Below are 144,179 nucleotides of genomic sequence, written 5' to 3'. Positions count from 1 at the left end.
TAAGACCCACTGGAATTGCTCATTGGCTACAAGAGGGGGGTGGTAGGAGGGGAGGGAAAGAGCATGAATCATGTAACCATGGAAAAATATTCCTAATTAATTAATTAATTAAAATTTTGGCAAAAAAATTTTTCATTTTAAGGAGCATGAAAAGTAAAAAACAAGCCACTGCATTTGGTGATGAGGGAGTCTTTGGGGAACTTTAAGACACTCTACTATCCCAAGATCCTGAATTTTGAGCCCTTTTGATTCTGCTTTCTGGCTATGGTCTCCTCCTCCACTCTCACTAAATCTGCTCTTTGGCCTCATTGGGATCTTGGGTCTTTTGATATCTCTATCTCCCATTCACATTTTAGTTTCATTTGCCTCTATATTAGCTTTGATTCCATGGTTTTCCACCATTAGGAAGAGTCAATTGGTTAAAACATGCAGTTTCCCACAGATGGAAACATATAATTTATCCCTTGTTTATTTGAGTATATATTTTGGGGTTTTGGTTTTATAAGATATTCATTTATAAGAATGAATAACATAGAAACATGTTTTGTGAAATAATATATGAATAATCCAGATTGAAATGCTTGTCAGCTCTAGGAGGGGGAGCGAAGAAGGGAGGGACTCAATATGGATCATATAACTTCAAATAAGATATAGACAGATTAACTGGAGATAATCAGTAGAGGGAAGGCACTATCATTGAGAAGGATTGGGAAAGTGTAATATTTTAGCTAGGACTTGAAGATAGTCAAGAAAGTCTGGAGTTAGAGATGAAGAAGGAGAACATTTCAATACTAGGGAGGATAATCAGGGAATTAATAATCCCAGTCAGGAAATAATGATGTCTTGGGTAAGGACAGCAAGGAGTTCCATGTCATTGAATCACAGAGTACATGAGGGTCAGTAAAGTATAAGAAGCCTGGAAAGGTGGGAGAGGGACAGGTTATAAAAGCGCAATGAATTTGATCCTGGATTTAGGAGCCATTGGAGTTTTCCTCAGTCATTCCTCATTTGGCATGATCTGATCTACCATGGACCCTTTGGGAACATTGATTAGCTCTAGGGAAATATTCTGAGTCCATGAATGAAATGGAGAAAAATGAGATTGCAGTTTTAGAAGAAGGGTTCTATAAATGGGATATTGAGGACATCTGGGTCAGAGATTTGAATAACTCTTCTTCTTTAAATGCTGAACTCCCAATTGCTGACCATAACCATGTTGAGATAATCACTACTTTTGGAATCTCTTCTTTTCACTTCTATAGTCTAGGACTCATACAATAGTTATTTAGTGTAAGCATGGGAGACGTCATCATATCAGAGCTTTTAAGAAAGCAATTAGATCTTTTAAATCAAATGCTTTAGAAAAATCAATTAAAAAGCAGTTCATTAATATTACTTGGAAAAACCTACTTATCCGCTTCAACTATTTTTATCCAAGATATCTTAATACACATGCAGATGATTCTTACAAAAGTTCTATAGACTTAAGAAAGTAGATATATGCACTGATAGTTATTGACATCCTTTGGATCATCCTTTTTCAGCCATAATGCTATCTGCAATCTTCCCCTAGTCATTCAGTATCCTTTCTCCTCTTTAAGATATCTTCAAAAACTACCCCTCAATGCCCTCAGAACTGGGTCACCCTAACACATACTTATTTTCTGTATACTTGACTTGGTCCAGCTGTTCTTGGTTTTCATCTACTTTAATGAGTTATCCTCTTCCCCATTTAGCACATCACTGGCTGAGATGTTAGAATCCCAAATGGAGTAATTCTACTGTCTATGAAGTAGGAAATACTTTTAAAATAGAAAGGCTGATAAATCTATTCTGGGGTTTTTTTTTCTGTTTATTGCTGCCTTCAAGTTTCATTTTTAAATATTCTTGGAATGATATAGTTTAATTGGTATTTATGCCAAACTTTCTGCAAATTCACTTTCCTTTCACCTTTTCTTACAATTTTATGGAGCAATACTGTTCATAATCTCCCAGAACTTCTGATATTAGATTTTTAAAACCAACTTATAGCCTAAATTGGCAGTGCATTTGGCTACCATATTCTCTCTGATTGGCAAGATAAAACAATATTGGATAGGGTGATTTCTAGGCTTTCTTCAGTGAAAAGAACGTTTCTAAAAAAAAGAACTCATTATCCCCTACTTCACCCAAAAAAAGTCCCTTTTCTTTTCTCACCTTCCCTATTACTGTCAGAAGTACTACCATAATATTCCCAATCATTCAAGCTTACGGCCTTGGTGTCATTCTTGATACCTTACCCTTTTTTGTTCCACACCTCTAATCCGTTGGTAAATTTTGTTGTTTCTACCTTCAGAACATCTCTGAAACATATCATTTTTTTCTTCCCTCACACAGTTACCACTCTAATCCAAGATCTCATCATCTCTTATCTGAACTACTATAATAGTGTTCTAATTAGTCTTCCTGCTTAATAGTGTTCTAATTAATCTTCCTGCCTGTTTTCTCTCCCTACACCAACCCAACCTCTATTCAGCCACCAATGTGATTTTCCCAAAGTGCAGGTTTGACTATGTTATCCACCCTCCCAGACTCCCCCATCACGCACACATTCCTGGTCAGCAAATGCCAGTGGCTCCCTAATACCTCCAAGATTAAATATGAAATGTTCTGTTTCACATTGACAGCCTGGACCCTTGCCATCTAATTTATCAGGTTTTTATTCTAGAGTTTGATGCCATCTGTACAATGTCATATGCAAACCTGGAGGACCTCATCATTTATGGGGAATCCTTCTTCCATCTACTCTGTACTGGCTGTCATCAATGGCAATGGCAAACACCTTTTACAAGTATTTATCTCCTTGGTTTAGGCCTTGGTTGATACTAATTGATCAATAAATTAGTCTCTAAGCATTTATTAGGTGCCAAGTACTATTGGGGGCACAAAGACAGAGGAAAAATAAAGTGCTTCTCTCAAGGAATACACATTTAGATAGAGGAGGCAATACGCAAATTATTCTAAATGTATGAGATATAGATTAAAGGTAATCTCAGAAGGAAGGTACAAACATAAGAGGGTACAACTGGAAACATCCACTTAGAGAGGGTAAGACATCACTGAGTTATAAAGAAAACTAAGAAAGCTAAAAGGTGGAGGTGAGGAGAGAGAATATTCCAGGTATGAGAGACATCCAGTGACAAATTAGAATCACAACCACTCAAGAGTTTATGAAGTGAAAAAATCAAGTGGATAAATAATGCCAATTGTCCAAACACTAATGTATAGTTGTATTGAGAGGTCATTAAGTTGGTTCATTGGTACATATATCTTTAGTGGGAATTGAAGATGAATAATGAGTTGGTCCCAGATCTAAATAAGAGGAAGGGTGGAGGGATTACAGTTGAAAAATCGACCAATATTTATAATATTTCTAAGGTATTCCCTTGAAACATACCCTATCATAATACTGAAATTCTGACTATGGAAGGAAAGGAAAAAGGAAAGAAGGAAACATTAAGCATCTACTATGTACCAGCCACTGTGCTAAGTACTTTACAAATATTATATCCTCTGAGTCTCCCAATAATTCTGAGAGCTAAGTGCTATTTTATTCCCATTCTACAGATGAAAAAACTGATGCCCAGAGAAGTTAAGTAACTTTCTCTGGGTCATGGAGCTAGTAAGTGTCTGAAGCTGGTTTTGAATGTAGATCTTCCTGAACCCAGATCCAGCACTTTAGATCATATTCCACCAAACTGCTTCACCACATTCTGAAAAATCAAAATGGCAGGTGTCTGAAAGGGTAGTGGAAAGATGTATAGTAGGCATAAGTTTGAAGCAGCATATTTTCAATTCAATTCAAGGGAGTAGCATGAAAAGCATCATGTGGGATATAAATGATCAGAAAAAAATGGGTCCAGATATGATAAGAACATGACCTATCACTCCACAGAGAATATAAACTATCTTGAGTAAGTGAAAACAGCAAAAGAAGCTCCACCTATGCCATGGAAAAATTTGCAGTTATCCCTGGGCCATCCCTGGCACTATGTCACCTTTGTTTTGTTTCCATATAACACATGACCTGGCCTGAGGTTGGTGAGGAGATCCACCATGATACTTTGACCTGCTATTGCCCAGGATGACTGGCCTCATGTGAGTGAGCTCCACCAATCAATCTAATTAACCCTAATAAAACCTATTAATAATCAAACTGGCATGAATTGCTCTTTCTTTGGTATCTCAGTATTCCCTCAGAGAATCTGTCACCCTAGAATTGGCATAATTAGGGCAGAACAGATCTGCCCCCCTATAGTTGGTCATGAAGTGGGAATTAAAAGACAAAAGATGTATAGTCCAAGTCCTCAGTGTGGGTACCAAAGACCTAAATGGAGTCCCCCTAGCATGTTCAATGAAGGATTTATGGGAAGATGTGAGGGTAAAACAATCCCATAGGATTCAAATCTGGCCTCAGACACTTCCTAGCTGTATGACCCTGGGCAATTTACTCAACCCCCATTGCCTAGTTTTTACCTCTCTTCTGCCTTAGAAACATATAGTATTGATTCTAAGGTAGAAAGTGAGTGAATTTTGTTTTTATTTTTCACATTCCATGGTATAAGAAGACTTAGAGAGGTTACATAGTCTGCATTGGATGGAGTATCCACATAGATGAGATCACAAATCCTCATTAAAATATTATAGTTATTTGTATACATGTTGCCCAGCCAACTACCCAGATTACTAGCTCCAGGATGAACAAATGAATATTTAATAAAATTTTACTATGTGCCAACCACTGTGCTGAACACTGAGGAAACAATTAGAAAAATTTAAAAACCTTGTTCTTGAAGTTCCCACATTCTAAGAAGAGGAGACAACATTTATCAAAACGTTTAGCTACAGGATATATGGAAAGGCCCAGGGGTCTTTGGGGTACAACACAAGACCAATGGGAATATTCTTACCATCTTTGTTATTGTTTCCATAGATAAAACTCTGTTTCTGATGTTGAACCAGTTGACAAAGCCAAGGACATAGGTGAGGGGGAAAAAAAAAGTTTTCTGTCTTCAGTAGTTGTGGTTGCTTGGGAGACAGGGAGCATAGCACTTTTCAGAGACAAACATCAAGGGTGTCTTCCCATGGTCTGCCCCTCCCACCTTGATCTCAGATGCTAGTGGGGCTTTAAGGAGGATTGTAGGGCAGGAGCCAGCAGCAAGGAGGGCACTCAGCTCTATGATTCCCAAGGGCTCTTGAGTTTATTAACTAACCATTGATGGAAGGTGAGTGCATGTGGTTGCTCTCTCTCCTAGTGTATGTCCCCTCACATAGTAAGAATCTTCTAATTATTAAATATAATCTCAGATGTCACATGGAAACATTAGGCTTGGCTATGCCCCATATGTTGTGAATGTAGAGTGAACTAGATATTCCGCTTGCATGTGCCTTGTGAACAGACCAGGGAACCAGACCTACTCCCCTAAATCTGCAATCAATCTGGAGGCAGGTTGCATATGGCTGAGAGAGACAGACTAAAGAATCTTGCCTTTAGTTGTCTCCCCAATTAATTATAAACTCCTTCAAGGAACAAACTACACATCAGTATCCTTTCAGAATCCACATAGGTCAATATGAGCCCAATACATTTTCATTGAATGAATGATCTTATAGTTACAAATTGTTGTATGGGAAAAGAAAAAGAAGTTTAATCCTTTTTCTTTTAATTTTTAAAGTTCTGAATTTGAACACCAAATGAAATTAGCATTTTCTTATACACAGAACATAAAAGGGATTGTACCAGAGACTACAAATCATTGTGTACAGTTTACTTTTCTTTTTAAGCATATAATAAACTCAGCACAGGACTTTCAAAGCTGTCCTACTTTTCTGCGGTTCCTTTTAGCCTTCTTATTGTTCTCTTCTGCACATTGTAGAAACATTTTCATTTAAGTAACAAACATTTAAAAATTAATCTATTCCCTCCTACTATACCCCCTTTTTATCCAATTAAGAAATTAAAAAAAAATAGGCAGATAGTTACACAATGCATTGAAACAAATTCCCACATTAGCTTTCTCCAAAAGCATCTCTGCATTTTAAATTCATTAGCCTTCTGGCCTAAGGCAAGTGGGGTGTTCTGTTTTAATTCTACTGGGCTCCTGGTGGCACTGATCAGAATTCAAAAGTTTTCAAACCTATTTTTCTCTAAATATATATGGAGCAGAAGGAGATGGAGTCCAGAAAAGCAAAAGGCAGGAAAATTCTTCACCTGGTTAATCCTGAGCCTTGCTTTTTGATACTACATGATCTGCTGTCAGATATGACTCATACCTAGAATTAAAAATAGCAGAGTTTTTCTCCTGTTATGATATATGACATGGTTATAATGATGTCTCTCCTCTTCCTTTCATAGCAAATTTCTGTAATTAGGGCGGGGGAGAAGTGGAACTTTTATAAGTACAAATACTAAATCTATTAATTAATAGGTTGAATCCAAAACATTTCTGAGTTACAATAATAGGATGAATATGAAAAATCTCTGTATTTGTGGTCAAATTACAATATAGGGAGGATTTACTCCTAAAAGGGAATTAGAAAAAGTAATCAGACAGAGGTATAATGCAAAAATTTTCTAATTAAATAGAATATAAATTTTTGAGAAAGCAACAGGATTTGACTATTTGAAGAACTATGTGTATATATATATATATGACTTCCGAATGTATCTAGTATGAAAATTCAGACTTTGCCTTAGTAATAAATTCTCAAAATTGGAGTGAGGATTTTACATCTAAAGTTGCCTTAATTACGTATGAAATTAATCATTGTAAAGAAAAATTTCAAAATTATTTTCCCACTTTTAAAGTTTTTGTCTCATGAAATTTTAAAAGGCAAAAGATTTCACTTTACCCTCATGAATGTTTTTAAAAGCATCATATCAAGCACAGGGTTTAGGTAAAGATAAGAACAAATGGTATATAAAAACAAATTCTCTAAAATTTTAGGTTTGGAGACTCACACTTAAGGGATTATACTAAATTGTATTGTTATGTTACTGGTAGATTCTATCAGAATTATCTAAGAACCTGTACAAATGATTTGGAACCAGAAAAGCAGAGTTCCCTTCAGACCTGTCCTAAGGATAAAGTCTATTCCAAATGTACAAGATATCCAGGGACCAGACACCTACGTGAACATCTGGGATCCAAAATGTACTGATTAAATGGGATATTGGAATGGGGAGACTTGATATTAGTTAATATTATCATTATTGTATTGCTTTGGCCTTTTGTTTCATGGTGTTTCTATTGATGTTTTAAGTTTTCTTGGTTATGTTGGTGACATGTAAATATTCCCTCTAAAAAATGATCCATTGTGAGCTCTCTAGTTTGCCTGGTAACTTAAATAATTCTGCTTATGAATATTTGAAAAATCTTATAATTTGTCTTATTGATGAGTGATCCATGGAGGGAGTGGGCAGCCCACTCCCCCATAAATTGAAGGGGGAGAAATCGAGGGAATTAAGGACATTAGGATAGCAAGTAATAGTGAGAATTGTGGGAATTGAATAAACCACACTGACTCTATCTCATGACACAGTTCTGGAACTAGCTCAGTTCTCTTTCTATTCAATCATGGGTCTAGTCCAAATTCTGTCCTGTGAGAAAACTTTATTCAGGTGTGGGAATTGGAAAAACACCTTATTGCATTGTTTGAACCTAATGTTCTGTGGCTGGGACACCAGAGCACTTATACGTGCTGTTTAAAGACCCTAAACCAAAGACCAAGGTTACGTTGACCAAAAACAGCCAGATCCTAAGATTGATGCAAGAAATTTTCTCATTATTGTACATCTCAAGCAATCCATGTCTTATCTGAAAACTGAGCACATACTGGTCAGTTATTGTTTCCATGTACCTTTGATTGTTTACATACACTTCAGGGAAGAGGGACACCTCTCTTTCTGAACTCATCAAATTGTACTTGTTTACTCTCTCCTTTCCAACTTGGAAAGCCCATATTTTTTCAGTTAGAAATCAGATTATCTGATGCTGTATTATTTCCTTGTAATTAAATGATCTTGTTTGGTTGTTTTTAAATATATAAAAGTCTGGTCTCCCCCTGTCTTTGGAGTTTAGCCCTAAGCTGAGGAAGGGCCCTGGTCCTATTTTGTTTTGCAATTGCTATGCATTACTTAATAATTCTATATTCTCAGAAGAGAGAAACTTTGTTTCCTTAGTCATTTCACCACTTACTTACCACACCTTGCTTTACCTCTGTCTTACTGGAACTTTTCTTCATGTCAGTATTAATTGACATATTAGTATTAAGAGAATTGAGATGTCCTGAGTGCAGAGGGCAGGTTGAGACAAAGGCATGGTTCCAAGGAAGCACACATATTCTTGGGGCAACTCAAACTTTGCTCCTTCAATGTGAAATGTGGGAAAGAGGTCAGAGAACATTAAGCCCTCAATAAAAGAGGCTTACCAGCAAACAAGGGGCCAACTCTGTGAAATCAAACAGCAATTTTGCTACAGGTTGTCTTCTTCCCTTCGACTTTTTTTTTAAATATGGAGTGGGAACCTACTTTTAAATATTTTTAAATCAATAAATATTTAATATGGCAAATATTGTTATAAATTAACTTTTCTCCATTACTTTTGCTATTGGCTTTAGAAAAAATATAATTATAGGATAAATATAATAATCAATGCCATTTCTTATATTCAGAAAAGTCCCAGTCATTCCTTTAATTTTTAGCATTAAGAGAAATGTGTTGGATTTTGTCAAAAGGCTTTTTTTTCCAGTTTTCTACTGATATAATCATATCGTTGGTATTATTATGTTATTAACATGATTAATTATATTTATTGTTTTCCTTATATCAAACTAACCCTTCATTCCAGATAAAAGCTTTTCTAATATGATGTGAGAGCCAACTTACTAATATTATTTTCAAAATTTTGTATCAACATTCATTAAGGATATTGATCTGTAGCTTTTTTTCTCTATCTCTACCTGATTTAAGCATCAATACCATAATGTGTAACACGGAGATTTTTTGTTATTATATACAAACAGTATATGTAGTAGTGGAATTAATTTTTCTTTGAATATTTTTTTAATTCACTTGTAAACCCCTTTGGTCTTGGAGGCTTTTTCCTTTGGGAGTTCATTTATGACTTGTTCAATTTATATATACACATATTCACACATCTAGAGTATATGAAATGGTTCATTCATTTTATTAATCAGGATATTTTATATTTTGTAAATATTCATCTATTTCCTCTAAATTATCAATTTTTAGCATATAACCGGGCAAAATAGCTCATGACAATTTGCTTGTTTCTTCTTCAGTTGGTATTTTTAAATGAAAAAATTTTCTATCTTTTTAAAATTAAGTTGTTATTATTATTTATATATTATTTTATATATTAATAGTATGTGTTATATATAAAAATATTAAATATTTATTATGATTATTAAGTTTATCTATTTTATTAGTTTTTAAAACAGTTCCTAGTTTTGCTTCTCAATTAAATGGTCTTTTGCCTTTTTATTTAATAATTTCTTAGATTTTCTTTATTTCTAGTTTGTTATTTACTTGATTTAAAAAATTATTTTCCAAGACTTTAAAAATGCATGTCCAATTCTTTGATTTGTTCTCTTTTGTTGATTAAATCATTTGGGTTCCTATTTATGGCTACATCCCATTAGTTTTAGCATATTGTCTTTATTTTCTTCGATGAATTTTTTTATTGTTTCTAGACTTTGACTCACTAATTTTTTTAGAATTATATTACTTGGTCTCTAATTACATTTTTTGTTCTTTAAGGATCCTTAGTTGAATATAATTTTATTCAATTGTAACCATTAAATTATATTTTATATTTCTGCTTTTTTACATTTTGGGTGAGGTTTTTATTCCCCAATATGTTTTAAAGTGTCATATATAGCTGAAAACTATGTTAATTCCTTTCTGTGCCTCTTTCTATTAAGAGGTAGCTAGGCAGATACAGGCCTGGAGTCAGGAAATCTTAGATCCAAATCTAGACATGGACCTTACAAGATATGTGACCCTGGGCAAATTGCTCAACGACTCTGTTTGGACAGTTTTCTCTATAAAATGAGGATAATAATTAGATCTATCTTCCAGGGTTGTTGTGAGGGCCAAATGAAGTTAACACTTAGCTCTGGGCCTAGCATATTTAAGAGTTTAATAAGTGTTTGTTTTCTTCCTAGTCCCATTCAAGAATTACCAGAATTAGATGAATATATATTTAGTATTGGTATTGATTCATTGTCTATATTTAACATTATCTTTAAGCAAAGTTTATAGAATTTGGAATTTGAACCTTAGTTATCTCCTCAATTAAATTAAATTCAGGTCAGAAACTATACTTTGGTATCCTTTACAGGACATAGCACAGGGCAATAAGAGTTCAATATGTAAGTATATTTTCTTCATTTTGTGTTGCTTTATATGTCTTAACTGATATTTTCATAACTGTAACTTCCCATGGTGCACTAATATTCCTTTATGTTCAATAATTTGCTTAGCCACTCCTATATCACTGGGCAAATTAGTATTTTTTTAATCAGTAATAATGCTGCTGTGAATTTTTGTACAGATCAGTATTTTTACCTGTCAATAATATTCTTAAGGTATTCTTATAGTGGTAAGATCATTTAAAAATAGTATAATATTTTATAACATATATAGTATATTACTTTCTAAAATTATTACACCAAGTCAACAACTATTAAGCTTGCTAAAAAAAAACCTATGATATATGAATGTAATGGTATAATATGAAGAAATTACAAATGTGAGAATTTCAAAGAAAAATTGGAAGGTATACATATATACTGATGCCAACAAGTAGTATCAGGTGAACAATAGGTATGTTTCCAACAATGGAAACCAACTATTTGCTAAAAGAAATGGAATTCTGAGTAATGCACAAAACAGAGAACATCCTGGAGAAAAGTTGATAAAGCCAACCTTGATCCTCATGGCTATATGCAGCCAGATGCAGTCTCTGTATTGGACCTTTTAGTCTATTTTGATTCTTTGTCACAATAAAGAGTTAATTCTGGAATGTGAGTAGGGGAAATGACTGATAAACATATGAAAGACATAAATAAAACATTTTTTAATGCAGAAAGCTCCTACTATGTAGGACAATAACAAAATAAAAGTACTTTACTTCAAGGAACTGATATTATGCTAGAAGTATATACCAATCACATAAGTTTAGTGCAGAGAAAATGGGGAAAGGAGGAAGAAAGGGATAATAAGGGGGAAGAGTAGGAGAATCAAGAAAAATTTCACAGAGAAAATAACACTTGAGTTGAGTCTTGATGAAAGACAAGGATTCTCATAGACAGAAAAAAAAAGGAATAAATTCTGAGAATAGGGCACAGCTTGAATAAATGCTTAGAGGTTGGAAATGGAGTATTTGAATTGAAGGAATCAAAAGCAGTTGATTTTGACTGAATGTAAAATTTATGAAAGAAAATAGTAAGCCTAGCAAGGTAGGTGGGAGACAGATAGTGAACAGATTTAAACCCGACTGAGCTTGTGTTTTATCTTTCAAGTAGTCACTAAGTCAAGAAGCATTTAAGTAATCAGTATGTGCCAGGTATTATTCTGGGAAGTAAAACATGGCCCCTGCTCTCAAGGAACTCATTCTAATGAGAGAGAGACAATATCTGCATAACAAGGTACATATAAGATATACATAGAGATTACAAAAGTCAATGTCAGAGAATAAGGCACTAGCAGGAGAGAAACTGGGAAAGACCTCTCACAGAAGATGAGACTAGAGGTAGTTCTTGAAGCCACGGAAGCTAGAAATTTAAGAGTAAAGAAGATAGAACGTTCCGGGCAAGATGAACAGTCAGCATAGCTGAATAATAAGAGTGCATGGGAGGGAGAAAACTGAATGAAGACTAAAAGATAGGAAAGAACCAAATACGAGAGTTTTTATTTGATTCTGGAGTTATTACAGAACCATTGGAGCTCACTAAAAGGAGAGAGGTTACGTGGTCAGACTCATGTTTTAGAAAAGTCACTATGGCAGCTGAGTGGTAAATAGATTAGAGTGGGCCAAGGGGACAAACTAGAAGTTATTGGAATAATTTGACATGAAGAGATGAAAGATTTAGAGTGGTGACTGCATGAGTGAAAAGAAAGGATTATGTTCAAGAAATATTACATAGGTTAAAAAAAAAAAAGGTTGAAAATGAATAAGTGAGGTAAGGTCAAGTAAAGAGTTGAAGACAAACCTAAGGTGGTTAGCCTGTGTCACTGGAACAATGGAGGTAGCCTTGAAAATAATAGAGACGTTTACAAGAGAAGTTGGAAGGGAAAGATCATGAGTTGTTTTAACTATGCAATTTGAAATGTCTAAGGGCCATGCAATTCATTATATCCAATAAGTAACTGATGATACATGACTAGCTCAGAAGAGAGCTATAGCTAGATACAGAGATCTGGAAATCACATGCATAATAACAACTGAAATGAGGGGAGCTGATGAGCTCCCCAACTGATACAGTATAGGAAGAGAAGAGAGCCCAAGTGATTAACAGTGTTGAATGCTGCAGAGAGGTCATCAAAGGCTTTTGAGCAAGAGAGTGACATGATCAAAACTGTGTCTTAGAAAGATAGCTGACAGTGAGGTAGAAGATGGATTGAACAAAAGAAAGGCTGGAAATAGGGGAAGACCAATTAGCAAGGTAATAGTTCAAGTAAGAGGTGATGGTTGCAAAGAGGAAAAAAAGGACTAGACTTGTGGGAAGTAGAATAAACATGACTTTGCAACTGGCTGATCTCAGAAATGAGAGAAAAGTAAGGATCAAAAATAACTCCATAGTTATGAATTTGGGTGACTAGAAGAGTAATGATGCCCTTAAAAAAAAATAGGAATGTTGAGTTTAAAATCCAAGAGATATTTTGGTAATTCAGGACTGAAATTCAGGCAATAAGGGTTGAATATCTAAACTAGAGAGTCACTTAAAAAGAGGTGGCAGAGAAGATAAGGAGCAAGACTGAAGAAAAGGCCATCAGATTTATTGGTGAAAATCTTTAACAGTCTCAGAGAGAGCTGTTTCAGTCAAAAAGTGGTGTCTGAACCTCAACTGCAAGGAACTGAGAAGTCAATGAGTAATGAGGAAATGAAAGCAGTAAAGCAGTAAAGTGTAGATTCTTTTTTTCTAGGAGTTTGACAGTGAAAGGGAGGTGAATATATAGGTCTATAATCTTCAAGAGATAACAGGTCCAGGTGAGGCTTGAATATGGCATAGTCCTAAGCATATTTGAAAAGATAAACATTTAAGGAAAGGCTGAGAAAGAGGACTTGTGGCAAGCTGTGAGATCGGTAGTAGAAACATTAATCCTATACTAGGTTAAGGTGCAGAAGATAGAGTGCTGTGCCTGGAGTCAGGAAGACTCATCTTCCTAAAATCCCTCAGATACATATTAACTATGTGATCATGGGAAAGTCACTTGCCTCAGTTTCCTCATCTGTAAAATGAACTGAAGAAGAATATGGCAAACCACTTTAGTATTGTTGCCAAGAAAATCCCAAATGGGGTCACAAAGAATCAAAAAACACTGAATAATAACTAAATAACAAAAAGGTTAAGGGACTTAGATACAGACATACATAGCTAGTAGTTGAGGCTGGATTTGAACCCAACTCTCCTTACTCTAAGTCCAGTGCACTGCCCACTACAGGACAGAAAAAAAAACAGGACATGGTTTCCCCATAAGACAAATTTGATTGCCAATTAGGGACAGATTCATTAAGGTGCTAACACTCCTGAAAAAGCACTATGTAAATAATTGTAAAGTACCCACATGAAATTTCTGAGTGTTTCTTGCCTTTCCTGCTCCAAATTTGGCCTCCTCTAACCTCCACCACAAAAGTCCTAAATAAATCAAATGTGTTCCATGAGGGAAGACAAGAAGCAGGAATGCCTTTAGTGTTAAAGAGAATGTAGTCTGAGGCAATATTAAGGGTTCCTGTTAGGAGATCATCTTGAGTATCCTAAGTAAATTATTCCAGAGTGCAGTTATCTAAAACCAAACTTTTTATACATTTTCAGCTTTACATTCCTATTATAAAAGTATACTAGATGAGGAGTCATAAGATCCCCGGATTTAGAACTAGAAAAGGCCTCACTAGATGGCCCCTAAGGTCTCTTATAGCTCTATGACCTAGCCCCATGATGGTGAACCTATGACACACATGCCAAAAAAGGGCACACAGAGCAATCTCTGTGGGCATGCAATCCATCATCCACCAGAGTTCGTTACTAGAAAGGCAGAGGGACTTGAGGCAGCTGCTCCCTTCCCCCTCTCCATCACACTAAGGAAATTTTTTCACTTCACCCACCCCTCTACCCAGCAGCCCAATGGAAGCTCATTCTCCCCTGTCTGGGGTAAGGGGGTGTGTAAGGCTCAGCACTGGGTCTCTGGGGTGGGAGTGAGGGTGGGGCAATCCAAGAAGGGAACAATGTGCACTGCCCCCCCCCCCGGGAGGCACAGCATGCAGTCTCTAAAATAGTAGTTCCCAAACTTTTTTGGCCTACCTCTCCCTTTCCAGAAAAAATATTACTTAGCATCCCCTGGAAATTATGAAACTATTTATTGAACTCAGAATAGAATGTAATACAAAAAAAGTGTGGCCATCACTGTCCCCCTGGATCACTGCAGCACCCACCAGGGGGCAGTAGTGCCCACTTTGAGAATCACTGCTCTAAAAGGTTCATCATAACTGAGGTAGCCCAACCCACTCATATTACTAATAAGTAACTTACCTAAAGTCATAGATATGAGTTACAAAACTAGAATTCAAACCTAGATCTCTAATTCTCTCCTTTACTACCTGCTTACTGCCATCCTCTGACTTTAACCTCTGTCTGCCTCAGTTTCCTCAACTGCAAAATGAGAATAATTATAGCACCTAATGTTGTTGTAAAAATATTTTCAGAATGCTTAACACAATACCTAGGCACTTAGCAGGTGCTTAATAAATGTTTCTTTCCTTCCTTTCTTTGCAACTATACTCACTCCAAGGTGAGTTACCTTCTAGTCTTTGTATCATGCCTCAACCTGGTCTTTTTTTACTTACAGAATTTGCACTCTGAGTCCTTGAAAAGACAATTAGAGCTTATAACCCTTAGCAGCCTGAACACTGTGACACATTTCTTATATCCTATGGGAAAGTGCTCTTTGCATTAATGTTAGAAACTGCTACTTGAATTTCTGTCACCATTAGGGAAGTTTTGCCCAGCAATATATTATCATGGTTTATAAGATAACATAGATTCTATGGGAAAGAAAAATCCTTCTTAAAAAATTTTTTTAATTAGTCTTATTTAGGCCCATAAAAGAAAAAAAAATCCCTCTCTTTTTCCAGATTTGGGATCTTAGAGCAAGAAGAAGAGATCTATGATCAAAGAGTATCTGTATATATTAAGCTAATCTGCAAAGCATCATCCTAGATTTTGCAGCATCTTCACCACTGACCATAACAATGCTGAATTATCTAGGCTATCAGTCTTCTTACCCTAAGGGAGCACTTGTTATTTGGGAGGCCAGATGTGACAATATCCAGAAATTCTTCATTCTAAATGAAATGGGAAAATTTTTTATCTTTGGAAAACCTGGTAGCTACAATAAATAAAATGGTTTTTTGGAGGTCTTTTTTTTCTTTTTTGGTCCTTAAAAAAAAAAAAAAATCTATACCTCCCTACCTTCCTGACAAGCAGGCCTTTCATACCTCACTATTTGCTGGGGCAAATGAATATTACCAGGACTGTTTCAAATGTACTGTGGGCAAACAATTTTGAAGCCACCTTTAATGTTTTCGGGGATCATTACACCATGGCTTCTCAATATATTTCTCTGTGCAAATTTCCCCAGAATAGTACAACCTCCATTTTACAAAATGTCTTTCCCAAATTCCTCTGGAAAATAAATAAATAAATCGAATTTGGAGCAGCTCCTCTCAGTAGAGCTGTGCAGACATTATTGGCACCATTTGTTTCTTAAAACATAGTCCAACATACACACGTACCATAGGGCAGAAGACATTTTTTAAAACATCATTCCCAAACTACACAAATAGAAATGTGACACATGTGACATGGCTGTCCATTTTATTTATGCTGCTTTGCAGTTTCATATTCTAAGCAAACAGTCACGTTGTGCTCCCCAAGGGTTCAGGAGGGCATAGTATTTCATTTCTTCAGAAAATTGTTTCTCAGAATTTCAATCTTTTTAGCTAGATATGACTCAACATAATATCAGGCCCATTTATGCTTTTTTATCTGCTTTATTTTCAAAGCGTAAATAAAAGATCAGTTTATGTTTAGGTTGGATGTGTTGCTTGCAAACTTAGGGCAGAATTCAGATTAAAAACAGCAAAATATGTTCAAGTATCTGAGGTTACCCTAAGTGTACTTCCATCTTTAGATGACTTGGAGAAGCCCAATTCAAGAAAGACCTTCACGTTTTAAAAAGTATTTCACCCTAGCAGCTTTTACCTAACTGAAATATTTTGTAATTTTCTAAATCTAGGAATTAATGTGGTAAATAATATAAAACTAAATTGGTTAATCTCTTCCACTATCATCCCAAAATACCATAATGAAACACCTTCAGCTTTGTGAACTAAAGTTCCTTTTTTGTATTGCTATTCACAGTGAAGAACAGTATTTTGGTTTTAGACATCATTACCCATCTATTCGTAAGGCATAGCATGAAAGCTTGAAACCTCAAATGTTTTCAGAATAAAACAAATCATGCATCTCTGAGAAGATAAGCATAATGGCCTTTTTGCAGATTCTAAGTGCACTTCTCCAGTGGCCATGCACAGCATTAACTGAACAATTCCCATTAGCATTAATATGCTCTTAAATTTCTACTGTCCTATCATTTAAGCAATAATATGAGGATCAATTCAATTTCATGGGAATTTCACTATTCCAAGCCTGTTTTGTGATGTGTCATTTTAGCTGTTAGGATGGCATCAGGTTTTCCTGGTCTTTTACAAAGAAATAATACACATGCATGCATACACATAGGTATAGATACAAACATGGACAAGTTACATTTGAGAGTGAAACAAATTTCAAAATAAGGAATCACTAAGGCATAGCTCCGTAGGGATTTTCTGTTAGAGCTAGGACTCTAAATCTCATGATCTTTTTCAATGCCCTATAATCCTTTCTCCATTTCTTTAACAAAAATGCAGATGGGGAGGAGGAAGCAGCTGAGTGGCTCAGTGGATTGAAAGCCAGGCCTACAGATGGGAGGTCCTAGGTTCAAATCTGGCCTTATGCCTAGCTGTGTGACCCTGAGCAAGTCACTTGACCTCCATTGCCTACCTAGCACTTAGCACTCTTCTGCCTTGGAACCAATATTCTAAGGTGGAAGGTAAGGGTTTAAAAAAAAAAATGCAGATGGGACTTCTAGTAAAAGACTGCCACCAGCCTCTGAATAGGAAAAGAAGGTACTTAGCAGTGGGATATGATCTGAAGGACACTAAAAGGCCAACTCACTCCCAAAATATCCCTCCTCACTTCCCCCTTCTAGATCTTTCCCACTATAATCCCAAATTGCCTGGCTATACTTTTTGATTAAAGCAATGCCTCCAGAAGGTCTTTGGTCAAAAGCCAATGTGTTAACCTAGAAGGGGAATATAACACATTAGTACTAAAATCTCATGGATGAACTTATCAAATTAACATATCAAGTAGCAATGGAAAATCATGGAGTATCATGAAATAAAGTATGGGCTAACAAAGCTAAATTTTACCTACAGCAAAATTTGGCCAATAGAAGAGTTATTTCCTAATAGCTAAGTGGTCAAAAAATGGGAAGTTTGAAAAATGCAAACTGTTAAAAAAAAATACATACAATGTTGCTCCAAATCATCAATAATAGGAAAAATACAAATCAAGACAATTCTGAGGTTTCACTGCATAGCCAGCAAATTGACAAAGATCACAAAAGACAGAAATAGTCAATTTTGGAGGAGCTACGAGACAAGGACACTAATAGACTATTGGTGAGGCTATGAATTGGTTCAACCCATCTGGGAGACAATTTGAAATTATAAAAGGAAAGTCACTAAATTGTTTATAGCAACTGACTCAGAGATTCTTCATACAACACCTACCTCCATCCCTAGGAGGTCAAAGATAGAGAGGATCCATATGCCAAAATAGTCCTAGCTACACTTTTTGTGGGAACAAAAATCAAGAAGCAAAGTGGGTGTTAAGTGAGTAAAAAATAAGTTGCTGAATAATTGTTGTCATAGAATATAATGGACTAATAAGAAACAATGGATATTCAGAATTCAGAGAAATGTGGAAAGATCTGTAGGAATTGAGGCAGAGTGAACAAAACCAGTGAAATGATATACATAGTAACTACAGTAACAAAGATGAAAGTAACTCTAAGAAAACTCTAAACACCGTGCAATCAGAATGATCAATCTTGACTGCAGAGAAGAGGCAAGGAAATGTGCCTCCTTCCTTTCATGGCAGAGGTATAAGACTGGTTTTAGAATGTAGCATGAGCATCAGGCATAGTTACTCTCAGTTGGTTTTACTGGACTGTTTTTCTTTGTTATGAGGTCTTAATTATTTTAGTTTGTAACCGAGTAGGCTATAGTCTTAGAATGTTAACAAAAGCATTCAGGAAGTCATTGTATCATTTGGTTTTGCTGAACTGTTTTTCTTTGTAATGAAGTTACTTAACTATTTTCCTGTCACTGAGTGGGTGGGAGTTAGCCTACTTTTAAATAACTGTAACTTTTTTTTTAAGTATAATGAAATATTGACTTTTTAAAAAGTAACAATTGGGTAGACAGCAATTATCATCAAAGATTCCTACAAAATGCAACAATTCTCTTTTCCTGGATAAGGTTGGAAGAGGGCTTCAGTCATAAGCCAATACTATAAAGTAATGACTTGCAAAGTTAATACATCCCTGGGGTGATGTCATCAAAGTTTTTCTTGATTGCTGAACAGCACTTTTTCTAAAGTTTGTCACTTTGGAGCTTAAAAAAAAGAGGCAAGGTAATATGCTGGTCGCCTTTAAGTCCCTTTTTTAGATGTCTCCCTTCTAGGAAGAGGAAAAAAGTCCAAAGTAAAAAAGAAAGAAAGGATTTAAAATTTTTATTCAATGGCTATATGGTATTTCTTCTAGGACTGGAGTATCTTTTCCAATTTTGTCTCTATAGAAGATCCTTCAACTATAGGTGAAAGGATCAAAACCACAAAAAGATAGTCGAACTAGAACATGCAGATGTTTAAATACGGGAGAGGGGAACTAAGAAGTGTGGCAATCATTAAGAACATATACCTCCTTGTACTGGAGAGTTGAGACATTAACCTGCCTAAGGCGAGGAATTGCGCTGTTTCTCCAGGTCCCTTATAACTCTATTACTGTGTATCAACTTACAGGCTAATAAAGGAAGTTCAACTTTCTTATCTCAGATTTGATCATCCTGTCAGCCTCTTAAAGTGTACACTTTTCAGGTGAACAGGAAGAGAAACAAAAAGAATAACTTGGTGGGAAATCACTGCCCAGTATGTCTGTTGAAGCCAGAGATTTCTGGAAGAAGTTTTTTGTTTGTTTTTAAATTCTGACTTTGCACTTAGTCCAGTAAGGCATAAACCAAATAATTAATTATGGAATTAAGGAAACTAGGTGTCTAATAGATAATAGACATTTGGAGTCAGGAGAGACCTATGTCCAAACTCTGCCTCAGACACTAATTGTGTGATTTTAGGTTAAGTCACTTTATTTCTCTGAGCCTCAAGCTCCATCATCTGCAAAACAGGGAAAATAACAGCATTCCTTTCCCAGAGTTGTTGTGCGTACAAAAGATAATCAGATGGAAAAATCACTTGGCAAATCTTAATGCACTACACAAATGTGAACTGCTGTTATCATCATTATGAATCCAGAGGTAGCTGGTCCACTGGCAAATATGTGCTCAGGACAAGAACTGGTACAAGCCAATCCTTGTCTAGACTTATCAACCATTTATATGGTCAACAGGTGATTTGCTACTGTATTTTGTCTCCGAAACCTCCCTCTTAGACCAAAAACCATCCAGCCAAGCATATTTCTTAGCCTTTAACTGATTCTAAGCAACTAGCCCTTTAAATGTCTTAATTAGTACAAAATATTAAAAGCACAATAAAACAGGGAGTGAACTTTAATTTACTACATCTTTTTCTTATCTCGCTCACCTCTTTTTGCCCTATTTGAATAGTACTGTATCTCATTCACATTCCATTCTTAATGAGGCTATTTACCCCGCATAAGCCAATGAGATTGTGCCTCAGATAATAAATTCTCTTCCTGGAGTTGTTCCTGCAAGGGTAACCTCTTTAGCTATTAAAGGATTAACTTTTTAACTGAGGGTGGTCCTTATGGCTGGACCAGCTTTCTAAGGGTCTTTGATTATTTAAGCATGTCACTGTAATATGCAGAACCTTTTGCATTTACATATAGATCAGCCTGGTAAAGAGCCAATCACCAAAGGGAAGCTTTTCTAGGTGGATAATGAAGAATGCGGATTGTAACAGACCAAATTGGAATGGAATTCACGATTGCAAACAAAAATATGTAACCTGCATTCAAAGGCAGTTTTAGACTATGCTCTTAAGAACATATTTTGGCACCCCCGCCCCAAAATAAATCTTTTTTTTCAGCTTTGTTGAGCTGTAGGGTTTCTAAGAATGATAAAAGACAATGGACGTACTGAGCATACTGGAACTACCTCCTAATATGTCTGATTCTTCCTTGATAGCAGGAATATGTATGCACATACATACAACCCATATATATTTTAAACATGGAACTCTAACCACTGTTTGCATCTTCTCCATACTTATGCAAAGCAAATCTCCAGATCAGAGGGATTCTGGAGCCACTACCATATAGGGAAAAGGGCACTGGCTATGGATTCAGAGGATATAGATTCAAATCCTACCTCTGACATTGTGTGACTCTGGATAAATCACTTAATTTCCTTGGGCCTTAGTTTTCTCATTGATAAACTGAGGGAGTTAGAAAGGTTGTCTCTGAAGTACCTTCCAACACTAGACATGTGACCCTAAATGAAATAATTCAAGCCCAGATCATTCATGCAACATTCCAAAATTTTGGATGGTTTCTCAAATTAATAGATCATACATATTTCATACATACTTTTTTTTTCTCTGTAAGGCTTGAGCCCTTAAAGTTAATGAGTATTTCCTAAATAATAGTGAGCTATCGAAAGGAGAATAGGATTGGATATGGGGGTTACTGAGACTCTGTATCAAGGTGACCATTTTGAATTTGGTTGAGTGAAAAGGACAAAAACTCCTCCTCGTTATCTGACAGTTTTCCTACAAGGGATCCTCCCTAGGAATCCTGAGAACTTCAAATACATTCCTACTTGACAGATGCCCATGAAGTTCTATAATTATATCATCATTAACTGGAATTCATACCTAATAACAATCTTTTAGAATCCAAAGAATTGTGTTGGAATCCTGACACTCTGGCTGCTACATTATAACAAATTCAGTGGGGTTTGGTTTCCTTAACTATAAAATGGAGAGTTTAAGATCTTTAAGGTCCCTGCCAAGATTTAAACCCTATGAGCTAACAAATTTACATAAAAGGGACAGTGATATCCTCTTTCATCAGAATCTGAAGGACTTCGTTACAAAGATTACATTACAAAGATTGTAATCCAAAAAAGTAGATTACCTCTTTTGTTAATATTTTTGTTCCATTTTTAAGATATTTGTACTCTAAAAATCTAATAGCTATTCCTTGCAATGTCTCCTCTTCCTTACTCTCCCTCCCAACAATCTTCACAATTCTTTTTTCTGCAGAGATCGCATAATGCATTAGTCCAGCGTCAAAGATAAATGAAATCTTCAGGCCTACAAAAAAATTTTCACTTACTTGCAAAATTTTCACCAGCTTCTCTTCTTGTCGCAGATATTACATTTGATACATGAACATCAGTATCCTAAAGAAACACAGAACTGGCTGCATTTCAATCTTTGTTAATCTCTAGCGTGACTTTTTAAATTTGTCCAAATATCTTTTGGCTTTGGCCCTGAGAGACAATTTGCATGAAGTCCTTCAGATTCTGATGAAAGAGGATATCATAAGAAAAAGAATCTTCAATTCAATTTTCACAAGCATGATAAAAAATGTGATTGAGAATCTGTGTGGATGGAAGACAACTGTATTTAAAAGATATTATTAGATTTCCACTATAGAAACTAGATTGTTCAAAAATATAAAAGACAGTAAGTCAAAGAAAGGCACCCACAGAAAGGAGCAGGTTGGTGTGATACTGAAGTCAGCATTCTTAATTAACCAACAAATACATATTTGTACAAGGCAAATAAAATTCTGTTTTCCAGAGTCAGTCTGCAGTAGAAGTTTAAGACTATCTAGAACCCTAACACACTAGATAATCCTCATTAAAATCTTCCACTTTTCCAGTTTACATTTGAATTCTGGTTCACCTACCTATTGGACTGATCTTCAACAAGTACTTAAGCACTCTATATGTGCCAATTATCTTTCCCCCCCCAAAATCTTCTCCCCTTACAGCTTCCCTCTTGCTGTAGAGGGCATCAGCATCTTCCCAGCCCGCAGGAACAAAACCTAGATGTCTTGTCTCCTCACTCTCTCCTCTTCCATTGCCAATCTGTTGCCAAGTCCTGTCAATTTAATCTTCGCAGCATCTCTCAATTATGATTATATCTCTCCTTTAATACTGTCACTGCCCTGGTTATAGGCTCTCTCATCTCCTCACACCTGAACTACTGCCATCACCTTCTAGTGAGTGCCTGCTACATATCTGTCCCCACTCCAATCCATCCTCCATTAAGCCACCAAAGAGATTTTGGTCTGACCATACCACTCCTTACCCCACTCAGTTAAACCAACTCCAGTGACCATTACTTCCAGGACCAAATATAAAAGCCTGTTTGATGTTCAAGGAAGGCCCTTTATAGCTTGTCCCTTTCCCTGTTCCTTGAACCCCTGCCCCCCACACACAAACACTTTTTTGAGTCTTCTTTACATCCAGTCCAGTGATACTGGCCTCCTTACAATTTCTTACCCAAGATGCTCCATCTCCTGGGACTCTGGAGCATTGTCTCTATCCTCCATCCCTGGAAAGCTCTTCTCCCTCATTCCTACCTCCTAATTTAACTGGATTCCTTCAAGTAGTGGCTAAAAGCCTTTCTCAATCCGTCATAATTCTAGTGCCTTCCATCTGTTGATTATTTCCTGTTTATCTTGTATACAGGTTGTTTATACATTGTTTTCATGAAGTCTCCCCCATTAGACTGTGAATTCCTTGGAGCAAAGGACTTTTTTTTTGGGGGGGGGGGCCTTTCTATCACTAGCATTAAGTTCCTGCTACATTGTTGTTCAGTCATTTCAGTTATGCTCAACTCATTTAGGATTTTCTCAGCAAAGATACTGGTGTGATTTGCCCCTTCCTTCTCCAGTTCATTTTACAGGAGGAAACTAAGACAAAGAGAGTTAAGTGACTTACCTGGGGTCACCCAGCTTCTAAATGTCTGGGACTGGATTTGAACTTAAGTCTTTGTGGCTCTAGCACTTAGCAGCCCTACCACACAGGAGGTGTTGAATAAATGCATATTGGTCATCAAGTACTAGGGATACAAGAAAGGGCAGTCCCTAACCCTCAAAGAGCTTATATTCTAATGGGTGAGTCAAAAGGCCAATAGCATACAAAATATATACTACTGCTTGGGACCCTGTAAATCCACTTGGCTATGATAATCATGAAATCAAAATGTCTCCTGAAAATTTCCTCAAAATCTTAATTCTTATACTTATTTCAACTCTTCGATACAAAAGTATAAATAGATTGAACACATAGATGAACAGTTCTAGTCTTTTCATCAGACTTAAGGCACAAAGCAGATGCTTTGGGCTTCACGTCAGAAAAAAGCTTCCTAATAATTAAAGCACTTTGGGAGGTAGTAGGTTTTCCCTAACTAAAGGTTTTCAACGGAAGCTATATAACCATTTATGGAGAATGTTGTTGAGGGGGGATTCTTGTTCAGATTATGTTGAATTATAGCATCTGAGCTCCTTCCAAATCTGAGAGTGATTGCCTGTGTAAACTGTTGCTCACAGTCTGTGAGAATCCAGCAGGCGAAGAAGCCATCCAGGAAGTCTCGGTCTCCCCAAGATAGCATAGAAGCAAAGCAAACTCTGGGAGAAGCTTTATCAGTATTTTTCTGTGCAGAAGGGTCTCCCGTGTCCTTGGGCTAGGAACATAGCATCTCTCACAATGACTAAAATTCCCTTAAATGTGCCCAGGCCACATGGTACATTTGAAAACTTGGTTGTGCACTTTTAAATAATGGGCTTAATATATGCTGTGTATATGCACATTAGCACGCGCACACACACACACAAACGCGCGTGCGCAAGCACCTATCCAAATGTTTTTTTCATAAAGCTTTGCACTGAAACACTATTTAATCATCTTGAAAAATAACCTCTTTGGGTAGGGGGAAATAGCTTCGCAACACTGTCAACTACATCAGAGCAAGAACTAAGGTCCTTTGTTATTGAACTGCTGTTATGTTCTAATGAAAAGAAGGCTCATTTAAAAATTTACCATAGAGGCAAATAATAATTGCACAAATTAGATCACTTCTAAAGACATTTACCTAAATATAAATTACCCGGATTTATAAAATATACTTAACTTAAAGCCACCTTCTTTTGTTATTGCAGTAATTGCTCTCAAGATGAGCGCTAACACCCGATCTTGAGTGTAGTCAAGGTAATTGCTGCGCTTACGGCTCATGTCACGTTGATGTATTACTATGTATCAAAGGTCACAGTTCTGTACTCATACATTATCAAATTTGAAAGAGCAATATTCGATTGTGACCAACCTTTAAACTGCCCACAATGTGTGTGAAAATGAATGAAGGACTACCTCAGCTTTAAAAAAAATGAACCCATGTTTTGGGAGCAGAAGGGTCAACAAGTCAGAGTGGCAGGGTTAAATGTCAATGCTATGAATCTAATACACTGTCTTAGTGTATCAGTGAGGTCCAGAACAATAATCACAAGCGAAAATAGCTGTATTAGTGAAAATATATATCTAAAAAATTAGATTATATAAGCCTGTGACATAGGGCTATACCTTGTGGACTATAACATAAGAACAAAGACATACATCACCATTTAGAGACAATAAAGCCTATAATACTCAAACCAATATGTTTACATGCTTATTGAAAGCAGCTGAGGTATAGTCTCAAGATAGAGAGAAAAAGCATTTATTAAGCATTCACTCTGTGCTAGGCACTCTACTACTTAAAGGGTAACCCCTTAAAAGTAGCGGTAGCCCCCAATTCAGCTCAATAAAGGAAGTATATCATTAGTTTCTCACATCTTTTACCAAATACCAATACTTTTATCCCTGTTTTTACACAGTCTGGTGTCATCCTGATGTAAGAAAAGAGCTATCATTCATGCCATCATCCAACTCTTTTCAGAATTGTTTGCTAGATGGATAAATTGTCCTTATCAGAATCTACTGAACCCTGAACAAATGCTGTTTTCTGCTGGCTTCGTGTTGAAAAAGGGAAAGAAAATTCCCATTCTTGCTTCAATATAATGGCTTAAAAAAATGTAATTATACTGAAACACAGAGAGCAGTTTGTTGAAGAAAAGAAAGTTTCTTTAAGAAAATGAGATCTTAAAAAACTAGCAAAAAACAAAACATCTAAAAGGAAAAGAAGGAAAATTCAACTACCCCGATTTTTCACATATAATCATACTTTAGATAAGCTCGTAAAATTCAAAAAAAAATTTTTTCTTGGAGTATGTGAATGGATACAACCCAGAATTCTAATACACCTGTGGGACTTTAGCTTACTTTCTGTCATTGATTCAGGGCAAAGTTCTTTTGGAGAAACTACACAGAGTCACACTTTGATAAAATGTCAACTCTGGACAAATGGGAAAAGGTTTTTTGTTTACTATTTTTGTTATAGACAGTAAGAAAAAAAAGCTAGGCAGGCAAGGAAGCTTTGCATTTTTAAGTATATACTATGGGCAAAGAAATTGACCACAAGGAATAAATCTCTAATGATAATATTTTGTTGTATATGCTTAATATTTTGTTCAACATAATTCCTTCGAAGACCAGGAAAGAGCACAACTGCCATCAAGATACAGATGTCCAGGAAAAAAAAAAAGTTGAAAACTAATCCTGAAAATTCTTTCTCACCACACCTCTAGGTTCCTTCTGATACTAAGGTGATCATGAATTCATGACAAGGAATGATCTTCCATACTCCCCCAACATTTTCAAAAATTCTTTTACCTTTCTTTTCTCATCAGTTAAATTAATATGGGAAGGGAATGAAAGGAAAAATAAGTATTTATTAATGTGCCACTATGGTTACTGTGTGCAAAGCTCTGTGTTAAGTGCTTTAAAATATCTCATTTGATCAGCAATCCTGTGAGGTAGGTGCTGTTATGATTCCCATTTTATAGCTGAAGAAACAGAGGCACACAGCTGTAAAATCACTCCCCCAAGATAAGCTAAGTGCTTGAGGCCACATCTGAACAGATCTTCTAGACCCCAGGCCCATCACTGAATCTATCCTAACCTTTGAGCCATTTAGGGAGCTACTTCCTCTTTCTCATCACTCACTGAGCTCTTGGCATGCCATCTTCAAACCTCATCACCTAACTAGAACCGTTTTCTCCAATTATAAATTCTGATGGTCTTGGTTCTCCATCTTTCCCAAGTTCTCTACTGCAGTGGACACTTCTGATTCTCCTTTTTCTCCTGATTACTCTCTCCTCATATCACATACTGCGACTGTACTCCCAAGGCACTGTCCAGGGTTCTCTTCTATTCTCTTCATGGAATCTCTGTGAGCTCACCAGCTCTCACCGAGTTTAATTACTGTATTATTTCTATGCATGACTCCCAGATCTATATATTCAACTGCAGTCTCTCCCGAGCTTCAATCTCCCATCGCCAACTGCCTATTAGACATTTCAAAGTAGCTGTATTGGAAACATGTTGAACTTAATACATCTAAAACATCTTCTACTCCTCTACCACGCTTCCTTATTTATGTCAAGGTACCATCATTTTTCTAGTCTCTCAGGTTCATGATTTCATCATTCTCCTTACCACCCTCTATAGTTCAGCCTAATTGGACTTCAATTTGTTCCTATCATGGCAACATAGAGTCCTCCTTCAAAATACTGTATTGGCATAAATTAGCATATCTTTTTCCAATCTGGAACTGTATGCAATAAAAAATACAAGAAATTGGAATTTAAACCATCATCAAAAAGGGGGTGAGATAGAAATGAAGAAAATTCCCTCTTCCCAATCTCCCTGGGGGAGAGAAAAAACAAAAGGGAAGGAAAATTTATTATCTTTAAAAGAATAAAGACCAACCTACTCTGAGGAAGCTAGCATAAAAGAAGGCTATCTAAGACTAGAATTTGGGGAGTTACAAGATAAAAGGACAAATGTTAAAGTAGAATTTCTTATGGTAAGTAAAAATTTTCTCAAGAGTTATTATATTTTAATGACTGGTTTTTAATATGCATTATGTCTAAATGATGCCAGAACTCATTTTAGTTTTGTATTTGTTTTTATCTTAGACTGAAGTTTTATTCTGATGACTCATTGTATTCTTGAAGGCAACATTAGCAGTGTACCAACTAAGAAAGGCTTCAAAGTACAGGACTAGTGACAGACTATAATGTCAAATGAAAATTGGTCTAGATAAATTTCAACACACATGCTCAGACTGGCCATAAGGTCATGGTGCTATTTTTTAAACAATACCCAAAGAAAATATAAGGTAGGAAGTCACTGCCATCTAAATAAGTACAAGATTACATGTACAGAAGAAATCACAGATCCTTAAAGTATTCAAATATAATCATTTTTGCATGGATGATAGATTTTAATTAATGCTCTAAGATCTTAGTGGCCATGCTTTTTTCTTTCCTTGAAGATTTTTTCCCATGTCAGTTAGCTATGTATATTTCTTCCCTTTTCATGATAAGAAATTTTATCTTGTTGGCCTAATAGCCCCAAAGACAAAAGAAATTTTAAGAGAAAAAAAAGATGACCATGACATTTTCAAAAGCATAAGTAACAGAATTTCTAAAATGTAAGCAGTCATCATTCCTACAGTCCATGAAACATCTCTGCTTTGGATTCACCTGTGAACCAAAAGGCAAGCCCAAATAAACTTCCATGTGCCACTATGCATGGTTTTTTAAGCACTCATAAATGTTATTCTCATAATGTCAACAAAGGATAACATTTGATTTTTTTTCCAGTTGCCTAAGACAGCTCTCTCTTATCATCCCCTTTTTAAAACAGCCTGTGATTCCAAGTTATCTATATAATTTAGCCCTTAAAACTACTTGTAGTACCCAAAATTCAACAGATGTTAAAAAATAGCAGTTTATATTTTAAAACTAATATTTCTTTTGCTGATTAAATACAGATCTAACTTTAAGACACTTGAAAACATTTTGTCAGAGGAAGCAAGAAATGAAACCATATCTATTCCATTATAAGCAATCACAGAATTTCTGAGTTGGAAAAGGCATTCTAATCCAACCTGCACAAAAACCCTATTTTTCATCTAGAATAACCTCAGAGATTCACCAAAAAGCTAGAAGTAAATAAACTAGTCCAACCACTTTCCCTTTGTTACTAATAAAATAGTATACTGTGAGGCAAAATGGTACAGTGCAAGACACATTTCACTAGAAGTCAGAGGATCTAAGTTTTAGTCTGTATTCTGCCATTAATTTGCTTTGGACTACTAGACCTCAGTCTCCTCATCTGGAAGACAAAGGAATTGGACTAGATTATCTTTAAGGGCCTTTCCCAGTCCTATGATTCAAAGAGGCTTTACACATACAACCAAATATTTAATATTTTGTTCAAGATGTTTAAAATTTTGGCTTTTCTCATGTGAACTTTTCTTGGTTAATAAAGGGAAATTTTTACTAAACTTTCAAGTGGTTAAAATCTATATTACAACTTCGTCAGAATAAATTTCTCTACATTCATTGATATTATATCATAATAAAATATTATTTGCTAGATTCTTTTTTTGAGTTCATACATTTTCCAATTCCTTCTTGGTTCTGTCATGAAATTTTATTCACTTACAATATACATTACTTTCAAGTCAATGGTAATCAAAGACTAGAAAATCATTCACAATGTCAATGAAATTTACTTGCACTAAATGCAGCATAGTTAGGGACCTTAATAACTTTATCAACAAAAATAATATTGTTTTGACGACATTCCTAATTTCCTCTGCCCCTAATTTAAAATTTTAAAGTATTAAAAAATTAGCTGTGGCAAAGAAAAACATAATGAGTCCTAGAACTAAATGAAGGAGTCTATGATCCCTTCTAGCTCTAAATGTATGATCCTATGGTCTTGGTTTAAAGTCATCCTCAGCCCAACACTCTTCTGAACCCTTTTCAGTTTCTTGTCTGCATATAGATTCATGCCCCATCTCATACCTAATTAACATTAACCCCCCATAACATACCAATTAACAGATAATACTCATAACATGATTCATTCTATGTTAGGTGAACCACAAAAGTTAAAACAAGATAAGGATAACATTTCATTCAGTTTTTAATAAGTTATATGTGTACAATTTAGGAAACAGCTGCTATGCATACTGAATATATATAATTTTATGTAACAACTTCATTTCAACTTGTTTTTAATAATCAGCTGGTACCAAAGAATCTTTTTTTTTTATTTTTTTAAGACCTACAAAGAAGTAAGAAATAACTATTTTAATCTTAAAAAGTAAAAACTCAATTTCAAGACCATGGAACTATCTGTTTCCATGTTTCAATCTTAAGGAATCATTTATATGCATCTATTCCCCATTTAATCCTTGGTATCATTACAGGAAATTGCAATCTAGTTCCTAGTAAATAATACCTATTGTCATAGTAATAAACTTTCTTTCCAAAGCTCTAAGTGGCAATGAAGTATTCTTAATGTCTTAAAATTTTAACTTCTGATCTATAGGCATAAGATTTATATTTTGCAAATGCTTCCAAATAAATTAGAATAAGTACTACAAGCTGCATAAACATTATAACCAAACGCCACTATAAAGTTTTTTACCTAAGTAGTTCCTGCTTTCTACCTGGGTAGCCTGCTTACAATTCTGCTCAGTTCTAAATTCCTATAACTGGCTCTTATGATATTTTGCTTAAAATGTGTTACTATAAAACTAATTAACTGTGCTAGGTGAACTATGCTAGATTAAAAGGAATTTAGAAGATGATAAAATAAGTATATGCTTCATTTTATTTTTTTCCAAAATTTAAAAGCAACTAATCTAAACACAAACACTCTCTAAGAAAAGAATAAATGGCTTTTAAGACGTATCAAGTCTGAGTTCTTCACATTATGAAATTTCAAAGTTTGATAAAATCACATGCCAGAAGGTTGGTTCAAAAATTCTAGATGTTTAAGAAAAATTTAAATTAAAAAATGCTGCTAGATAAGTCTTTATTTTTCTTAACAAAATACACACACAAAGGCACAAAATTCACTTACATCATTATTATACAAGTATAAATAATGGTCAGCATTCAAGTACAATCAAATGTAGAGAAATTTCCTATTTTGTCTTCATGTAAACACTAGCTAGATATATACATGTGTGCCTTTGGCCCATCTGCAAAGTAAGTGACATCAAAAGAAATACTGCACTTGACTGTTCAACTGTATTCTTATTAAAAAATATTTATGTAACGATATCTATAGCTACAGTTATAGAATAAGGTTACACAACTTAAAGATGAATGCCTAAATATACACTTTATCTGGCAAATATCTACAGTTAAAAAATTCTATCCATTTTTAACATTAAAGCAGTAAAAATCCTAAACAATTTTCATTCTTTAAACCAAATGCTATAATAGTTCTTCCTAATCAAAGTTCTTCCTCTGACAAAATGGATATTATTTACAGGACACATGTATGGGAAAACAAACTTGCTATCACATTTGCTTAAAGTGGCCAAAATATGTTTAGAAGAAGCTGTCATAATGCTAATCTTTGTACATTCTATAGGGTTTTATTGCACTGAGAGCGTACCCTTTAAACTTTAAATACCTAGTAGATACAGATTTGACAGACTGAAATAGCTAGGCACACAGAGCTCAGATACCAAATGGACTTTAAAAAACTAAAACCAACCAATCAAAAAAAATTAAAAAAAAAAAAAAAACCACCTGGAAAGCAATAGCAGACATCAACAAAGTTACAAAAATCTAGTTGAAGGCACATGGAAGCATTTACTCAGTTTCCATCAAAGATTCTCCATTTGGTTCATCAACAGAAGCAGAATCAGCATTAGAAACTGTAGATTTGGCTTCATTAACTGTGGTTTCTTTATTCTTAGCCTCCCCTGCTTTGTAGTCTTCTGGTTCCATTGGATCAGATACCTTTTCATTTATTTGATTTGTCTGCTCAAGATTTGATGCTTTTTCTTCTGTCTGATCTGTGCAATTAATAGGAGCATTTTGTTCTTCTAAAGACTCTGAAAAAAAAGTAAAGAGCATTTCAGTAGTACTCAAGTATTAATACTTCTGAATGTTTCTTGACATTTCCATGATGACAGAAGTTTTCAATTTCATGCTATTTATTACTATAAATCTCAAAGGCTTATATAATTAACTCAAAATTAGATGTTTCTGTTGGCATGGGTAGGTAAAAACTAAGCTACTTTGTGAATGGAGAAACCATTAAACATGATGTTATATTATTCTCTTCTGCTTACATTTGAATGATAAAAAGTTTAAGAATGAACAAATAAGATATTTCTTGCATAAATAGTAAAAGGGCAGGTATGGTAAACTACAAAAATAAAGTGGGGAAATAGTGATGAAAGAACATAAAGTCAGTCCAAAGCCAGGCACTCATACACAGTTTAGTACATGGGTATACATACATATACATACATTTGCGACATAAACATATGATAGGTATATGCATATGCATGTATGCCATATATATATCCACATGTGTGTATAAAACTATGGCTATATTAGCATCTATGGAGCCAATGGAAATACCAAAATGTTGCAGAGTATGCCAGAAAAAAACTAAGTAGTATATATTCAGCAATAATGATAATATTACTTTTTAATAACAACATAAAATCAGGTTTACCTGGTGATATACCAAATCAAACTGCTAAATTAATTGGTGCTTTTACATATCTCTAGGACAATGATAACTGATATTTATACAGAAGAGCCTGAGGTCCTGAAAGAATGAGATATCTTTTGAAATCTAAGAATGAAAGGTATAGCCTCAGTCTTTTATATTTTGTTATATTTTAATTATGTTAAAAGTACAATCTATTCACTCTCCATTAACTAGGAGTTCATTAAGTTTCCTATTTGAGTACATGATTTGCTGCTCATTGAAAGACAGAAGAGAAAAAACAATTAAAATTTTGTGAAGACTTACAAATTATTTCTGCAACATGGGCAAACAAGTTCTTTAGTGAAAAACTTCAAGAAGCACCATTTATAATTTTAGCCCCAAAGAATTTACATAAAGTTGAACTTGAAGAGTGCTAGTTTGCCACAAATCTCAGGCTATAAAGAATAATTCATTTGCCAAGAAGTTTAAAATTTATTATAGTTTAGTATATAAAGGCCTTCTGAAATAAACCAATAAAGTTAAAGAAATTAAAAACAAAAGCTCTGAAACTATGATTCAACTCAACAGTAAACATTTTTATTTGACTGAATATAAGGTCCCATATTTTTGTCATAATTGTGGCTGGGAATGGCTCAAAACTGTACCAATGCAGAAGAAGTGTCAAAGTTCAGGACAGATCACATTAAACTACTGTATTCTGAAACTCACATCTTGTTAGTGAGATCCAAGTATGGTGAAAATTCAAACAAGGCAAAAACAGTATTTGTCTTTTTGAATTGCACAAAACTGGAGTTCATGTGAGAAACTAATAGAACAAAAAGACTAGAAAGGTAAATTTTGAAAAATATAATAATCACATATACACAAGCTAAGTTAGTAAAATGAGCTGCCATATTTAAACAGTAGTCTGAAACACAAAACTTACTAGTCAATGTAGTATAATTCAGGATGCATAAGGTAAGGGAGGAGGCAGAATGATATAACAATTACCATATACCCCTATAAAGGAAACCCAAAGTAAAGACAAAAATATTTGTGCATCATTAAAAAATATATATTTTAGCTTGCTTTCCACATTCTAGAATCATGCAAAAAAAATCTTGCTGAGTTAAATATATAACTATATGCATTATGAGACAAGGTATACTTATCTATAGTTATGTACATATATGAAGAGGGCACATGAGCTGTATATAACTTGTAAGCAAAACCAGAAGCCAATCTATTCAACTCTTTGCCCTCTCAGCAATCATGGCCTTGAAAACCAACAAATTATAAATTAGCAGTTAAAAAAACTAAAATATCTCTTTTCAGAAGCAGAGCCTCTTCAAATGTAAGAAGTCCAGGAAAAGCAAATAGAAATATTGTCTCTACTCAGAGTTGTTTCATAGTTTCTATTAGAACATGGTTACATAAACCTGGGAGGCATGTCCTTTGGAGAGCAAAAGCACTTTGGAAGGAGACAAAGACAGCTATGTCACACTAGCATTGGGACTGACCACTTGTAGCAAATATATCTTCATGGGTATTACTGAATAAAAGCAAAACCAAGGGGTAGTCTATTTCTGTCAGAGGGAGATGATGTCTCTAAAGTACACATATCATAAATAGGAAGGATTCATTTATCACTCTTTTCACCTAAGGAAAAGCTTGGTCATATTTGAAACAGCAAAAAAATTAGGTGAATTCAATATACAGTAATAAATTACCATACTAATGTTTGATCAAACATCTAAGCTTTGGGTGTAAGAATTCCGCATTTGACAAAAATTTCTAAGAAAAAAGAAAAGTAGTTTGGCAAAAACTAGTCACAGAGTAACATCTCATATCATATGCCAAAGACAAGATCAAAATACCAAATAATTTAGACTTAAAGAGTGGTTATCATAAGTAAACGAGGGGAGCATAGGAAAATATGTTTGTCAGATCTATGGATAAAGGAAGCATTTATTTCCAAACAAGAGATCAAGATGATCACAGAAAATCAAATGGATAATCGAAATTACATGAAATTAAAAGGCTTTTGCACAAACAAAACCAATGTGGCCAAAATTAGAAGAAATAGAAAACTGAAGAAAAATTTTTATGGCAAGATTCTCTCATAAAGCCTCACTTTTCAAATATAGAGAACTGAGCCAAATTTATAAAAATAAAAGCCATTCCCCAGTTGATAAATCATCAAGGGATATCAACAGGCAGTTTAGGAAGAAATCAAAGCTATTAATAGACACATGAAAAAATGCTCTAAATTACTACTGATTACAGAAACGCAAATTAAAACAACTTTGAGGTATTACCTACCTCACACCTCTCAGATTGGCTAACATAATGGACAAGAAAAATGACAAATGTTGGATGGAGGGAGTATGGCAAAATTGGAACAATAATACACTGCTGGTGGAGTTGTGAACTAGTCCAACCTTTCTGAAAAACAATTTGGAACTAAGACCAAAGGGCTAAAAACTATGCATACCTCTTGAACCAGCAATATCACTACTAGGTCTATATCCTAAGGAGATCAAAGAAAGGGAAACTCACCTATTTTTACAAAAATATTTATAAAAGCAATTTTTATGGTGGCAAATAATTGGAAATCAAGAGAATGTTCTATCAAATGGGGAATGGCCAAACAAGTTGTGATGAAATACTATTGTGCCAAAAGAAATGATAAGCAGGATGGTTTTGGAAAAACCTTGGAAGACTTTGCAAAGTAAAGTGAGCAGAAACAGGAGAACACTATACATACTAACAACAATATTGTAAGGATGATCAACTGTGAAAGACTTAGTTAGATACTCTGATCAAGGCAATTCCAAAGGATCCATGATGAAAAATGCTATATATCTCCAGCGACAGAACTGATGAACTCTGACTGAAGCAGTTTTCTTAACCTTTTTTTCCTCCCATTTTTGTTTGTGTTTTCTATTGCAACATAGCTAATGGAAATATATTTTGCATGACTTCACATGTATAATCAATATTAAATTGCCTGCCTTCTCAAAGAGAGAAGGAAAGAATTTATAACTCAAAGTTTGTCAAATTGAATGTTAAAAAAAAAAAGTTTACATGTAACTGGGAAATATTTAATGAAATAAAATATATTGAAAAAAATTATGTCAGACAATACTATTACTATTAAGGCCCCTTAATAAACTGGGTAATTTTTTACCTGGAAACAGGAAGACCTAAGTTTGAATCCTACCTCAGACATTTATTAGCTCTGTGACCCTAGGCACGTCTGTCTCACTTAGCTTCTTCCAACATTGTTTTCTCTTTTATGAGAGGATTATAATAGCAGCTATCTCACAAGATTCTATGTATGTAATGTTGTTGGATACATTTATATATTTGCTAACCTTAACATATGTATACACATAGCATATATAAATATTAGCCATTACTATTAAAACTACTTGAAAGAATATGTTAAAGAGCAGGAGTAGTGAAGTGGGACATAGGATTTTAAAATAATTTTAAAATTAGCAAAGAATCTATTAATGAGCATTTTCCTTCACCATTATAATCTACCAAGCAGTAAAATCTTGTTTATAAAAAGGAATTGTATCAGATGCAAAAGAATTGCAACCCCAAGAAGCATTTAAATATTTTTTTCTAAGGTCATACTTAACATGTATGAAAACAGCTTTCTATCAGAGGGTATTTTGGGGAAGGGCCTGGACCTATGAGGTCTTTGAAATTCTATTAATGAAGATTCACACCTCCTTAAAAAACATCTTCTTAAAGAGTCACTTGGGAGAAGAAAAATGATTAACTTGCCCAAGGTAACACAGCCAATACATGTCAAAAGCAAGCCTTGAACTCAAGTTGTCCTAACTCCAAGGCCTGCTACTCTAGTCCACAGTGTAGTATTGCATTAAATTGTCCAGTGAAGTTGTGATTTAATATAGCTGGGGATATAAATTGCATTTCAGAAAGGTGCCAACATACCAGTATGAAATAGTATTCTGGACACCAACATTTGTTTTAACTATAATTAAACAAATCTACTCTTTCCTGGAGTGCAACATTTTTTTTTTTAAACCCTTGTACTTCGGTGTATTGTCTCATAGGTGGAAGGTTGGTAAGGGTGGGCAATGGGGGTCAAGTGACTTGCCCAGGGTCACACAGCTGGGAAGTGTCTGAGGCCGGGTTTGAACCTAGGACCTCCTGTCTCTAGGCCTGACTCTCACTCCACTGAGCTACCCAGCTGCCCCCAGGAGTGCAACATTTTAAGGCTGAACTATAAAATCCTTATACCTAGCCAAATAAACACTAAGTTATATATTTAGGAAAAGATTTTCTATTAAAAACATTTTGGCATTTGTGATTCGGGGGGAGGGGGGGATGATTTTAAAAATTGAACAGAAAATTATCCATTTAAATTGATTCTAAACATACATACATAATATACATACATACACACACACAATAGTCTTGAGAAATTAGCCTTTCATATTGTCACAAACAGTCTGAAGTTGTTTGGACAGAAGTAGCAAAGCCTAGGTAGAAAAATTTAACCCATAAAATTATGTTTAGCTTCTGTGATAGTATGATTTCGTCTTTTATACAGAACACAGAAATGCAACATTTTATCTTCTAGTTATAATTCAAATATTTGAAATTAAAAGAAAAACAATTCTGATGCTAGAAAATCAAAGAACAGGTAGTCCAGCAAGACTTCATAGTTCATGCAGAAATAAAATAACTTCTAGGAATCAAAAATTAGCCAAATATCTCCTAGTATATGCTTAAATTCTGATTAAGCTTTTAAGAAATTTGCATAGGGCTGGGGACTTGTATAACCACTAGATTCTAAACCCTAAAAAAAACTTTAACAACAACAACAAGAAGTTGCCAGACACCCACTGTATAGAGAGGCTATAAAACGTCTCCAAAGGAACTTTGTTGAACTAAAATTGACAATTTGTCTTTGAACTCCAAAGTTTTAAACAAGGCAATTTTACTAGATTTTCTTGCCTCAAGGAAAACAGCAAAACTGACTTAAGGAACAAAGGTACAAATTTCATCTTAACTCAGTCCTACTGAAAACAATTTAATTTTTTTAATTACTTACAAAGAAAGGAGGAAATAACCACACAAAAAGCTGTTTCATCATTAGGCAACTCTTTCAAATCAATTAATGATGAAATAACTTTCTCATATAAGTAATAATCTAGAAAGAAAACTTAATACTAATTCAGTTTCACTATATAGTGTTTTATAGAGGGAAGTAGAAAATTATGCTAGTGCTAATTTAAGTTAAAGTGATCTATAATCAACATACAAAACAACATAAGAATGAAACTTTAAAATTTTTTAAATCTATGTAAACTGCACAAAATTAAATATAATCAAAAGCAAAAACTTTTCAGAAACAAATGTATATGCTTATTTTTAACATTTATATTAAAATTTTTCACGTTTCCAGAAAACCATAATAAGCATTACTAAAAATAAAATTTCTCTTAGCTCAATATCAAAAGTTTGACCTTTTTTTAAACAAGAAATACAACTTTATGAAATATCAAGATGAAATCCATTTTTTACAAATTTAGCTCCATGATTCTTAGATAATACTAAAAAAGTTTCAATCATTTCTTGCATACCAGTATTACTACTAAAATGATCAAATAAAAGGAGAATGAGCAAACTATATATACCTAAGCAAATGCTAATACCATATTCTGGTAGTATTATTTTGTCTTAATGTTAGCCTGAATCAGAGCACTGACCATGCATGATTCAGATTGATATAATAATGATGTAATAACAATATATGCTCTGGGCTAAGAATAATGATAACTACAAAAATGAAAAAAGATCACTTTGTATGAGGTAATTAAGAAATTATATCACTGGAAATAAGCAACTCTAGGCTACCACTATGTTGAAATATGTCTTGGTTTAGACAATTTTTATAGAAGAGGAGAAATTAAACTTTTTAAGCCACTTCAAGAGTGTGTCATTTCTTTTTAAAGAATATATCATACACTGTGGTAAAATTGAATGTAACGGACTTCTGTACTAGCAGCAATGCAACAATACAGGATAATTCTGAGGGACTTGTGAGAAAAAAGGAGGGAGGGAGAACTACAGGAGAGGAAACACATAAGAAAAACAACTGCTTGAACGCATGGGTTGAGGTGGACATGATTGGGGATGTAGACTCAAAACTACCACACCAATGCAACTATCAACAATTTGGAAAAAGGTCTTGATGGATGACACGTTAAAACCAGTGGAAATGTGCGTCGGCTATTGGGGGAGGAGGGGAGGGGAAAGTAAGAACATGAATCCATTGTAACCATAGAAAATTTTTGTAAAAAATGAAATTTAAAGGTTCAAAAAAAGGAAGGAAGGAAGAATTTATCATGATACAGACTATATGTCCAATAATGCTATCAAGTACAAAAACATGTCCATCCATGTCCCTTGCATTTATTTACCAATTGTTACTATTGGTGTGATTTGAGTAAATGAAAAAGGTAGTTTATTCAGCTTTTTCCATCCAAATATTCTAAGAATTTATATAAATAAAAATGAGAAATATATATTCCTAAGCCTTTTTTCTTGGTACAAGTTTTCAAGATTCTAAAGGTTGAAACCAGGATAACTTGAAGGGGGAGGGAGGAGAGGAGAAAGTCCTATGTCTTTGGTGAATGCTGAATGTCCCACCATCAGAACCAAGACAAAATTCTGAAGATCAAGAACTTCAAAGGCCCATTTTCTAGTTCTCATGCACCAATAAGAGAATAACTGGAAGAAAGAGGTCTTTTACTTCTATCTGTAAATTTCTCTGGTATCAACATTCGTAGTACCTAGTGCCTTCAAGTAAGCTAAATGCAACATCTAAGACAAGATTTTTCTCTAGACCTCAAGGGTTTTGGTTTTTTCCCCCTCTTTTCTGGGATGAGAATTCTAAATCCACAGTTAGATTAGTCAGAGTAGATGACTGAAAGGATGTGATTATTCTTTTTTTTTTCTTTTTCTTTTTTTTTTTAAACACTTAACTTCTGTGTATTGGCTCCTAGGTGGAAGAGTGGCAAGGGTGGGCAATGGGGGTCAAGTGACTTGCCCAGGGTCACACAGCTGGGAAGTGTCTGAAGCCGGATTTGAACCTAGGACCTCCCTTCTCTAGGCCTGACTCTCAATCCACTGAGCTACCCAGCTGCCCCTGGCTGTGATTATTCTTGATGGTCAGTCCTAACCATTTGGTGTGCTCCTGTTGTTGAAAAGAAGAGCAAGCAGCCTTCTTGTATTAATCAGTGACACATTCAAGCTCTTTTGGCAGAAATTCTTCCTAGAAATGATGAATATGTATCAAAGTTGCCAGATATGAACCATATGGTCTTTTGTAAAGTTGAAGTAAAAAAAGGTGCTGATGGACACAGAGGGCAGATGTATCTAAGATAAAGTAGTAAACTCTTTCTACTTTATAGTATGTTATATCGCAGGTTCAAAGACTTAGAATTGAAGGTTTTAGAAATCAGATCTGAATCTCTTGTTTCAGAAAGATTCAGAAAGGCTCAGAAAGGTTAGGTGACTTCCCCAAAGTCACACAGCTAGTAAGTGTTGGAGGAAAGATTTGAACCCAAGTCTTCCTAACTCTAAATCTAGTACTCTATCCATTATACCATGCTGACTCTCAATCAAAGATTTCTAACACCACATAACTGCCTCAAAAGCCTTGTCCCCATCTATTAACATTACCTTATTGGGGCTGAGTTTGGGCCAGTTAGATTTCATTTCAGAGATTTCAGACAATAAGACGTCTGGGGCACTACTACTCCTATATTAGATAAGAAGGAAAAGTATAGCTGGGAGTTGTTTGCTAACTAGTCACTTCCACTTAGCAGAAGTTATAAAAGCATGGGACAGGCTACCAAGTTTCTGTTGCAATTCTACTTGCTTTCCAAGTTTCTAGCTTCATATGTGAGGATATGTGAATAAACCTAAAGACAAACTGGATCCACTGAGGAAAAGCAGCCATAGAAAACATGCTTATGAGTTTGACTGGGATTTCATGGTAGAGCCAGATCTCAAAATAGCAGCTCAAAAAGTATTGTCTAGGTATAACCAAAATAAGACATCTCTTGAAATCTTTCTTCATTATAATCCTTAAGTTGTTCATTATTTTGCTGATCAAAGAAGCTTCTGTAATGTCATGACCAAAAGATCGAGACTCTTTTCACCTAATCCCTGTAAAACCTCAAGTTAGTGTCAATATTCTTCAGTGGTTTGGGTTTCTAAAAATGCTTTAAAAATGTTATGGGTAAAAGTCTTTTCATAATCAATTTTCTGTGAGAAAGTTACACCCCTAAGAATGGTGTAATGGTTAAGAGCTTATGATTGGTCAATGATGCAGTAATGTTCCTTTCAGTTGTTTGAGAAAACTTTTCCATATATAATATTGGAATGGATTCTCAATAAAATCTGAACTTGTGGCAGATCCCTTGTTCCGCTCGGTCCTTCTCGTGAATGCTGGCCCCAATCTGTCCTTCCTTCCTTCTTATCTCACTTTCCTTTTAAGAGCTGGTCTTCATGGTAAGTTGACCATATCTCTCCAGATGTAACGGATCTCAAATGCAATAATTCATCACCTATCACCTTAACACATGATGCCCGAACAGGAACTTGATTTTGTTTAAATTGATTGGACTTCTCTGTCTTAAGTACAAAGATTCTTTTCTATAGTAAGTTTCCAAGGAGCTGCTATAGCAAGGTACACATTTACATGGGGCAGACAACATGCATCTTAGAGCATGATTCAAGCAAAAGAAAAACAATTTTATTTTCTTTAATGCTGATTTGCTAAAGAAGAAATCTTTATTCAACTTTTGATGTGTGTATATATGCACCCCACTCATATACATATAGATACAGATATACTGGCATTGTTGTTTGAATTTAAATTCATTTTGAGTTGTTAGTAAATTCACACTACACAACATCTTTTAACTGTTCAAAAGACAAAAATATGTTCAAATTTACTAATTAAATTCCTTCCATCAAGAAATTCATAACCATAAAGGTTCGTTTATTGGTAAATAGATTTTTTTAAATATTCAAATGCTAGAATTCTAGGAAATTCAAAATTTTATGTATTAGAAAAAAAAGAAATCTTCAGGATTTAGAAGAATGTGCCTTAATATGCAAAAGACTCATAGGAAGTCAACATCCAGTATCCAGTTCTGTTCTACCAAAACTTGCACAGAAATATCAGAACCTAAGAACTTATTTTCAAAATTTTAATGTTACAGAGGAGTTTTACGGTTCACAAAGCTTGGCAAAAGTGACATTTCTTGACCTAAATAATCAAAAACAAAAAACAGGTGTCAGATATTGAGTGAAATTTTCAGTCTCATATTTTCGAAAATTTTAAGAAACTTGTATGCCTCAAAAGGTTCCAGATAGACTCTAAAACCTGATGGAGCCTAGAAAACCCCATTCCTTCAGAATAAAAGCTGACTTCACATCAAAGGCATGCATCTCGCCAAAAGCAATATGAATCATGAGACCTTCTGGAAATTCCATTCATTTCATGGCAACATCAAATAAGCTTTCTTCATTCAGCATATGCAGCAGCTACATTTTGCAGTTCTAAAGTTTCCCTTCTTTCTGATTTTCCCCCATACATTTCACAGTAAAGTCTCAAAGCTTTTAATGAAAGAAAACTAACAATCTATCCAAGAAGCATCTTCTATCATTCTTGTATTTGGCCCAAGCCAGTTGTTTAAATTCTTAAAGAAAAAGCTACAAGAAAAGAATTCATCACAACAATCTGCTAAAATAAGTCAATGCAAAACAGTACCTAACTAGATTCTTATCACAATTTTCATTTTTTTTAAAACTATAACATTGCAAACAACTGTAACTGTCTCCATGATAGTCCCTAATAATTGCGTGCAAAACATGACAAATTCTGGCTTCCGGGTTAAGATGGCGGCAGAGTAAAAAGCAGCAACTTAACCTCTCCTAACCCACACATATAGGACTCCTCAAGAGGACATAAAAACAAATCCAGTCGAATGAAGGGACCCCACAACAAGGTGCAGCGTTGAAGGTACATGGGATCAGGGCATTCCCATGCTATAAGGGGGTGAAACAAATCTCACTAAAACATGAGCTGAGCAACCCCCTTCGCCCCCCACACATAGGAACAACTCCAGTGCACAAGAGTTAGAGCAAGTTTGGGGTATCCATTAAGTTCTTGGCAGCTACCTGGAATCACCAGGGCCTGCTCCTGTGAGCAGCAAGACTTAAAACCCCAAGAGGCTAAAGAACGAGACTTTGAACACAGACCTTGAACTCAGGTGCGGACACAAGTGTGGACGCTGACCCTGAGCCCAGGTGAGGACATTGGGTGGGGGCCCAGTGCAGAGGGGTGCATGACTGTAGAAGCAGCACCCTGAGACTATTAAAGGACCTTCGGACAGAGGAACAAGCAAGGGGACCACCAGGAGGCTTAACCCTGAGAACAACTAGACTTGAGATCTCAGAAGCCTAAAGAGTGCAAACAGACCCTGGGTGTGAGGATAAACCTGAGAGGTCACTCAGCTAACAATGGCAAGCCAGTCACAAGAACCCCAAAAGATAAAGATCAAGAAGAAATCTTTAACACTCAAAAACTTTTACACAGAAAAAATCCAGACAACAGAGCAAATAGCAGGAGAACAAACAAGTAATCATATCCAAACCTTTCCAAAAAAAAATGAAAATTTAGCTCAAATCTAAGATCATGAGAAATATGGAAGAAATTTGGCAAATTGGGAAATAGCTCAAAAGGAAAGTAACAGGTTAAAAGACAGAAACTCCCAATTGGAAACCAAAATTAAATAGCTGGAAAACAGGATAGATCAAACAAAAAAGGGAAATCATGAAATTATAACAGAAAACCAGTCTCTAAAGACAAGAATTGGGCAAGTAGAAGTCAATGATCGCTCAAGACAGCAAGAACGAATAAAGCAAAGTCAAAAGACTGATAAAATAGAAGGAAACATGAAATATCTCATTGAGAAATTGACAGATCAAGAAAAGAGGTCGAGAAGAGATAATTTGAGAATCACTGGTCTTCCTGAAAAAGCAGAAATTAATAGAAATTTGGACTCCATACTAAAAGAAATTATTCAGCAAAACTGCACTGAAGTTCTACAACAAGAGGGCAATATAGACATTGAAAGGATCCATAGATCACCCTCTACACTAAACCCTGAAAAGACAACCTTCAAGAATATAATAGCCAAATTCAAGAGCTTCCAAGTAAAAGAAAAAAATTTTACAAGAAGCCAGAGACAATTCAGATATCAAGGAGCACCAATCAGGATCACACAGGATCTGGCAGCCTCCACACTACAAGACCGCAAAGCTTGGAATATGATATTCAGAAAGGCAAGAGAACGGGATCTACAACCAAGGATCGCCTACCCATCCAAACTGAAGATATACTTCCAGGGGAAAGTATGGGCATTCAACAAGATAGAAGATTTCCAAGTATTTGCACAGAAAAGACCAGGACTAAATGGAAAGTTCGGTATCCAACCACAAAAACCAAGAGAAACATGAAAAGGTAAATAAGAAACAGTGGGGAAAGAAAGAAAACTTATTTTTAAATTTTCCTCTTTAAGGGCTTCAATAAGATCTAATTATTCGTATTCCTATACGGAGAAATATTATTTGTAATTCTCTGTAGTGAACTCTATCCACTAATATAGTAATTAGAAGAATTATTCACAGGGAGAGGTTGGAGTACTAAATGGTCTAAGATGATATGGGGGTGGGTGGGAAAGAGGGTGGTGAATAGTAGATGGCAACAAGAGAAACAAATAAATAAGAAAAATAGGATATTCTATTACACACAAAGAGGGCATGGGAATGGGAAGGGATGAATACTATTATAAGAAGGAGAGGAAGAGAGCATTAAGAGGTAATATTTAAACCTTACTCTCAGCAGAATCAACCCTGAGAAGGAAGAGTAGCTATATCCATTGGGATATAGAAGTCTATCTAACCATACTGAGAAAGTCAGACGGGATTAACCAAGGGGAGCACGGGAGTGGGGAGGTCAAAAAAGGGAAGGGAGGAGAGGGGAGGTGGGAATTCATTAGGCCTTAAAAAATAAAAAGAGGGGAATAATAAGGGAGGTGGTAGAAAGGGAAGTAAATCAAGAGAGGGCACAAGGGGGAGTGGTCTAAAAAGAAGGGTTAAAACTAGGAGAGGATACTAAAATGTTGGGGAATACATAACTGATAATTATAACTCCAAATATGAATGGGATGAACTCGCCAATAAAACGGAAGAAAATAGCAGAGGGGATTAGAAACCAAAATCCTACCATATGTTGTCTACAAGAAACACATATGAGGCAGGTGGACATATACAGGTTTAAGGTGAAGGGCTGGAGCAAAATCTTTTGGGCTTCAAATGAGAAAAAGAAGGCAGGAGTGGCAAATCATGATTTCTGACAAAGCCAAAGTAAAAATAGATATGATTAAAAAAAGACAGGGAAGGTCATTACATCCTGATTAAAGGCAGTATAGACAATGAGGAAATAACACTACTCAATACATATGCACCAAATGGCACAGCATCCAAATTCCTAAAGGAGAAACTGGCAGAGCTCAAGAAGGAAATAGATAGTAAAACCATACTAGTGGGAAATCTAAACATTCCTCTTTCAGATCTAGATAAATCAAACCAAAAAATAAATAATTAAGAGATAAGAGAGGTAAATGCAATCCTAGAAAAATTAGATTTAATAGATATGTGGAGAAAAATAAATACGGACAAAAAGGAATACGTCTTCTTTTCAGCTGCAGATGGTACATTCACAAAGATTGACCATGTAATAGGGCATAGAAACATTACAAATAAATGCAAAAGAGAAGAAATAATAAATGTAACCTTCTCAGATCACAATATAATAAAAATAATTATTAGTACATTGGCAGGCAAATCAAAAACTAATTGGAAATTAAATAATACGATTCTCCAAAACCAGTTAATTAAAGAAGAAATCATAGAAACAATCAATAATTTCATTGAAGAGAAAGACAATGATGAAACATCCTACCAAACTCTGTGGGATGCAGCTAAGACAGTACTCAGGGGAAATTTATGTCCTTAAGTGCATATATTAACAAATCAAAGAGGACAAAGATCAATGAACTAGGCATGCTAATTAAAAAATTAGAAAAGAAACAAATTAAAAATCCCCAGCTAAAGACCAAATTAGAGATTATAAAAATTAAAGAAGAAATCAATAAAATTGAAAGCAAAACTATTTTTGAATAAAAACTATTGAATTAATAAATAAGACTAGAAGCTGGTACTTTGAAAAAACAAATAAAATTGACAAAGTACTGGTCAATCTAATTAAAAAAAGGAAAGAGGAAACGAAATCATCAGTATCAAAGGTGAAAAGAGAGACCTCACCTCTAATGAAGAGGAAATCAAGGCAATCATTAAAGACTATTTTGCGCATGGGTCGGGGTGGACATGATTAAGGATGTGGACTCGAAACTACCACACCAATGCAACTACCAACAATTTGGAAACAGGTCTTGATCAAGGACACATGACAAAACCAGTGGAAATGTGCATCAGCCATAGGTGGGGGGAGTGCGGGGGGTGACGGGGAAAGTAGGAGCATGAATCATATAACCATGTTAAAAATGAATATTAATAAATGTTTAAATTTTTAAAAAAAAGTAAGGGTTTTAAAAAAAGATAATAAAATCATGATGTCCACTAAAAAAAAAAAAAAACTATTTTGCCCAATTATATGGCAATAAAATATAGCAATCTAGGTGAGATGGATGAATATTTACAAAAATATAAATTACCTAGATTAACAGTAGAAGAAATAGAATACTTAATCCCATATCAGAAAAAGAAAATGAACAAGCCATCAAAGAACTCCTTAGAAAAAATCCCCAAGACCAGATGGATTCACAAGTGAATTCTATCAGACATTCAAAGAGCAACTAATCCCAATACTATACAAATTATTTGATATAATAAGCAAAGAAGGAATTCTACCAAACTCCTTTTATGATACAAATATGGTACTGATCCCAAAGCCAGGTTGATCAAAAACAGAAAGAAAACTATAGACCAATCTCCTTAATGAACATAGATGCAAAAATCTTAAACAGAATACTAGCAAAAAGACTCCAGCAAGTGATCAAGAGGATTATAAATCCCGCCATGATCAGGTGGGATTTATACCATGTGTAAATAGAATTAGCTCTAGTCCATTCATAGCCTAAACTCTACCTATGATATCAGCCCCGCCTCCCTCAGTGGGGTGGGGGATGAGTTACCCACACGTGACAATAAGTAACAAATCAAGAACAAGGGACTGCCCTTTGGGCAGTCCAAATCAGTGTAGAAGCTGCCATATGTCCACTTGAATTAGAGGTGGACCCACAGGAAGTGCCAAGAGACACTTTCTCTTTAAGTATATTGGTTACTTCCTGTTGAGGGAGTTCCCGCTTTGAACTTGGCCCCGAAGGATCTCTGAGGAGACCTCAGGCAGCTTCTACTCAGAATGGTCACGTGGGTAAGTTAGGATGACTTCCTTAGGCCTACCTTGGCATTTCCAAACTCTACCTTTATGTAGGCTCCGGCCTACTTGATTGCTAGGTCTTGAGACTTGTAGTCTCATTTATTTAGCCTTCTAACCTTCTCTCTCCGTCCAGACCGCTGCAGGCCTGGACTAGACTCTCCCTCACTCTATCTCCTTACCTTTTACCTTCCTAATTGTAAATAAACTACCTTAAACCCAGTCCTGACTTGGGTCTAATTTAATTACGGAATCAATCTGAATTGTTGATTCCTGGAGGCCACACTTTAAATATATATCTATAAATACCTAAAATCTCCCTCTTACAACCAGGAATGCAAGGTTGGTTCAATATAAGGAAAACCATTCACATAATTGACCATATCAACAAGGAAACCAACAAAAATCACATGATTATCTCAATAGATGCTGAAAAAGCCTTTGACAAAATACAATGTCCATTCCTATTAAAAACATTAGAAATAAGGAATAGAAGGTCCTTTCCTAAAAATTATAAACAGCATATATCTAAAACCATGAATAAGCATTATATGCAATGGGGATAAATTAGGAGCCTTCCCAATAAGATCAGGCGTGAAACAAGGATGCTCACTGTCACCTCTATTATTTAACATTGTACTAGAAACACTAGCAGTAGCAATTAGAGAAGAAAAAGAAATTGAAGATGTTAAAATAGGCAATGAGGAGCTATCACTCTTTCCAGATGATATGATGGTCTACTTAAAAAATCCTAGAGAATCAACTAAAAAGCTAATAGAAATAATCAAAAACTTTAGTAAAGTTGCAGGATACAAAATAAATGCACATAAATCATCAGCATTTCTATATATCTCCAACACATCACAACAGCAAGAGGTAAAAAGAGAAACACCATTTTAAATCACCCTAGACAATATAAAATACTTAGGAATCTGTCTACCAAACCAAACACAGGAATCATATGATTCTACAAAAAACACTTTCCAAACAATTAAAACTAGATCTAAACAATTGGAAAAACATTGATTGCTCATGGTTAGGATGAGCTAACATAATAAAAATGACCATTCTACTCAAATTAATTTACCTATTTAGTGCCATACCTATTAAACTACCAAAAACTTTTTTACTGAATTAGAAAAAAAATATAACAAAGTTCATTTGGAATAACAAAAGATCAAGAATATCAAGGGAAATAATGAAAAAAAATGAAGGAAGGTGGCCTAGCAGTACCAGATATTAAACTATACTATAAAGCAGCAGTCATCAAAACAATATGGTACTGGCTAAGAGACAGAAGGGAGGGTGAGTGGAATAGACTTGGGGTAAGTGATGTCAGCAAGATAAACCCAAAGAGCCCAACTTTTGGGACAAAAATTCACTTTTTGACAAAAACTGTTGGGAAAATTGGAAAACAATATGGGAGAGATTAGGTTTAGATCAACATCTCACACCCTACACCAAGACAAATTCAGAATGGGTGAATTACTTGAATATAATGAAGGAAACTATAAGTAAATTAAGTAAACACAGACTAGTATAACTTGTCAGATCTCTGGGAAAGGGAAAATTTTAAAACCAAGCAAGAGTTAGAAAAAATTACAAAATGTAAAATAAATAATTTTGATTATATTAAATTAAAAAGATTTATACAAACAAAAACAATGCAACCAAAATCAGAAGGGAAACAACAAACTGGGGAAAAATCTTTATAGCAAAAAACTCTGACAGAGGTCTAATTACTCAAATATACAAGGAGTTAAATCAATTATATAAAAAATCAAGCCATTGCCCAATTGATAAATGGGCAAGAGACATGAATAGGCAATTTTCAGGTAAAGAAATCAAAAGTATCAATAAGCACATGAGAAAATGGTCTACATCTCTATTAATTAGAGAAATGCAAATCAAAACAACTCTGAGGTACCTCCTCACACCTAATAGATTGGCTAAAATGAGAGAAGGGGAGAGTAATGAATGTTGGAGGGGATGTGGCAAAATTGGGACATTAATGCATTGCTGGTAGAGTTGTGAACTGATCCAACCATTCTGGATAGCAATTTGGAACTATGCTCAAAGAGCTCTAAAGGACTGCCTGCTCTTTGATCCAGCTATAGCATTGCTGGGTTTGTACCCCAAAGAGATCATAGATAAACAGACTTGTACAAAAATATCTATAGCTGTGTTATTTGTGGTGGCAAATAACTGTAAAACGAGGGTATGCCCTTCAATTGAGGAATGGCTGAACAAATTGTGGTATATGCTGGTGATGGTATACTATTGTGCTCAAAGGAATAATAAACTGGAGGAATTCCATGTAAACCGGAAAGACCTCCAAGGAATTGATGCAAAGTGAAAGGAGCAAAACCAGAAGAACACTGTACACAGAGACTGATACACTGTGGTAAAATCGAATGTAATGGAGTTCTGTACTGGCAGCAATGCAATGTCTCAGGACAATTCTGAGGTATGGTAAAGAACACTACCCACATTCAGAGGAAGAACTGCAAGAGTGGAAACCCAGTAGAAAAACAACAGCTTGAACACATAGGTTGATGCGGACATGGTTGGGGATGTACACCTGAAACGACCAGACGAATGCAACTATCAATAATATGTAAATAAGTCTTTGATTGATCACACATGTTATAACCAGTGGAAATGGGGGGGGGGGGGGGGGGCGCGGAGGGGAAAGTAAAAGCAAGAATCATGTAACCATGGAAAATTTTTCTAAAAAAATAAAATATTTAAATCTAAATCTAAAAAAAAAAAAAAAAAGACAAATTCTCCCAATCTTAAATTTAAAAATAGGCAGTAATATGTCTAAAAAGGGCATTAAAAATGTACTTGGAATACAAGTTAAATAGCAGACATGCTCATACCTTCAGTCAACTGATTCGCTTGTGAAATCATACTTCCTAGTTGCAGAGGACCCATAGAACTCTGACTTTCCAAAAACGGTCTCTTCTCAAAACTGAACTCTGGAAGTCTTGGAGCCTGTGGTCTAGTTTTTCTTGCAGGGTTCAGAAAGAAACAATATGCGCACCGAAATGCTACAAAGAATTAGAAAATTAACCTTCTTGGGATTGTGGTTTAAGAAATGGATAATTCACAAGAATGAGTTTATAAATATACAAAGAATTACTTATTCCTTCTAACCTCAATATTCACCATTTTGATATTAAGAAAGATATTTTAACAAAAGCGTGACTAAGAAAATTAATTTTAAAGATTATCCTAAAAGTAGAGAAAACATTAAATTACAATTTGCCAAATAGGAAATCAAAACATAAAACATGTGTAATGGTGTTATCAGCACCATATAAGCAAATAATAATATAGCTGAATTCATCATTTGAGCACTATAAAAAGCACATAATTCTAATGGTTTGAATGAGTTTTTTGATATATGCTCTGAGGAAGGCGTTAACAATCTCTTAAAATGTCATAATCAAGAGATGATTATTTAATAGTAGTACATCTCACTAAGCTGTCTTTTCTGCTTTGTCTGTGATAAGTAACTTTTGTCCAAATCTTTGGTAGCTCAGCTTCTTCAATAAAGAAATTGAAAGGTCAACCTGCCTAGTACATATGTTCAGAGGTACAGTAAGCCACCATAATGAGGTGGTATTATATTAAGTTTTCATAGAACTAAAAGTAAAAAGCAATTAATTCTTATCTAGCCAAAGCAGTTCTTACCAATGTATTCAAACTCTTCCTTCAAAGCCATGCCATTATGAGAAAAACACTGTTGACATATAAGAGCATACCTAAGCCAATAAGAAAAAAGTTATCAATTACAGATTTACAGAAAGCTAAAATATTAGGAGTTAACTATTTCCTAGCATTGTTACAAATCTCTTAAACATAGTTAAATGTCTAACAACAAGAAATTAAATATCTTCTTTAAAAAAATTATAAAGAAAATTTTACTCATCTTAAGACAACTAAGAGCCAATAAGAAAAATGCAATGACCAGCTAACTTAATAAGAGTGACATCTAACATTTTAAAGTTTTTGAAGTATGTCTGCAAACAGATTACCTTATTGAAGGTTCACAACAACCCTATGAGATAGGTGCACAAGTATGATCAGCCCCATTTTGTAGATGAGGAAAACTGAAGTTCAGAAAGATTAGGTGACTTCCATAATGTCACAGAGCTGATAATTCTCAGGCACAGGATTTGAACTCAGTTATGTTCTGACTTTAAATCCAATATCACATCCATTATGCTACAGTCTCCTTTTCTTGACCTTTATTTAAAATTTCAAAGTTAGCACACAGGGAGCACTTTGACAAAGCTTTAAAAAACAGGTGAAGCCTGTTTTGTTTTCTTTGCATATTTGAGTATAATTAACTGTTGAAGAGTGCTTCTTGTCTCTCCAGTCAGATTACAAACATTTTTAAATCAAGAACTTTATATCTCTTCTCATAACAACAGCTCATGGTAACGAACCCTTTTACATTTGATTTAGAAAGCACTTTCCTCAAGTCTTTTTCCTCGAGTGTATGAAAGTGAAAAAAAGGAAAATCCAGAATCATGTGGGATGGAGGAAACGCATTTAAAAATAGAATAATTAAAATTAAGTTATAGGAAACTTGAAAAGTCCTTTCTTTGGTCCATAAAGAATCAGAATCACAGAATCTTAACATATATGAAACCTGGATTAGAGACAAGAGAATTTGCAGATTCGCAGAATCAAAGTAAAAACTAATGACCAACTAATCCAACTACCAAGATTGAGAGAAGAGGCTTAGACAGATTAAATAATTTTCCTGAGAATGAAGAATAAATGTCAAATTCAGAACTAGAACCCAGGTCTTCTGACTCGCAGTCCATTCTTCCACCCCTCCTCCCAATTACATAACATTGGCTCTTTCAACTAAAACACAATGTCTTAATTATTATTCCAGACAAATCAACAACTAACTTATTTTAAAGTGATGCAAGTACAAGAATGAACCACTTCTGGGGGCAGCTGGTGGCTCAGTGGATTGAGAGCCAGGCCTAGAGATGAGAGGTCCTAGGTTCAAATCTGACCTCAGACACTTACTAGCTGTGTGACCCTGGGCACGTCACTTGACCCCCATTGCCTAGCCCTTACTGATCTGCCTTGGAACTAATACATAGTATCGATTTCAAGACGGAAGGTATGGGTTGTTTTAAAAAAAAAAAAAAAAAGAATGCACCACTTCTGACTGTTGATATTCTTTCTGAGTTCATTTCAATTTACTCATTACTCATGTAACTACTCATGTTTTGCCCTTGATATGCCAGAAACATCCACACTAGCCATCACTGCACAAATTCTTAATATGCTGACAGTCTGTTATCTTAGATATTCAGGTACTTCATAGGCCATTTCTGGAAGTCATGTGAAGAAATGGGCAAAGTTCTAAGCTTAGAATCAGATGGCCAAAGTCTGAATCTCCCTTCTGACTCTTCCCAACTCTGTGACCATGGGACAAATCACTTAATCCCCTGAGCCTCAGCCTTCTTCTAGGTAATGTATGCTTTGTAGCAATGTGCACACTACCTGTATCACTAGGCTGTTTCTGGAAAAGTCCTTTGAAAACTTAAAAGCACTTCCCAATTTGCATACTCAGCCTTTGCTTTTTCTCCTTTAAGATAATAACTTTATTTTTATGCTTCCTATTTCCAGACATTTAATTTAATTAATTTAGTCTTTCTTCCAAATACTCTTGAAATTCTCCATATCTCTCAAACAGCTGGGAGTTCAAAATTAGAAAAAGTGATCTACTAAGAATTTAATTAATGCCAAATATTGCCAGTCTTTATATATTTCTACTTAAACAATTATATATTATATAAGTTGAAGAGAAGCAACATGATATTAGAGAAAGAGATATGAACTATATAGCACCCAGAGTCTAGTCTCAGCTCCACTAGAAACTTACTATTTGCCTGTGGATATCTCTTTTACCTCTATGGGACTCAGGTTCTTCACCTATGTAAAGTACAGGATTGTACTAGATGACCTTGGGGTAGGGAGTGGAAGCCCTATCCTGGACTACAGTCTCCTATTATACAGGCCTACTTATGTGGGCAACTCTGGCCAAGTTACTTTACTGTTTTAAGCCTTAGTTTCCTTATCTACAAAAGGAGAGTAAAGTTCTTATGATCCACCTCAGAGTTTATAAACCATAAAGCACTTTATAATGTAAGAGCACTATAAGGGTAGTAAGCTTCTTTTTCTGCCCTAAATATGTTACTATGGATTTCACCTACCCAATTTCATATTACCAGCCAGGATTTTAGGGAGTTTTACCTTTGCACAAAGCTTTCTATGCATTATTTCATTTGAGCCTCACTATAATACTACAAGGCAGATCCTACTACTATGCCTATTTTACAGAGGAGATTGAAATTAATAGTTTAAGTGATTTACCCAAGGTCACAAAGCTATTCAATGTCTGAAAAAGGATTCAAGCACTATAACTCTGACTTAACAAATATATTATATCCTATCTAACCTCTGATTTTTAATTCAATTGTTGGGGCTACCTAAACACTTAAGATATATACTTCATTATCCCCATGACTGCCAAAAATATCAATCAGTATAGCATCATTTGTTATAGCCTCAAAGACTACCATGGTATTTCCCCAGATCTAAGTGTTTTAATAAAAAGTATTTCATTTCTCTAATGTACCTAAAATCAAAGTGAAAGCAATAAAAGAAAAATCTTCAATTAGGGTTGATTTTTCACAAAAAAAGAAAAAAGAAAGAATTTAAAATGTACTATTATTAAAAGGCAAAAACAACTAGATTTATGCCCTTTCCCCAGGATTGTAAAATACTATTAAAGTAAATAGGAGTGACAGAATTCTAGAACTGGCATTCAGGAAAAACAAAGCTGGTCATGATATTTAAATGCCTTCTTCATCTATAGTGCTAGTAAATATTACCTGTTCTGTGGACCATCACCAACTAGGTACTCAACAATTCTATCCAGAGCACCTCTTTCTCGAGGAAGAATGGGTCTTACTAATGGTGGACCAGGAGGATGAAGACCTAGCAAAGAATTAAATGAAATTATCAAACCAAGTATAGCAGGTAAGTAATAATGCTTGTTCCAAAGTAAAAAATTTTCATACCCTCTAAAAAGTCAATTCTCAAAAAATTTCCCTTAATTTATAAATGTAGTTAAGTAAAAGGAGAGTTTAAAATGCCAATGATATTCATTTTTAAAAGTCAGCTTACAGTCAGTAAACTACAAAGGAGGAAAGTGACTTGGACTATCAGTTAAACTTATACTACTGAACAGTTTTACATAACTGTTTTGAGACAAATACTTTGTGGGAGAGTCATTTGGGTATCTTTGGAAGCCTCATATAAAACAAAAATGTATCAATAAAAATTAAAAATCAGTTCTGATGTTTCTAAATGGGCTTTTAGATATGAAAATTTTAAATATAAAAATCAAAATAAATTCTTAAAAATATCGATATAATGATTTTCATTAAATCTACTCTAGACATCAAGACTTACCACAAATAAAAACTTTTGTATGATAATACCATTGGCAAAATTGACTGCTAATGAATGATATGATTCTGGATCCCATTTAAACTAGTCATGGACACAGCTCCTGCCCCTTAAGAGCTTATCAGTTAAACTAAACAAAAATCACACTAAATTTTTTTAAAAATACTAGCAGAGGAAGACCCAAAGAGCTGCATATTGCTAAGTAATTTACCAAATAAATGCTGTATGCTGATGTTTTATATAAGTATTTTAAAACTAATATGTTCTCATGATAATGAAAAATAAAATAACCACAAAACCACAATGAGGAAGGGGAAACAATCTTCAGTATCAGGTTCTCAGGAAATTTTTCCTGAAAATAGGTTTTTGACAGAGAACTAAAGATGGTAAAAAGATGGAAGGTGCACTATAATCCATGGAAAGTAAGGTTTGCCACTGTGAGCCAGACAGAATGAAAAGGAAGGGGGAAAAGAGGGAAAAGCAGCGCAAGCAAAGTTAAGATAATTTAGTGAAGCCTTAAGAGAAATGCTTGAAACTGTGAGGACACTATCCTGGATGTAGAAGGTTAACTAGTGCAAGGTTTTCAACAAAGAAATGGCATATTTAAATTGGTGGCAACTGATACAACTTTAAAGCATTCAAGATGGCCTTGAAGGAAAGCAGTATCATATCAGAAGGAGAAAAAAATAGGACTAATTTTACAACTAAAAGAAAGAAAATCTAGTGGTTATCACTTTCCAGAAAAAAGGGCACAATTGAGATTCTGAAACAATAGTATAAACCAAATAAGTTTATAAAAATAAACAGCCCTTTATAAAGGCTAGTAAACTCCTTTATCATTACTATTAAACCTCAAAGCAAATAGCATATCACTCTTTACCTAAGATAAAATTATTGAAATTATTTATTTCAGTTGAAAGGGATACATACCAAATAAGCTGTTTGAGAAAAAAAAAAACTTTAAAGATTACTTTAGTACTTTCAAGTATGTTACTTTTATGTGCAAATGGTTAAAGATTCCACAAAGAAACCAAAGCACATAAAATAATATATTTCATTAGATTTTCTTCAATTACTTGCATACTAATAACTCTCAAACCAGGGATCTTCATACTCATGCTGTTATGAACAACAGTGATTAATATAAACATCAAAAGCAATCATTGTAGGAAGACTGGTCATTTTAGCAAAGCTTGGCAAACTCTCAACTACCTGCTGGTTATTAATTTTCAAACATATGGGAGCTCTGTGGTAATACATGTTAAATTGATTCTCTTCTACCAAATACACTTAATGAAAAAAATGAATTATTAATCTTTGCTTCTTTATTAGAAATCATTTCATCATCTCTTTAAAAATTCATATTTTAAAAGCAATGCATAAACTTAGAGATAAACATAGCTTCTTTTACGAAGACAACTTTTGACACCTCTGATGATGTATTTATATTCTCATGAATTTAAGCCATGATTTCTAAAATAATATCTTCATTTTTATATAAACTTGTTAAAAAATTCCCACCTTAAAAACTAGCTTCTCATTCATGTATCTGAATCCATGACAGAATTGTTTTATCATAACTACTTTTTAATGATTAGGAACAAAAATGTTATTATTTTGTCTAAAAATCTATATGTATACTTCAAGAAATCATGCTGACCTAGAAATTCTCCCACAAAACAATTTGAACACTAAACTTTTATGTCATGATAGTCTGAAGCAATTAAGATGACATATTAAATTTTTTCACTGAACTTTTATTCAGGTTTAAAATATACTCCTTATAAGGCGTTCATTATATGCCAAATATAAACAAATTTGAATTACCTTTAAAAATAAAATTCATACAACAGACCTCAAAAGACTTATTGTAGAGTGACTTAATAATGCTCTTTTCAAATTTATCCCTTAATCACTCTTTTCCAGTTTTCCAAAATATGAGCATACTCTTTGGCGATAAGAAAGAAAACATTATTGCCACAAAAGCAATAGATAAAGATACTTATCACTTCTTACTCACCATAAGTATGCTCGTTATTTATTCTGAACTATTATTTGGTTTTCAACTGAAAGAGCAAAGTTAGTACTAAGTGTTTTTGGTGAATTTTGATTTATCAAACATGAATCTAACCAGAATAAATTAACTTAAAATAAAATTTTGACTTTTCTCAAAGTCCGTAACCTAATATTAAAACCTAATGTGAACCAATGGACTTCTCCATTCCACTTACTACGTAAAAGCATATTTCAAATACAATATACTTAGAAGTTGGGAGTCTCTAAAAGAACTACCCCATCGCTATCAAATTTGATTTTTTTAAATGCAAATAAACAAAATAATTATAAACATATCACTAGTTGATAGAAGCTATGATTGAAAAATCTGGAACTCCATTGGGCAGCAAGGTGACACAGCAGACAGAGTCCCTGGCCTGGAGTCAGGAGGACCTGAATTCAAATCAGGTCTCAGACACATTCTGGCTGTGTGACCCTGGGCAAGTCATTTGATGCCTCAGTTTCCTCAACTGTAAAATGAACTAGAAAAGGAAATGGCAAACCATTACAGTATCTCTGCCAAGAAAACCCCAAATGGGGTCACAAAGAATCTATCCCCACACACACACACAAAAAAAAAAATACTCCACTACCTTGAAAAACAACTTCCAATACTACAAAAAATAAAAAGCAGGCAATGGTTGAAGACAGAGTACTGTACACAGTGTATGGGTGTCCTTCCTGAAATTAAATTTTAAGTAAGTTGTCAAAATTCATGCTAAAAAAATATGTTCAGGGTGTAGGAAAAAACAACACAAATTTATTCTGAAGGTGTTGCTTCTATGTCTGATTTATATAAATCTGGAGCTTTCTAAACTTGGAACATAAAAAGGTACACTATACTGTTGACTACAGAATGCTGCAAAGTTTTATTGCCATTTAAACAAAGAAGCCATAACAGTTAAATGAGCTCAAGCAATAGGTTTCAGTATCACAAGGTGCCAGCTGTAAAGAGTTATGGCTAATTGAATATGGAACTCCCGCTTAATCAGATAACTGCTCTGCTATTTCCAAATGAAATGCCATTTCCATACTGTCTGAAAATGGCCTGTTTTATTGGTAACCAGAGAAAACAATATAAACTGTAAATAACATTAAGTGCTCTGTTTACCCATTCCAGGCATTGAAGTAGCAGGGGATCCAAGACGCCTTGGTAACACATTTGACTGTAAGGCTGGAGCAACAGCTCTTTCTGGTGGTCCACCAGGAGCTGAAGTATCCTTTTGTGGACCAGGAGATCCTGGAACTTGTAAAGGTGATCCTTGATTCGGACTTGCTGGTGTTGATGGAGAAAGGTTTCTTTGAGCTGTAGTCCGCTGACGGATTTCTGACAGGAACAGGTATATGATCAATTTAATGACCAATACCATATTACAAGACATTAATTAACCAATACCACAAACTCTTGCCAATCAGTGTTTTAAATTATAAAGTACAAGTATTAAGGCATTATAAGGTCAAACAGCAGGATTCTATGAAAAATTATGCAGAAAATTTATCAAAAGTCAGGGAAGGTATCCTCATTTTAATGCTGCAGTACAATTACCCATTGTCTTCTCATCACACTTACAAAAAGGATCATATATTAATACTCAATTCTTTTAAAAATAAATGCAAGAAAATCATTAGTTCAATTACATATGTTGTTATTCATGTCTTAAGTTTTTTATAAAAAGATTCTTTAACAGTGTCTGGTATATAGTAGGCACTTAATAAAAGCTTCTTGATTGATCTGTAATCTTACTAATATGTGATAAAAGGGGGGAAGTTCAGTCAAAATTAATAAAAAGCCCAAATGTTAAGGTTATTTTGTCTAAGAAAGTTTCATTTTATTAAAAAAAGATGCACTTAAAACTGTTCCTCCCTGCTTCCCTATCCCCTCATTTTTTAGGAATAACAATCATTTATAATGAGCATTTCAATGCAAATTATACAGAGCCAAGCACCTTTAAGACTATTTAACTTAAATCTAAAGGCTGTTTTTTGCTACTTCCACTATGTTTTACACTATTAATTTGTTTTCTCAGTATCCTCAGCACTGAGCACAATCAATGTCTGGCACATATTAGTAAGTTCTTAATAAATGTTTACTAAAGGACTAAAAAAATTATATTTAATAAGCTCAACAAAAATTGATCTCTTCTATTCCTTACAGTATCTAGGAAATCTTCGTATACACATAACTCTGTTGCTTCCTCTCCTATTTTCTACTTGTATTTATCTTATTCTGTCAGTGGTCTGATCTCCAGCCAAGTAACCCTTGAATTTGTCTAATCTTATATACATGTCAAATCATCATAAATTTAAAATGAGTACATTCAAATTATTGGAATTTTATTAAATTATTAAAAGTAATAGAAAAACATTCTACTTCTAATGTAGAAATATTTCCTTGAAGTATGAAGTTATGCCAAAGAAAGTATTAAGATAAAAGAGCAATATTTTTTTAACTTGTCATTACAGAAGGGGGAAAAAACAATTTTTTATTGGTGCCTTCCTTACTTTTCAATTACACCAGTGAATTACAACTCTAATCATAGCTTAATACTACAATAAGAAAATTTAACTTGTCTGAAGAATTTCCAGTTAGGTATCTATTTATTGAGAGGAGGAAGAAAGGGGCTTTAATCCATTAGTACTTTCCAGCAAAGAAAGTAAAAATATAAACACTGAAATGACAAGAACATTTTGGATGATCAGATAAATTTTAAGTTTAATCCTTACCTAGGGGGTATTTGAAGAAAAGAGAATGACAATGGAAAGCACTACTCCCATAATCTATTTGAACAAGTGAAACAAGCCATCTTTTATACTTTGAACCTTTCCATGTTTATCTGAAGTAGAGAATTTTAGATTCCACCTGGATTAATTATCTCAAACATGTTCTGCAAACAGTTGCAAACAATCATTTAATGTTTTCTATCCACAAGGAAATCATTGTTACTCATTTAGGAAGCACATTAAATGCTCTGGAAACTAAGGTTTCTTAAAAAGAGTTCCAAAAAAAAAAAAAAAAAAAAAAGTTCCAAAATCAGTATGGACACATGAATATTTAGAAATTTAAATTGTCAGTAAAAGATTGTATCAAAAACTCCGAATCTACTTTCTTCCCAATTTTCTGCCAAAATGTAGTTCAGACTTGTATTTTTACCTTCGATATTTGAGAACATTTCTCAAACTGTGATAAGATGATTTAAGTAGACACATCTTTTCATCTCTTTAGCAAAGACTATTCAGACATCATCCTTTGAATATATATTACAGTATCTGAAACTAACCGCATCACTCTTGACATCACTCACACACATCACTAAAAGGTGAAGAGTATAACTGTTAACCTTTACTGAACAAAGGACATGATGTCTGGCATTCTATAAAACAGTTAAGTCACAAATTTTGCAATAGGATTCTAAAATCTGCTTTGGAAAATATACAAAAAGCAAAAACTATCAGGGAGTAAACAGAGGAGTGAGGAGAAGAGAAAATATAGTTTCAGTATTTCCAAAGGACTGATAGCAGTGGGTATATAGGTATAAATATTTTCAAGTACACTCACAGTGTATATTGGTATTACCAAATATTCCCAGTATTTTCAATTTAATCATTTCTGAATATGCCATCTTTTGCATCTTTACTTTTCATTATACCTTGAGAAATTACACATTAGCTAATTTAAAATGAAAACCTAGTGGTCAATAAAAGTCCTTCTGATTATTTCAATCTTGTATTTAAAATAAATATTTTCCCAAAAATTAATTACCAACTTGTTTACAGTCAGAATAGAGAAATATGACAAATATATAAACTCAAGTCCTTTTCTAGGCTTAGAATTAATTTAACATTTCCATCAGTAATCTGGAGACATAACAAAAAAAAAATGCTGATTAGATTAAAAGGGAACCTTATTTGGGTTGGTTTTGAGTTTAAAATGAAGTAGTCTGATCCAAACATAATGGGTCAAATAGAAAGACCTGCACTAAGGAGGAAGGAAAAATATAATAATAATGAATGATTTTATGTTAAAGGTATGGGAGATCTAGAAAGTAAGACTAAGAAACTAGAAGCTAAGAAAATTTATGTTTTTGTTTTTTAACAAGCCTAATACAGATATGATTTGTGATTTTTAAGCAACGTATCTCTGAAAAGTTGTAAATGTTTACAACTTTATATAATGCAAATGCTAAACAGATAGCTATTTGAGAAATCCTAGGGCAAATCTTTTTGTAATTTAACTAACTAGTTTTTCTAAGTATATGGGGTTTTTTTGTGTGTACTCTTTCTGTATTAAATCATGGTACACTTTTTAAAATTGGGAGTATTATCTGGTAGTCCTCAATAAACCATTTAGCACTATATTCAAGCACTTTGATGAATGCTCTTTTTTAGCTGTGGGCCTCATATGGAAGGATTATAGTAGCTGAAATAATTTTGTTTAAAAGAAAAGAGGGCTGAAAATGGTTTTTAAATTTCAGATAGATGAAAAGCTCTATGTAAAAGTGGGGAATCCTCAGTCCAATGCTAGATAAAGTTGGCACTCTCCTTAATCTCATTTGCCATTTCTCCCTCCCCACCCCAAGTGCTATTACTCTGGGCAAAGAGATGCCGAACCAATGGGAGAAGCAATTTGCCAGAGAAATTCTCACCTACTGAACTTTCAAAGCCCACTCATATCTCTTCTATCTTCATTTCTTATTCTCTTACCCATCTTTCTCATTCTTTAGTTAGACAGACACATATTTTTTTTACTATTTGTTGTATTACTAACATTTATTGTTTCTTACCATTAATATGAAAAGCAGGTGAGCTGAACACTTTATACTTTTAAGACAAAAAACTAAATTAAGTTGCTTTTTACTTGCAAGTGGCCTTCAATTGATTTTTTCCTCTGTGGGTCAATGGCCCTCAATAGAAAAGGTTCCCCACCCCTACATAGAGGGTTGTGAATCAATATTCTCCATCTCACTGAAGATAATGTGAGAATATGAGTTTGAGTTGAAGCAAAAGATATTTAGGATAAATATAGGAAAAGCTGACAATGACTGACACACCAAAATGTCACACCCCAGAGGATATTTAATTATCTTCCCATTTTTTGCAGTAGTATTTGGCACTAAAAAGAAAAACATGACCTCCACAGTCTAGTACAAATGCCAACTGGCAATGATGGACCGTAGGGTCCCTAAGTGCTGGCATGCAATCTGTGACCTTAAGGAGGAACCATGGTATCTTGAATCCCCAGGGCAACACTGGGGTGAAACATCTATCTATCCTACAGAATGGATGCAAGGCCAGATTGAAACTTGGTGCCAAGGATTACTATGCATTTGACTGGGGACTCTATTTGGAAATTTCTCAAAATCTCTCAGAGCGGAGAACTGTAACCTTTGGACCTCTGGAACTAGCACAAAGAGCCCCTTGGAGAATGGCAAGTGACAAACAGAAAATCAGAAGTGTTAAAAAAAAAAAATACTGCCTGAGGGCAGTCAAATCAGAATAAAATTTAAATGGAAAATATTTAACAAAATAAAAATAGAACACAGATCATGTTAATATGTGGTTTACATTGTTTAGTAGTCCTATTTCTACTTGAGTTTGACAACACGGTACATATAAATAAAGATTTAAGGTGATAGATTAACAGTATTTGTCCCTTTTTACTGCAAAGCTCTCTAAATATATAGTTAACCAACTAGGAGATCTCACCACTTAGTGAGGGGGTTTATTGAAGTCATTTCCTTATTTACTAGCCTTTAAAAAGATGGTTTGAATATAATCTTGCCTCAAAGTATAGAAATGAGCTAGATATTTAAGGATTTTTCTAGCACTCAAATTCTATGGACTAATCACCTTACAAACAATATCCTAGAACTAGACATAGTACGATTTCCATTAACAAAAATGCTAGAGAGACACTGTAACTAACTTTCTCTTCTAGTTAACTACAAACCCCAAAACCTCTTGCTTTCAACCCATATATATATAGCTTTCAACCCATATAGTTGAAAAACTATAGCTACTGGGGGCAACTGGGTAGCTCAGTGAATTGAAAGCCAGGCCCAGAGACAGGAGGTCCTAAGTTCAAATTTGGCCTCAGACACTTCCCAGCTGTGTGACCCTGGGCAAGTCACTTGACCCCCATTGCCCACCCTTACCACTCTTCTGCCATGGAGCCAATACACAGTATTGACTCCAAGACGGAAGGTAAGGGTTTAAAAAAAAGGGGGAAAAAAAGAAAAAAAGAAAAACTATAGCTACTAAAACTGTAGAATAACAGTTTCCAATTTTTAATATATAATCATTGATTCTAAGAATTGTAATGGATCTTAAAGGCAGTGTGGTACAACAGTGTTAGATTTGGCAAGACCTAGGTTCAAATCCTACTTCTGACATTGTGCAATCATGGATGTCACTTAACCTTTAGTTTCCTCATCTGTAAAATTGGGATAATACCTACAATAATCACATCACAGGGTTGTTGTGGAAACCAAACAAGATAACTTAGTGTTTTGCAAACCGTAATGAGCCATAATAATAGTAGTAGTTAGTAGTAGCAGTATAATTGTCATCAAATTCAATCCATAACTAAGGTTCTACAGTTTATCCTTAAAGCTCTCCTGTGAAGGCCAATCCATTGCCTCTTCAGGCAGCCTGTTCCACTTCTGAACCATTCAAAGAATTAGAAAGTTTTTCCTTTCATCAAACCTAAATTTTCACCCTAATGCTCTTATCTCTGTTCTCTAAAAATGAACAGATGAGGTCTAATTACAATACCTCAAAGGCTGCTCCACTGCTCTCGTGTCTTATCCTCATTTTTCTCTCCTCCAGATTAAGCAACTCCAGTTCCTTCAAATGATCTCCTCATATGGCCCACTGTCTAGTCCTCTCAGTGTCCTCATCACCTTTTTCTAAAGGTGCTCCCATTTATAAATATTCTACCTAAGATGAGAGGTGAAGTTGGCATAATGAATAAAGAGCTGGCTTTGAAGTCAGGAAAACCTCTCAAAAATTTGGAAGTTCTTCTCTGCCTCTGATACAGACAACTCACCTAACCTCTTAAAGTTCTGGGTAACCTCCTAACACTAAAACCTGCAGAGAAGATATAGATCTGAATTAGTAGACAGAATTTCCTTATTCAGGAGTTCAGTATATTAAAAAAAATTTACAGGTTAAGTTCCTATCCCTGTCCCATAATATGACCAGAACTGAATACAATTTTCCAAAGGGGATCTAACCAGGGCAAAGGCTAGGAAAATTATAATTTCTCCTGTTCTAAACACTATACCTCTCAAAGCAGCCTAGAACAACATTAGCCTTTTTGGCACAAAGTCACACTACTGACTCCTATTGAACATTAAGACCAGTTTTTAACCTCCAGATCCTTTTCACACAGGAAGTCAACAAATATGTATTTCCTTTTTTTTTTAAGTTTATTAATAGAATTTATTTCCAGGTATCTCTGGCCCTTCCTCTTTTCCTCACATAATAGAAGGCATCATATCCAGCAAAATGATACGTATATATAATTGTCTTTCATGTTTCCATTTTCACTTCATTCTCTGGAGGTAAAAATTCACAAGTTATTCTTCAAATGTTAAATCTGTAGCTGTATATAATGTTTTCTTGTAAAATATTTCTTTCCAAGCTTTTTAATTAATCTCCTCATCATTTTTTACAGTGCAGTAGTATTCCATAACAATCCTATATCATAATTTGTTCAGCCATTTCCCAACTGATGAACATGCTTAGTTCTTTGCCACCACAAAGAGAGCTGCTACAAATATTTTGGAACATATAAGTTCTTGCATGGCTAATGCAGAAAAAAAAATGTTTTGCAAGAATTTGGGATTTTTTTCCTAGTGAGGGGGAGGAGAAAATAGAATTTCAGTAACTGAAGAAAAAATATTTAAGAGAGGTGGAAAACCCCCCAAGATTTTCTTGAATGCCTATATATGTGTCAAGCATTCTGCTAGGCACTTCAAAAGCAAAAATATCTCTGCCCTCAAGGAGCTCTGAGGAATAGAGAAAAACCTCATATGGAAGGTTCTTCTTAGTAAAATACTATATACCTGATTTCCAAGAAGACAGAGATAAGGAGAGGGACAGCATAGGGCATTATATGTGAGAAAAAGGAAGAAGCATAGTTTGGCTGACCCACAGACTTAGGGAAGGAAAGTAAATGTGAATTAAACCTGAAAAGGTACATTGGGTACATATTGTGAAAGGATTTAATCATTTACAGCAGGCATTTATAAGAATCCTATGGTGTGATAAGCAGCACACTATATAGCAAAAGGGAAGGAAACAAGCATTTATTAAGTGTCTGTCATGAGTAAGACACTACACTAAGGACTCTACATTTTATCCTAACAACTACCCTGGGAAGTAGGGGTTATTATTTTGGGCTATTATTTTGCCCCCTTTACAGGTGAGGAAACTGAGGTAGACAGTAGCCAAATGACTTGCCTAGGGAGAGACAACTAAGTAGTGTCTGGGCTGGATTTGACCTCAGGTCTGCCTGATTCCAGCTTTACCTCAATATCAGCTGCCTGCTGAGAATACAAAGAAAAAAACTAAATAGGCCCAGCTTTCACAAATTTCATGCTGTATAAGGAGGCAGATGTACAGAACAAGTAAAAGGTAGTTTAGGAAGTCATTATAGTAACAACTGGGGAAAATAAGGAAGGGCTTCAGGGAGATGATGCTTGACTGGAAGCTTTTTTAAATTGAAAGATTCCTCAAATGTTTCTATTCCTTTTAATTAGCAACCAAACTCTTTCCCATCACTACCAAATATCTCAAAAAAAGTCGTCTACATTTATATTAGCATTTGTACATCATTAAAAAAAAATCGATCAATAAACACTTATTAAAGCCCTACTATATCCCAGGCACTGTGTTAAATTCCTTAACCCCCTGTCAATCTTGCCTCTAACAGCACCACTCAACTAAAATTGTTCTTTTAAAAGTCTCTCTTTCTCAGTCCTAATCCTGACTTCTCTGGAATATTCAACACCACTGACTAGTGTCTTCCTGGAAATATTCATCCCTTGGCTTCTGTACCATTGTAAACCTGGTTCTTCTATCTCTCTGACCTGTTTCTATTCTTTTGCTAGAAACATCTATGCCTCCTCTCACCCTCTAAATACAAATTATCTTCTCTTGCTACATATTGAGCCCATCTCCTTCTAGCCATAGTTCTCCTCTTCAGTTATATTGTACATTAAACTTCTGGTAGGTAGTTTTTTATTATTAATATGCCACTTGTACAACCTATCTATATTTCCATTGTCCTTTGGGCATCACAAATTTAATTCTTCAAGGTGGTAATATTTAATGATTTATAGTAGTGAATTATCATCAAAAGTTTATGGGGCGGGGATTGGGATACAGCCAGCCAGCTCAGTAGATAGTCAAGTCCAGACAGGAGATCTTGGGTTCAAATCGGACCTCAGTTCCTATCTATGTAACCCTGGGCAAGTCATTTAACTCCCACTGCACTAAATACAGTTTGTCATAATTGCCAAATAACCTAATTAATGACACATCAATATAGCAATTTAAGGTTTAACTGAATTTTTTCCTCACAACAACTCCACAAAATAGGTAGGATATTCTTTGCTCCATTGTAGAGATGAGGAAACTGGAGCCAAGAAGTTTAAGAGATTTACCTGAGGTCCCATAGATAGTAAAAGGGAGAAATGGGATTAAAACTTAGAACATCTAATTCAAAATCTAGTACTTTTTCACTATGTACTACTATCTACAGTAACAGGGAATAATTTCAAGGCAGTGGTTTCTACAATATGGTCACAACTAAGCCTTATGTTATGTAACTTTCTATGTCACCCAATTTCATGTATTTTTCCTTTATATCGAAATAGTTTTATAAAACATTGTTTTTTCCTAAGTGAACTAATAAAATTTTGTAGAGAAAAAAATCTGTATAAGAAGTTGTTTCCCTCAAAAAGGATTCTTATACTACTGTCTACTCTTATTCAGGCTAAATCTGAACAAGTAAAATATTCATATAAGCACCATATTAAAAATTTTAAAATAAATACAAATAAAATCCATGAAAAATTTCTATCCTATACATATCACTTGGAACCAAGTTTTCATTGGCAGCTATATAAGCTATGACAATATTACAAGTAGATATGATAATAGCACAAGTTGCAGTTTTATAAATGGCCCTCATGTATGTATTCTTCAGTTTTTCAAATCAAATGAAGAAGCAATAATAGACCAATAAAGAAAAATATAATTTTAAAGCAATTCACAAAAAAAAATATAAAACCATAGAGCATATCTTAGATACCAGTGACATGTCTAGTGCCTTTATACTATTCAAAGGTAACTGAAAGAACACGACAAACTAGATAGACAAACATTTCACACCTGATACAAAGATAAGCTGCAAAAAGGTATATAGCATAAACATAAAATACAGTCTCATAAGCAAATTAGAGAAGCAAGGAAGAAACTGCCTTTCAGATTTGATGATAGGGAAAAGTTTAAAACCAACAAAAGAAAAGAAAGGATGTCAGAAGATAAAATAAAGAATTTTTATTATAAGCATTTCTAAGGTCTTAAAATCAATACAGAAAAAATTAGAATGGAAATAGTTAACTGAGAGAGAAAAATCTTTGCTGTGTGCTTCTCTGATAAAGGTCTCATTTCTAAGACATATAAGGAAGTGATTCAAATTTATAAGAAGAGCTTTTTCCCAATAGACAAATGGTCAATGGATATTAACAGGCAATTCTCAAGGGATGAAATCCAAACTATCAACAGCATATGAAAAAATGCTATACACCATTAGAGAAATGCACATTAAACTAGCAAAAGTAGATCCCAAGGTCCTATTTCATACCCATCAGATTGGTTAAAATGACAAAAAAGAAAAATGAGAAATGATGGAAGGGGCTGCAGGAAGAGACACATTAATGCACTGTTGGTAGGTCTTTGACATGGTTTATCCATGCTGGAAGGCAATCTGGAATTACAATGTTACTAAACTAATTTAGTAACTAAATTTAGTTTACTAAATTAAATCTAGAAAAAGCTATAAACAAGCACCAAACCAGTGAATAGAACCACAGTTCTTTTACTACAAATTTAAAGAAAAAAATTGTGTAGCTGTTAATTTATGTTATTAAATAATAAAATAAATGCTATATAGGTAACATTATACATAACACATTTTACATACTTATAAGTTATTGAACTTTTTAGGATATCTATATTTCTAGCCTTTGTGTGTCATCTAATGGTTTGTGTTGGGTTTTTTTTTTGCACACTTTTACTTTTTACTTATTTTAACTTTAAAAAAGAATTGTATATACCTATGGTATTAAAAGGCAAAATATAGTGATATTATACAATACTATACATATTTTATGCATATTTCTATGTTCCTAAACTTTTTCTGCATCATCTGCTAGCCTTTGCATGTCATCTGTGGCTTCTACAAAACTCCCCAAAAATTCTCATCTAATTTCTTAGGCCAAGCCAGAAACCTGATGGGGAAAATTGCAATGTGGAAAGGATACCTTTATTTAGAGATTTGTTTTTCAGTTGTTATATTTTTTAAATTTGCTCAGTGCTGTAATGAGATGTAGTTTTTTAAAATACTTGTTGCAAAGCAGAAAAATGGGGGAGGGAAGGGGAATTATACACAGCCTCTCAGATAAGAGGTTTCATATCTAAAATATATAAAGAACTTTGTCAAATTTATAAGAATTATTAAAAACCATCCCCAATTGATAAATGGGTAAAAAATATAAACAGACAATTTTCAGATGAAGAAATTAAAGACATATATAAGTATGTGAAAAAATGCTCTAAATCACTACTAGAGAAATGCAAATCAAAACAATTCTGAGATGTCTCACATTAGATTGGTTAAAATGAGAAAAGGATAAAATGACATCCTAGAGAGGATGTGGAAAAATGGGGACACTCACACTGTTGGTGGAGTTGTGAACTGATTCAACCATTTTGGAGAGCAATTTGGAATTACACCCAGAGAGCTAAAACGATTGTATATCCTTAGACCCAGGCATTGCTGGATCTGTTTCCCAAAGGAGATCAGGGGGGAAATGGAAATAATCTATATGTTCCAAAATATTTGGAGCAACAATTTTTGTGATGGCAAAGAATTGGAAATTGAGGGAATGCTCATCAACTGAGGAATGTCTAAACAAGTTGTGGTTTATGAGTGTCATAGAATACTACTGTGACATAAGAAGTGATGATCAGGTTAGTTGTTTTTTTAAATTTGGAAACTTGAAAAGAACTACACAAGATAATAAACAGAGAAATGGATAAAACCAAGAGAACATTATACACAGCCATAGAATTAATGCTGGAAGAATAAACTGTGAATGTTACCGCAGAAAGTGAACTGAAAGGCAAAAACATAAAAGACATAAAATAATAAATATATAAAATAATATGTAATATTATATATATAATAATATAAAATAATACAATATAATAATATAATATAATATAATAATAATAAATAAATAATTTATGTGAACATATCAGTCTCCCATATAAAGACCTTCTGTGATGCAAGGAGGGTGGGGAGGAGCTGGAAGACTTGTGGATGGGATTTATTATGTAGATATGAAGAAAAGCAAGCTAAACTTATAAGAGATTTGTGGTTTTATTTATGCACAATATTTTTCTTTGTATATAGAAATGTTTGTTTTATTTGGTTTTGTATAATTTGGAACAAAAAAGAAAAGGAACTGGTGGTGAAAAAACTGGATAGTGTTAAAGAATATATTTCACTTAGACCTGAAGAAGTAAAACCCAAGTCTTTTTGTCTGCTATACCACACTGTACATTCCTATTGAGCTTAAAATCTAATAAAACTTAGACATTTTTCATGCAAAAATTAAAACAAANATAAAATAATACAATATAATAATATAATATAATATAATAATAATAAATAAATAATTTATGTGAACATATCAGTCTCCCATATAAAGACCTTCTGTGATGCAAGGAGGGTGGGGAGGAGCTGGAAGACTTGTGGATGGGATTTATTATGTAGATATGAAGAAAAGCAAGCTAAACTTATAAGAGATTTGTGGTTTTATTTATGCACAATATTTTTCTTTGTATATAGAAATGTTTGTTTTATTTGGTTTTGTATAATTTGGAACAAAAAAGAAAAGGAACTGGTGGTGAAAAAACTGGATAGTGTTAAAGAATATATTTCACTTAGACCTGAAGAAGTAAAACCCAAGTCTTTTTGTCTGCTATACCACACTGTACATTCCTATTGAGCTTAAAATCTAATAAAACTTAGACATTTTTCATGCAAAAATTAAAACAAAATGCTTGTTGCAAGAAAGGGCAAAAAAAAATGAAAAAAGAATTGATGCAGAATGAAGTCAACACTTACAACATAGTAAAAACAGCAACTTTCAAAGACTTAAGAACTGTGATCAACACAGTGCTACCCAATTCCTGAGAGGTGATGGATTCAGAGTGCAGCCTGACACATAATTTTTTGACATGGCCAACAGGAGAATTTACTTTGATTACTCATATATGTTACAAGGATTTTGTATTTTTTTCTCCCAGCTAGGAGAAAGAAGAGTTCATTTTTTAACAGAAAAAAAATTTATTTTTTTTCAGAATGGTATTCCATAGCACTCAAAAGTTGAGGGCCAATTGGAATAATAATTTAGGTTTTAAGAAAACTTGTCGAAAAGTAATTATGTATATGAGAGAACAGGAAAAAAGAATTCAGAACTAGAAAAAAAAATTAGGGAATCAACAACCCAACTCCTTTTATAGATGAGGAAATCATTGAGCCTCACATAGACAAAGTGACATGCTCCCAGCCATATTACAAATAAGTAAGTAGCAGTGTTGGGAATTAAATGTAAGTCCCTTGACTCCAAATCTAGGGGTCTATCCACTGTTTTGGGCAGGTAAGTGGCATAGATAGATACGCAGAGTGAATAAATTACTGGGCTTGGAGTCAAGACCTTAGTTCAAATCCTGTTTCAAATTCTTACAAGTTATATAACCTCAGTTACATCATCTACATAATAGATATACTAATAGCACCTACCTCTCCCAGGGTTATTTCTGGGATCAAATGAGATAACATTAAGTGCTTTGCAAACCTTAAAACATTGTATAAATGTTAGCTATTACTATCGTTATTATACCATACTGCCTCAATAAAATTGTCTCTGTTGCTATGTCTGATATCTCCTCTGAAATTACTTATTTTAAAAAATACATAAGCTACTATGCCCTAGGAAAATTAATACCTAAAGAGTAGGGATACATGTCCTGAGTCTGAGTTAAGCCAAAACAAAAACAGAAAACACTGGTTATCCTGAAATTAGAACATGACATCCCAAGTAGGGAATTTACTCCATTTTCAAAAAGTTTTCTAGAAAAGAGAACTTTGGCTTCATAAAATATCTTCGGCATGCTACATAAACATTACTAAATCATTAAGAATAGCTCTGTCAGTAAATGAGACCAAAAGTCTTGCTTGCTTTTTTTAAACAAGAAAAGGATGAAGAAACAAATAGTAGCAAGATAACATATGAATTGCTCCCACCAAAACTAACCTTTTAGAAATTATAAATTAAGAGTTGTCTAGTAACTTAAAATGAAACATGCAACATATTTTGTCTATCTTCCATAGATTAAGCTATTTCCTAAAGTCTGTCATAAATTTTACTGTCTAAAACTTCATATTGCTTCAAATTTAAATTATTTAAATTTATTTTATTTTAAAATAAAAAGTTTTTTAATCTCCAAGGGAACTTTAGTAGCAGCTGGAAAAAAACTAGTTAAATTCAGCTAGATGTAGCTGAAATGTTGATCATTCTTCGAAACAGACTTTGGTCAACCACTATAGGAACATAGTGAAAGGAGGTACATTTATATAAAGTTCCTCCCCTAAGGCAGAATACAAATGACCTCACATCTACCACTACCCCTACTCTCTTCTCTCTCTGACCTAACCTCAGCTAAAATGATTATTAAGGCAAAGAGGGTGGGGACTGTCAGACGGTAGAAACAAAAATCATGGGGCTCAAGTACCAAAAAAAAAAAAAGTCAAAATGTCAGCTCCTAGAACTAACTCTCACATTGCCACCAACAGTGGGTATGGTACTACAATTTATACTTTCCATTCCAAGAAATGATAGGGAAATGATAACAGTCTGATTTTAAAAAGTCTGAATAGTGACAGTAATGGCATTTATGTAAGGTGTGTGCAAAATATTTTGTCTGAGAGGGCACTACCTTTGTGCTAATCCTAGAAACAAATCCATAAATTTAAGAAATGCTTTTCTTGGAACATTAAGAATCAGATATAACTGCATTTGGTGTTACAGGTTTGTGATCTGTTGTCACATGTCAAAAACATAATGATTAATTTGACCCTTGCCAATGAAAGATACAATTTACTGTGTAAATGTGCCTTTCTAACTTTCCTGGGGATTATAGGAAAATATTAAAAATGGCACACACAAGTATAAATGAACAGAAAAAAATTGTCAGGATACTAATGCTAAATTTTTATATAAATAATAAAATACTGCATGCACTAGGAAAGATAAACATGGAATCTTCATCGAAGGCATCTATCCTTAAATCATTGCAAAAACATTACACATCCTTTTTTTTTTTTTTTCATTTTTATATATTCACTTTCAGAATGCTTGCTAATGTATGTACCCATAAGGCCCACTAGTGTTATTTGCTAACAAACTATATGGTTACTTGTCTATGAGAATGTCCTATGAGATAAATGCTTATCTAAACACTTATTTGAAACTTAGATAGCAGACAGTTTGCTTTCCAAATCAAATTTCAAAAAAGACAATGGATATGTTTACTAAGAATCTCTGAGAAAAGTATAAATTGCAGGAAATAAATATAAAAATTACTGGAACTTTACATAAGCAATGAAAAAATATATTTCCTGAAAAGGGGTAATTACAGGAAAATTTAAATTATAATTATGTAAATCACTGCATAAAGAATCCCCTAAATTATGAATTTTCAGTATCATAAAAGAAAACTGGCAGCACAGTCCAGAGGAAAGTCCTGGATTTGGAATAAAGGCTTGGGTTATCTGTGTGACATTTAGCAAGTAATTTAACCCTTTAGTACCTTAGTTCCAGCATCAATAAAACAGAGGATTAGAAAGATGCCCAAAGATCCTTTCCAACTCTAAATTAATATTCTCTAACATGAAAAAAAATTAATACATAATTTAATACGTATGATTTTTCTCAGTATTTGTGAATGTATTTTTTTAAAGCAGCCAGCTTTTTTTTTTTTTAAAGTGCCAGCTAGCACTATCAGAAGAAGTTCAAGGGGGGGAAAAAAAGACTCACTGCTTATTTTTGAAAAGAGAAGACTAAAGATTAAAAACTTCCAGGTTTGTAGCACCAACACTGCTAGACTCTAGGAGGAAAGTAGAGCCATAAACTTCTCAAAACTCAAGTGGTCTTCTTTTCAATGCTAGTTTTACCCTCATCAGATCATAAATTTTCAAATTTACTTAGAATAAGATGGCATAAAATTAATGGTTTTCCTTGTGCTAAGCAATCAAGCCATGAAATCTTTAAAAAAAAAAAAAAAAACAAACTTTACAATTCTAAGGGCTCCTGTTTCAATTTTCTTATTTATAAGTTTGCCTAATTTCCTAAATTCACAGAGGAAAAAACAAATTACAATGCAAAGGAAAGGAAAGGAAAGTTCCACAAAGTGAGTCAATATAAAGATTCAAAGACTTCTGCTATATAATCTAACCACCAGCTGACTAAAAACAAACTTATACTGAAATCTCAAACAAGATTACTCAAATTTCAAGAGGTTAAAATCAATTCCAGATTTCATCTCAACAGGCATTAACATCTCAGAAGTAATCTCATTTGTCAAACCATTCACATAAAGACCTAACATCATCAGGTAAAATGACCACCCAACCCAAATTGTATTTCAAAACAAATATAAAAACACAAAAATTTTCCATATAGATTTTCATACTTCTCCATCACACTTTTGAACTCACTTGTATAAATATGGATCTTTCCAACAGCAGCAGCAGTTTCTACAAAGTTATTTACCTTGTCCAGGTCTTGCAGGTGCAGCTGCTCCTAAAGATATCGGCTCAAGCTCCTGTTAATTATAGAAAGTTGTTAAGTGTTGTGTTTTGCTATGCCATTTTTTATATTATATTTTATCATATTATATATATTTTTTAATTTTATAACAAATGATTGCTGCTATCAGAGCCCTACCTTTGCCTTCCTTGAGTCTGGATCAAACCTTTCAAGAATTAATTTAGCAGTCTTGTAAGTTTCTTTTTCCATTACTTCTTCAAGCTGTGAACAAAAATTTCCATTAGGTTATTTTTAAATTTTCAATGCTTACAAATGTTATTTTCACAAGTCTGATTTAAAATTTTTAAGTGAAAAGCTTAGTGACAACTAAAGACACACCATGCAATATATCTAAGACAGTATTCAAAGACTTCAAAGGAAGCAAAATTTAGATTATATAATAGTTTCTAACCTCTAATGTATTACTTGTATTTTATAGCTTTATTGGAAAGAACCACCAAATATTACTAATTGTTTACATATAATGAGGAGAATAATTACATGCACCAACTTCAATAATGGAATGTGCAAAAATCTATCAGCCATCATTATTGGAAGTTATTAGACATGACAAGCAAATGACAGGCAATTCCTCAGATTTATTTCCTCATAGCACTTAATGCTATTAATTTAAAGAAGGTCGTTAGCCAAGTGCTTTACAGAATAAAGTCTCTGTGCCAATTAACTGCTGTCAGCATCGATTTTAGATTATTTATTAGCAGAAGTAATTAGCTTGCTGCAAATGCTATGAAAACTCACTAACTGGGAGAACAGCCATGGAATTTGCTCAAATGACTTTAAGGGCTAAATTCCATTTTTACAGTTAGATTCAAACAACTTCTGATGAGGAAAAAAGTGTACATGGTAAGAATTTAAATAAAAAATTTACAGAGTTCTATACATACTTTAGGGGTTGTAACTAGAGGAATCCATTATTACAGTAATTTATTTACAATGAACTCAGGTCACTTTATAACTTAAAACATGGATTTTGTTTTAAAAGTAATCACTAGTAAAATGTCGTTTTAGCAGTTAAAAGGTAATATTAGAAAGTTTAAATTTAGTATGGAGATACTGTTGTATTTAATATGCAAAAGGAATAAAACATTTCTAAAAATCTTAACTGGATATCATCCTTCCACATAACTACTTAGGACAACTTCTTAGATTAGTTATACTTTATAGTTATTCAAAAGGCCATATATATTTTAAAATTTTAAACTAAATTTTAAAATACAATTCCAAGTACATTTGCTAAATTGTATAAACAATTAAAAAGATGCTGCCACGGGGGCAACTGGGTAGCTCAGTGGATTGAGAGCCAGGCCTAGAGACGGGAGGTCCTAGGTTCGGATCCGGCCTCAGACACTTCCCAGCTGTGTGACCCTGGGCAAGTCACTTGACCCCCATTGCCTACCCTTACCACTCACTCTTCCACCTATAAGTCAATACACAGAAGTTAAGGGTTTAAAATTTAAAAAAAAAAAAAAAGATGCTGCCACATCAGAAGTTAATATATTTCTCATTAACCACTCAATTCCACATATAAGAAATCGATTGCCTTAGTTGAGTGATTCCAGACTTGCTTTCATGCAACTGTCTTGTCTACAATTATCTCAAGGAATACAATGAAATTCTCTTCCTCCCTCCAAAAAAGGAATTTTTATCTACTTTGATTTCTAAGATTTATATATAAGATTTGTAATTTTATCAATGGTACAGAAGGCATCCCTAAACAAAGACAATAAAAAAAAATGATAGAACAACACTCCTTCAGAAAGACTGAGAACTGCTGGCCAAGATAGATCAGAATTTTACTACTTTGGGTCAAATCAAACCAAACATGAAACACCAGGAAATTACTAGGCACTGGGAATACAAAGACAAAAATGAAACAATTTCTGCCCTAAAAGAGCTTAGTGATAAATCTTCACAGAAAAATAAATGCAGTATATATACAAGAAAAAAAAAATATATCCATTGATGAGGTGGTACTAGCACTGCAATTTGCTCAAATGACTTTAAGAACTAAATTCCATTTTTACAGTTAGATTCAAACAACTTCTGATGAGGTCTCTTGGAGGAAATGGCAGTAGAGGTGAGCCTTGAAGGGAACCTAAGAGTTCTAAAAACCAGGAGAGAAAGGAAAGCATTTCATCGATGGAGAAATAGACTAAGCAAAGCCACTGAAGAGAAAGTTGGAAGTTCATGATTGGAGAACAATAAATCTGGCTTCGCCAGATCTAAGAGTACAAGGAAATAATAAATTTCTGTATAATCATTCTGGAAAGTTGGCTGGCACAATGGAACAGGAAGGAAGAAGTGGTTAGGTATCTGGGAAAGATAGGGCAGTAGATAGATTAGAAATGGTCCCCAAGGAAAGGTCTTTTAGTCTAAGAAGTCTACTGGAATTCCTTAGAAAGAGATAACATAGTAGGTTATTATATTATTCCCAGTGACCATGATAACACTGATTTGAGCAAGATGTAGAGAGGAGATGGGGATTAGGGATGAAATAACTAAGTGGAGGGCAATTAACAAGATGCCCAAACTGGTTAGGCTCTGGTGTCCTGCTGAGATAGCAGGGACCTATAAAATATAGAGAATCGAAGTTAGATTTCACTTATTCATCCCTCAAATCCATAACTGTGGCATGAATATGATGAATAAATTAACTCCTGTGGCAGTGACAGACTTACAGAGATGAGAGGTAGAATATGATGATCTTTTAAGTAAGTTTTAGAAATCAAAACACAACCATGCCTATATAAAAACTCAGGTAAACAGATTTTACTTGTCCATCTGAACCTGTTGGGGAAGGCAAAAAGGGGAATGAGGGGAGGGCAAAAGAGGAAAAGAATCTTAATGCTAGTTCTAGGAATCATAGAATAAAGCCAAAATTATTTTGACTCAGGACAGGGAACACAAGAAGAAATTTCCTAGAAAGTTTGTGTTTGTCAAAGGCAGCTAAATTTAGGGATCAACAATTTGATCCTAAGCAGGCCTGAGACTTATTTGTAATCCCAAACTATAAGAAGCAGAATCTTTTTTTTTTGCTATTTACTCACCCTATTTCCCAAATAAAAATATGAACCTTGTATGGGGGAAGATTATCTAATCTTTCATTAGTTAAAAAGGGTTCATATTCCCCAATACTATATCCTACTTCTTCACTCATTCAAGAATTTTTATTAAACTTGTACTTTGTGCACAAAATTGTTCTACATGCTAAGGAGTATACAAAAGATACAAAACAGTTAATAAAAATGCAGGAAGTATATGATTAAATTTCAAAAGTTTATGCAGGGGGCAGCTGGGTAGCTCAGTGGATTGAGAGTCAGGCCTAGAGACAGGAGGTCCTAGGTTCAAATCTGGCCTCAGACACTTCCCAGCTGTGTGACCCTGGGTAAGTCACTTGATCCCCATTGCCCACCCTTACCACTCTTCTGCCTCAGAACCACTAAACAGTATTGATTCCAAGATTGAAGGTAAGAGTTAAAAAAAAAAAAAAGTTTATGCAATGTTGTGAGATTACAGAGAAAGAAGAGAGCAGTGACAGCTAAAGAAAGATGTCAGGGAAGACTAAAAATTAATAATGATAATAACAATAATTAATATTAGCATATAGATAGCACTTACTATGTACCAGTCACTGTGCTAAGTACTTTACAAATATACATTTTATCTTCACAATCACCTTGGGAGGTAAGTGCTATTATTTCCCTCATCTTATAGATGAAGAAATTAAGGTTAAAAGAGGTTAAATGGCATGTTTAAGGTCAAACAGCTAGTAAGTGTTTGAGTCAGGAACTGAATTTGGATTATCCTAGCTCTAATCTTTATTAGATTGTTAATTAGATTAAAAGATGCACTTTATCCATTGCACCACATAGCCCCAGTGAAACAAGCTGTGGAGAAGTCCATCCTTACTTATAACTACCTTCTAACCCTTCCCTAAGGAGATCACACTGGGATTTCTTCTCCACTACATCTTCTTGTCAATAGACAACTCCTCTTCCACACCCCTGCTGTGATAAGAAGCCTAGGTTCCCTCAGTTCTAATTTCCCTTTTCCAACAGTCTTTGGACCAACTACCTCTAGTTTTCCTGCCATCTCCCACTCTTGGCAGTCATAGTTATTCACAATACTTCAGGTCAAACAAGAGAGACCACCAACTTTAATTCTTTTGATAAGAATGTTAATGGAGCCTAAGCATCTGCCCTAAAGATTACAAGACCTTTCCATGTGCTCTACCAGTGAACCCTGAAGAGGCCTGGCTTTTGCCATCCAATCTGCAGCTGAAGCCTCTTATATGTGATAAGGGACATCACAGGGATAATGTGAACTCCTTGAAACGATAGTGTTTCAAGGTATGCCAATTTTATGCTGTAGCATAAAAAGAAGCACTTAATAAATGCTTTTTTAAATTCAATCATTCATCAAGGAAAAGAGACTTCACCTATATCCTAACTAGGCAAGATATGGAAAGACTGAAAGAAGAAAGATCAATGGTCAGGATAAGAATAACAAAAAGAAAGGCTTAAAATTGGCTAAGCAGAAGGTGTTTGGAGAAAAATTAGAACTAGTCTTGGCTATACCAAAGGTTTATTACACTGGAAACTTGTACAAGCCAGATCACAATTCAGACTGAAGTTAAATCCTAAGAAACACTGAGATGCCAAGCTAAGAAGTATGAACTTCCTTCAGGAAGAAAAGGAAAAACCATTGTCTAAAAGTTTTTGAGCAGGTATAAATGGAAAGGATGTTTTAGATGCTATTTGACAGCAGCATGTAAGATAAACTGAAAGGTGAATCAAAAGGCATGGAGACCAGTGGTCATCTAGGCATAAAACAATCAAGAAATCAATGGAAATGGAAAAGGATAAAGATCTTTCAGAGGAAAAATTCAACACAATTTGGTAGTAGATTGGCTAAAGACTGGTTACAGAGCAGGTTTCCAGAACCAATGGTATTATCATTGACGAAAGTGGAAAGGGAAAGCCCATTGTGAGGGAATAGAGAAATTCCAACTAGAGATGCCATACTAAAGGGTAGTAGGCTGTCATTCTTTGGTTGAAAAGCCAGGAACTAGTAATCAACATAATTAGATATTATCATTAGTAGTTGTCCTACCCATCTGACTACCCCTCTGTGTCCTTTGCTGGATCTTCATTCAGGTCATGCTCACAAACCAAAGAATTCTGTCCTAGGTCCTATTTTTTCCTCTTACTATATTGTTTCACTTGGTGATCTCATCAGTTTCCTCCAATTCAATTATTATTTCTAGGCTAATAATTCTCAGATCTATTTATCTAGTCAAAAACTCTGCTGACCTTCAGTCTTACATATCCAACTGGCTCTTGAACAAATCTGAATGTTCTATAGATATTTAAACTATAAATACGTACAAAACTGACTGTTATCTTTTCTCCCAAACCCTCCCCTCTTTCTAACTTCCCTATTAGCATTCAGGTGTTCCAACATTCTGCTCACCCAAATTTGCAACCTAAGTGTCTTCCTTGATTTCTCATTCCCTCTCACCCTCTCATATGCAATCTGTTGCCAAAGCCAATTGATTCTATCTTCATAGTATCTCTTGTATACACCTCCCCTCTTCTCTCCTCTGATACGGTCGCCACTCACTTCACACCTAGAATACTCCAATACATCTTCCACTCAGCTGTCAAAGTGATTTTCCTAAAGCACAGGTCCAACCACGTCACCTTCACTAAATAAATTCCAGTGTCTCCTTATCACTTCCAGGATGAAATGTAAAATCCTCTGTTTGGCATTCAAAGTCCTTCATAATCTTTGCCTCTCTGCTTCCCAACCCTCATTTCTCCCACATTTCCAGTCTTCTTACACTTCACACCACTCCACTTGGACTGTGATCCAGTGACAGTGGCATCCTTGCTATTCCTCACACAAGACATTCCTATCTCTTGATTTTACTGGCTGTTCTCCACACCTGGAAAGTTCTCCTTCCTCATCTCTACCTCTTGGTGTGCGTGGTTTCCATCAAGTCCCAGCTAAAATCTAGAGTAAACCTTGCTTATTCCCCCTTAATTCTAGTGTCTTTCTTCTGTTATCTCTGATTTCTACTGTATCTATCTTGTTTGTCCATATGTTTCATTGCTGTCTTCCCCATAAGACTGTGAGCTCCTCAAGAGCAGAGACTGACTTTCTTTATATCCTCAGTGGTCAACACAAGACCTGGCACAGAGAAGGCACTTAATAAATATTTACTGACTAAATGATTGACATATAACAGTCACTTAATAATTGCCAATAGTGGGAGTAATTTGCCAAACATGAAATACACTCAGGCATCACCTTTAAGAAAAACTTATCCAGGGAGCAGCTGGGTGGCTCAGTGGATTGAGAGCCAGGTCCAGAGATGGGAGGTCCTGGGTTCAAATATGACCTCAGATACTTCCTAGTTGTGTGACCCTGGGGAAGTAATTTGACCCTCCCATTGCCTAGCCCTTATCACTATTCTGCCTTAGAACCATTGGTTCTAAGGCAGAAGATAAAGGTTTAAAAAAGAAAAGAAAAACTTATCCAGATATTTTAGACATAGATGCTATAGTGATATTAATTACTACTTCTTGATGGATAAAATTTAAGTGAAAGTCAATAAGTTATCTATTGATTACTAATAGTTATTCATAAATAAAGAATAACTTTAAAACAAACTCCCTGAAGGACCATAGATTTAAAGCTATAAGTAACCTTCAGAAGTCACCTTTTCTAAATCTCATTGTATAAATGAACCTGAAAAGCAGCAGTAACTTGCCCACAAAGGATTCAAATTCAGGTTGCCTGACTCCCATATCCTGAATTTTTCTGTCCCACAATATAAGGGGAACAAATATTTAAAATTCACTTAAGAATATCTTCCATGGGTATTTCTAAGAAATAGGAAAAATTTTAAGCAAAAAAGTAATTAAGTACTATATTAACACTAGACAGCCATACAAACTTCAAAGGATCAGTTCTAAAGACTTATTTTTGGCTTAATTCTGCTCCTCATTTCTTTTTGGCAACTTCTGAAATGAAGTCCGAACTAACCATGGCCCGTCGGGCACTGTGTTAAACAGTGGAGATACAAGTACAAAGAAATTAAATAATCCCTACTCAAAATGGATTTGTTTCAATAGAGGAAGACAAAAAGTACAAATAAAAATATATACAGCATAAATATAAAGTTAATAAATACAATTATATACAAAATAGTTGGAAGGAAGGAAGGAAACTAGCAGTTGGGCAAACAGAAAAGGTTTCATGTAAAAGATGGCATTCTGTTGATTTTATGTCCACAATTTTTCATCTTTTTTCCCAATTCTACACACTTATATCCAATCTGGTGCCATCATATAAGCTCTAATTATTATCTGGCTAGGTTATTGCAAGGAGGCTCAGGACAGCACTTCCTGTATGGTCTTTTCCCTGTTGAAATCAATAATTCCTATTATTGTGAAGCTAATCTCACTTAGAAAAGGAATTTCACTATTCCCATACAAGCCCTCTATATTTCCTCCATTTGCATATTATGTTTAGGTTAGACTCCTTGACCAGGCATTTAATGCCCTGAATAATCTGACCATATACTGTCTTTTCATCCTAATTTCCCAATACTGCTCCCCTCCACATCTTCTGTGCTCCAAACTGGTCTACATGCTATTGTTCTCAGTTCCAATGTTTACTATGATTTGTTCTTAACCATGGATATATATTATATGGGCTTTTTATTCTTTTCCTTCACAGAGAGGTGAAATGAAATGAAGAGAGGAAAGAGGGTAGCAAAAAGAAAAGGGAGGGGTGGTCAATGAAGCATCTTTTTAAAAAGATTATAATTTAAAAATACACAAAACAGGGCAACTAGGTAGCACAGGGGATTAAAAGCCAGGCTCAGAGGGAGAAGTTCTGGGTTTAAATTGGGCCTCAGACACTGTCTAGCTGTGTGACCCTAGGCAAGTCACTTAACCTCCACTGCCTAGCCCTTACATCTCTCCTTCTATCTTTGAATCAACACACATTATTGTGTTTTAAAAAAAAAATGCACAAGTGGGTAGCTGGTTAGGTCAGTGGATTGAGAGTCCAAATGTGAAAAAAGAGGCCCTAGGTTCAAATCTGGCCTCAGACCCTTCCTAGCTGTATGACCCTAGACAAGTCACTTAACCCCCACTGCCTAGCCCATACTCAGTAATGATTCTAAAGGAGAAGATAAGGATTTTTTAAAAAAATGCTTAAAACAGAACAAAGGCAAAAGGAAGAATTACAGGCAAGTAGAGACAGTTTTGAAAGTTTCAAGATGAATTTATTATATAGGGTTTTTTTAAAGCAAGTTGTAGGGGGCAGCTGGATGGCTCAGTGGATTGAGAGCCAGGCCTAGAGACGGGAGGTCCTAGGTTCGAATCTGACCTCTGATAATTCCTAGCTGTGTGACCCTGGGCAAGTCACTTAACCCCCATTGCCTAGCCCTGTAACAACTAAAATTAATATAGAAGGACATATAAAAGATATTAGGGTTAAAAAAAAAAAAAAAGCAAGTTGTGTATAAAAGAGATCTACAGTTCCATGTACAATCTCTTGTTATATTCTGTATGGAAATACTCATTTTACTATGTTTGTTAAGTTCAGATTTTTTTAAATGTTTCCTATGCTTCGAATGCTCTCATCACACTCTTTGAGTTTAACAGAAAAACCACCTTACCTTCTCCATCAAGCTTTTCCTGATACAACTGCCAACTCTACCACCACTGTCTTCCCCATCAATTAGAGCTGGTCTTTACATAGTATTTTAAAATGTGCCAAACATTTACACATATCTAATTTTTCATTGTTTGATCCTCAAAATAACCCTGTGAGGTAAGCACTAATAATAGTATTATTCCTATTTCATATAAGGAAAAACAGGAGGTTAATTTAATTTCACTAACTCTAGTAGTATCAGAAGCAAGAGCCAAAATCAGGTTTCTGCTGACTTCAGGACCAACATTCACTGCATTATATCATACTACCAGTAATTCTTCCTTTCTCAGAACAGAAAAAAAAACAATACTCTTGCCCACTTATGACTTATTTTATTATAGTTATTTGTGTATGCATGGTATAATGGATAGAGAAGTGAAGTGACAGCCAAGAAGGCAGGAGGCAGGATAGTATGTTATCTCAAGCCAAAGAAAGAAAAGATATCCATCAGAAACACAATTAGATACAGTATCCAGAATTTTGCCAAAGCCCCCAAAATGGCAATGGCAATCCCTGGTCAGGCCCTGACCTAACTCACTTCACTTTCTCCCAGGCACATCTGGCCTTGACCTAGTCCAAGGCCACTATTTATACTTCCCTTTCACCCCAGTATAATCCAAACTGAATTTGTTGGGGGGGGAACTGAATTGAGGGTATCTTTTCCCACTGCTTGCCCCAGGCACCAAAATTATCATTTATAGCCCTATCCAAAACAAAGAAGTTAACAGTTCAATGCTACAAATAAGTCAAGAAAAATAAGGTCACTAAATAAGCAATCAGAAAGTCATGGATGACACCTTGGAAAAAGCAATTTAAGTAGAAAAGCAGGGGCAGAAGGAAGATTGCAAAGAGTTTGGAGAAACAGTGGGAAAATGGGGAAGTAGAAACAAGATATAGGCAATTTTTTCAAGAAGTTTGGCAGCTAAATGAGTACAAAGTTGGGGCAGTAGTAGCTAGATGAATAGAAGGGTCAAGTGAAGTCATTGTTTACTCCTCGTGAAACTTAAGCATATTTGTAGACAGATGAAAATAAGCCATTAAGAAAGGAAAGATTGAAGATAAATAAGAAAGACCAAGGTGATTTATTTATTCCTCTCTGTTTCTCTATCATACTCCTAACAGTAACTATTTCAAACCACCCCTCTTATCCTCTGTCTTCTCAGAGGAAGACTTACTGTTTTTTTTTAAACCCTTACCTTCCGTTTTGGGATCAATACTGTGTATTGGTTCCAAGGCAGAAGAGCTTTAAGGGCTAGGAAATGAGGGTCAAGTGACTTGCCCAGTGTCACACAGCTAGGAAGTGTCTGAGGTCAGATTTGAACCCAGGACCTCCCATCTCTGGGTCTGACTCTCAATTCACTGAGTCACCTAGTTGCCCCTTAGTCTCACTTTACTGAAAAAATAAGAGTATTCACCATGAGCTCATTTTTGTCAACAATTCTACATCTCAAAAATGCCTTGATATCATGTCCCATAATCTTTCCTCTAATTTCAGGTGAAGAGACAATCTTTCTTCTCATCATGACCAACCTTTTCTATTCTGAATACTAATATTTTTTCCTTCCTACAGCCAGGCCCAGGTCTTTCCCCATCCTTAAAAAATTTTCGCTTGACCTCAAAATTGTCATTCTATATCCCTCCTCCCTTTCATAACCTAAATAAACTGTTTCCATTTCATCTCCTCTCATTCATTTCCTAGCCCTTAGCAATTTGGCTTTTCCACTTGACCTGAAATTGCTTTCCTCAAAACTGCTAATAATCTCTCAAACATAGAGACACAATAAACTTTTCTCAATTCTCATTCTTCTTGACCTTTCTGCAGCATTTGACAATGTTGACACGCTTCCCTTTCTGTATGCTTTTGTATCAAGGTTTTGGTTTTCCTCCTACTAAACTCATTGCTGCTTCTCAATTATCCTTTGCAGATTATCATTTCTATGTTACCCACTTATGAGTGCCCCTAAATTATTGGAATGATCCCTCTTCTCTCTACATGCTCTCTTGGTGATTTCATAAGACCCACAGATCAATTCAATTATCAATCAACACAATGACTACCATAGCAATATATATAGCTCTAGTTTTCATCTTGGACCCCAGTTCTGCATTACCAACTACCTATTGGAAATTTTGAAATTTATACCTCATAGGTATCTCATATGTCCAAAACATAACTTTTCTTTCCCCTCAAACCCACTCATCTTTCAAACTTTCCTATCTAAAGTAAAGGCTCTACCATCCTTCCAAGGAAACAGGGTTGCAACCACGGAGTCCTCATTCCTTAATTTCCTTCACCCTGTGCATGCAATCAGTAGCTAAGACTTATTCAATGAATCATCATAAAAATGACCATTCTACCCAAATTAATTTACCTATTTAGTGCCATACCTATCAAACTACAAAAAACATTTTTTATTACATTAGAAAAAACTATAACAAAGTTTATTTGGAAGAACAAAAGATCAAGAATATCAAGGGAAATAATGAAAAAAAATGTGAAGGAAGGTGGCCTAGCAGTACCAGATATTAAGCTATACCATAAAGCAGCTGTCATCAAAACAATATGGTACTGGCTAAGAGATAGAAGGGAAGATCAGTGGAATAGACTTGGGGTAAGTGATGTCAGCAAAACAGTGTATGATAAACCCAAAGAGCCCAACTTTTGGGACAAAAATCCATATTTGACAAAAACTGCTGGGAAAATTGGAAAACAATATGGAAGAGATTAGGTTTAGATCAACATCTCACACCCTACACCAACATAAATTCAGAATGGGTGAAAGACTTGAATATAATGAAGGAAACTGTAAGTAAATTAAGTGAACACAGAAGAGTATACTTGTCAGATCTCTGGGAAAGGAAAGATTTTAAAACCAAGCAAGAGTTAGAAAAAATTACAAAATGTAAAATAAATAATTTTGATTATATTAAATTAAAAAGGTTTTATATAAACAAAAACAATGCAACCAAAATCAGAAGGGAAACAACAAACTGGGAAAAAATCTTTATAACAAAAAATTCTGACAGAGGTCTAATTACTCAAATATACAAGGAGTTAAATCAATTGTATAAAAAAATCAAGCCATTCCCCAATTGATAAATGGGAAAGGGACATGAACAGGCAATTTTCAGATAAAGAAATCAAAAATATCAATAAGCACATGAGAAAATGTTCTAAATCTCTATTAATTAGAGAAATGCAAATCAAAACAACTCTGAGGTACCACCTCACACCTAATAGATTGGCTAAAATGAGAGAAGGGGAGAGTAATGAATGTTGGAGGGGATGTGGCAAAATTGGGACATTAATGCATTGCTGGCAGAGTTGTGAACTGATCCAATCATTCTGGATGGAAATTTGGAACTATACTCAAAGGGCTATAAAAGAATGCCTGCCCTTTGATCCAGCCATACCATTGTTGGGTTTGTACCCCAAAGAGATCATAGATAAACAGACCTGTACAAAAATATTTATAGCTGCACTTTTTGTGGTGGCAAAAAACTGGAAAATTAGGGTATGCCCTTCAATTGGGGAATGGCTGAACAAATTGTGGTATATGCTGGTGATGGAATACTATTGTGCTCAAAGGAATAATAAACTGGAGGAATTCCATGAAAACTGGAAAGATCTCCAGGAACTGATGCAGAGCAAAAGGAGCAGAGCCAGAAGAACATTATACACAGAGACCAATACTGTGTGATAAAATAGAATGTAATGGACTTCTGTACTAGCAGCAATGCAATGACCCAAGACAATTCTGAGGGATTTATGGAAAAGAACGCTACCACATTCAGAGGAAGAACTACAGGAGAGGAAACACAGAAGAAAAACAACTACTTGAACACATGGGTAGATGAGAACATGATTGGGGATGTAGACCCGAAAGGACCACACCAATGTAACAATCAATAATATGTAAATAAGTCTTGACTGACCACACATGTTAAAACCAGTGGAAATGCGAATTAGATATGGGGGGGGGGGGGGGGGGAGAGGAGAGACCTTGAGCGGGTAAAGTAAAAACATGAATTATGTAACCATGGAAAATTTTTCTAAAAATAAAAAATTAAAAAAAAAAAAAGACCATCCATTAAACTTTTGGGCAATACAAATTGTTAGAAAGTTGTCCAAAGGTCAAGCCTCAATTTTCTTCTTTTTGCAATTTCAACCCAGTGTTCCTGGTTCTGCCCTCTGGGGCAAAGTAGAAGAACAGTCACTCTCCCATGTGACAAGTCAAATTCCTGAAGACAACCACCCTGTCTCTCTCCAGGTCTTCTCTTCTCCAGGTTAAATGTGACCATTCCATTAACAAATCCTCATTTCGAAAGCTCATAGCCATTCACCATTCTAGTTGTATTCCCATGGAAACTCTCTAACTGATCAGTGTCCTTAAGCCGTGGTGCCCAGAAGCCAACACAATACTCATGCTGATGTCATAGGAAGACAGAATATAATGGAATTATTATCTATCTTCTTAATTGAACTCAAGATCACTTAGCTTTTGTGACTACCACATCACACTAACTCATACTAAGCTTGCAGTCCACCAAAAGGACTCAGATCTTTTTTTTTTTTCTAGAACAAGGGCTAGCTAACCATGCCTCTATTATCTTGCAACTGTGAAGTTAATTTTTGCAACTACATGTAAGACTTGATTATTTATTTTTTTAGCATATTTGGCATAGATATCCTCAAGATATTTTGAGGATCTTCTTAAATACTGTGTTAAGATAGGCCACCAGACATTCTGTCACCGGCAAATTTGAATAACCTGACATCTAAGCCTTTATTCAAAAATGTTAAAATATTATTAAATAGCACAGGAGCAAACACAGATCCCTGGAGTACTCTACTAGAGATCTCCTCTTACCATGTTAGCACTGAAGCATTATTAACAATGCTTTGAATCTTATAGACATTCAACTATTTCTGAATTTAATTCATTAAACTATTATCAGAGTTGACAAACTATGGCTCATGAGCCAAATCTAGCCACCACCTACTATTTTGTATGGCTCAAAAGATAAAAATGGTTTGTTGTATTTTTTTAACTGTTTAACCTCTAGTCTAATCTACATCTCTCAATTTTCTCCACAAAAAGTGTATGAAATACTTTATCAAAAGTTTTGCTAAGATCAAAAGTCTTACTAAGATAGGTAAACTATACCCTCAGCATCCTCTACCTCACCCATAGAAACTTTTGCAAACCTCATCTTGTCATATCAAGCCTCCCACACCTCACCCCCAATTCATGTCTCAACTAAAGACTTTTCCTTATTTTACTGAGAAAAATGAAGTCCTCTGATAGGAATTCAATTTCTCCCATGCTCTTAACCTCAAAAACCCTTGACATCATGCTTCTCCTTTACTTCTTTTCCCTTAATTTCTGACCTTTCTCCTTGCCAACACCAACTCTTCTTTCTACGTGTGTCCTTAATCCATACTTCCTCCTTTTACCTTCAGCAGACTGCTAAATTGATCACTCCCTTTATATCTCTAATCTTTAAACTCTACTACTTTCCAACATTTTCAGAGTTGTGCTGGAGCCAGCTCATGCTAGCTTGCAAGAGCTGATAGTTAACAAATGAGTATGAACATTTACACACCAGAAATCAGCAAACACAAATCAGGGCTTGATTTAGTGTTTTGTTGATATGTGCTACCTATTTGCTGCCCTTTTACAGTATGACTTCTAGCCTCCTTACCCAACTGAAACCACCTTCTCCAAAGTTAGCAGCAATCTATTAATTGTCAAATCTGAAAGTCATTACTCAGTCCTAACTAATAAGTCTAACTTATTTATAATTAACTCTATCTTACTTTGATAACTTCTTTAGTCCAGGGCACCAAAGGATTGGTCTCATTGTTTTGTTACTGTGCTTAATTCAAGTAGAGTCACATTTATGTTGCTATAATACCAAAGTGGAATTTCAGCTAGTTCTAAATGGTCCTTAAAAGGGTTTGCTTCTTTCAAAGTTAAATTAATTTCCTCATGTGGGCTACAACATACACTTTAAGCTACATTAAGTGTAAAGCACTCATCATCTACCTTGTCCTATCATTTATTCCCCAGTTATTTCATATATGTGTCTTATTTCTCACCTAACTAAACTATACTCCTGAGAATAGGGAGGTCTTTAATCTTCTATAGCACCTATATATTGCTGAAGAGTAACAATAAAAATGCTAATTCTTTTTATACTAAAATATTTCAACACAATTATAGAATACATCTTGACGTGTTTTTCTGAATGAAAATGGATTTCTTCACACGGTCATTTCATCTAGCTTGGGTCCAATGATACACATTTGCAACATGGCACAAACAGGGATTAGAAATGTTAACTTATTCCCATAGAGTTGGGCAACATTAACTGGTACTAGGCTCATAAAGGGATTAAAATCTAAAGCTGGGGGGCAGCTGGGTAGCTCAGTGGATTGAGAGCCAGGCCTAGAGACGGGAGGTCCTAGGTTCAAATCCAGCCTCAGACACTTCCCAGCTGTGTGACCCTGGGCAAGTCACTTGACCCCCATTGCCTACCCTTACCACTCTTCCACCTATAAGTCAATACACAGAAGTTAAGGGTTTAAAATTAAAAAAAAAAAAAAATTAAAAAAAAAAAAATCTAAAGCTGGTACCTTATTTTGAGATACAGTCTAGTGTAATTTAAAAAGCACAAGATTTGGTGATACATGAGCTAAGTTTGAATTCCACCCGTGGCATGTACTAGCCTGTGAACACAAATTAATCTCTCCAAGTTTCATTTTTCTCATATGTAAAAGGAGATAATATCTACACTCACCTTGCCAGCTTATTGTGAAGCTCAAAGAAGATAATGTATATACTGCATTATAAAAATAGTTATAATGATCGGGGACGTGCTATAACATAATTAAATAGCTGTAGAGCTCCTTGAGAGCAAGGGCTGACTGAATCTTGTGCAGAACTAAAGAAGCATCTCAGGAGAAAGACAATGCAACCATATCTTAATTATCCTTCAAAAAGTTAACTTTGTGACAATAATTGAAAAATCAAGAAACTTACTAAAACAGTGAAGATATAATAAAAATCTATTTTCTTTAGGAGGTTAAACTGTTCACATAATAAATGTTTCTTGATAACGAACACACCATACTAAATTCCATATAATCTACATTGAGATAGAAGACTATATCTGTTCATATAGTCCATAGAATACACTTAAAGAATGTCCATTAGTTTTTGTGAGAAATAAAATTCTAGTTTCTATGCCAGCTTTTCCCCCATATATTTATCTCTTCAAGATTCTATTTAAAGTACTTTACAATTATGTCTCATTTAAGGCAACATGGAAGACAAAGATAAATGTTATTTGCAATTTCATATCAAATTTATTATTTGTGTGTGCACAAGAAGGTTCATAAAGGATTTAGATTCATTCGTGAAGCCATAAATCATAGCAGATATTCTCCCACAAAAAAAAATTTATATCTCTTTGAAAGGCAGAAAAGAGGTCTGACTAGAGAATTAGTATGACCAAAAATGGCATTCTTAATTTAAAGAACTTGGTGTTATACTATGCTATCTGTACTCAGCATAAAGCAAACAAATAAATAAATAAATGAAGCAAAAAAAAAAAACTTTTTAATTAAATTAAATTTTTAAAAAAACACTCAGGGTTGCAAATGAACTAAGTCACAGGGCTACTATTCTGCTTCCAAGCAGTAAGTCCAATCTTCAATTCTCTTTCACCTTTTCCCTATCATACAGAGGTTTACCAGACCACCAAAAACCTACCTACAGTCCAAAACATTCCAGAAACTGAAACAAAAATGTCCAAAAAATGGGAAAAGGTTGAATATTGTCAAATGCTCCAACTAAGTTCATTTTCCCTCTTCTTATTTGCTCCTTCAGTATAGAGGGATTAGCTTTATACACATTAGTTCTACAAGGGAATGATTTCAATTTATTATAAATTAAATTCTCCTTGAGCTAAACAATTTGCATTTTCCTTTCATTTTTATCAATTTTCTATTATAGAATACTACTACTATTTCATTTTACCTGCTCTTTTTATCAAATCCAATTTAAGAAAAAAAATTATACTGGAGTTCCTCTCTGATGTTTCACTATAGGAGTAAAATCCAGAAATTGGCATAATTATTTTCTGGGCCCAAATCTAAGGAAATTTACTTGCTGAAAATAGCAAATTATAGTACCAACTCAATTATAAATGGATTACTTGGCATTGGCCCCAAGAATGCAAATTAAATCATGACCTCAATCATTTTGTATTTTTTTTACATGAATAACAATATGTTCGTTATAAAGTTGACCTTGGTCAACAGAGCTATAGTTTATATTCACCTCAAATTCTGTAAGGCATAAACTCAGTAAATGTATATAAGTATAAAGTATCTTTAATGTGACTTCAAAGCCCTAAGCAATCATGAACATCCTATAGGTATATTTCACTATAAGAAAGAACAAATGGAAGGATCTAGGGTTAGAAGGGAAATTAAAGGTAGCTTAGGGCAGACCTTCATTGTATCTCTCAGGAAACTGAGGCCCAAAGAAGTGACTTGTCTAAGGTAAGCATCAGAAAGGAAATCTGAATGCAGGTCCTTTGGAATATTTGTGAACCAATGCAGAGCAGAGAAAACAGAGTCAGAATGATATATTCATTAGTAATAAAAACATAATTAGAACACTAAAAAATAACTGAATCCAAATTAATTTCAGTGACCAGTCTTGGTCATAGAAAACAAACAGTGAAAATACATTATGCTTATTAAAGTTGGGAGACCATGGGAACATGATGCTGTATACACCGGTATAGTTTGCTTATTTTTATTGTTCCTGCAAGGGAAGATTCTTGATGTTAAAAAAAAAAAAAAAAAAAAAAGTTGGGGGGAGAAGGGGAACCTCCATAAAACATTTTTTAAAGAAATAAAAGTTTTTGTTTGTTTGTTTGTTTGTTTGTTTGTTTGTTTGTTTGTTTTTAAAAGCCTTACCTTCTGTATCAATACTGTGTATTGGTTGTAAAGCAGAAGAGTGATAAGGGCTAGGCAAAGGGGGTTAAATGACTTGCCCAGGGTCACACAGCTGGTAAGTGTCTGAGGCCAGATTTGAACCTTGGACCTCCTGTCTCAAGGTCTGACTCTCAATCCACTAAGCCACCCAGATGCCACCAGGAGGACAAGTTTTTAAACAAACAAAAAAAAAGATAAAATTTTATTACTAACAAAAAATTCTCACATAATTAAGATCCTTTCAAACATCCTATAGTTTAGTGAACAATTTGCTTTTTTTCTGTATAATCATGTCTTAGTTGTCCAAAATGGGCCAAAAGGAGGAATTCTTCAGGAGTATGTGAATATTAAGTGAATAATTGATAGATATTTAAATACATGAAATATTGAAAGATACTAAATAATTGAAAGATAAGTGAAAATTACCTTTTTTGAGGTTATGAATTCTTACATTTTGCTAAAAGGTACCATAAACAACGAAGTAATATCCAAAAATTTTACAAGTTTCTCTGATAAAGAATTCATTTCTCAAATACATATTAAGTATAAAACTGAACCAAATTTATAAAACTAGAAGACATTCCTTAATAGATAAATGATATGAACAGGCAGTTTTCAGAAGAAATCAAGTTATATGAAAAAAAAAAAAAACGCTCTAAATCATGACTGATTAGGGAGTACCTTGCTTCCCCAGCTACCCAAGGCTCAGGGCTCTGACCACAGCTGGCAGGGAAGCGGCTGGAAGAGAGGGGCAGAGAGGAGGGTAGCCTGGTCGCAGCCTTCAGTCACCATTCTCCATCTTGGGCCTCTGCCTCTGGAAGTTTGAGCTTCAGGACACATCCAGCTCTGCATATTATCTCAGCCTGGCTTAAGGCATATAAGAAGCCTTAAGAGGGCAGGGAAGTTCAGTCTCCAAGGATCCTCCCCATCTATTGTGCTGAGACCAGTGGTAAGAATCTGGCTGAATGGGATCCCAGGGCAAAGGCTGCAACCACAACTAGAGTGCATTGGTACTACCACGGAAAGCTCAGGGCTATGACTGAGCAGCTGGCAGGGAGGAGACTAGCAAAAAAGAGTAGAGAGGAGGACAAGGGTAACTACCTTTAGCCTCTACACTTTCAACTTCACCTTCTGCTGGCAGCTGGGGAAGATCTGGTCTCAGGGCTCATTAATACTCCATCACATCAGCCTAATCTTGCTAATCAGCAGAGCAGAGAAGAAGCCCCTTTTGGACTGAAAAGTCCAAAAATAAACAGAGGAGCAAGAATGGGGGGTGGGGGGAGGATATGAATAAACAACAGAAAAAGAAAAAGAAATTACAGGAAATGAACAAAGAACAAATGGAACAGAGGAGGTCCAAAGAACACCAAGCAAAAAACTCAGGAAATCCAGTGAATTGGACATAGGCTTTGTAAGAACTCAAAACACAATTAAAACTAACAATTAAGAGAGGCTGAAGCCAATTGGGAAAAGAATTTAAAAAGCAAAATACTTCATCTGGAAACAGAGGCACATGAACTAAAACAAGAAAATAGTGTCTTGAAAGTCAGAATTGCCCAACTTGAAAATGAGGCAAAAAAGTGAAAGATGACCTACAAAGAAAAACAGACCAAAAGGAAAAGAATGATCAAACAGCCAGAGATAAAATTCAGTCTTTAAAAATTAGAATCCAACAACTAGAAGCAAACGGCTTCACAAGGCAGCAAGAGTCTAAAATAGATCCAGAAGAGACAATTTAAGAATTATTGGATTACCAGAAAATCATGACAAAAAAAAAAAAAAAGCCTGGACATTAATTCTACAGAAAATTATCCAAGAAAACTGCCCCCACATTCTTGAAGAGGGTAAAATGGAGATGGAAAGAATCCACAGATCAACTTCCTGCATTTAATCCCCAATTGACAATGCCCAGGAATGTTATAGTCAAGAACTATCAGACCTAGAAAAAGATACTACAAGTTGCCAAAAAAACAAACAAAAACAAAATTCCAGTATCATGGAGCCACAGTTAGGATAACACAGGACCTGGCAGCATCACATTGAAGGACCAGAAGGCATGGAATATGATATTCAGAGAGCAAGGGAACTGGGTCTAAATTGACTATATTCTTACAGGGGAAAGCATGGTCATTTAATAAAATAGAAGCATTCCTAAAGTTCTGACTTAAACAGAAAATTTGATGCCCAAGCACAGAACTCAAGAGAATCACCAAAAGATAATTAAGAAAGGTGTAAAAGGGAATTCTTTATGGCTTTGTCTATTTTTTTTTAACCCTTGTATTTCGGTGTATTGTCTCATAGGTGGAAGAGTGGTAAGGGTGGGCAATGGGGGTCAAGTGACTTGCCCAAGGTCACACAGCTGGGAAGTGGCTGAGGCCGGGTTTGAACCTAGGACCTCCTGTCTCTAGGCCTGACTCTCACTCCACTGAGCTACCCAGCTGCCCGGGCTTTGTCTATTTTTAATCAATCTACTTAACCCATACTTAACTCATACTTAACCCCTATTTAATACTTTGTTAGCCATCAAGTAAGAGAATTCACAAGTCACTTACTTGAAGAGAAATCACAAGTCAACTTACTTGAAGAAAAGAATTCACAACTCAACTTACTTGGAGAGCACCACCCTTTTAACCTAATCAATCAGAAACTTGTGAGTTCTTTGATAAGAAGGTGAGAAGTAGAACCCACAGACACTGCCTCCCTGGGCAGTGCTAGGCAATTTGGAAGCTGTGATTGGCCCCTGTGAAGAGGGAAAGGGATAAGAAGTGACTATAAAATGTCCTGAAAGATTTCATTCTGCTGGAGATGTCTTCGGCTTGAATCTTCAGTTTGGAGGATCTTGGACTGGGACTGCAGCTTGGAGCTATGGACTCTGACCTGAGTGAGTGAGCAGCGAGCCTTCCCTTCCTGGCTTCTGGAGGTTCTTGCCTTGGCTTTGGAGAAGGCTGCGCTGGTGGAACTTTTAGCTGAAGACACTACATGATGTGGGAAACTTCACCTGAGAAGGGCTACTAAGCTTATTAATATGTCTTGTTAGCTACCCTTTTCACTTTCACTTTTTCCACCTCTTTGTAAATAAAACTATTGAAAGTCAATTTGACTTGAGCTTTAATATTTTTAAATCAGTGACCACAATATTAATTTAGAATTCTCACATATTTAATCAAACCCCTTAACTTAATTCCTTGCAAAGGGGAAAAAAAATTTTAAGGGACCCAATAAGTTCAAATGATTTCTATTCCTATAAGAAAAGATGTTATTGGTAACTTAAAAATTGTTATTATCATCAGGGTAGCTAGAAGAAGTACCCTACCTAGAGGGTACAGTGACAAACTGTATAGGATATGTCAAAAAATATATATAAATCACTACTGATTAAAGGAATACAAATTTTAAAATTCTGAGGTACCACTTCTCACCTATCAGAAATAATAAATGCTGAAGGAGATGAGAGAAAAATAGGTAAACTAATCAATGGAGTTGTGAACTGGTCTAACCATTCTGGAAAACAATTTAGAACTATGCCCAAAGAGCTATAAAATTGTGCATAACTTTGACCTAACACCACCACTGCAAAGGTCTGTATCCCAAAGAAATGAAAGAAAAAGGAAAACTATACAAAAATATTTATAGCAGTTCTTTTTGTGGTGGCGAAGAAATGGAATGATTCTGATAGAGTACTATTGTGCTGTAAGGAATGATGGGTAGGAGGATTGCTTTCAGAAAAACATGGCAAGACCTACATGAATTAGGAAAAGTGAAATGAGAAGAACCAAGAGTAGTAAAAAGCAATGTTGAAAGGATGACAAAATGTGAAAGACTTAGCTATTCTGATCAATATAATGATCCAAGACAATTCCAAAGGAATGATAATCAAAAAATGCTATCTCCAGAGAGAACTGATAAAATCAGTACAAATTAAAGAATAATTTTCTCACTTGTTTATTTTTCTTGCTTTTTAAAAAATATGGCCACTGTGGAAATATTTTGCATAATTTCACATGTATAAATTGCCATCATATTGTTTTCTTTCTCAGAGGGTGGGGAGAAGGATTATAGGGAAGGAGAGAATTGTAATTCAAAATTTAGAAAGAAAAGAAAACTAAAAGTAAATAATAAATTTACCCCCAAAAAAGTAGCAGAGTGGATAGTGTTGGGTCTACAGCCAAGAAGACCCAAGCTGAAAGCCAGCCACAGAGGTTACTAGTTCTGACTCTGCACAAATCACTTAACCTCTGGCCTCAGTTTCTTCAACTATAAAAATAGGAATGATAACACTTGCTTTACCCAAAAAAAAAAGTAATCTTTGATGTCTCAGGGACATAAATAATAAATGTTAATTAATAAATGTACTTTGCTATGATGCTTCAGAGGCTATTCAGGTATCTTGTAACTCGAATGCCATCAAAACTATTCTATCATTCTGTTTCTTCTCAACCTTAGTTCATGGACGCCTTTGTTCACAACATGTTCACTTCTGATGCTTACCCCCACCACTGTGTTTGCTTCTCATCACTGTCATCACTTTTAACTCTAAATTACTTCTAATTTTCACCATAGGCTTCCTTTTATCTCAGTTTTTCTTCTCCTTTCTAGTCTTCTCTCTCACTTTTTCAATTTCTTTGCCTTAGTACCAGCAGAGAGTGGCTTTGAAAGGAACCACTACACAATGAGAGTACTCCTTTTCTCTGGTTCAACAGATCAATCATATTATAGCTTCTGAATCTGAATTTTATCATTTATAGATCTGAGTAATATCAGACCAATTACAATAGGTTGTTACCTACATGCAATTGACACTTGTCCACACTCCAAAACTGATTTATCAATTAAAACAAACTAATTCAACTTTCCTAATTAAGATGTATGAGAGGCATTGTGGTTATAATAAGAGAGCTGTCTCCTCAGTGTCAAGAAGAGTTGGGTTCAAGTTGTCTCTCTGACACAAAACTATTTGTGTGACCATAGGCAAAATCACCTAACCTCAAAATTCTTCCAGGTAATTCTCTACGACTACATTTCAGGGAAGATGCCAATTGACATTGGCAAAAGAAGTTCCAAAGAATCATAGAATTTGACAGTTGAAAGGCACTTAATGGGCCAGCTAGCTCAACCCAATACAGGAGTTCCCTTCTCTGATTAAATCAAAGGTCAATTTTTTTTTAAATAATTCTATATGATGGCAACCTTTAAAACTTTTTCCTTTTAGAGCCCTCATATATTTAGGTCCTGATCAAGTATAAATAGCATGGGTGCATCAAAAGTCCATATTAACCACTCTTTTCCCCATCCACTCATCATTACTCAGTAGCAAATCTCTTCACTTACTGTTATTCAACTACCTGTCTAAAATAATACTCTTTCTTCTGAAGACCATTAATTCCCAACCTCTGTTAAGTCACTCATCCAATTCTGGCCTTTTCATGTGAAAGCACTCTTATTGAAGTTAATTTATCCAAAATTACTTAGTATTTGAAAAATAAAGTTTACTCACTATTTTTTTCTTCTGTAATTTTAAATCATCCAATGCTTCATCTAAAAGAACAAGATTTAATTCAATATTTAGTGATTTTTAAAAACTTAGATGTGTTAAATATAAAGGAAAAGATCGTATATATTGACCACTTATTTGTTAAATCTCATATGTAAAGATTCATCTAAATATAAGTTATATGAAAAATCCATGAATCCATGAAAATCCATAAATCATCCATATTTCATTAAATTATTTTGTAAACACTTTTAACATTTTTACATTTTTAAAAATGAAATAAATTTCACTTAATCAAAAAAAAATTACTTCTCCAATTTGCCTTCCCCAGATTTCATGAGTGAAGCCAAAAAAAAAAAGTATATTACTTATGTTTTTAACAATACAAATACTTTCTAATATTCCTTCCTTTATCCTTTAAAATAATTTAAAACATTACATATCTCCTATTAAAAAGTGGAAATTGCTTTTTGGTTTATTTTACAACTAATGATCTATATACTATTAGGAAAAACTTTTTAAAGACTAGTGATATAAATACTAAGGAGGCAACCAACAAGAAAAATTAAAAACTAGTCATAAGTTCCCTGAGTTCACCTGCTCATACTGTACTTAAGTTTATACACTGTCTCATAATGAATAGTTAAGTGATATTCCAGATGCAGATTGAACACTTCAAATATATATGAATTCTCCAATTTTCCACAAGAAAAAATAACCAAAGACATCTGTTGTGAAATTATCTGTTTGAAAGCAGTACAAGTAGAAAACACTGCCTTTGTAAAAAGCATCATTAAATAAATTCTTATGCATTTAACTAAAGCTATAAATATATAAATTAGAATCAGAACTACCACTAGGTTAAGATAGCAAAATACCCAAGACTTAACAATAGTAATTTTTAATGCACTTTTTGGTAAATGGACATTTTTAACACTGATTCAATGAACATTTATTAAATGTCTACAGTGAAGAAGGCACTATGCTAATGCCATAAAATTCCACTTTCCGTGGCACTTATTTACTTTAAGGCACATGAACACTAGACTTGGCGTCAGGAAACCCGAGTTTATACTGTGGCCCTGATATACACTAGCTGTGCATCACAACTTTACTAAGTGTCTCAAGTTTCCCAATGAACAAAGTACATTATGCTACCTATCTCAAACAGTTGTGAGAAGCACTTTGTAAAGCTTAAGGCATTGTATAAATGTGACTTACTATCAATAATATAATAATTAAAGTTGTATATATTACAGTGGATGTTTACTGTGTCCAAAGGACAAGAACATAAATTTCAAACCTTGCTTTGTTGCATAAATGCCTCATCTCACCTCTGAGTTGTACAGTAGCATATGTCTTTCTTATTGAATGCAAAAAAGCAACAAAATAGTTTAACATAAACATATTTAAATATAAAAGTAAATCAAAAAATTGAAAATTATTGAAATGTGGATTGTTTTGTTTTTAACTAGAAAAAGCAACATACAAAGTATAAGTACCCAAAAGACCAAATATTCATTAGAGAGAGCCAACAGACCAAAAGGGTAGAAGTACTCAAGAAATGTAACTGAAAAGGCAAGCAAAAAAAGCAAGCAAGTATACAGCAATTTGCTTTATTAAATAGATATAAACTTGAAAAGATAAAATGGTGCTTTTATAATTTTATATTAATTTTTATTATAATATAATATATAACAATATAATAAATTTAAAAATTAAATTATATTAAATTTTTATAGTTTAAGGTATTTTTAAAGCCTTACTTTAAAATTACTAATGTACATCTTTTTTGGAAACAAAGAATCACCCTGATTTATCTTAATATTTAAAGTTCAATTGTTCATGTATTGGATATTCCTAAAAAGGGCACACCTGTACTTACTTAACAAATTATAGACTGAATTGAAAATGTCTGTATTTAAAGGGTAACAAAATGAAAAGAACATACTTTATGTCTCTTATCACAATGTAAGTGCCCCCAAAGCAAGAAGCATGTTTTGTACCTTTACAATACATAACAGAAAATTGCACAATACACAAAACTTCCAGTTTACAAAATATTTTCACACAAACTCATTTGATCATTAAAACAGCCCTGTGAAAGTTACTAAAAGCATAGTTATCCCTATCATACAAATGGAGAAAGTAAAATTTTGTTAGAAAGCTAGCCCAGAAACAATGACTCTAGCAATGTGATAAGAAGCATACATTTATTTGAAAGTATACATTTATTTGAACTAAAATTATTATTTTTAGTTAAATAATAGTATGTTCAAAGGTTACTTTGTATGGTAATGAAAGTATCCTTTGCTTCATGATAGATGTGGCTCAGAGATAACTGTATAATAAAATTTCAGACATTTTACAAAATTAGGAATGTGCCACCACATACTTCAATAAATGAAAATCATGATCCAAGTAGGTAATGGGACAAAAAAAATCTTCCAATTGATGACAAGGAAATTATGATTACAATAAATGACCTAACCAGGACTGTTACCCCTATAGTAGTAATATTATTCCTACTGGTATCCTTTTGGGATTTTCAGAATTTACACTTTTCCCATAGCCACAATATGTCCTCTTAAATGAAAGAAATATCTCCTATGAAGATGCCAAAATTTTGTTTCCCTACTTACTTGAAACAGAGTATTTGACTAGCTAATATAACTACTGTAATATAAATTTGTCTTAAGGAATAATTTTTCCAGCTTAAGCATTTCTTAAATGATTAAAATTTTAATATTTCTTCAAGTTTGAAATTTTTACAATAAAAGAAAAATTAGGTGCTTTCCGTAGTAAATACTTTATTAGTAATTTATGGCTTTTAAGATCTTCAAACATGCAGAGATGGAATACAGAAAATACATTTTGAAATTATTTAGTTGCTTTGAAAATGAACTAAAGGTCTATGATTGTAAGACTAGATTTAGTTGTGTTATTAACAGGATCACATATAATGAAGTCAATAAATAAAAATACTTTAGAGTAAAAATATTCCAGAATTTTTGCTTAAATATACCAGAATTAGTTTACATAATAATCAAATCTAATGATCTTAAACCAAGTTGTTTTTGTCAGTTCCTTCTAATTTAGGGGAAAGGGTTTTTTGTTGTCTTTGTCTTTTATTTTAAAATGTACTACACATTACGTTAGGCAACATAAAAATATAGCACATGAAAATTATTATCCAAAGACATCATCCCATACATAGACATTTAAAATATTTGTCTAGGCTTGTTGTCAGAAAAGACTTAAGTTCAAATACTGTCTCTGTACCTTGTACCAATGACCATGAGCAAATTCCTTATGCTAGTTAATATAAATTTTATTTTGTTCATCAGTAAAATAGCCATAATTATACCCAGAGTATCTAAAGTCATAGAATTGTAAAGATCAAATAAACATTGTATTTCAGTTATTATTTTACATTGAATATTCAACATTGTCATTTCTAAACTCAAGTTCTCCTATAACATTCCACCATAGAGCAATTCAGTTATAAGTTAGAACTTTTGTACAAAAGATTTTACTTTATTTGTAAAAGTTAAAGAAATAGACTTACTATTTCTTTCTGTTCTCTTGGAAAAGAAGAAAATGAGTACTGTTCTTATGGTCCATATTCTGTGAAAGAAAAATAATTTAGAAATCAAAATTATCTTTGGGATTTAGGAAAAGAACATAAGCATATCTGAGATTCGGAAATACTCAAGCTCAAAAAGACTACATTTGCTTCCCCTATGTTATAATAATCAAAGGGACACCATGTCAAAAAACTACCTAAGTACAAACCAGAATTCCACTACAGCTAAAGAAACCCACTTAGTATACATTTCCTCTAAAAAAAAAGATTACCAGGTCACATCAGCTATAAGATTGCATACTAGACATTTTATCTAATCCCCACAATTTCTCAAATCTCTCCAAAACAGAAATTATGCACCAAAGATAAGGTAATCTCAGCTGTCCCCATGGTCTAGGACACCTGGCATCCAAAAGATGGTTTAAAAAAACAAACAAACATGAACTACCATTCATTGACTTTGAGTTTATCCACCCCCACCTCCTAAAGTCAGGCTTTGCTAATAGAATCAAGGACCCCTGTGGGGACTTACAATAATTCTTTCAAGGCCCCACCCTTCCTCTTTCCAGTATCATGGAGACTCCAGCTCCAGCTCCATATTGAAGAAGTTTGCTTAGTCAGCCATAGACAGATAGAACTGCTGGGGAGCACAACCCAATAGCACCAGCTAGGCAAGTCTCTGAACTGCCCAAATAGATCATGATATTGGGGGGGGGGGGGGGGGGGAAGGGAGAGAGATAGAGCTGTATATCACTCTATCCAGCTCAGGCCAGTTCTGACCACCTAAAAATCACTTGGAACAGGGACAGAGGTTGCCTGAACTGTGCAGGAGTAGACTTAGTTGCTTGAGATCCAGCCCCCAAAAAATTAATCATGAAAGAAAACAGAACCAGAAAGTAAATGGGGGGGGGGGGAATTAGGGGAAAATTTTCAGGAAGAAAACTCAAAGACCTTGAACAAAAACAGACAAATCAGCCAGAAAAACAGCAACAACAGAAGGAAATATGGTCTCTAAATCTGTTCCTGGAGTGATTCAAAAGAGAAATAAGAATTTACTATTTACAGCCTGAACAAAAATAATGATCAGGATTTAAAAACTAGAATCTATAATGACAAGTCTCACAAAAAAAAAACAAAAAAACACAATATGTCAAGAATGTAGAGATACAGAAATGAGGGGAAGTCTAGAAGTAAAAAACAATAGCAATGAAAGAAAATATACTCTTTATGCAAGCAAAACATACTGATTGTAAATTCGAGGTGTACAGAGACAGCATAAGGATCATAGGTCTCCCACAGAAATACAATAGGACAAAAACCCTTAACACCACAATGTAGGAAATCACAAGAGAATTGCTCAGAATTCTCAAATATAGAAAATGAAATACCAATTGAAAGAATTCACAAATCATCTCCAGAAAAAAAAAAAAAAAAAAAGAAAGGAAAAACTAAGGCTCAAAACTCCAAGATACATGGTGATAAAATTTAACAATTCAGTTCTTCAAACAATCAGGAAAAAGACTTTCAAATACAAAGGAAAGGAAATTCAAACAATACATGACTTTTCTGCACTCACCAAAAACCAGGAAGTAATGGACAAGAACAATGGAGCTCAGAATGCAGCCCAGATTGCCTATCCAGTAAATCTGATCTAAACCATATTCATGAGATAGGATGGACATCCAATAATAAAGAGGTATTTAAACATTTTTTAAAAGAAAATTAGAACTGAAAAGACTATTTGCTTCTCAAATATCCCAAACTATAGAAATGCTGGAGTAGTTAATGAAAATAGCAACCAAGGACAGCAATAGCAAAAGAATGACAGCAGAAAAAAACAGTAAGAAACTTTTTTCAAAACATACAAAAGGAGAGAGAGGTAATGGCAGAAATCTGGTAGAAGTAACAATGAAGAAGCAGGCCTGGGATGTCATGGCAACACATGGGAATATGTGAACGAATATGGCAACACATCCTGCCTTTAGGTAAATCGATGTTATTTTGTTTCTTTTGTTTTACAGAACTACATTATAACATGTGGGGGGGAGGTACATGAAAACCGAGTGAAGGGGTGGGTGAACCAGGGTATCTAGAGGAATGTGTCATGTGCCAGGTTCAAATCTAGGACTAGCAATGAGAAAATGACCCCTGCCCCCAGGTGGGGGGGGGGGCAAGAGATGAGGAGAAGAGTTGAAAAAATAGGGAAAGGAAGGTGGTATTTTGTTAGTAAGAGGAGGTTCCACTGATGAACACTCCTCTGGATGAAGAGAAACAGTCTTCCAAGGGAGATGGGGACCTTGTGCTGGGTGTGTCCTGGGAGATTTGTGGCTTGAAAAGTCTAATTGTCCTATGCACTGGGTGGGGGTGGGAGTTGGGGGGAAAAGGGGTGTTAAGACTGGTAACTGGCACCTGTGGGAATGGAAGAGAAAAGACAATGGATCCAGGGAACAGATTCGGAAGCAAATGGAAATGGAGGGGGGATGGGACTAGCTCAATGGTGGGCTATATATAAGTATCCTCTAACACCGGCAATAAATGGCATTGTTTTGGGAGAGAGGCACAATGGAAAAAGGAAATCCAGGAGGTAAGCTCTACAAGGCAGTGGCAGAAACTACCTAAAGGAGAGAGCCTAGAAAAGATATTTTGGAGATTTTGACTACAAGAAGAATACAAAGAAAACAGGGAGGTCAGATAATTATAGTGATCATTAATTAGAGAATAAGGGTCTAGACAAGACAAAGAGGATAGTGAATGAAAGGGGTGAAAGACTATTAATAAAGAACCCTTATAAGGACTTAAGAAGATGCTACTGAAAGCTTTTTCAAGATACTTATTACATACTGAAATTAATTTTAAGTAGTTACCATGCAAGTTAAATTAGCTGTGCTGCTCTTTGAAATTAAATTTAACAAAGCATTTCAAATATAGAAAAAAGATAATAGAAAAAATTTCTATTATCAGAAACTTAAGTTATCTGAAAGACAAAGTTTCATATAAAATAAAAATTAGCTCTTGATAGGTAAATTTGACCCAGTCTCTCTTTTTTAAAACCCTTACCTTTTGTCTCAGAATATTGATTCTAAGGCAGAAGAATGGTATGGGACCATAGTTTGCCCATCACTGCCTTAAGCAATTCCCTAATCACTATGCCCCAACATCTAGATGTAGTGATTAGGGAATTGATTAGGCCTGGATATGGCCCTCCGGGAATAGTTTAATAGTTTGCCCATCACTGGGTTGGGCAATGGTAGTTAAATGACTTTCCTAGGATCACACATCTAGGAAGTATCTTGAAGCCAAATTTAAATCTAGAACCTCCTGTTTCTAGGCCTGGCTCTCTAATCACTGAGCCATTTAAATATCCTGACCCAATATCTCTTTACAAAAATTTCATGAGCACAATTCCCACTTTTAAAGTCAACTCTAGGACTAATAAGAATTGAACTCTGCCATAATCTGGCTCTAGTCCTAAATTTAAAAAGAAAAAAAAATATAACAAAACTGTTCCTTTTGAGAACATTTTAGAATTTATTTAATAGAAAAAACTATTACCCAGGGTCTCCTCTTTCTGGAACATTCCACTGTAGTGACACCCTTCTCCCACTGTTGAGTTCCTCCTGGGTCATTTTCAGGAGGGACCCAGGTCAGTCACACTTCATCATCATTCTGTCAATGCTTCAGATTTTCTGAACTTGACATCAGGCCACTATATAGACATCTTCTCCTTCCCTCCCACTCCTTGAGCACAGATATTCTCTTTTCTTTTTATTTGTGTTTGTATCCCCAGCACTTTGCACAATCACCAGCACACAATAAGTGCTTATTGTTTTGTTGCCTGATTCCAAAGCCAATTGTTGTTTTTGCTTAACTACACCTGGAATCAGGATGACTTGGGCTCAAATTTTGACACTTAGTAATTCAGTGATCATGGTAAGTCATGGTAAAGTCATTTAACATCTCCAAACCTGAATTTTCCCATTTGTAGAAAACAAGGATAATACCTGAAATATTCACCTCAGGGTTACTGTGAAGTTCCAATAAAAACAAATATATGTAACATATTTTACAAAAATTTTAAGCATCATAGAAATGTTCTTATTTCTATCATCAAGTTTTTCTTCAAAGTAGAGGATAAGAAATATTACAATATCCACCTTCAACAATAGAATGATTTGAACTTATAAAACTAAGACATAGGGAAATTAGCAACAGGGACTGATGGAATATCTCTGATGGCTAGACAAAATCATCTAAGTTACAAAACACTGCACATCTATATTAAAGAAGATCACTAATGAAGACTACTATAATCACTGTTGTTGTTTTTCCTTAACCTTTGGGGTGTTGTTGCTGCAGTTGTTATAAGAACTCAATGGGAGCGAAGGTAATCCAGAAATTATTAATACAAACACTATCCTTTTGGTACATGATTTTTAAATAAAAATGAATTCTGAGGGGGCAGCTGGGTAGCTCAGTGGAGTGAGAGTCAGGCCTAGAGACAGGAGGTCCTAGGTTCAAACCCGGCCTCAGCCACTTCCCAGCTGTGTGACCCTGGGCAAGTCACTTGACCCCTATTGCCCACCCTTACCAATCTTCCACCTATGAGACAATACACCAAAGTACAAGGGTTAAAAATTTTAAAAAAAAATTTAAAAAAAAAAAATGAATTCTGAGGAAGTATTTCAAAGAAGGTTGACACACAGAGTGTTGTAATGATGTACAAAGTTTCTATGTGTCAAAACTTGAAATTAACTAAAGCAAAGATTAAAGTTTTTAATTATCAAATTGGATTCTTTCAGATTAAATAAATTTTTAGAAGAGCAAATTAGGCATTTCTGAAACCTGAATTATCATCTACATTATTATCTTTTGCCAACCTACCAAATAAACATTTTCATGAGAATATACATTATCAGTGTCTTCTTTGAAGAAGCTCAAGGAAATGTCACTTGATTGCTAGAATGAATTTACATAGTACTGTTGAAAGTCATCTACAATAGCCAAATGACTCCAAAAATGGGACAGATTAACATACTTCAGTCTTCTTATGGCACTAAAGTCTCTAGAGCCAATAAAGTGATACAAATGTTGTAGTACTTCTTTAAATCAAAACATAACAAATACTAGTAGCTGCCTGTCACTGAAAACTGGAAAAAATACCCTCAAGAAAGTGGTAATTTAAAAATCTAAGTTATCAGAGAAATGTCATTTTTTAAAGACCTAATCCCTAAATGTAGAAGATTTTAACATCTCTTTATTAAGTCATTTCAATATTTAATATTATTCATAATGAGTTTAAAACATTTGGGTGCTTGACCCAAAATCTTGATAAGGCAATCATCCAAAAGCAGAGTCTGCTAAATTGAAAAACAGGAGGGGGAAAGTTCAGTTATATAATGAGGAAAGTGCTCTAAATTCTCTTAAACTCTGAAATGAATATAAGTATTCTTCAATAGATGAAATAAATTAAAAAAAAATACTGCTATGAAGTGGATTATAGGTAAGTAAATAAAAGGTAAATAATTCCTGTTCTCTAGTGATCAGCATTAAAAACATGCCTGCTATAAAAATATTTCTATGTAAAGTACTTCTCACAATATGTTGAAAATCACACAAGCATGCAACCAACTTTTTTTAATCAGATTTTGAAAGGAAAAATTATTTTGGAAAAGTTTAAAATGCAACACTATATATGTTCAAAGTAAATTAAAATACAGCCTATATTTTAAAAAATGTATTTTCTTGCTTTCTTTATCCTTACTGTAGAGGTAGTAATAAATACATCTTTAACTGTTTTTCACCAGCTTCAAGCTGCTAATATCTCTTACTCTTTTGGCATTCATCAGATCACTTAACACTGAGCAGCCTCCTTCTAGTCATCTTCACCCAATGAAATCCATCTGTTTTGTTACTGTACTTTCAGTAGCAGATATGAGCACAAAGCTTAGTAATAAGATGCCAATCCTTACTTATGAATACAAGACCAGGCTTTTGCTAGGATAAGCAATCTTCTAATAAAAACTGAATTCAAAGCTCACACTTGCATTCATATATCATCTCTGAGATCCCTTCCAAATTCAGATCTATATAATCTTATAATTCTTTGATTTAACTAATAATAAAGATTCCTTTGATCCATATTGTCTATAGATCTTCAAAACATTCCTCTTTCCTTAAAGAGTTCGGTGCCTGACTCAAAGTCGTTCTTCCTCAAAATATATTTCGAAAAATCAAAAACTGCCTGACAAAATACTAATGAAGAGGTAGAATGGTATAGTAGAAGGAGGGTTAGGATTGGAATCAAAAGAGAACTGAGAACAATTTCTCCTTTCCAACAATTATTAGCTGGGTAACGATGACCAAGTCACAATTTCTCAAGCCTCAATTTCCTTATATTTGTTCTTATACAGGGAGCAGTTAGGCAGAGCTTTAAGATTCACAAATCACTTTACAAATATTTTATCCTCACAATAGGGACAGTAGGTACTATTACTATCAAGAAGCTAAATAATTAGCCCAAGATAATGCAATCAGTAAGGACCTGAGAGGGTTTTCATGAGCCCAGGTCCAGTACTCTCTCTACTGGCCCCCCTTCACTATTTCCAAAGCACTTATACCAATATACATTCTCAGTAATTGTCACCTTAGAAAGTTACCTGGTACATAATTTCTAAAATGGAAACTGTAAAAGTTATAATATTTCATTTGGTTGTAAGCACAAAATGAAATCAAGAAGCACTTGGTGATACTATAAGTCAGGCACTATGCTAAGTAGTGGGGGTAGAAAGGCAAAAGCAAGATGCCCCTGTTCTCAAGAAGCTTACATTCTCACCAGGGAAACATGTATTTCTATTTATATATAGATACACACATATTAAATAAGGCAGCCTTAAGGGTGCCTTCACTAATAGGTGAAAGAAGCATGACAGACAGAAGGTGATGCTTGAGCTATATCTTGAAACTCAGGAATTCCAAGAGGTAGAGATGAATAGAAAGAGTAATTCAGGTGGGAGGGCCAGTCTGCACAAAGGCCCAGAAATGGGAAATGAGTGCACTGTGCAAGCAACAGCAAAACCAATATGGCTGAAACACAGAGTGGGTAGAGGATAGTAACATATAAGAAAATATGAGATGTATAAAGGGATCTGAAGAGATTTAATGCCAAAAGAGCTATAAATGCCAAGCTGAGGAATCTGAATTTAATTCTAGAGGAAATAGGAAATTATTGGAATTTAGTAAGTACCAGGTAACAGGGTCCAAATAATGCTTTAGGAAAATTACTTTTGTGGTTGTGTGAATGAAAGCCTGGAGTAGGAAGAGACCTGAGTCAGAGATACCAAACAGGAAGCTACTACAATAATCTAGGCAAAAAACAATGACAACCTGAACTGTGGACAGAAAGGCAACTTAAATAAAAAACTTGGGGAAATAAAAACAAAAAGATTTAGCAATGAATTGAATACAGAGGATAAGAAAGAGCAAGAAAAATACCAAGGTTGCTAACGTGGAAGACTACCCTCAACATTAGGGACATTAGGGAAAAAGATGGGTTTAGAGATAAAGACAACGATGTTTATGACCTACAGGACATTCATTTTTATTACTTTTTATTAGAAATGCTTTAAAGACTTATAAAAATTCATTATTCCTACTAAAGGTTTATACTTGGGATTTGCAGGTGAAGTTATTCTTGATTGCAAGCCTATTTTCTTTACCATTTCAGAATACTGCATCCCAAGCTATCCTTTCATTTTTAGGAGAAGCTGCTAGGTTTTGGTAGGCTCCTTGATATTTAAACTATTGCAAATAACATTTCTAAGACTTTGTTTTGATGTTTTCTTTCAAGAGGCGATTTGATGGATTCTTCCATCCTCACTTTGTTCTGTGGATTTAAAAAAATCTGGGCCATTTTTTTTCAACAATGGTTTCTAGGAAGTCTAAATGATTCAAATCTTTTGATTTTGTTCTAAGATTTCTTGTTGTCTCATAGAATCACTGATTTCTGTTTGATCAATTCCAGCTTTCAAGGGGTCCATTCCTTGGGTGAGATGTTTACCATTTTCAATTTAAGCTATTTATTCTCTTAATTCTTTCCTAAAGAGTTTTTAATTCTTTTTTAAATCTTGCTTCATTTCCTCTAGGAATTATAAGGACATTAGAAAATAAGTATTGTTTTATTAGTTTAAAGATAAGAAGTAGAGAAGCTGGCTTGAAGAAGAATTGGAGTTTCAAATAGAGCTGAGAGTGAGTGTTAATTTCAATTGGTGGCAGTTATAACTGTTATTTCTATGACAATTACATGCTTTGGGTGTGGCACTCTGACAGTTGGCTTCTGGCAGTCAACAAAGCCACCCGCAGCTTCTTTCTCTCTCAGAGCTGGAGAAGGTAACATCTTTGCCTCTCTCTATATCCGTCTGAGGGAAAGACTTGAAGGAGTGTAGTCTTCATGACACTATTTCATGACAGTAGGTCAAGCCACTAATTTCAGAGAACTCCTAAGAGAACAAGTGAGCACTCTTCTCTTTTTGCTCTATACTATTTCTTTTGATTATCTCATCAGTTCCTATAGGTTCAATGACTTTATGAAAATTATTCCCAGATTTATATATCTAGACCTTGCCTTTCTGCCAATATCTAACTGCCTCTTGGACAATCTGAGTTATATATCTCATAAGCATCTCAAACTCAATATGTCCAAATTTGAATTAATTATATTTCCTCCCAACCTCTCCCATTCTAATTTCTCTATTACCAGCAAAAGCACCACCATCCTTCCAGGCACACATGCTTGTACCTCAGTACCATTCAACTCCTCACTCAAATTCATTCAGCTTATCTGGTTTGTAGCCAAGCCTTGTCATTTATATCTTCACATGATTTCTCATAAAAAATACCTTCCCACCACTCAGACAGCCACAAACCTAATTCTGGCCCTCTTTACCTTTTGCCTGTACTTCCACAAAAACTTTCTAACTGGTTTCTCTGTTCCCAAGTTTCAGCCTACTCTGATCCACCCTCTACTTACCCATAGTTTTTCAAAGTATAAGTCTGACTATCCCTCCCATCCACTACTTCAATGAATTCCATTGATTCCATATTACCTCCAGAAGCAAATAAAAAATTCTCTGGCATTTAAGTACTTCTTAACCTGGCTCTTTCTTATCTTTTCCTACCTTGCAATTTACTGACCTCCTGGTACTCTGTGGTCCACCTCGAATGGCCTACTTTTGGTTCCTACTTAATGTCCCATGCTTGTGCCTCTGCAATAGCTGCCCTCCCCACACCCTCATGCCTGGAATCCTACTCTCTTCACTGTTACCTAATAGTTTCCCCTGGTCTCCTTCAAGACTCAACTCAAATCCCATATATTCTACAGAAGACTTTTCCTAGTCACTTCAACTGTTACTGTCTTTCCTCTGAGATTACCTTCATCTAGTTTATCTATAACTTGTACATAACTATGTACTTCAGGACCACTTACACACTAGGTCTTACATATCCTATCCCTATCCCCCCTACTTTTCCAACTAGATACTGCTTTATATCCTGAGACAACTATATGAGAAGCCAAACCTCTGTGGATTACAATAACCTATTTGAATCCATTCCTCAATGATGTACATACTTCCACCCTATCTTGAGCACTTTATCTCAGTGAGTCTAAACTCCAATTTGCCATGGTTCAAACCCTTTATTTGAACCCCAATGACTATTCCTTTATTCACAACCCAAACCCAACCTCCCACTTTAAAACAACCCAACTTTTCTACTGTGCTCCCTGAAACACCAGTTCCAGAGGTAACAAACTAGATATCATCTTAAATCTTTTCTTTTCCTGTTCTCTCCATTTTCTTGCCTTCATTGAAACTTGGCTCTATCTGATGACACAGTTTCCCTGGATCCCCTTTCTTGCAATGGTTGCATTTTTATTTATATCTAATTCCCCCAACCCAATCCCAGGGTCTGGTAGGGGAATTAGATTACTCCTTGTTCACTGAAGACTTTCAGGCTCTGCTCTCCATCTACCACCATCATTCAGTAGTCAATCCTTTGAGATTCCTTTGATCCATATTGTCTATAGATCTTCAAGACATTCCTCTTTCCTTAAAGAGTTCAGTACCTGACTCAAAGTCGTTCTTTCTTCCTCAATTCCTGTCCTCATTCTAGGGAACTTCAATATTTATAGTGATACTCCCTCAAATATTCTCACTTTTCAATTCCTCAACTTACTCATTTCACATAACTTATTCCTCCCACCAACTTCAACTACACCTAGATGGTCATACCCTTTATCTTGCCACCATACATAAATATTTTTCATCCATGTTCATGACTCCAAGATTCCTTTATCTCCTCTATTCATTTCACATCACTCAAATGCCTTCTGTCACCATCTCCTGTTCCCAATTCTACATGAAGAAGCAGTTCTTGCCAAGGCAAACCCCCATACATGCATGAGTAATCCCATTCCAATGTCCCTCAACTGGGGAATGGCTGAACAAATTTTGTTTGATGGTGATGGAATATTATGTGCTATGAGAAATGATGAAAAGGATGATTTCAGAAAGAGTTGGAAAGATCTATTATGAACTGCTGCAGAGTGAAACAAGCAGAACCAGGAGATCATTATACACAGTATATGCAATATTTTGGAACAATCAAATGTGATAGACTTTGCTACTAATAGTAATACAATGATCCAGGACAATTCTGAGGATTTATGAAAAAGAATTCTATCCACCACTGCAAAAAGAACTGTTAAGAGTAGAAATGCAGATGAAAACATATGATGTATCACTTGTTTACTTTGGAAGTTTGGGTTATATAAAATTATTCTCTCACAAAAATGAATAGTATGGAAATATATTTTCCATGTAATACATGTATAATCCAGATTGAATTGCTTGTCAGTTCCAGGATTGGGTAGGGAAGAAGGGAGGGAGATAATATAGATCATGTGACTTTGTTTTTAAAATTAAAAAAAACTTTTTAAAATAATCTCACTCCATCTCATCTTCTCCAACAGAATATCCCCTCAATCAATACTCACTTTCATTTATCTTTAGTCTTTCCTTGTCTACTAGCTGCTTCCCTAATGCCTACAAAAATCCCCATGGCTCTTCCATTTTCAAAAAAAAAAAACCCTCTCACTTGATCCATCTATTTCTATAATCATCCTATCTCTCTTCTCCCTTTTGGGTCTAAACTCCTTGAGATGGCTATCTAGAATAGATGTTTCCCTTTCCTTTATTCAACCAAAACTGCTCTCTACAAAATTATTTCTAAACTTCTAAATCTCCTGGTCTTTTTACAATCTTCATCCTTCTCTCTGTCAATCACCCTTTTCTTGATACTCTGTTATCTACATGTTTTTGACACTGCTCTCTCCTGATTCTTCTTCCTACCTATCTGATTCCTCCTTCTCTGTCCCCTTTGCTGGATCTTCATATCCACATTACCATCTGTTAACAGAAGAGGTTCTCTAAGGTTCCATTCTGGACCCTCTTCTATTCTCTTTCTAGAATATTTCTCTTGGTGATCTCAACAGCTCCCATGGATTCAATTGTCGTATCTATGCAGATGATCCTCAGATCAATTTACTCAGAACTATAAAGCTAAATGTTAATATTTCATTCCTCACCCTTACTCACCACCCCCTTTATATCCAAAATATCCAGTCAATTAATTAGTCCTGTCATTTATACCTTTGAAATATCTTTTGCATGTGACCCCTTTCTCTCCTGAAACTGCAACCACCCTGATCCAAGGCTGTATCACCTCACGCTTGGACTCTTACAAAATGCTGCTGCTTGATCTCCCTGCCACAAATCTCTCCCTACTCCAATCCATCCTCCACTTAGCTGTCAAATTGATATTCCTTAAAAGTATTGGGCTAGCCATATCAACCTCCTATTCAATAAACTTCAGTAGCTTCCTTTTGCCTCCAGGATCAAATATAAAATCCTGCTTGGTTTTTAAACATCTTTCTTCCTTCCTTTCCAGACTTCATGCACCTTATTCACCTCCACATACTCTGTGATCCAATGACACTGACCTCCATGCTGTTTCTCACACACCACACTTCATCTCCCAACCCTGAGTGTTTTCCTTGGCTATCCTCCAAAGACCAGTCATCTCTGCCTCTTGGCTTACCTGAATTTCTTCAGGTCTCAGAAAAAGTCCCTTAAACCTTTTCCCAGTCCTCCTTAATCTTAGTGCTTTCTTCCATCTGAGACTACTCCCAACTTATCCTGGTTATACCTTATTTGTACATAGTTGCTTACATGTTTTCTTCCCGAATAGACTTCTCTTCTAGAGAAAAGGAAGGACCTGTTTTTATGCCTTCCTTTATATCCCCATTATTTAGCACTTGGCACATTTGTTGTTCAGTTGTGTCCAACACATTGTGTCCTCATGGACCATGGAATTTTCTTGGCAAAGATACTTGATTGATTTGCCATTTCCTTCTCCAGTGGGTTAAGGCAAACAGAGGTTAAGTGATTTACACAGTGAGCTAAGGGCATGTAGTGTATTATTTTGGAAAAATTCATGGTTCCTTTTATTAATTGCATGAGTTAAAATCCAGGTTGATAGTCAATCAGGTAGAGTACTGAATGGGGAATATCAGCTGTCTTAAAAAGTCCTAACTCCAGGCCCGGCACTAACCACAGAGCCATCTTGCTGCCCCATCTGTGCCTGGCACAGATGCTTAATAAATACTAATTGACTAACTATTTACATGTTGTCTATACCATTCCACTGTATATCCCTTGAGGGCAGAGATTTTTTGTTTTGTTTTGGTGTTTGGCCTCTCCTGGTATCCCCATAATTTAGCATAATGCCTAGCACATTGTACTTATAATTCTGTTTACTGACTGACAATCTCCTGAGCTCAGTTTCCCTATCTAAGTTTTTTCCCCACTGCATAAAAAAAGGACTGGAAAACCACAAAGCAAACATATCACAACTTTACTTGGTACATTTTCTGTCCCCTAGCTAGAACTTATATGAATTGTAATTCTACAGCTCTGGAACTTGCAAGAAAAATGTTCGTGGAAATTCCATAAGTAGAACCTAGCTGATTTACCTCTATATATCAATATGACACATGCCAAAAGTTAAACATAGATAGAAGCTATATCTACAACCAAAATTTTCCTATATAGACTATAGAGGCTATTTCTACTATAAAGGTTATTTAATACTAAGTTTTTAGTTTCAATTGAAGTTGAGAAGTGATGGGAAGATAAGAAATTATTGCACAGCTCAGCTTAAACATAAAAAGGAAAAATAATGTTGAGAATAAGAAACAAGATAAAAAAGCATGAGGTAAGAAAAGTAAGTTTGAATCATATTAAGTTTCTTGTTATTCTGTTCAGCTAAAGACTCTGTTTTACAAGAGATGTTATGTGTCCAATATTCAGATATCCTAATTCTGAGGATCTGAAATGTTTGAAATATATAAGAAAGATCTTTTTTCACAGACATCAAGTTTATCTTGGGGTTCTGCAAAATACCATAAACAGAAGCAGAAAATGAGTAAGCTGTTAATGTTGCTACAAACTATCAAGCTATTTCCAAACTTCAACTTCTGATCAAAACCAGGAAAAAAAAAAATCAAACTTTATTCTGCAAAGCTGCCTATATAACAAAGTTGGGGGGGAGAAGGGGGAAAGGGGGGAAGAGACAGTAATATGACCTTGTAAGGCTATTTGCCACCTCTCTTTCTTTCATGAATTTTGTGTTCTTTACTGTTTAAAGCTTTTAACAAAGACAACAACTCTACTCAATTTAGATTTAGAGAAAGAATTAGAAATGAATGGCTGCTGGGTGCTTCCTATATTTGACAAATTTGAGTGAGCCAAAGTTAAGAATAGCTCTAGTATCTAACAAGCCAAAGGATAATTATAGAAAAAGATCTGAAAGCAAAAGACAGTGTAATAACAGTGATACAGGAGGTACAGTAAAACTCCTGTTGTACTTAAAAGAGGGATCAGGCTAAATAATTTAGCATTTTTAAAATCAAGTTTTATGTCTCTTAAATATAAAGTAAAAAATTTTTAAGAATTAAATTCATTAGGGAAAATTCTTTTCAGAATAAGAATATATAGCACTTTGCTATTAACACATTTTATATATTATCACAATTGAGCCTTAAAAACAATCCTATAGAAATGTGTAGCAAAAATATTAATAACCATACTTTATAAATTAAAAAATAAGGCTAAAGAGCTGATTTTTCCAAGATCACAAGGCTAGTAGTCAAATTGGAACTCGGAAGCCTAGACCAATTCTAACTCTAGGATTCTTTCCATGATATTACACTACTAAATAAGATATAACTGAACCACCTACTTGGTAATATTAGTTAAACTTTAATTAGAACTAACAAGGTAAAAATCCTGCCAGACTTTTTTTTTAATAGATAAAAATATTTTTTAACTAGCAAAGTAACTATATGGAAACAGGCCCTGTTCAAGTAGGTTAAAAATTTTGTTTAAAAGTTTTTAGTGCTCTCTTTGGCAGCACATATACTAAAAGTTATATTTAGATAAACATATGCTTTGCAACCTTGTTTACAGAATGTTTTCCTTTTTTTGTCAATAAAGCCAAAGTAACTTCAATGACACATGCCCAAATGACCATAAACTCTAAATTGGATTTTCCAAGTTAATAAATTAACTAATTAATTTTTATTATATGTAGAATGTTGCTTCCCTACATCTTCTATTTAGAATATACTAGAATTCCTAGATCAAAATTACAGACCTCCGCCCAGCTGTTGGCAACATAATTGCTCATGTTTCCCATGTCACAATCAAATGAAATTATATAATCTAGCTAATTACTAGCTAGTGTTCCCATTAAAGTGAAGAAGAAAGGTAAAAGGTTGAAGCCTTTTAGAAAAGCTTGAAGTAAATCTTCCAAAGCAATGAAAGGAATTAGAAAGGAAAAAAAAAGTAAAAGAAAAGACTTTTTAAGACAGCTGATTTTCCCCATTCAATACTCTACCTGATTACCATCAACCTGGATTTTAACTCATGCAGTTAATAAAAAGAATCATGAAATTTGCCAAAATAATATACTGCATGCCCTCAGCTCACTCAGTCTCCCATCAAAAGGATACAAAGTACAAATATGATAGAGAAGCCAGATACAAGGTGGACAGGAATTGTCTGGAATTGAAGTTTGGAATTGAAGTCTGAAAGACCTATGGTCAAATTTGTGACCTATGTGACCTTGGCCAAGTGTCTTATCTCTACTTCAATTTTCTCATTTGTTTTAAAAAAAAGAGGTTTAGATTCAATCACCTCTAAGGTCCTTTGACATTCTGAGCCTATGAGCCTGTGATTTTAATCACAGAAAAGAAATTCAGCCAAGGAAATGGACATTTTCCTCATCCTATTCCTTACGGCAGTGATGGGCAAACTTTTTAATGAGGGGGCCAAAGGAAAGGAAATATTCATCTGTCAATCTGTTTCTAAGGCAACTCTTTCAAAGTTTCATAGTGTTATATCCTACTCATTGTATTCCTCAGATTAGGAATAATGTCACCTCAAGGAATAGAACACACACATTTATGAATTTTGTGACAATATTAGTTATAAGTTCACTAAAGATAGCAATTAATGTTTAAGAGATATATTTCACACTCTAAATAGTTTTCAATGAAATGTAGTTTTTACTAAGTAATATTATTCTCATTTAAAGACAAAAAATAAATATCTTTATAACTGAATGAAAGTGATGCCTACATCCTCTTTAAGTTAAAACTCCAGGGCTAGCATAGTAAATATCATTATTAAACTTGTGATTTAAAAGTTGTAAAGTGCACAAGCATCATCGTATTATATCATGAGAACACATTCCAAAAAGCCTAGATCTTTAGATACTAGGTGCTCCATCAGAAGGACTTACCTAACACAAGACCTTTGCCATAAATTTGCTCTACTGTTTAAAAAAAAAGTTTAAACTTCAAACTATCAAAAAGGAAATCCCAAACATTCAAATTCCTGTAAGAAGTCTCACTGATCCGTTAATCCACAACAAAAAAAAACTGATTAGAGAAAACTGACTATCTGGGAGAAAGAAAACACCAAAAGAAAAATGAAACATATATTTACTTACATCAATGGAAAAGCAAAAAATGGGAGTGTCATAGTGAGTCTTGCTGTAAATTCATCTGGAAGATACCACAAGTATACCACTAAGCAAGTAAACAGGTAAAGAACTGAGGAGTAGAGAAGTAACCTTCCAACCCATAGTTTCTGTAATCTTTGATTTTTCTCTCTAAATTCTTCTAATTCTTGGATTTCCTATTAAGAAAGAATGGTCACATGTTATTGAACTTCAAAACCAAAACATTAAACAATTACTGAAACATCAGAAATAACTTCCTCCTACTCATATTTCCACTTATAAAATATATCTACTTAAATATTTAATTCTGCTTTATTCTCAGAAAAATTAATACATTTCTGTTTTGTAATGACTAATATCACTAAAACCATGCCCTAAGTTTTCATATACTTTCAAAAGGCATTGTTACAAGTCCATTCCATTATAATAAAAGCAGAAAAAAATTTGGTTTTGGAAAATGTAAATGGACATTTTAAAAACCTATAGAATTAGCACAGTTCTGCCTAGATTGCGCAATTCTCTAGTCACCACTAAAGCAAGGTCCTCTTACTAACTTTTTTTGGGTCAGGGATCCCTGTTCTGGAAATCTAATAAAATCTATGGATTCCTCAGGATAATGCTTTTAAGCACACAAAATACACAGGATTACAAGGGAATCCAATTAAATTGAAATACAGTTATCAAAAAAAAATTTAAACCATAAATTCAGAGATCAAGTTAAAAACTGTTGCACTAAAGGACTAATATCACACACTGGTAAAGGGATATTGAAAACTGCAAAGTAAAAATCTGTACATACTTAGAGCTTGAAGATCTGATTTCATTCTGACAGGTCCCATTACCTTACACAGACTTCTAGACTCCCTAGTACAGTTTGATTTTTAGAGATTATGTTACATTTACATCAAGGTTTACCTAACTTACTTCTTACCAGATCAGATTTTGCAGATTTGTTTCCAAATGAATGGATGTTAATTTTACATTCAATGAAATAATTTTTCTATTCAATTTGGAGATACCTCAAGATAAAAGAACATGAGGGCAACTGAATGGCTCAGTGGATTGAGAGTCAGGCCTAGAGATAGGAGGTCCTAGGTTCAAATCTGGCCTCAGATACTTCCTAGCTATATGACCCTGAGCAAGTAATTTAACTCCCGTTGCCTAGCCCTTACCACTCTTCTGCCTTGGAACCAATATACAGTATTGATTCTAAGACAGAAGGTAACAGTTTAAAAAAAAAAAGATAAAAGAACATACCTTATCTATATTTTCCAGAACTTCCACTGTTGAAGGTTTAGCCTGTTTACAGAAAGGAGGGGAAATAGAGAAAGAAAAAGAGAGACTTAGAACTTGTCACTATAAAACCTACTTTCACATTCAGGAGAAATTTGGGTGTCTAAAAAGACATTTCTCTTGATCCAAGTTTGAATTTTCCCAAATATCATCAGATAATAATTCTGTCAATCTATTTCAGAGTAAGCAAAAGCATCTATAAATCATCTGTGCTTAAACAAGAATAACTATCAAAATAGAATCAAATAAAAATGGAGCATTTTTTATTAAACAAAAATCCTTATGAGAAAATGAAAAAAGCATTTTTACAAGGCACTATTTTCTTTCAAGATACAAAAAATACTTAGTTCTCAGAGATATGAAATTAAGTCTGAGTCTCTAGAAAACAATCTCATAACTAGAAAAATAAAATTATTTATTTTCTACGCACACACACAAAAAAGCGTTATTTAAACCTTTAAGTTACTAAAGCTTTAAATAGGAGCCAGTTCTTTTAAAAAATCCGATTTTCTGTAAGGTCACCAAAAATCTTGCAAAATGATAAAAGTCAATAAGTTAAGTTCTACCTAATTTTTATAAAGAGCTCTACAGCAGTTTTCTACAAGAAATTTCTATTTTGATTTTGAGGCAGTTACATGTTATAATGAATAGAGTACCAGACCTGTCAGCAGGAGACCTGAATTTGAATGATGTCTTGGAAACCAACTAGTTGTGTGACCCTGGGAAAATCACTTAACATCTCTCAGTCTCTGTTTCCTCTTCTATAAAATATAAATAATAATGATACTTCCCAGAGTTGTTGTGAGGAACAAATGTAAAGTGTTATGCAAGTCTTAAAAGCTACATAAATGTCGATTGTTATTATTTTCATAACAGAATCAAGAACAATGTTAGGCAAGAGTTTGGGTTTCACAAATTTTAATATTCCATTGAAAAGTGTGAAAAATTCAAATCTACCAAGACGCCTCACACACACCATTTGGGAAAACTCTTGCTTAGCACTTAGTAAAATGCCTCTAGTCTTTAGCTCAAAAGCCTGAAACATCATAGCAGGTATTTAATAAAATATTTGTTGACTTGAATAAACTTTTGAAGCCTAGATAGTATTAAAATGCAATCTATTGTCACTGCCAAAGCTCACATAAGGAATGAAGAAAGGAATGCAGAGTGAAAGGAAAAAATTAGCTATGAAATTGCTAGCTAAGCAGGAAATGGGGTACATTTACATTTTACTATTTACTGAGTCAAAGATTAGATCCCACATATTAAGTTTATATTCAGCCATTCTTAACATTAATAAGTAAATGCTTAAAATTATTATTATATTGAGTTAAAAAATGACATATAATTTGAATTTACCACATCCAAATTTTATATACCTTCCCCAAACACATGACCATTAAATAAAAATACCTTACAAATACTGCTGTTTGGTGGTTTTTTAACTCATCACACTTTTCAAAAGCCCAAGATTTTTTTCTTACATTCAGTTAAATGAAGATTTTGCACAGGCATTAATTAAGTGGAAATAGAGATACAAATATTAAAATATATAACACTTCATTCCAAATACCATTAAAATAAAGATGAACTGAAACATCTAAGAAGAAAACTATACTTTTTTAAAGGATTATAAATAAAAATAAGTTAATAAATAAGAAGTATGGCATCTTTCCACTACCAATACCACTTTCAGGTTCTCCTACTTAACTAAGTAACCTCTCCTTCTTTGATTCACTCAGTCCATATCTTCCATCCAATCAATCTTCTGGTAGCTATTGCCTACCCACTTCCAGGACACTCCCCTTCTTCCCTATTAAGTTTAATAATTTGTTCAATCCTTCTCTTCTCCCCATCTCCTGCTCTCACAGCTAACTTTACCATAAACAGACATTCCCTCAAACATCCTAACCTCCCCATTCCACAATTTACTCATTTCCCTAACATAGTCCCCCGACCCACATCAGCCACATATAAAGATATTACTATCTCACAAAAATATGCTACCACTTCCATGATCACAAACTCTGAAGTTCCCTTATCTGATCATAATATATTAGCTTTCCACCTCTTCCTCTGCCTTGTAAATCCTGTTCTTCATATATACCATGACCTCCAGTTCCTCAAATCCTCAGTTCTTTCCCAAGACATCAACCCTACACTACCTACATTCTCCTCCCTTCCTCATTTCTATTCCCTGATGAATAAGTTCGACTCTACACTATCCATTTCTCTAGTCTCTGGCTGCCGGACTATACTATCTTGCCCTGCCAAAGGCTTAGTCTTAAGATTATTCCCCACCCATTCACTGCCTTTGTTCCCACACAAGCTACAAAATGAAGCTGGGGGGGGGGGGGGAGGGGGGATTCACAAAGCCCTGTTGACTGAATCTACCTACAAATTAATGTTACATAATTTCTACTGGGCCCTCACTGCAACAAGACTATACTTTTATGCTTCCTAATTGACTTACTATCCCACTCACAACATATTTTCCAAATCTTTCCAACTTACCTCGAAACTCCCAGTTTCACCCCCACACACCCTCTCAGCTAAAAGCTTTGCCTTATATTTCATTGAACTGAGGCCATTTGCCTTCCCTTCCCTAATAAGAATTCTTATGTGTTGAATTCTTCATCTCATATCACTCAGATTGCTTCTGCCACTGTCCCCTCCTTTACACATTTCATATAAAGTAGCCCTCCTTACCATGGCAAACTTTTCTAATTAGAAAAGGTAATCTAAATCCTTCCTGACTTTTCCAGGAAATTTCCCCTCTCACCACCAATATCACTTTTTTTTTCACTCTCTTCATATATATATATATATATATATATATATATATATACTCTCTTCTTATATATATGTGTATATATATATATATATATATATATATATATATATCCCTTTTCTCCTTTGACACTACAAGCACAATGACGAAAGCCTTTTTCATCTCACATCTAGATTATTGCAATAGGTTGCTGCTTGGTCTTACTGTCTCAAGTCTACTCCTATCCATCCTCCACTCTGCTATCAAACTGAACTTCCTAAAGCACAGATCTGACAATGTCACTCCCCTGACTCATAAAACTACAATGCTCCCTATTCCTTTCCTTTCAGGATCAAAATTAAAATTCTATATTTGGCTCTTAAAGTCCTTTGTAACCTGGCCCCTCTATACCTTTCCAGGCTTCTTATACCATACTCTCCTTTGCCCATGTTCTCTGTGATCCAATGACACTGATCTTCTGGATGTCCCTCATACCACACACCATGCATTACTCTATACTGGCTCTCCTTTGCCTCGAACTCTTGGACTCCTCATCTTTGCCTCCTACCTTCCCTGACTTCCTTCAGTTCCCAGCTAAAATCCCACCTTCTACAAGAAGGCTTTCCCAATCCCCTTGATACAAATGACTTCTAAGATTCTCTGCTTTATCCTATATATAACCTGGGCTTGAGTCCTAATTCCATGTCCCTGTACACGTCACTTCACATGCTTTAGTTCCATGTCTGCAGAAAATCACTATCTCTACCTCACAGGCTATCCTGAGGCTCAAATAAAATATGGGAAAAGTATTATGAAAATTTCAAAGCATTATATAAATATCCACTATTTATTTTATTACAAAAGATGGTTGCATTATTAAACAACTCTACTCATTTGAACTTTCTTTTTTAAAAAACAATATCATTCAAAAGGAAAAAGGCAGAAAGGTGAACACAGAAAATGGAAAATCAAGGCTTAAAGACAATATTCAATTAATACTCTATTCTATACCACACAACAGATTTGTGAATAAGTTTTTGTCAGATTAGTATCTCAAACTTCAAAACTAGTTGTAAAAAATAACAACTTACCCTCCATCGAGAAACTATTCCACCCATCTTTTATTTGTGAAGACAGGATACACTGATGACTTTCATCAATTTTGTAATGGAATTCAGAGCTAGAAATAAAGTATGTCTATTTATTTTCATATCAAATGCACAAAATATATCTAACATTTACTCTAAAGTATTATGACTATAAAGCCAATAAACACTGCAAAAACTCATTTATTCTGACTAATTTGAAAATAATGACAATTTAGGAATTAATGATCGCTTATTAAGCAACTATTATGTACCAGAAACTACTGAAGATGAGCTAATTCCATTTGTTGGGGTTACAAAGACAAAATCAAGACATTTCCCTGCCCTCAAAAAGCTTACATTTTAATGGGAAACAAAGTGAACCGTGTTCCTAGGTATGTACAGAATATATGCAAAAGCAATTTCTGTTGGAATGAGATTGCAAATGGCTAAGAATCTAGTGAGTGGAAATGATACCAAAGTGTAGATAAGTTATTTTCTAAAAGAGGGGTTTTATAAAAAATAGAGATAGAATCAGGTAGCTTGAGGGGATCATGGACTCAAGAAAAGGTTTTTGCATACAAAACACTGATAGCCTCTAAACTCAGTAGCTTATTTTTTTCATACTACCCTACATGAATTAAGAAACGTATTGTCACATGTTTATTCATAGCTAAATTGTCCATCTCTTTTACTATTTTACTTGACCAGAACATTACACATACACATACACACACAATACATATATGAAATCATTTGAGAAAGGAGAGAACCCATTAATTGCAAAGATGAGAAAAGACTTTAAGCTACTTGTGGGTTCCTACTATCTTTTGCTTCTTTTGTAACCCTAGCACTTAGCACAATAATAGTTTACTGATTGATTGTTGTGTGAAGATAGTTAATCCTTTTAATCAACTTTAATAAACTTTTTTTTTTAATTTTAAACCCTTAACTTCTGTGCATTGACTTATAAGTGGAAGAGTGGCAAGGGTAGGCAATGGGGGTCAAGTGACTTGCCCAGGGTCACACAGCTGGGAAGTGTCCGAGGCAGGATTTGAACCTAGGACCTCCTGTCTCTAGGCTTGGCTCTCAATCCACTGAGCTACCCAGCTGCCCCTTTTAATACACTTTTAATCAAATTTTAAAAAATTAAAAGTTTTAATAAACTTTTAATCAACCAAAAGTGAAAACACCCATACTTAAGTAGAGAAGGTCCACAAACCACCTACTAAAGTGGTTTACACCTCCAGAAGCCAAGAAAGGAGTCAGTTTTTCACTCACCCAAGCTGTGGCTCCAAAGGGAGATCAAAAAGCAGTCTCACCAGAGTTCTAGGTCCTCCTCGCTCCAGATTCAGCCCAGACAGGAAGTTTCCGCCTCTTTCTTAAGGTCACTTCCGGTCCCTTCCTCCACTTTACTAGGGCTATTACAGTCCTTAAACTTGCTTAGCACTGCCCAAGGGAGTAGTCATAGGCTTCAGGAGGTATAAACCACTTTAGTGGGTGGTTTGTGGACCTTCCCTACTTAAGTGTGGGTGTCTTCACTTTTGGTTGATTAAATTTAAAAGGGGAGAGTTAATCCTATCTTCACAGTCCCTACAAGTTACATCTCTAGAGCTTTGAAGGAAGTTAGAGATTCTAAGAGTTGGAGGTAAGAATTCATCTCAAAACATGAGAAATAACTTCTATAAATGCAGATAGAACACTGAGTTTGGTAAGCCAGTAGAAAGTCAATTTGAAGGGAATATAGAGTGAGAAATTTATATTTTATCCTAGAAACAAAAGGAAGGCACCGAAAAAATTCTGAGCAAAGAACTGACATAGAGTTGGGCTTTCAGAAGAGTATTTTACTGTAATATGAAGTATGAATTGAAGAGGTAAGAAATCGTTGGACAGTAGGAGTCTAATTAGGAGGCTACTATAATAGCTCAAATGTGAGATAAGGTCTTGAACAATAAGAATGGTTAAGTGAAGGGAAGGCGTATGATTCAAGAGAGAATAAAGAGGTAGTATCGAGAAGACTTGGCAACTGGTTGGGTATGAATTGGAAAAGGTAACAATTGGGGATTAATCAATCAGCAGTCATTTACTAATCGTTTCATAGACACTATGCTAGATGCTGGATCCAAAGAAGAATTTGCGATTCTGAACTGGGTGACCAGAAGGGTAGTGGTATTTTCAAGTGAAATAGCAAAATCTAGAAGAAGGGCAGGTTGGGGGGAGGGGGCAAGGTAAGTTTCATTTTGAGGATGGTGAGTTTGAGATATCAATGGAACATCTAGTTAATTCCAGGCCCTCTGGGGCTAGAGTTTGGGAGACTAGAGATCACAGGGTCACTGATCAAGAGCCAGAAATAACCTCAAAGGTTGGATAAATAGTCCAACTTCTCATTTTATAGAGAAGGCTGAGACCCAGGGATCATTATCCTGGCTGTCCTAAGTCACACAGGTAGTCAAGCATCTACATAGATATGATCATTAAATCTATGGAAAGTATTGATCATGAAGAAGACATGTAGAAAAAGTAGAAAAAAGGGCCCAGGGCAGGACTTTGGAAAATATCCATGGTTAGTAGGTAGAAAGTAATCCATGGATTAAGATTTAGCAATTGAAAATGAGAAGATGCCATCAGCTAGGTACAAATTATTTCTAGAGTTTAGAGTCACAAAATCCAAGGAAGAAAAAATATTGGGGAAATAGGGCCCACAATGGTCAAGTGGTACAGAGGTCTAAGTAGAATAAGTACTGAAAATGGATTATCAAATTTAACAATTAATTGATTATTGCTGGGGCAGCTAGGTGGCTCAAGTGGATAGAAAGCCAGGCCTGGAGACGGAAGGTCTTGGGTTCAAATACACAAAATACTTCCTAGTTGTGTGACTGGGCAAGTCATTTAACCCCAATTGCCTAGCTCTTACCACTCTTCTGCCTTGGAACCAATACTTAGTATTGATTCAAAGATAGAAGGTAATGGTTTTGAGAGAGAGAGAGAGAGAGATTATTGCTAACCTTGGAGACAATAGTATTAGTTAAATGGTGAAGCATGACAGATTCAATGCAACTGGTCATCACTTCCTAACAGAGGGAGAAGAAATGGAAATAATGTCAGATTTTACATTCTTGGGCTCAAAGATCACTGTCAATGGTGCCTGGAATTCACCATAAAATTATTCATATTAGATTTTTTTTTAAACCCTTAACTTCTGTATATTGACTTATAGGTAATGGGGGTCAAGTGACTTGCCCAGGGTCACACAGCTGGGAAGTGTCTGAGGCCAGATTTGAACCTAGGACCTCCTGTCTCTAGGCCTGGCTCTCAATCCACTGAGCTACCCAGCTGCCCCTCCACTGAGCTACCCAGCTGCCCCTCACCATAAAATTAAAAGATGCTTGCTCCTTAGAAAAAAACCTATGGCAAATCTGGACAGTGTACTAAAAAGCAGAGATATTACCTTTCTGACAAAGGACCATATAGTTAAAGCTTTAGCTTTTCTAGTGGCAACATATGACTGTGAGAGCTGAACTATAAGGAAAAGCTAAACACCACAGAATTGAAACTTTCAAATTGTGCTAGAAAAGACTTTTAAGAGTCCCTTAGACAGCAAAAAATTAGTCAATACTTTAAGAAATTAATTAAGACTATTCATTAGAAGATCAAATACTGAAGGTGAAGTTTAAATACTGTGGACAAATGAGAAGACAGGACTTATTGGAAAAGACCCTGATGTTGGGTAAGACCAAAGTCAAAAAGGAGAAGGGGATGGCAGAAGATGAGATGGATAGTATCATAGAAGCAACAAATACAAGCTTGGGCAGTCTTAAGGAGTCAGTGGAGAAGAGAAAGGCCTGTGTATGGCCCAAGGGGTCATACAAAAAGTTAAACACCATTGAACAACAATGACAGATTACTTGGGGTTGAAGTGTAGAAGAGGAAATGTAGTGTAGAACAAAAGTATGACACATTCAGCTCACACAACCACAACACTCTCAAATTGAGGTAGAACCAGATTAAAATTTTCTATCTGATTTTAATGTGTTGATATTAATAAAAACAAACAAAAAATACATAAACACATGTTGACGTTGAACCTAGAAGCCCCCAAACTTGTAGCCTAGAAAGATTTAATGAACCCCAGTTTACTTAGCTTAAAGGTGAAAGCCCCAGGTTTGACCTTGTCCCATGAAGAGTTCTTCCCTGAGGAAGAGTCCAACTTCCAACGTTGGACCTTAAAACTGTTTAAGTGGGTATTCTTTTTTGTTCCAATGGTTTCTCCCCTTAGGCCAAAGTCCTTTACTCAGGAAGCCCCAGCCCAGGACAGAAGTCTTTCCCTTTTGTGTCCATTGTAAAGTATCAGCTCCTCACTGTTATTCCTGTCTGGAACTCCACATTTTCCTTTGTTACCATTGTAAAGCCGATCAACTGTCCCTCACATCCTCAGTCCCCAAGTTCCCTTAGAAAAGTATTTAAGCTTCCCCATTTTAATGGCTTCTTGGAGTAGTCAATCTAGCCCTGTTGTTGGCTCTCCCAGGGGTCAGTGACCAGAGCATCCATAGTTCAGTCTTCATGGGCATGTGGCATGCAGCTCTATGTAGAGGCCTAACTCAGCAATGTCATTCCTTTCCTTAATTCAAGAGTGGTTTTTATGACTACTAAATAGTTCTGTGTTTTTTTCCTAGTTAACACACATATGATTTTCTAAGACAATATGTGGCCCATAGGGATCCTTATATTTGGTTTAGTGATCCCCTTGCTATTTGAATTTGGTGCCACAGATGAAGATAATTTTATTTCCTAAAAATTTGGCTAAGGGAAGAGAGATTTGGAGGTGTTACCTTGAAGAAATGGGTAGGGGCAAGTGAAGATTTTGAAGTTTTGCAGAAGAGTCTCTATAGAAAGATTTGAATCTGATTCTTCTTAATTCCAAGTCAGCATTTTAACCACTGTAGCAGGCTAACTCTCAAAATATAATAATCCATTCCTCCAGACTAACGTGGGGAATGCGAATCTGAATTAGATATTATATGTAAAAGTATGGCTTTTTAAGCTAAAAAAATTTCTAAGAGGACTTATTTTCAATAAAGAGAATGATCATTAGCATTAATACTAATCATATTCCACAAAACTAAGAACCTAAATGCTTTTTAAGATTTATTGTCAGTTTTACTTACCCTCATCTTGTTTAAAAGTGCTTATCTGTTAAAGGGACCTGAAGTAAAGGTAAAGTTTAGTTCTGTCAACTTGGAATCTAGAAATCCCCAAACTTTTAGTCTGGTAAAATTCTATGATCCCTAGTTTACTTAGCTTAAAGGTGAAAACCCCAGGTTTGACCTTGTCACCAGAGAGTTTCTCCCAAGAGGGAGACTCCAACTTTACAAGTCTCAGTAACGATAGACCTTAAAATAGTTTAAATGGAGATGGCTAATCCCAACAGGTGTTAAGTATCTCTTTTGTCCCAATGGTTTCTCCCCAAGGGCCAAAGTCTTAGTGAAGTGACCCAGTCCACAGCTGGGATTTTCCCTTTTGTATCAGTTGTAAAGCATCAGCCTCTCCCTTTTAGTCCTGACTGGAACTCCTCAATTTCCTTGGTTACCACAGTAAAGTCAATCAACTATCCCTCTCATTCTCAGCTCCCATTGTATATACCTAGAAAGGTATTTAAGCTTCCCAACTTTAATGGCTCCTTGGAGTTGTCAATCTAGGGGGCTGGCTCTCTCAGAAGTCAGTGTCCTAACTTGACCCCCATTGCCCTTGCCCACCCTTACCACTCGTCCACCTAGGAGCCAATACACAAAAGTTAAGGGTTTAAAAAAAAAAAAAGTCAGTGTCCTGAGCAATCAGAGTTTCAATCAGAAGCTGTTAGCCTGAAGCTCTTTGAGGAGGCCTAATTATGTACTGTACCCCTTTCCTTAATTAAAGAGTGGTTTTTCTGACTATTTAAAAGTTCAGCGTTTTTTCCTAGTTAATAGTTCATTTCATTTCTGATGCCTTCAAACATGCCTAGCCAGAATTCCTTTAACTTGGTTCTATCATCCCCTCGTTTTTCCCTCTTTTTTTATAGCTTAATTCCTACATAAAAAAAGCTATTTTCTCATCTCACATTCACTTCTCAGCCCTTTCAAGGTGTTCCCTCTTTCCCACTCAACTAAAACTATACTATTGAAGGCCCTTTTTCTACCTTCTTTCTTGATGATCTCATGAATTTACAGATTCAACTATCATCTCTGACTCTTGGAGTGCATATCCAACTTGCATCTTTCACCTGAGCTCTAGTCCTACATCACCAACTGCTTATTGGACATATCCATTTAGGTGTTTGATGTTGTAAACTCAACACGTCCAAAAGAGAACTCGTTACTTTCTCCCCCCTAACTTCCTATATTTCTATCAATAGCACCACAATCTTTCCAGTCACCCAGATTTGCAACCTAATAGTCATCCTTTCTACTCCATGGCCAAATTCAATAATGCCCCCATTGGCTTATAAATCTTTCAGTTCTTTAATGATTCATTCTCTCTCAAGACAAATACTCCAAGAACAGACCTGAAACCTGGTCCAAAAACTCCCAAGCACTCCAAGAGTCAGGATCAGATTCAGAGAAATTAGGTTTCAATTCTAGGCCTGCTACATCCCAACTTTGTGACTTTGCCCACAGTAAATAACCTCTCTGCACCTCGGTTTCCTCCTCTATGAAATAAAAGAATTAGACAAAATACAGTTCTCCAACTTCCTTGTCTCTGAATCACTTTATATTCTTTAAGATTATTGGGGAGCCTTTCTTCAAACAGCTTTTATTTATGGGATATATCTGTTAATATTTACAGTATTAGAAATTTAAAAGTTTTAGTATAATTACAAAAATAATTTTGCCATGAAAGAGTCTCAGGGACCTCCAGGGATCCTTAGACCATACTACTAGAACCACTAGACTAGAGAGATGATCCTTTAAGGTACTTTTCAGTTCTGAATACAATGAACCCAGCCCTCCTCCAGGCCCTGTCCCACCCCCAAATTATGGAAAAATTTTAAAACCAGATCTCTAAATGCCTTTTTAAAAGAAAAACTGAACAAGTTACTATGTTCAAGAGTATCTAAAACTTTATAATGATCAAGGATTAGTAAATGTCACATTAATTTCTGCCAGTTAACAGATTTTTTAAAATAGCATGATCCAGCTAATCGACTATCCTGGAAATTTCTATATAAAAGGAATGGAATATACATATAAGCAATCAATTTAAATCCACATGCAAGAGCCAATGCATTACTACACATGTGAAAACAGAAAGAGGCTTAAATAAGTGAAGTATTTTTCTTCTGCTTTAATTTATGTAGACATTCATCGGTTCTCACATCCTATCTCCTGTTGTAGTCCAATCTCAAGATCTACTCCAGCTTAAATTCCCATGGAAAACATCCAAGATCAAATATCTCTATTTCAGTGTTATGCACTAATTCATTTGTATTAAATCAGAAGATAAAGCTCTCCTTCAATGACCCTCTCTTCTCTGAGAATATGCAAAGTTTTTCTCTACTTCTGTTCAGGTGTCAGTGGACTTTGAAATTACTTAAGTTTCCAAATCATACATTTCCCAATATATATTATTATCTACTATATTAACTGAATACTTTATTGTAAGATGCTATTTATAAATTTTAGGTCTGAGAATTACAATGCAAAATCTTAGGGCCTGGGATATTCATATTCTTAACCAACATACTATTCAGAGTGGATCAGAAACATTATCTTCTTAATAGTACAACAAATTACTAAATAAATCAAAAATTTGCTATATATATTTCACTATTAAGTAATATTACTTTGCTTCCATTTTCTATTATATAGATAACAAAAGCAAAATAATACCCTATTTTATTAATATACTCTTATAGGTCTTTTAGAAAAGAAAACAAAAACAAGCAAAAGGAGATGTATTGACTAGGTTCATTTATAAGATTTCAAATCTAGCTCAAAAGAAACTAAGTAATGATGAACAGGACACCTTCAGAATGCCCTGCAATACATAGGCATTTCTTAGTAGCCAAATTAAGATTAAAAGTGATTTGCCATATAAGTCTAAACCTTCAAAAAGTAAATGTGCTTTTAAAATTACTTAATATAATACAATTCTGTGAATTTGTTATCACTCTCATTTATCTGAAAGTGCATACCAAAAAATAATCTTTTAAAAAGATATTCTGAATTATTATGAAATGACTTTTCAATAATGCAACAAGTATGTGTATTTCACCTCTTCAAGGTGAGATTAAAGATTTTTTTAAATGACTATTTTTGTAAATAAATCGCACATCTATGTATTGTGTATATCTTATTTTTATAATATATATTATATTGTCCTGTGAATATATATTATATTGTGTATATCTGTAAGACATAAATTTGTTTGATACTAGTTATGTATTTGTCAACTTTTACTATTTTGCTTTAACTCTGGTCACATGAGAATTACTTAACTTTGGTCACACCAATGACAGTGGGCCTATGAAATTTAAGTTTTAAATAAACACACCTCCACTATTGCAAAATTAATTTCTCCTAAGGCTGTGACATAAATAAGATTAACTGATTCTTCTGGAGAAAAAAAAAAACAACCTGTGGCCAGAGAAGAACATAAAGTTAGTATTTCTATACTATTTGAGATACTGAAAGCAGCATGTCCCTGAGAGAAGCTCCTCTCACAAGTAATTACTACCCCTGGAACCACATCAATGATTACAACTGGATGGCTGAGAAGAAAATTATTCAATAATTTATTAAGGGCCTACTATGGGTTGAGTACAGTCCTAAGCTAGACTGGAAGAACAAACACAGAACTGAAATAGTCCCTGCCCATAAGGAGTTTATATTAACAGAAGATCTAACAAACACATGTACATATGTGCATGTGTGTGCATTAAGACATACAAAGATGCCTGCATATAGATACATACGAAACACATGCAAAGCAGACACAAGATAAGGGGAGGAAGGCCCTGACTGAAACCATTCCTAAGATTGCTAGACAGGGTTTCGATGTTTCTGTTGAGCTTTTATTTATTTGTTATACTAATGGAGCTTCTGTCTAAAGCGATTTCTGTGCTTTTCAAATAGGAAATCTACAGGTGACTACATTTTTAAAATAGTGATTATGTCAAGGAATTTTTCTCTTGTGTTTTTCTTCTATGAATAACAAAGTGCCAGAGTTCTGAAGATATTGCCAAGAAATTGTATTGCACAGGCAGTTAAAATTAGAAGCCTCAACCGGGACGAGAAGTCCCAAAGAATTGTCACTTTCCAAAAAACTTCTAAGGGATCAGTTTCCATGCATGGGGTACCTGCCTCGTCTCTACAACCAGCAGTCTTCAACACAGTGTACCTGCCCCGTATCTCTTTCTCTTCTCCAAACAAAAAGTATCTCCCTCAGCCAAGCCTTGGGTTCCCTCCCTTCCTCCCCTTGGCCACGCCTACCCCCAATCTATACCCCTCCTCCCCCCTCAGTGGAGCTCCGCGACCAAATAAAGAGGCAAGTAGCTGGTCAGGGAGGCGGCACACGCCCAGGGCCGCTCCCTCCGTCTGAGGCGGGCCAGCATGACACTGACAGTTTTCAGCCTTCGGACTTGGGGTAGGGAGTCGGGAAGAGCACGCCCCTTAAGCAGCAGTTTTGGCGCTGGAGGTACTAGTCCCTCCATCAGCCTCCCCCGCCCTCTCGCCCCATTGTGAGGGGATGCTCTCATCAATCCGGATCTATCTCCAGAAAGCTCCAAGAGTAAAGAAAGGGCGGGACTGGGAAGGGCAACTCCCACCCCCGCCTCCGTCGGGACCCAGAAGACCACCACACACTCCACTCCCCACCGGCCCCCATCCCCCAGGGCGCCAGGGCCTGAGGTGCCACGGGCATCAACGTGGAAGCAGAAGGGGGAGGGTATGGGTCAGCCCCTGGTTCAAGCCCCCCAGCTGCAACCGCCGCCGCCTCAGCCTTTTTCTCTCTTAGGCCAACTGGTGCCGGACAGCCAGAGAGAGAGATCCTGGGGACAGAGGATTCCCGGGCGCCCTCCAGTTAACTCCTTTCCCCGCCTCTGCCCAGCCTTACCTGCACCAAGGGGGCCGAGCCCGGCGCTGACGCTCGTTCGCCCACCGCTGCCGCCGCGGTAGCTGGAAGTCTTCCCCCGCCCCGGCAGGCAGCAGCCACTAGTGACAGAGCGCTCCTGCAGCCCCTTCCCATCAAACACCGCGCCCCCGCCATCTGACCAATCAGCTACACCGCCCCGCGCGCCGCGCTCCCCTGTCACGTGACGGGGGCGGGCAGTTGAGGCGGTTGATGTAGGCGGCCACTGAGTCCGCCTGAGGCTTGTCTTCTCTCCGGCGTCTTTTTTCTCCCTTTTAGTGGCCTGAGCTGTTTTTCTTGGTCCTTCACGACTTCTCTTTACCAACTCAGGCGTTTTGCAAGTGTAAAACGACGAGGTGTGTGAAGAGTCCTCTGGAAGCCCTACCGGCGGCCAGGGGAAAGAGGACTGAAAAGGATTGGTGCTAGTCCTGAGGAGTCCCCGAATTGGGTATCTCGCAGATGGCAGCAAGGCAAGAAAATCTCCCACAGCATCATATATGACCATTTGTCACCAGGCCAAGGGACAGTCCACTCCATACTCTGAATGTTTGAGCCTCCCTCTCTTCTTTAGAGACTTACAGAGCTGCTTACAATTGGACTGTCTGATCGAATCCCTATCTGGAAAAATATGGCTGCAAATCCACAGCTTCTGTACCTTCAAATGACAATTGTTGATCTTTGATTTTCTGAGTTCTATTCCTTTGAGCCAGAGCAAAACAGGGAAACGTGATGTAATCAATAAACATTAATGGTCTACCATATGCCATGCACTGTGCTAAATGCTAGAATACAAAGAAAGCCAAAAGATAGTCCTGGCTCTCAGGGAGCTTTTAGTCTAATGGGGGACACAACGTGCAAACAATTATGAACAAACAAGATACATACAGGATTAATTGAAGATAATTAGCAGAGGGAAGGCACTCAGCGTTAAAGGGGGTCCAAGCAAGGTCTCCTGTAGAACATGGGGACTGGGACTTGAAGGAAGCCAAGAGGCAGAGGTGAAGAGAATTCCAGACATGAGTGACAGCCAAAGAAAATGCCCCCAGTTCAGTCAGGAGATGGAGTGTCTTGGAAAAATATCGAGAAGGATAGTGTCACTGGATCACAGGGGAGGAGGGTGTAAGTTGTAAGAAGACTAGAAAGTTGAAGAGATTTCAACGCCAAACAGAATTTTGTAATTGAACCTTGTCATAAGGAACCAAGAGAGTTGAATAGGGAGTCATAACATGATCAGATCTGAGCTTTAGGAAAAACACTTTGTCAGTTGAGTGGAGGATGAATTGGGATAAGAAGATACTTGTGACAAAGAGATCAACGAGCAAATTACTGCAATAATCCCGATGTGAAGTGATAGCTTGCACCAGAATGGTGACCTCATCTGAAGAGAACATCATGAATTCAAGAAATATTATGGAGTTAAAATTGACTAATTAGAAAAAGATAGAGATAGAAAAAGATAGAGAGGATAACAGTAAGAAGTCAAGGATGACCCCTTAGTTTCAAACCTAGTGAGAAATGTAATGGATATGGAACCAGAATGTTTGATTGTGAATCCTGGTTCAGCTTAGTGTGACCTTGAGCACTTGACTCCGGGAAGTAAGTGCCATTATATCCCATTTTACATATAAGGAAACTGAAACAAACAGGTTAAATGACTTGCCCAGGTTCACATATGTATTAAATATATGAAATTGAATTAAAACTCAGGACTTCATGTTGTCAGGCCCAGGGATCTATGCACTTGGGACTCTTTTATGGGACCAACAGTAAGAAAAAGTGAAATCTGGATAGACTGAAGAAAACAAAAAACTCAAGCCAATAAGTGAGGAAACAAAAGTCTGCCACTTCACTAGTATTCAGAGAAATCATCAATTATGTGAAAGCTGGAAAATTGAGCCTAGTCTTACACTTAAAAGCTGCCAAGCCACACTGGGCAAAGTTTGAAAACTTAGTCTCTTGTGTTTCTATTCACCAAAGGCTTTCTAATCCTTCACTATAATATTGGCAAATTGATCTATTACAGAGCACATATCATGAAAAGGCAAATGTTATGACATTTTAAATATGTTCCTTATATAAGGTAATATTTTTAAAGTGTCCTATGTTGTGCAGTTACCTACCCTACATACCCCTACTCTGGGCTCTGCAAGTAAGTAGAGTAAGTTACCTATCAATGTTAATTTGAAAGGCATCAAAAGATTCCTTCCTGGAGCAGCTGGGTAGCTCAGTGGATTGAGTCAGGCCTAGAAACAGGAGGTCCTAGGTTCAAATTTGACCTCAGACACTTCCCAGCTGTGTGACCTTGGGCAAATCACTTGACCCCCATTTCCCACTCTTACTACTCTTCCAACTAGGAGCCAATACACAGAAGTTAAGGGTTTAAAAAAAAAAGATGCCTTCCTCATTATGTGACTAATCATTTATTTGATGCTTTTCTATCTCTAGAGACAGTGTGATATAGAGGAGAGATGTTAAGATTTTGATTCCAGAGAGCTGGATTAAAGTCAGTTCTGCCAGGTACCAGCTGTATGACTAGTTGTATGCTAGAGCTAGCTCACACTGTCAAGAGACTATGTTAAATTTTAGCCACAAATCAGGACTTGGTTTATTGTTTGGTTGATTATCCCTTAGCAAAGTGATAAAAAAAAAAATATATATATATATACATATATATATATGATGCAAATTAAATCTGTGTATTGTCCTATATATATATATATTTTCCTAAAAAGCAAATTACTAAACATCATATATGACCTTGGGCAAGTAATTTTACTTCTAACATTCATTTCTCCTAATATCAGTTTCCATTTTTTTAAAAGAGATTTTGAATTAGACTTATAAAAATCTTCAACTTGAACATTTTGTAGGCCCCTATAAATTATAAATATAAAACAACAGGAAAGGTCTACGTGAATTATCAGCTCTCACTTTAGTGAGACTTTTTTTATCTAACTGAATTCTGGGTACATTAGCTAAGAATGGAACACATGTACTAGGGCAGTGATAGGCAAACTATGACCATTGATCCAGATGCTCAGATTTGGCCCCTTGAAATGTTCTATCCCGCCTAGAGACATTATTCCTAATCTGACGAATACAATGAGTAGGATATAATACAATGAAACTTCAAAAGAGTTGCCTTAGAAACAGACTGACAGATGAGCATTTCCTTTCCTTTGGCTCCCTCTTTAAAAAGTTTGCCCATCACTGTACTAGGGGAAATGGATTAAGATGCCTTATAGGAATATACTAAAGATAATCTTTGGCTACTTGACAATAAAGCACTGGATTAAGTACCCAAAAAACAAATTGACTCTTTTAGTAATAAATTGAGCATGTTAGGTTCAATTTGATTTATATTAGCTCATTAATCTGAACCTGAAGTAAATTCATCAGGAGGGTTCAACCTGCATTTCAGTGGGAAACAAATATATTAATTTCTTCAATTTATCTATTGACATATATTTTTTTTTTATTTTTCAATAGAAAAACACATTTTTCAGAAACTTAGAATTTTGTCCTTTACTCATTATTTGAAATTTAAAAGTGGCTTGACTTTTAGACTTGCATTCCTCAATCTAGATTGTAGAAAAAGTAAGATATTTCTTTGGGGGGGAAAAAAAGTCCTTGGGCTATCCCAGTCAAAAAAAAAAAAATGGATAAGCAAGGTCATAATGGATTTGGGGCCATGTGCCTGAGAATACCAAAAGATGGCATTGTAGTGTAATTTTAAAAATAAGGATACCTTGAAGTGCCAAATAAGAACTTGTAGTAGAAATCTTTGTGTGTGCCTAGAGCTTACACATAAAACTAGGAAGATGTAGCTTTAGCTAATTCATAGTGAGATTTATTGTTAATAGGAGCCATAAGAGTACATGGTACTTTACAAAGCATAAAATATGGAAGACAAGGTTCTTGCCCTGAGGAGCTTACTAAAACATGTACAAGGCACTAGCTAACAGGAAAAATATTAAGTCATAGTGATTTATAAGGTGGTCAGAAAAGGAAGAAGAAAAATATTTTAAGAAGTGGTAGAAAGGCAAAGTGCCTAGTGCATGAAAAATGAGCTTTGTTGCAAAGATTTGAAAAGATGGAATAAAAGGAAAGGGAAAAGAAAGGGTGAAAAGAAATGAGGATAAAATGAAAAGTGGGAAACTAAGATGCATGAAGAGAAAGATGGAAGAAAAGCCACTTATAAAATTAGAGCCTGAAGCAGTATGAATACATAAAAGGTTTGGTCTACTTGGCAAACCTCTGAAATTAGGCAACTGAAAAGATAAACTATTCACCTCTTTCCTGAAAAAACTTAATATGGAATTTTCAGACTAAGTCAAACTTCGTTTTGAGGCCCATTATTCCAAATAACTGATCTAAACATGGATATTTCTTTTATTGAGTGAAAATATGTTTGGGTTTTGAAGCTTTTTTTTAGGGCTTGTGTTTGTCTATATGTAAAATCATTTTTATAAAATAAGGGTATTACTGAAGCTATATTGAAATATAGCAATTTTGAAGTATTGAAACTTCAATATTTCATAACAATATTGCTAGCTATATTGAAATAAAGCTAAAATTTACCTATTTGCTTACTGCCTGTTTTTGTAATATTTCAAGGAAAAAGTTAATCTTTTTTTAATGCTTTAATCTCAGATATAATGGATCTCAAACTAGGTAGGCCCCTGCTTACAGTTTTTCTATTATGTCCATGGTCATGCCTATTTAAACTCCGTTAAGCCATGACACGGTTCAATATTTTGAGCTATCTTGATAGTCATTTCATCTAGGTCTGTGTTGGTGAACCTATGGCATGCATGCCAGAGCATGCTGGAGGAGCCTGCTCCCTTCCTGCTCTCCACATGAGCCCTAGTACAATTCTCACATCACCCACCCCTCTGTCCAGAATCCCAGTAGAAACACTTTCTCTCTCCCCTGTCTCTGGTTAAGGTGGGAGGCTCAAATGCTATATGAGGGTTGAAGTTTGGGCACTCAGACTCTAAATGGTTCACCGTCATTGGTCTAGGAGCAAAGTTTACTTAAATGTGATGAAATCAGCCAGTGACATAAGTGAAAAACCAAACATGACGAATTCGGTTGTATCATTCAGACATAGCTCCAAGAAAAGAGGATTCATAAAATTAATCCTTCTCAAAATTAACCTGTCTTGAGAAGTTTATAAATATAATTTAAAAGATGGGAATAATGGCAGTTTATATTACTTTAAAGTCCTCTGAAGTATATTAATGTAATTTTAGACCATTAGTTATTTTAGAGAAAATCAGCTTTAGTATTGTTTTAGGTTGTAGGTTAAAACTTTTTAAGTTTTACTATTAACTTGTGTCTTTTTTTTTCCGTTATATTTTAAATTTCAAGTAGACTCCCTCCCTCCCTCCCCACTCCACCCTGGAGAAGGTATCATTTAACAAAAACCATATGCATGTATATGTAAAACTATATCATTCATACTCCTATTTATCAGTTCTTTCTCTAGAAGTAGACATTCATAGTTATTCAAAAAATATTGCTATTGGGGGCAGCTGGGTAGCTCAGTGGATTGAGAGCCAGGCCTAGAGATGGGAGATCCTAGGTTCAAATCTGGCCTCAGACACTTCCCAGTCGTGTGACCCTGGGCAAGTCACTTGACCCCCATTGCCTACCCTTACCACTCTTCTGCCTTGGAGCAGTATTGACTCCCAAGACAGAAGGTAAGGGTTTTGTTTTTATAAAAAAATTATATATATATATATATATTGCTATTGTTGCATTTGGTTCTACTCATTTGACTGTTCATTATTTCATCCAAATCTTTCCATGTTTTCCTAAAATCAGCCTTATTGTTTCTTGCAACGCAGTAGTAGTCTATCATAGTTATATGCCACAACTTGTTTAGACATTCCCAAATTGATGGGCATCCCTTCCTTTTCCAGTTCTTTGCCACCACAAAGAAAACTGTTATAAATATATGAGAACACAGATTTTTTTCATTTTTCTCTGATCACCTTGGGAAACAGACCTTTTTGGAGTATTGCTGAGTCAAAAAGTATACACAATTAATTTTATAAATCTTTGGCCTTAATTCCAGATTTCTCTAAAAATGATTGAATCAGTTCATAGTTCACAAACGGGCATATTAGTGTCTCCATTTGTCCACATACCCTCTAAAATTGGTCATTTTCTCCTATGATTTTGGCCAATTTGATAGGTGTGAGATGATTTCTCAGAGTAGTTTTATTTACTTTAATCGATTTTTTTAGAGCATTTTTATGTGACTATATATAGGTTTGATTTCTTCATTTAAAAACCTGCCTATTTATATCCTTTGATTATCATTTGGCGATTATGCTTATGAATTTGACAAATTTTGAGAGATGGGACCTATTTATCCATGAGGCTATTAATAAAATTTCCCAATTTTCTGCTTTGCTTCTAATCTTGTCTACATTGGTTTTATTTGTATAAAAACTTTTAAATTAGTAATATGACTGAACAAAATGCAAATTCCTAAGACATTTCTTTAAACTGAACTTAGTCATTATCCAGATATTACTTCAATTCTATATTTCATTCTGCTTTTGAACATAATGTTAAACTAATAATATAAATATGTACCCAAGAATCCAGAGAACAAATGGATGTACTGTGTATATTCACAACATTTATTACCTTAAGAATAGCCAACTATTTTTCTGAAAATTTAACATTTTTCTCAAAATTACTATTCTATCAAGTTTTATCTTAATTATTTCCTATACTTTAAAATTATTAAAATGCAAAAAAATTCTCAACATTTTCAAATTTTCAAAATAAGATTCTTCTTTATTCTTATAGATTTTAATAATTAAACTATATAAGGTCTAAGAAAATTCTCTGTACTTATATAAACCATGCAAAATTTCACCAAAACTAAATTCAAAACTAAGTAAAAATTTATCTTTAGGAACTATATTTATATATGCTTTTGATTAGATAAGTTTAATATCATTTCAATATATAATCATACAATTGTATTGTTACTGTCCCACAAATTATATAAATACATAAATGGATATAAAATGTAATATGTGTTTAGATTCTTTGCAATTTTTAAAATCAATTTAAAGCCAGAGTGTACATACTCACTACTGCAGATACAGAATTTAGTTAATCCTACTAGATATGTGGGGGTTTTTAGGATTTAAAAAATTTTTTTTTCTACTTATGAATCATGAGAAGATGGCTGAACTGTAAATTGGGGAAGTTAGATCCTAAATGGAAATATTATGAATAAGAAAGTTTTATCTCTATACATGAAATATACAAAACTGGTAGTTTATGCCTTAAGTTTCTCCATAAAGAGTCAACAGTTATTCTTTTTTTCTTTTTTTTAACCCTTAACTTTCGGTGTATTGTCTCATAGGTGGAAGAGTGGTAAGGGTGGGCAATGGGGGTCAAGTGACTTGCCCAGGGTCACACAGCTGGGAAGTGGCTGAGGCTGGGTTTGAACCTAGGACCTCCTGTCTTGTGTAAATAGAATTAGCTCGATCCTATTAATAGTCAAAAATCTACTCAACCCAGGCGTGCTAATGATGTCACTCCCACCTCCCTTAGTGGGGAGGGGAGACGAGTTACCCACACGTGACAATAAGTAACAAATCAAGAATAAGGGATGGCCCTTTGGGCAGTCCAAATCAATGTAGAAACTGCCATTTGTCCATTTGAATTAGAGGTGGACCACAGGAAGTGATGAAAGACAGGATCTCTTTAAGTTAGTGAGTGAACTTCCTGTGGGGGCAGTTGCCGTCTGGAACTGGAGGAAGAAGCATCTCCTGAGACCACAGACAGCTTACACTCCTGTATTGTCACGTGGGTAAGTTAGGCTGGCTTCCTTGGCCTAGCTGGGCCAATTCTAAACTCTGCCTATCCGGCTGTTGGGCCTTGCGGCTTACAGCTTCATTTATTTAGACTTCTAACCTCCCTCTTCTCTTTATCCCTACTTACCTTCCTGATTGTAAATAAACTCCTCAACCCGATGCTGACTTGGGTCTGATTTAATTACGGAATCAACCTGAATTGTTGATTCCTGGCGGCCACCTAATTTTAATATATAGCTAAAATAACTAAATTTTAATTCTTAACAGTCTCTAGGCCTGACTCTCACTCCACTGAGCTACCCAGCTGCCCAACAGTTATTCTTAACAGACTTTAACATTCTTTAATCAGGCTTCTCTTTAATGTCTTTCTAAATATCCTTCCCTAGTGTTTAATCTCAAATCCCCTAATTCTTTCTTATAGAGAAGTGAAGAATAGTTGATTTGCATTCTCTTTCTAACGAAGTTTTTTTTTTTTTTTTAAATTTTTATTTTTTTTTGTTTGTTTAAACCCTTGTACTTCGGTGTATTGTCTCATAGGTGGAAGATTGGTAAGGGTGGGCAATGGGGGTCAAGTGACCTGCCCAGGGTCACACAGCTGGGAAGTGGCTGAGGCCAGATTTGAACCCAGGACCTCCTGTCTCTAGGCCTGACTCTCACTCCACTGAGCTACCCAGCTGCCCCCGAAGTTTTTTTTTTTTTTAAACCCTTGTACTTTTCGGTGTATTGTCTCATAGGTGGAAGAGTGGTAAGGGTGGGCAATGGGGGTCAAGTGACTTGCCCAGGGTCACACAGCTGGGAAGTGTCTGAGGCAGGACTTGAACCTAGGACCTCCTGTCTCTAGGCCTGACTCTCACTCCACTGAGCTACCCAGCTGCCCTCGAAGTTTTTTTAGTATACATGAAGACAGCTATTACTAATTGCCTTATATGTAGAGAGAGTTTATCTCTTAACCTTAAAAATTTTTTATAATACACCTATGATTTAATGGTACCATTAATTTCTGATGAAGAAAATCCCACTACCAATACAGATGTGTAACTGCTCAGCAATTTATAGTCTTGGGGAGTTTTCTGGAGCACTAAAAAATGAAGTGACTTCCCCATCATCACAGATGACATGTCCGGAAACACTTGCACACAGATCTTGCTGACTCTGAGGCCTTTCTATCTACTATAAATGTGATATATCCATGAAAGAGAGAGACAGCTCCAGTATGTGTAGTATGCACTGACTTTCTTAACCTTTCTTAATTATATTTCCATTCCTTTTACTGTTTAGGTTGGCTTTCTTTGGTTCATTTTTCCCTATATCCTTCAACATTCTAATAATTTCCTGAATTTATACATTTTAAGACAACATTTTATGCCTATCGAAAACTGAGAGTTTCACACTTAATTTGGAATTATACTTTAAAATTTAGGAAAAATGTAGACACCCACAAAAATAAAGATAGAACATGATGCTAATGAGAGTGAGTTTGAAGACTGCCCTATTCAGGAATGTAGCTTCTCCTTGTTCTAAGGACACAAAGTAATAGTACAAACCCTGGATGACTATCTTGTTAAATGTAGGTGTGCCACTGCTCATGATGTATATGAATTAGTCCATCCATGTCCATTACCATTAATGAAAAGCAATATAAAATGCCAATGGTGAGAACCATCTTCATATGTTAAAAATAGCATATATATATATATACATATACACACATATATATAAATGTCAGTTTTATGAAATATGCTGATTATACTACCAAAAAGTGATCTGTATCATCCTTATTTTATCAAATACACCTTCGTAAAGTACTTATTCCTGAGCTGGGCTTTGAATATGAAGGAAATATTGTTTGGTACCTACATAAGTACAAAACAGAGAAACTCAATTGAGTATTCAAAGTTTGTATGATATTGCATAATACCAAGTTAGACTATTTCAAGAATAAGTTAGTTTTTAAAATTGTAACATGTTGCAGATTCTAAACTAAAGCAGCAAAAAAGGCATATTTTTTTTCTGTTTACTAGAAAAATAACAATGTGATACAATAAATATTTGTTGTATCCACCTTATGCTGAGCACCATGCTTAGCAATGGGGAAAAGATAAGATTTTGCTAAGACCTGGTTCCTACTTAAAGTATAGTTAGGAGGTAAGACACAAAGACTGATAACTATAACATACGATATTACATACTAAATTAGTTACAAAACATGAAGTATGAGAATAAAAGATTGCTGTCAACTGGAAAAATTGGCCTGAAAAAATAGATAGTGCCAAATCATGGAAGGTCTTTAATGATGGGCAAGATAAATTTGAACTTTGGTAAACAATAGTCACTAAAGATTTTTAAAAAGAGGGATTATAAGGCCAATTCTATAGATATTAAACATTCTGGCATCTGTATAAAAGAGGAATTAGAGAATCTAGAGAGCATAGAGGTAGAAACACCTGTAGCCCAAGTAGGTGGTGATAGAAATAGAGATGAAGGAATGCATTCAAGAAATGTTGGAAAGGTGGAATCAGTTTTAAGGGATTGAATATGAAAGTAAGCAAAAGATAACTCCAACATGATAAACATGAGACAGTAGACATGGTAATGTGACAAATAGTGAAATCAGAAACAGGAAGCAAGTTTGGAGAGAAAAGAATAAACTCAGTTTTTGGCATGTTTAATATCATTACAAAAATAGCTAAAAATTATTAATTATTAATATAAGAATAACTTCAAAATTTGTATTTTAGCTTCATATATTCTAACAATTACATAATATGTCATAATATGGTGACAGGTTTAATACTGTATGTCATATTCATATTATTAGATAGTCAAGATCATTTCTATAAGCTACCAAATTTACTGTGAAATTATTAAAATTTTACTTGGAAATGTATAAATGACAAGTTGTGTCCGGGTCCAGCCGGACACAACCGAGGGGTCCGGGGAAACGGCAATCTAAGAACCCATAGGGGAAGAAGAGGGGAGACCTCGCGTGCAAGACAGAGTCATTTTGATGGAAGCAAGGCTCGTTTATTGCAGATCTATGACAAGAATATATAGGCTGAGGGCAGAAGGGGGTCGGCAGATACTAAGGGGGAAAGGAACGCGGAAAGGGAGCATAGAAAATCTCTGGTGGCGTCTTACTGTCTCCAAGCATGGCTGGGCCTATGATCAATATCTTATCTTAGAAGAGTGAATGATATCTATTCTTAGAAGAGTGACTGTCTTATCTTAAAGTCTTGGTCCCTAACAAAGTTGAAATATGATCCAAAATTACAATGCTATATTAATGTAAAAAATATAATTTCAGATTTTAAAAGCTACCCTTCCACAAATATAAATAAAACATAAAAGATAGTATTTTGTCAAAGTTGCATTATTCACTGTGAAGCATGCTGTATGCATTTAAAGTCTATATTAATTGTAAAAATCAATAATATAGCCATGATAGTCTAGGCAAGTGCACATTCCTTAAAGGGGAATATATGATTGCACAAAAAGCTAGTCAGAGGTCTATGGAAGATAGGAAAAGGGGCATCTCCAGCAAAGCCAGCATCAGCAACTTTTCATTTCAATGTAACCAGAGATAGGACACTTAACAGCCTGAAAAGACTTGTGTTTGGAAGCAGTAAGACTGGAGAGCTTCCCAGAGAAAGCTCCAGAATAATAAGAAAATCCCAAGGAAGTTCAGAAAGCAAGCAGTAGAAAAGTACTGTGCTTTTTGCTTGGAATAGCCCAAGGCTCTGAGGTTCCTATAACTCTGTCCTAAAATCCTAGGTATCCTGTACCCTTAACCTTAAAAATCTGGGGAGAAGGACCCTAATCTGATAAGGATGAAGGTCAGCACAAGAACCCAAGGGGTCCCCAAGGTAAGACCAAGCAAGTCCAAACCCCATCAAAAGTATTCATTGGATGAAGCCTGGCCCTTGCACAAGCCCCATTTCCAGAATGAAAACTAGAAAAACGAACAAATCAAAACGTCAAATAGCATAAAAAATTACTACAAACCTAGAAATCCCCCCAAAAGGAACGAGTAACAACTGTTAATAGTGATTCAAAGGGGGGAAAATGAATTGTCCATAGGAACTACATGAACACCTAGAAGAAATAAAAAATTAAAAGTTCTTCAGAAAAGAATTAGGAAAATAGTTTTTAAAATAAGTATCTAGTGAAGTGCCAAAATTATATCTTTAATGAGAAGCAAGATAAATTTGAACTTTGGTAGACAACAGAGAGATATTGAAAAAAAAATTAAAGAATCACATGGCCAGTTTTACAGGTATTAGATATTATTCTGGCAGCCACAAAAAGGAAGGATTAGAGAATCTAGCAAGTAGGAACACCTATAGTCCAAGTGGGTAGTAATGAGATGATGTGTTGGTAGAAATAAAGATAAAGGAATGCATTCGAGAGACATTGGGAAAGTGGAATCAGTTTTAAGTCATTGAATATGAAGTGACACTCAACCAATGAACAGACTCCT

The 144,179-nt window shown here is 35.0% G+C and overlaps 1 protein-coding gene across 1 annotated transcript; it reads right to left on the bottom strand.

The window, feature by feature from the left end:
• Positions 1-30,257: 30,257 nt before the first annotated feature.
• Positions 30,258-121,784, bottom strand: LNPK (lunapark, ER junction formation factor). The gene is made up of 12 exons (XM_044669773.1): positions 121,758-121,784; positions 117,861-117,902; positions 116,592-116,779; positions 100,446-100,504; positions 96,881-96,921; positions 73,758-73,841; positions 73,584-73,635; positions 57,563-57,778; positions 53,817-53,922; positions 50,584-50,654; positions 49,767-49,937; positions 30,258-31,689 (listed from the first exon to the last, which is right to left on the bottom strand). Exons 1-12 carry the CDS (start codon positions 121,782-121,784, stop codon positions 31,445-31,447), a joined length of 1,302 nt encoding a protein of 433 aa, XP_044525708.1. The 3' UTR covers positions 30,258-31,444.
• Positions 121,785-144,179: the final 22,395 nt, after the last annotated feature.

This window comes from Gracilinanus agilis, chromosome 3 (genome assembly GCF_016433145.1).
Source record: "Gracilinanus agilis isolate LMUSP501 chromosome 3, AgileGrace, whole genome shotgun sequence".
In the NCBI taxonomy this organism is placed as follows: domain Eukaryota; kingdom Metazoa; phylum Chordata; class Mammalia; order Didelphimorphia; family Didelphidae; genus Gracilinanus; species Gracilinanus agilis.
The sequence above is the reverse complement of the archived record's forward strand: the minus strand, read 5'-3'. Positions and strand labels throughout refer to the sequence as shown.

Coding starts and splice junctions, on each gene's coding strand:
- LNPK (XM_044669773.1), bottom strand. CDS start 121,784: ATGGGTGGAATAGTTTCTCGATGGAGG. Junction 50,655..53,816: donor GGTGATGGTCCACAGAACAG/GTAATATTTACT, acceptor TTATTGGCTTAG/GTATGCTCTTATATGTCAAC. Junction 31,690..49,766: donor AGCGAATCAGTTGACTGAAG/GTATGAGCATGT, acceptor CTTTTTTTTCAG/AGTCTTTAGAAGAACAAAAT.